Source organism: Eleginops maclovinus, chromosome 7, assembly GCF_036324505.1.
Source record: "Eleginops maclovinus isolate JMC-PN-2008 ecotype Puerto Natales chromosome 7, JC_Emac_rtc_rv5, whole genome shotgun sequence".
Lineage (NCBI taxonomy): Eukaryota > Metazoa > Chordata > Actinopteri > Perciformes > Eleginopidae > Eleginops > Eleginops maclovinus.
Window position 1 is genome coordinate 21,117,407 of NC_086355.1, and position 144,179 is coordinate 21,261,585.

General features: G+C 39.2%; 3 protein-coding genes and 5 long non-coding RNA genes across 11 annotated transcripts; 3 read left to right on the forward strand and 5 right to left on the reverse strand.

Moving 5' to 3' along the window:
- Window positions 1-2,892: 2,892 nt before the first annotated feature.
- On the reverse strand, window positions 2,893-33,461 carry calcrla (calcitonin receptor-like a). Its single transcript, XM_063888522.1, has 13 exons — window positions 32,396-33,461; window positions 15,881-15,989; window positions 14,562-14,718; window positions 14,322-14,432; window positions 13,195-13,307; window positions 12,306-12,397; window positions 12,074-12,200; window positions 11,146-11,299; window positions 10,853-10,913; window positions 10,136-10,202; window positions 8,313-8,531; window positions 7,624-7,665; window positions 2,893-6,872 (listed from the first exon to the last, which is right to left on the reverse strand). The coding sequence occupies exons 2-13, from the start codon at window positions 15,953-15,955 to the stop codon at window positions 6,651-6,653; spliced, it is 1,440 nt and encodes a 479-aa protein (XP_063744592.1). The 5' UTR covers window positions 15,956-15,989; window positions 32,396-33,461; the 3' UTR covers window positions 2,893-6,650.
- Window positions 33,462-33,695: 234 nt separating this feature from the next.
- On the reverse strand, window positions 33,696-75,571 carry tfpia (tissue factor pathway inhibitor a). 4 transcript variants are annotated; one of them, XM_063888524.1, is made up of 7 exons: window positions 75,223-75,557; window positions 51,601-51,801; window positions 40,178-40,354; window positions 39,334-39,408; window positions 38,568-38,627; window positions 35,403-35,591; window positions 33,696-35,049 (listed from the first exon to the last, which is right to left on the reverse strand). In XM_063888524.1, exons 1-7 carry the CDS (start codon window positions 75,308-75,310, stop codon window positions 34,982-34,984), a joined length of 858 nt encoding a protein of 285 aa, XP_063744594.1. In that variant the 5' UTR covers window positions 75,311-75,557; the 3' UTR covers window positions 33,696-34,981. The 4 variants fall into 4 exon arrangements, with proteins under 4 accessions (XP_063744594.1, XP_063744593.1, XP_063744596.1 ...); XM_063888523.1 differs by having other exon boundaries at window positions 39,334-39,411; window positions 75,223-75,540; XM_063888526.1 differs by lacking the exon at window positions 38,568-38,627 and having other exon boundaries at window positions 75,223-75,571.
- A 33,261-nt stretch (window positions 75,572-108,832) lies between these two features.
- Window positions 108,833-110,815, forward strand: LOC134867631 (uncharacterized). The gene is made up of 3 exons (XR_010166156.1): window positions 108,833-109,113; window positions 109,983-110,233; window positions 110,406-110,815. It is a non-coding gene; the product is annotated as an uncharacterized LOC134867631 (long non-coding RNA).
- On the reverse strand, window positions 109,617-110,955 carry LOC134867630 (uncharacterized). The gene is made up of 3 exons (XM_063888345.1): window positions 110,753-110,955; window positions 110,411-110,545; window positions 109,617-110,225 (listed from the first exon to the last, which is right to left on the reverse strand). Exons 1-3 carry the CDS (start codon window positions 110,903-110,905, stop codon window positions 109,716-109,718), a joined length of 798 nt encoding a protein of 265 aa, XP_063744415.1. The 5' UTR covers window positions 110,906-110,955; the 3' UTR covers window positions 109,617-109,715.
- Window positions 110,956-111,084: 129 nt separating this feature from the next.
- On the forward strand, window positions 111,085-111,813 carry LOC134866805 (uncharacterized). Its single transcript, XR_010166073.1, has 3 exons — window positions 111,085-111,208; window positions 111,349-111,526; window positions 111,753-111,813. It is a non-coding gene; the product is annotated as an uncharacterized LOC134866805 (long non-coding RNA).
- Window positions 111,814-111,987: 174 nt separating this feature from the next.
- LOC134867632 (uncharacterized) lies at window positions 111,988-114,652 on the forward strand. The gene is made up of 5 exons (XR_010166157.1): window positions 111,988-112,341; window positions 112,424-112,545; window positions 113,263-113,307; window positions 113,438-113,530; window positions 114,483-114,652. It is a non-coding gene; the product is annotated as an uncharacterized LOC134867632 (long non-coding RNA).
- On the reverse strand, window positions 112,229-112,734 carry LOC134867633 (uncharacterized). The gene is made up of 3 exons (XR_010166158.1): window positions 112,615-112,734; window positions 112,418-112,516; window positions 112,229-112,313 (listed from the first exon to the last, which is right to left on the reverse strand). It is a non-coding gene; the product is annotated as an uncharacterized LOC134867633 (long non-coding RNA).
- Window positions 113,379-114,862, reverse strand: LOC134867634 (uncharacterized). Its single transcript, XR_010166159.1, has 3 exons — window positions 114,658-114,862; window positions 114,458-114,566; window positions 113,379-113,495 (listed from the first exon to the last, which is right to left on the reverse strand). It is a non-coding gene; the product is annotated as an uncharacterized LOC134867634 (long non-coding RNA).
- Window positions 114,863-144,179: the final 29,317 nt, after the last annotated feature.

Sequence of the window (144,179 nt, forward strand, 5' to 3'; positions counted from 1 at the left end):
TTCAGCTCGCGACTGTATATTGCGGACGATAGGTTGGGACGTGTCACGTGGGCGGGACGTTGCCAGGAGTTCAATGAAAACCAGCCCACTTTTCGGTTATGAGGTCATAACCAAAGCAAATCTGGATCAGCTTGTTTGTACCCCCTTTTTTATAGATGTGGGTAAGGAGGAAAAGAGAGAGGGTTGTATTTTCTGACACTTTGTGAGTCTCCTCAGACACCAGGGAATATATCAAAAGTGCATTTTGCATAATAGGGGACCTTTAATGTATTAAACAAAGTTAGGACAAAGTAAAAAAATAAAATAAAATGGCACTCCTATACTGTAGGTCAAATGTCACTCACCCCTTTTTGGTTCTCACCCTTTAAACTGCCTCAGTCTGAAATAGCAAATGTTGGAATGTTTCATAACAAAAAAAAAGTCTTCTTTCATTGAATCAATTAGAACAAGTTCATATACTTAGACCGTGAAAGAAAAATAATCTCTTACTTCAGTCAAAAAGTGTGAATAAGAGAACAATGCAATATCCCCCGTGTTGTGTAGTGTACACATGTATCACCACCTTTGAGGCTAAGTGCAGGCGACAGCGCCCTAAAGCAGCCTCCCCTCACCAGTTAGCAGCCACTGGTGTTCAGCCATACTTATTCAGGTCACGGGAAAAAAACTGAGACAAGCTACCAGAGAAAAGACACCAAATATTTGTTCACGTAGAACTATAAGGGATGTGTGCCTCATGTGCAAGTCTTGCAATTTGTACAACTTTTGCTGTTGTGGTCAAAGCTGCTACATGCAGAAAACAGGTCATAAGAAATTCCATGTCAGCTAAGGGTGTTTGGAGGCAGTGGAGTGGTATAAATGAGTGGTACTGGGAGTTATAATTGGACAAAGTGGGATTCAGAAGGGGGGGACATGTCTTTAGCCCCATGTTGTTCTACAGACTGCAGTTAGAGTTGTGAATGAACCTTTGAACTTGTGGAATTACAGTCCGAGTACATTCCTGCGGAGGGAACACTCCACATTAAATAGGAGTTCCGTTGCCAACTGTGCTAGTGGACTTCTTTGTTTAAAAGCATATACTGGAAACAAAAAACAGTCACAACAAATCATTAGGATCTATTTATGGATGTACAGTTTCTGGAGCATGGGGGTTGGGGGTGTGTGGGTAATAACACAATTAAATACAGCTGCATAATCTTGCATTGCTGGATCAATGCATCTCTTCATTTCATAAATAATATCAGACCGCTAAATGTACCTTAAGGACTGCTCTCATTATTAATGTATACTTTCAGAGCAGGATTTTTGATTAACTGAATAGTCTCTGTGATGCATTTTTAATGGGAAGACCCACAGTGCTTCCTTTTTCAATATGGTGTTATCTTCAAATTCTGATAATTGATAATGAAAACAAATTATATGCCGAAAGTATACTCAAGGGGCTTTGACGTAGTAAAATACTCTTGTAAACTTGTACATTTAAGTAAGTTTGGAAAACTTGATGTAAGGTTGTTCATCACATATTTCATCATACGTATGTTGCAGTAATTGGCATAACGATTCAGAAGTCGCAAACATGTGTTACTCCTAAAAGTCATACCATTTTGTATTTGTTTTTGTAACTTAATCTCATTTTGTCAGAGGATATGACTGCTTTTCTTTTTCTTTCTCATTTAAACCATGATATTGCAATATGAAAACAAACCCTTAGTATGATTGATACGTAGTTATTTATGGCCAAGATGTGTTTGTCAAATAGGACAATAAAAGAGCATCAAAGACACATTTCCACTAAACAAATATTATATCAGACCGTATTTAACCTATTTCCAATATAATATCCGTCCATATTCAACCTACTGTATATCCATCAACTTCTTGAGTAATTATGGCAAAAATAAATCTTTATTTATATGAGTTATAAGTTAAGGTCATTATGTTGTCCAAGAAAATGCACACTTTTAAAAGTGAGGTGTCTTCCAGATAAAGGCGTCTTTTTCATGTAATTTGATTTTTTTTTAAAAAGTGAATTTATGCTTTAGGGTATCTTCTCTACCTAAAACATCAACTATCACATTTTATCAGATGTCATACATTAGAGTCGTATCTTTACTTGACACTGTGCTGTTAGATGTTTTAATATACTTTTCTCCACTTCTCAGCACAATAGGGATTTAGGCCTGGGTGATCTACAAAATAAAGCTTGTTTGTTTGACAGTTACTGTGGGGACTCTATCCAGTGGATGATATTTATTATAACACCCCATTTACGAGTTACGAGTTCTAAAGGATTTGGAAGACCTTACTTCCACACTTTATTGTTATTGTTTGCAGACAATGAGACAAACATGAAGGATGTTAAGGTGACACACTACAGGCAAAAACAGCTTTTATGGACTGGCCAATTTTGTGATTTTTGGTTGCGTCCATAACATTTCTTTTTTCAGACTACTGAAAAAGAAATGGCCAAAATACACGTGAGTATTTGATATCTGTTAGTTTTTCCTATTCATCAGTTGTTTCTTGCAAAATGTATGTGATTTTACTACGGTGAACAATGCTATTTAAATATCTATTTAGGAAGTTTTCTAAAAAGGAGATTTCCTGATATTGTGACCCACAAATCTGCACTTCGGTAGAACCTATGAACCAAACCTTCGAGTTTAATCCTTATTCTGAATAGTTGTTTTTACAGAAAGATTTTACCATAAATTATTCATAGCTTGATTTATCACTATTTTCTGAAATTTGGAGTAACACAAAGACATATTAAAAATCTGGTTTTTAAAAAGGCGTTATCTTATATTCACACATCTTTTCTGAAATGTTATGATAGCACATATTTGATCAAATAATCCCCATACTGACCATAAAACTACATTTAACTGGAACTAGTGAAAGTAAAATATGTACGTTTATTTAAACATGTGTGTCAACGTGTGTGAAGCAATATACCGCACAATTAAGCAAAAAAAATGTGGCTGTTCTAAACTGTATTATATGCAGATACACACAAGAAAGCAACATTGACTAATCAGTGAAATAATAAAAAAGACACATTGTATGCAAATATATATGTATATATATATGTTTTTCACAGAGAATAAATCAAAACCAGTTACATTCAAACAGCAGTGTGGAGTCAATGTGTCAAGACTACCAAAGTTAAATACAGTACAGTATAAACAAAAACTACAGACATTGCCATTAATGCTTTTGCCATACTTTACAACATGTCACCAAAGTGTCCCAGCGGACTTCACAAACCCTTTGAAGAGTCATATGAACATATTTCACACATAAATACACAACTTAAATGGAACAGAAGTCTTTGTGATGAAATTACTGTATAATTTATTATAAACCATCACTACACGGTAAATTACTTGGTTTATAAAGATCATATGTAAGATTTATAGTTTAGGATTAGAATGAGAAACTGTCCTGCAGATCTGACATTACAAAGTACAAAATGTATGTGTGATACTGAACCCTTGCTTAGAATACTGTGCACATATCCTGTAATTAACCCATTCCCTTCATCATTAGCATCCAAGAACACTTTTTCACATCAAAAATACTATCTTTCATATGTTACTGGACTGGCCCAAAACAACATTAGGAGACAAACACTGCTCTTTCAAAAACGATGCAAATATAGAAACACAAATGTGCCAAAACACATGCTAACAAAGAAATATCAACTTGACGAAAGATGTTCAGCGTTTACTAAGAGCGCTGCATAAACAGAAACCAAGGAACACTAGAAAGTGATTCGCACCGATTGGACCGGAGCGCGTGTTGATGTTAAGGAAATATAAAGATGGCCAACTGTCACTGTCAGCAGAGTTAGTAATATTTCAAATGACTAGGTTAGCGACGGTAGCTAGCTAGCTAACAGTAGATCTGCAATAATATCGGAAGGAATCATGTGATCACATTGTTAAAATATGTTAAAAAAAACTAACATTTTCGGTGAGTTTCCAGTGACAGTTGGCTGACTTTATAATCCCCAAACGTCAACAATAGCGTCGCTCACAGCTGTGTGCATTACTTTTTGGTCAGTAAAGTTTCGGTTGTATATTCCACTTCTCGCAGCTCTTTTTGTAATTGCTGCCCATGTGTTGTAAAGTTGGTGAAGTTGTTTCTTTATTTGCATGTGTGGCACATTTATGTCTTTGTATGTGCACAATTTTATAAAACTGCACCGCGTTTGCATCTGTCGACCGCCGAATAAAAGTCCTCACAGTTCATAATATTGAGATATTCATGATCCTACAAAAATACTCATCCACCAAAGATAAAAATGACTGTTTATATGATTCGTCTTCAATACTCTACACTGATATAGTAAATAAAACATGCCGTTTGGAAGGTTGAATGTGAGTATTTGTTTGTATGTCTGTTCTTGGAAATGGCATTAATAAGTTACACAGAAGGCAGTGCTACCTTTCTTTCTTCACTTTCGAATACAGGCAGAATGGAAAGGTGACGACTCTACTAAAAATGATGGCAAATAATACGAGCAGACAGATCCCACTGCTTCCCCACCCTCCCTTGTTTTAAAACAAAGGTAGAACAAAAAACGTCTTTATCAACGTCCCACAGACTGTCACATAAGACGGTTGCTTCATGGTTGAATGGGTCAGAGTATAATGTACTCATAAATACTGTAAATGTATAAATCATGCACACAAGCCAGTCACACTCTCACATGTTCAACTTTTCAGAAACTAGATTTACAAACATATTTACATCAGCTGATAGTGAATCCTGTTCCCAGCAGTATGGCCATAGCAGTAAAAAGGTTCTAAAATGAAGAAAGAGTACATGAAGGTTTTAGGGTGAAATGACAGCAGAACGGTGTGGACACAGCTTGCTTTAGCTAAATGCTTTATAAAGAATGTTTTTTGCAGTTTTTTGAGAGACATGGTGATATCCCTTCCGACTAAGGCGTGTGTTCAGACTGACACTAACACTAGTTAGCATATCCCTAATTTATATAAACGAGATTAGAAAAATAATCTGATTTATAACTTTGCTGCAATTCAATCCAGCATTACCTTGAGACGACTGCATTAACCAATTAACTTTGTGCAGATGCATGTTCCTTTTTGTGAACGTCTACTTTACACCTCCAGATCATTGAGATGTAGGATACATTCCTCTACACCATGACCATATACTCAGATACTGATACTTGGTGTTTAGCCATGAAGTATGGGTTCAGAAGTCTATCTAATCATACAATGCTGTTATTCTAACTTTTTCTAACTGGCTGTGAGGCACAGTCTTTGCAGAGCAACTACAACGTACAAAATATGTACAAAAATTCAGCTACTTTGTGCTAACCCTTTAGCATAATGTTGAATAATGTTAGCATAAACAACTTAGCTTCTAGCTTCCTAACAACACTATACATTTTTTTTTTTTTTTTTTTTTACTTAAATCCTACACGTAAATTAAGTAAGTTACGAATGGGATCTAATATATGTACAGAGCAGAAGGTAAGTAGGCCTATGTACAATTTGAAAAATGGACAATCCTAACTTTCCTGAATTGCATTGTATTTCATTATCTCACCGTTAGCATGGTACATTTCTCAAACAGTGCTGTTCAGTCTGAACACCCCGTAATGCTTATTTAGTGGTTATACTTAGGTATTTTGAGAGCAGTAAGGCTAAAGACAGCAGTGAATGGGAATGTGGTACATACAGCATATGTTCAGAGCCACGTCTTCAAACTTCACACTGTTACATTCGAGTGTAATGAAAATTGGTGTATGTGTGATATCAAGACGGCTTCTTTGTGATAATATTGTGTTAACAAGTTACATAACAACCTTACATGTGGTTTACAGGTCACTAAGGATCACTTAAACACGTTCAAACATTAGCATTATATCTCTTAAAATCAGCTTGCAAGCTAAAGATACAATTCGGTAAATCATCTGCATTAACTGCACACAGAAACAAACAAGAAACACATTGAACATCTGTGTGAAGCTGGCAATGAGTCACATTAATTTCGAAAATAACATAGCATATCAACTTTAATAAATACTTTATGGTATTTATTCAATAAACAATAATACTGTATGCTCAGATAAATTAAACTTAACATGTGATAGATATAATATAGCTTTAATATATTATTATGCACCTGTTAGACGTCCTATCTTCGTTCTGGTTCTGTATTGAAAATAGAAAAAATGAATGAGGCAGGCAAAGATATCTTGGTTTGGCACTAACCATGTCATAACAATTTACAGTGTTACCAAAGGCTTTTTGTGCACAACATGGTCCCTGAAGGACGGTCGAGCAGTTAATGTTCATCCACTTAAAAACAATTGTCAGGCAGAAAGATCGCAACGTTATTGTGATTATCAGAATGCATCTTAGGTTGAGTGAAGCAGGTCCGTCTCAAAATGTAGACAAAGCACAGGAGTAGTTGTATCGAGCTCACCGTACAGTGCTGTTAAAGGGCGGTGTGGCCAAGAGGGGACAATTTCCTTCGGATGTGGGAGAGCCTGTGTCCTTTTCCTCACCCATTGCTTCTGATATCGTATCAAAGGGTGAGTTCTCTGGCTGTCTCTCCGAACATGCTGCAGTTTTTAGGCTTATGGGTGGGGCAGGCAGGGATACGTGATGTTGTCAGGCGAAGGGGCTGTCTGACTTTAAGATGGAGGCATCGGCGTCGTGGAAGCCTTTACCATTCATGTGTTCTGTTTGGCCGTCGATGCTGTAGCAGCCCTGTACCTCTGTGATGGAGGAGGCCGTGTAGGAGGCCGAACGCATGGCATCCGAGTGGTTCCCTATGCTGCTGCCAAACTGGATGTTGTACTGGTTCCAATGCCTCCTTAGAACTGCTTGGACCTAACCAGAGAAACCACATTCCACATATCAATGGAAATAATTCATTATTTGAGACACAATTTTGCTTAATACACCTAAAGTAAAGATTAAATGTTTTGGGAAAAACACGTATTTGCTTTCTTTCCAAGGGTACCAACTGCTCCAAATCTTTGTGCTAAGCTAGGCTAATAGCTATTTCTCACAATGTTAAGCTTTCCTTCAGAAATTGAAACAAGTTTGGACTTTTTACTTCTTTATTAGATGCTTTTGCAGTAAGTCTTTGAAAGCAGTACATTTTTGATAAGACAGACTTATATGTATAGACATTGTGCGCCTACATTCCTATGTAAAGAACTGTCAATGCCACAGTTTCTTTAAGCGTACAATAAGCCCAGGATTATCATAAATGTTTAATACAAATTCAAAGTGTTAAATAAAGCGGTGCTTTTCTCCATGTTATGTTAACACCTAATAGCAGGGTAAAGGACTTAATTTAAGGCTCTTTAGACATTTAATTTGTAAGCAGATCAATCACATGAATAATTGAAAGCAATCAGAGTAAAATCCATGGCTGCTTTCCAACCGTAAACGATGCTTAGTCCCGGCAAAGCGCTGAATAACTGATTTTGTCAAGACATTCTGCTAATTTACCATCCTGCTGAGGGTCATGCAGAAGAAATTGCCTCGTCTATTCCTGGTTACGAAGGGGAAGTGAGCATGCAGGTTTTAAAAATACATCAAAACACAGTGAAAGGGCAAAACTCCATCTTACTTCTCCGTTGAAAAAGCAGAAGATGGTGGCCACCAGCAAACCCTGAAATTCAGAAAAAGCATACAGGAAAATGAGAGAAGTAACTGGTCTGAAGACTCGACTGTCAGCTATTTTCTGGTGATATTTAGATGTCTAATATGCTGCAAAGCAAACAAAACTTGTGTTAACTGATTCAGTTTGTTGCTCAAGACATTTTCCCAGCACTACCCATGCTGGGACACCTCAGGATGATCAGATAACACCTCGCCAACATTCAAAAGATTTCAGCCTCCTCGGAGCTCAGATAATTCATGCCTTCCTTCCTGCTGTTCTTCCCTGCACTACAACATAAACAAAGTCTTGTGGGAGGCTGAAAGGAATGCTCAGCATTTTACTGAAAGCTAAGATGTGAATATCTGGGCAAAAGTTTATTTAGTAACCTAAAAAATAAATATATGTCCCAGGGAATGCAGGAGTAAGCCACTTACATGTAACCAAGTTTAATAATAAATGACATACATGTTGCAAGGACACCATGACTTGAATAGAGCTCAGGGACACTGCAGACAATAAACCTTGAATAGCATTCTAAAAATAAACTCTGGGCATGCAGTTATGAAGCATGAAATAATGTACGGTTATTTATGTATTTTTTAAATGGAAATACAGTATATCATGCAACTCCACCTCCCCATGTACCATTGTCTCACCTGGTAATGCATTAGTATGTGCATGATGTAGTCGTATATTTCAGAGGAGACCCGTCCCTCGGGCTTGTAGGGGAGCAGGACGTACTGAATTCCCAGCAGAGGCACCAGAATGAGGGTGGCTCTCACAGCTTTCATGTACAGACTAGACTCTGCTTGATGGGTCACCTTCAGTTTGGTGATGAGCACTCGCACAATGTTGAGCAGAAAGAACAAATTGACCTAGAGACAGAAAGCAGCAGATAGGACGTCAATACATCAGCAGAATATTCTGGATAATAGCTGCTGTTCAAGACGAATCTGCAGAATCTACATTTGGCAATGTGACAAGATGTTGGTATTAGAAGCATTTTGCAAGTAGTATTGACCACATTTCACACGGACCTGATAGAAATTCATTAGACTTGGTTTGTATGCAGGTAAAGAGTCAATGTAGAAAGCAAAAAAGCGGAACACATTGGCCAAATTGCAATCTTGAAACCACTCAGCTTTTTTCTCAACACATTACATGTTATTTAGCTGATGCTTCTAACTAAAAGGACTTACATTCATTTACATAATGTAGGCTACATGCCTACGGAAGCAATTGTGGGGTTACGTATCTTGACCATGGACCATTTCCCATGTGGTTGTTAGATTTAACCTTCTGCGTCACAGTCTCCACATGATTACACCAATGACAATTACATTTGTTTTGCTTTTTATTCCATTTATCTACATTCCTTAGCAAATTTCTGTTTATTAAGGTTACCCAGAGACATCCTCTCTAATCTCCAACTCCATTCTTTTGTTGCAAGCTTCAAATTGGACAGTAAATGATTACCATCATGTTAGAAAAAAGTCTTGGTTTGGATATCTCTATTTATTACACAAATATTTGCTGGCTACATTGGAACCCCAGAATATACAGTACTGTTCATAGCTCCAGAGGTTGTCTTCACCAGGATGATAGCCGATCAGTAAAAGGGGAAAAACATGGGATAACTGTAAGTTCACCCTATTAATACCTTAATAATTGTGGCCATGTAGGCATGTGTATTCAAACTTTAAATTATTCACGCACACAACCTCAATAGTAAATGTAACCCTTCAAAGGGTGGAAACTTTGGTCACCATAGGGTGGGGACATTTTTGTGGACAGATTTATCAAGATAGTAAGCTATAGAGCTGAAGGTTGAAGCTAAAAATATTTGCCCATTAATAGTGTGGATAAGCCTTGAGCAGATCTTACTATCACTAAACATGATGGTATTTCACGAAGGTTAAGGCTTCAAGGACTCTCGCTATAAATAATAATATACATAATATATTTTGGTACACATGACAGACCCTGACTCTAACCATTGTGAAATTACTCAAAAAGTTAATCAGCAAGTCATTTATCATGTCTAAACTTACCAGTATGAGTAAGGTGTAAGCAAATGTTCCATCATGAGCAAAACAACACCAAGACATATTTGTCGGCCAAGTTTCAGTAAAAGAACTGGACATTTAGTCCTACGAGAGTCTTCCGGGAACACATTTCTCTGAAGCGTGCTCGGCTCTTCTGATGAGACGAATTCCTAGAATGCAACAATGGCCAGAAGACCATTGGGTGGATCCTCACAGGGGTAGATGCATTGATTTCGCAAGATTAGCGTAATTACGCATGATATAAATCTGTGTTCTGGTTTCAGGCTACCCACAGAGTTCACTCAGAAGGAGGCAAAACAGATTTCTTTATTTTATTGCGCAATTATACAAAGAGAAATATGGAACATAGTGTTATTATTGTGTTTGACTCTACTGTAATTGATTGGTGTGAGAGAAAAAGAGAGAAGTCCTACCAAGAGAGCAGCACAGATGGGGCCATGGATGATGTAGAGTAGCGACGTTTTAGAGCTGATCCAACAGCTACAGCAGAGAAGAGAAGATAGGATGCCAGAGAAATGTTTACACAACAGTGTTATTGCATCACATGACTGCCGACCAATGGTGCAGATCAATGGGTTTTACGAGAAATGAATTAGCATCAACAGCTTAGCGGGGGGGTTGATTAAAGAAGCCATCAGCAAGGTTGAATGCTTCGTTGAACTCTGCCAGGTGTTGATAAACATTAAATAATCGTAATACAGATTTTTTAAAATTGTAACTGTGATATTTTGTTAGCCATATTAGCTGCATGTAACATATTACACACAGTTCTAGGGTTAGGGTATTCATCTTTTTTCCTTGATTCATCAGAACCAGAGCTAGACTTATTTATTTATCCCGAGGGGAATCTGGGTTTTGTGACAGTTTGTGAATTGGAGAATTAAATAAATGAAAAGACACATAACAAAATTAAAGAAAATAGAAGAAATATTCATATCAACAAAACAAATTTAAATGTGGACACATACAAAATTACATTTATATTTCTACAATATTGTATTAGTATTAATAGGATATTTATGCAAAATCTCCAGAGTTTAAAATTCACCTTATTGTTGTTTGCATTCATTCAGTTACTATATTATTGTAAGTATTAATATTAATCGTGATCAATCTGGCACTTGGCTTACTTGTCGTTGTAGTAGTAACCTCGAGCAACGGCATGAATGATAGCCGGAATGAGAGGAAAGCCTGTAGAAAAACAGAAAGACATTAATTACAGTAGGCTATTAAGCCTTGCAGTCACACATACTTTAACATATTCATTTGGTTTGATTCTACTTTTTATACTCATCATGGGCTAAAAATACTCCTTGACATAATTAAGTATATCAAACCTTAACTTCTTTGTAAATAAAATACAAGTTACGTTAAGAAAAAAGACTTTTCCATTGTCACGGCACAACACGTTGTCCTGACTTACCCCAGCCGAGGAGATAATACCACATGAGGTGCTGCTTCTCTGCGAACACCGCCACCACGATGAGAGTGTGCAGGTATATTCCCTCACAAAGCATCCAGAAGTAATTGCAGCCAAACAGGTACAGATGAATGAACTGGGACACTTTACAGCTCGTCTGAGGAGGAAAATCACAAACATAATTTGGGTGAGAGCGGCCGTCTACCTCGGCTTCTGTTATTTTCCTAAGCAGTACAGCCTTTGAACACAAAACAAGCCTGAGGGTATGAAAAGCATATTTCTTTACTTTTTTTCATTGGCATAATGACACGATTTATAGCTACAAAACAGTATAATGATTTTAAGTTTTTTTTTTCAACTTTTCAACGTCCATTGAACAGAAATGTGACCAAATGTATGCTTAAAACAGGGATATTTTATCAGAATCACTTTCTTCTACATGTCTTGTTTAATATTCTGGAATAAATCACCAGTTCACACTAACAAGGTACTGTTAAATACATTAGATTCTGCATTTTTCAAGGCATTTCGAAGCTATGAACGACTTGACTGAGACCAACAGACACGTGTCAAAAAAATCTAATAATTCTTTAACATAAGGAGAGAACATTTGAGGTTTTAGAAATAAAAGTGTTAAAAGTTCAATAGGTATAGCATGTGGGTAATATATAATTCATAATAATGGGAAGTTGGAAAGTGTTGCAATGAAAAATTAGGCAACAGTACTAAAAATCTGACAGGAACAAAAAAACTAATCCTTAAACTGCTGGGGGCTCAGACAAGAAATTAATAACTGAATCTTCTGACGCTATAATAAATGTATGTTTGAATACTGAACCCAGGGTCACAAAAGGTACAGCTCAAACCAAATGTTTACAAATCTTGGATGTTAAAATGATTTATAATAATAAACATAAATATATAAACTCACTGGATTCCTCTGCACCAGCTCCTGGTTGTTTGCCACTGCCGTCAACAAAATGATAGTGATGACAGAGTTCAGAACAAAAGAGAAGAAGAGGTTTTTGTGAAGCGTGATCCTTTGGCAACTCAAACTCCTGCAAGAAAAGAGAGGAGACGTTACATCATGGAGCTATAAAGTCATGTATTCAGTAGGACATATATGAGTATAACGCATGGTAGGAATAGATTCGGTGACTCACTTAAAATGGAAGAATATCCCCAGGGAGATAAAGAGCGAGGTCAGGGACAGGCCATGTCCAATGAGAGCCAAGTAGAAGAGATTCATGGCCGTCTGGAAGGAAAAAATAGACATGGATTAGATTATCTTGATCTGCTAATGACTAATCATGTTTTGAGGCAATATTAATATGCTGTTGAGAAAAACTCATATCCTTTAGTCCTATAGTAAACCACTAATGTAAGAAAATAAGTTTATTAAATGTCAAAGTGGAACTGCTAGATGTTGACACCAAAAAATGAAGTAACATAATGATTCATTGTATTCATTTCATACTAAATAATCCCATTGAGCAACACTTCCCATTAATCATCACCTTGGTCCATACTGAGGCACAAAAAATACGTCAATGGCCAGATTTCATTTCATTCTCCCGATGATTAATGGAAAGTTTTAACCCTCTGACTTTCTTTCTATCACTGCCTAAAGCCGAAACCTCCCATTGAGGCCTTACTCGTGTTATAATAAGTAGATTTTCCATTACAATATCCTTGGGACCCAGTTGTATCTCTAGGGGAACACCGTTTACATTTTCTGTAATTGCTTTAAAGACCACACATTTTCTTTGTCTCCCTCAGGACAAACTGCACATTTTAGGCTTCACTACATCATTTAAAAAAAAACATTTCCCTCTTCCCAACAAACATTGGAGGCGGCAGCAGCAGTCTATAGCGACTTGGCTCAGGAACTTAAGGGTCGCTTCAAGTCCCTAAGTAAGGCATCAAACCCCAAACTGCTCCATGATGCCCACCATCGGACACCTCTCCATTAAAACGCATCTGTTTAAATGTCAGTGCCAACCATAATATTTTGTATACTCTGTATTTTACAAAGGTCATGAAAAGACCTACCACTCTGCCTTCATTGGTGTGTTCGTTGCAGCGGGTGTAGTTGGTCCATGTCCGGTTGCTCTCCGGGTGCAGGAACCACAGACCGCTGTCGGTGCAGATCTTAGTAACCATCTCTGCAGGTAAATATGAAACAAAGATATGAAGGCAGTGTAGAAGTTTCCAATGGAAACATTGTCAGGCGTTTATCAGATTGAACTACAGAGAGCAGTGATCATAGGACCTGAATCTAATCATGCATCTGCATATCCTGTTGAAAGAAAGACTGTACTGAATCTTTGGCTCAGAATCTCCAAGCAATAAAAAGTACTTTTATGAACATAGCAATGCATGTACACAATCTACTAATGTCTTCATATCATAAACAGATATAATTTTGCTCACACAATTTTTTGACATTTTAAGTAAAATTCACACATGCAGTAGAAATGCTACTGACTGTACTTATATAAAACCTTATATTTGATGTTTTTGCAAATGGTTTAAATGTTTAGTTTTTTATTACAGTGAAACGTACACAGACAATGACTTATTTCAGGAATCCCAATTTCAGTGTCCTGTTCTCTCCAGTCAATTTCAGAAAAGTTAAAAGAGGTTTTACCCCATTTTTTCCCCTCATAAAGACCCTTATCTCTCCCACTGTTTTTTGGGGGGGGGATTTAAGAAAATATGCCCTCAAGCTGCGTCTTGGTTAATGTCGGATGTAGACCAACGTGAGTGTAAGGATATCTCCGCCTTGGCCGTTTCAATTTCTGATCATTGATCTATATTTGTTATTTGCCACAACTGTATGGAAGAACAATACTAAATCACAGGACAACCACTGTAAGCACAAAGTGAATAGGATGTCTTAGAAGCAATTTGTAGGTACAACTTTCACAGGAACCACCTATTCCTCGGCTCAACGACACCAGAAGCCCTGACCTCAATAAGGGTTGGGTCCCTTGCCAGCAGGTGAAAGCTTACCCTGGATGCACTGTTGTTTCAGAACAAGCTTTCGCCACTTGGAATTTTTCTTGAAATATGAGCATTTTTCCATAAACATAAAAAAAAAGAAGGTAAATCCTGTTCTTTCTGGCTTTAAATGGTGTAAATGCCCCTTTAGAGCGACTTTAGGCCACTGATCTTACCTGAAGGATCAAAATCCTGGAAGTAGTCGGGGCAGTGCTGCTCTGAGTTAACCCCTGCCTCGGTGTCGTCCCAACAGAGCCAGCCATCCCAAGTGCGGTTACACATGGGCTCTACAACCAATGAAAAGAGTTAAATGTGTTTTTCCATCTTTAGCTGAGATGCTACAGGGCATTAGCTTAGATTTACTGCGTTCAGTGTATTCCAACTCCACAGCTAGAGTTCAGAAACATGAAACATACCTCGTCTTCCCTGGGGATCTTCCTTCATTATCTTCTGGTAGCACTCAAACTGTGCTGTCACTATCTTGTTTCTGGTCACACCAATTTCGTGGTAGACGTTGGTCGGATGCTGCTGCTGCTGGGTTTCATTCACCTCCAGGCTTGCTGTTACAAAAATCTGCAAAGAAGAAGAGATGGGCTGTTTTAATCAGGTTTTTTTCCAAACAGATCCGGGCTGGTGTCTAGTAATAATATTATTTTGAAATATACAGCATGGCCACTGAGCTTCGTGCCAGAAAATGTATTTGCGTGCAAGCATATGTCTGGACTTAATTTCAGCTGTGTGTTCTGACTCTTTTGGGATGCTTTAAAGAAAGACAGTCCATGATTTCCGCCTTATAACGCCAGAAAAGGGAGGCTAACATACATAAGCTTCCATTAAATCCATTTCTGGAAAATATGACAAAATATACAAAGCAGACACAAACCTGAAACAGCTTTTATTCCAACACAACATAAACTGAAACTGACACAAGTAAGTCTAAATATGTCAAAGTATAGCTAATAGTAATCTGCAAGTACATGTGCAAACCTTTTCTTTCACTACATCATAAATCCAATTGTCCTGATGAAAAAAACACTACAGGCCACAGTGATATAGCATTATACTATATTTTATACTGCACATAAGGTATTCTAAGGTAAGGTAAGTATAATCTAAATGCACTAACTTAGGTATAAAAGTAAAATAACTTATTGTGTCTAAAAATGTTCAGTGTCAGTGTTTTACTATTACTGTATATGTTGCATGTATGTGTATGTTAAATTTTACTGCTGTGTTTTTTGTAAATATTTTAACTCCGTTATATACTGTTGGGTAGGTGAATCAAAAGCCATACATCATATCGTATAAGAACATCGTAGATTTGCAGTGTTTCTGTCCTGTGATCCACATCATTTTAAAAAGTAAACCTCATTTTCTTTCATTTTTAAGTATAAATGTATACTGTAGAACAGACTGAAGTACATTTTTAATTCCACTGCTACAAAAAAAACATACATGTGATTTATTGACACATGCTATTGTCTTAATTTGGTATGTATTGGACATTTTAATGCATTTTTATTAAATATATGAGAAAAAAAATGTGTTGTCTAATTTTTTAGCACATTTTCATTCTATTTTTTATTTTTTTGTATCTGTTATTTTATTACATCTAAAATACAGCAACTGTCACCAAACCCGATGTCCCTTGTGATAAAGTATGTTGATTCCGATTCTGATTTTGAATTAAATTATATTTGGTGTGTTTTTCAGTATTTTGCCTTCATACACTCACCTTTGTAAGATGACACAGCAGTATGAGTGCCACCGCCCCGCTCCGCTCGATACTATCCATTTTCCTTTTGGCCATGTCAAAGTGAGACGATGATTTATCAACTGCAGATCTGGAACAGAGAACAAAAAATTAAGCACCGCCATTAAATGAATTAAAGAAAATCCCCTCATAAAGACCCTTATCTCTCCCACTGTCGATAAATGTTTCACCCCGCGGCTTTCTAAAATGTTGCTTATGTATTCGCTATCACAGTCAATTTAGCTGGGGAAAGAGTAAAAGATTATTCAAACCAAGATTCAACAGCCCATATGTGACTTCATATCTAAAGCATAGACTGATTCATCAGTCATCAATTTTGGGCAGTTTTGTTTTCTTAATTAAAAAACTGGAGCATCAGTCCAAGTTCTTGAAATCAAACATGTTAAAAAAAACTGGATCCACAAATCTTCAAACACAACACACCTTTCTTCGCTTTTGGATTCTTGGCATTGAGGCGTGCTAGAAATTGTTTTAAATGTAAAAATATTTCAATAAATTGGAAAAAGAAATGGTAGGGTACTTTTGGGTGAAGGGTTCCTTCAAGGCAGTTTAAAAGTTAAATGTGCCCATAGTTTTTGTTTCTTTGAAGTGATCAAAGAACACAGCTGAAACAATAAGCAGCTGGAATCTGCCCAACTAAACTAAAAGTTCCAGTATCCTTACAAGTCATGCAGGCACAGCTGAGACTTAAACCTCTGTTCTGAGCTGCATCTCTTGAAATCCATTATACTCATATAGACGGCGGGTGATAACCGGGAGAGAAACACATTTCATTTTTAAAAAGGTGATGCAGGTGTCTCATCAGAGAGCAGATGGCCCCCCAGGCCATTGAGCGCTAATGTTACAGCTGCTGTACAGAAGATGAAACAGAATTCAAATGGAAACAAATTCCCATCATGTTGTACAAATCTGCTTTGCAAAATGGTGGGTCTGCTAATGCACCGGGTTTAATCCTGTTTGCTAAAAGTAATGCTCAACCATCAGAGAGTTCTTGCTTCCTCTTGTAATTTGTTATTTTGAGCCATACATTTATCACACCATGAGATAAGGATGCCATACTGGCAGCTGAGGTTAGCAAAAACACGTTGTTAGCTTTGTTAGCATACCTGTTAGCATAACTGTCGCTGGTTCTCCTGGCAGCATTGTTTCAGTGTGAAACTATGTTTCAAGCTTTTTTAGTTTTTCTAGCAGCTAAGAAAGAGAATGAGACGCTGGGAGAGGACCAAGGATGACTTACTTTTAGGTACATGGCCTTTAGGAAGGAATTACGTCTCATTCAGAAGCGAAATTAAATAACGTCTCTCATACCCCAGAGGAACTAGCTCATGACTTTTCATGCAGGTGTAATTACATTTGGAGGGATGGAACAGATAGAAAAACTCTGCAACAGGAAATCAGTCAAATGCATTCAAGAGGGGAACGTTACCAAGCAAATGGGCCTTTGACTTGAAGAGCACATATATATATATATTTCATCGCAGATGATAGAAGACTGGTGTTGTGCAATGAACTGCATGAATCAAAATATGAAGGTGGGAAATGTTCAACATCCCAGAAAACCTCCCCTTCAGCTCAGAGTGCAGAATTTGCTTTCCACATGAACAGTTTGTGGGAGTTTTACAGATTTATTGTTATATAACTTATTTGCTTACTTACTCACTTTGATGCTACAACATATGTGAATATTTAGAGATGTGAATCATTTACAATTGTACAAATATAATTGTATATTTTAATTTGGATTATTGCTCTCAATATCTATTTTCAATATCTAGCAAGAATCAGCGGTACTATTTAAAAAATATGTTTAAATTTTTTTTTAAAGTTTCTAATAAACTATTTTAACTGGAAAGTTTTTAGTTTTTTCAAATCCCAGTGACTTGAAGAACTCAAAGTTATGCACGATAAAAATGCTGCCTGTTACAAAAATAAAATTGGCAGGTTTGCTAGCTAGTTTATTTCTCAGTTACTTCATAAGTAACAACAAGTAAGCAACATTTTCATAAGCAAAAAAATCTTACCCAAATGAACTGCGAATGTGCTGTGATATTTCAGCATACAACACAACAATGCTTGACAAAACTTTGGCTTGGTATCTAGAATTACTCCTTCATGAGCAATACCACTGTTATTTTGTAGGAAAAAAAGGATTGATCGGCCTCTTCGAAGAGAAGAAGTCTTAAATAAATGGATGTCCCCTTCGTGCAGCTTCCTTTGCTAAAAGCTTGAATATTCATTAGTTGTTGCCAAAACGTTGTACTAAATCTAATTCAGTCTTACAACACACTGATGAGGCAAAAGTCACAGCAAGGGGCTGTCCCGTCAGACAGCGCATCCCTGAGAGATTTGGCCAAGATGATTGTAACAAGTGCCCCCTCCGCACTGTCTCCACGGGGGCCGGCCCCACGCCTCCTCCAAGTCTGCTTTCAGTTAAAACTGCATTACCCCGGGGAGAGGAGGGGCTTACTGAAAGTGGGATTGTAAAACATTATGGAGATGTGCAAATTGGAAACAGCCAGGAAAAGATCAGCTGCTCTGTCACACATGCAGGCAAACACACACATTCACACACAGACAGATACACACACAGCGCTCTGCTTTGCCAAGTTCCCCAGCTGTTTCTTGGCAAAGGCTGCATTTCATACATAAGCAGACCGATATAGTGGTTATATCTTGTCAGGACACAGAATGTTTTCCCAATAGCTGCTGAAATGTTGCAATTAGCTAGTTAACATTTATTTCTCATCCCATTCTCTATGGATATTCCTTGTTTATAATAATCCTTACGAAGATATTAGAAAAGAAAAAACACCCGTCCCATCTGATAGAATCTAGTTGCCATAGTGGAAATTTCCAAAATGATATTTTTCCCTTTCTCCATAAATAGCTTGTTTTCGATGAGACGGCTATGTTTTTTACAGGTGTTGAAGAGTCAATAGAAAGAATGATCAACACCAGGCATGTGAATGATTCATAAAATCTTAAATAAAATGCAAAGTTATAAATACCCTCTGCCCAAACAAAGTGCAAGTAGCTTTCCTTTAATGTAATCAAATGACACTGGCTATTACAGAGAAAGGTTTCAGTTTTATGTATTTAAAACCAACCCTTTCTCCTTCTGTCATACAGTAAGACACTCATTTATAATAACCAATCATGAGGAGGATCTGCGTAGATCAATACAATTGTTTTGAACAAGAAACACTTGAAGCGACCGCCCAAAAAGGCAGGGGCGCTCAGAAAAAAAGTGCAGAGGTTTTCTCAATGCGTGAGCATGTGATACCATGCGCAAATGTCTGTTGAGAGACATATAATCTAACTATAAAATTGTTGTTGTTTATGTGCTAACAAACAGTTGGCTACAGTAACATTGTTATCCCATTGCAGCTCCTCCTGGATACCACACGTTAATGTAGTTCAACAGTCCAAGACTGTAATCTCTGATTTGATCTCCATGAGCTAAGGGTTCTGGATGTGTTTGCTATGTTCAGAATAGGTGTGGGTCTATTTTTAACAAGAATTATTGGTCCGTGTCTGTATGCCTCTGTCAATCCACTCCTGTTGGAGATTTTACCCATGCCTGTCCAACATCCCTCTATTATTTTATGCTATAAAATATGTGTGAAATGTTCATAAGAATAATTTTTGGCCAAAAAGATGTTGAGTGAAGTCAGAGTGACATTTTACTATCATTTCCAATCATTCATCCTTAGTTCCATTTGTGGTTTGTACCAATGGGAAGAAATAACATCCAGGCATTGTTGAGACTTTGACTCACAAGAAATAGAAAGACTTAAGGTCACAACAACCTGTGACTTTTTGATTACCAAAAATCCCCCCCAAAAAATCATATAAGTCATGCATACCTGCTAATTTCAGCTCTAAGCTAAGAGATCCAGCTCTAAGGAGGCACAACACTTGATTATTGATCTGTTTGGGTCAACTTCCTCCAACCACAAACCAGAGCGAGCTGTGGGTGGCCCACTATTATCTGTAGCACCTCAGAGTGTTCCGCAGAAGTGGTTAGTCATGTATACTTTGCACAAGAGCTGACATCACCTATTACATGCGCCAGAACGCACAAAGTTACCTGGAAAAAAACATTTGATTCATAACAGCTGTTATCTTTTCGCACGGTGCCAGAGCTCAGCCTGTACTTATCAACTCCCACTGTCCCCGCAGTGCTGTAAACATCCTTCTGCCCTCACAGGATGTTCGCTGCCCCATACTCAGAGTTCCGCTCAGTGGCATTCGGATGTCCATTAGGCTGGTGAGGGCCCATAACATCATTACTGCCCTATTCTAAAGCAGGATACAGGCTTAACTAAAGAAAGGGAATAACCATGAGAACACATGAAGCACTAACAATCAATCAGGGAATTGTGTGCTTTTAATATTATTGGTTATGTCCAACTATACCCATAATGAATAAGGCAATCTCTGAATCCTTTCCGGATCCCACCCCAAATCTCTCTCCCACTTTCCTGTCACTCTCCACTGTCCTATCCGATTAAAGGCAAAAGGTCCCCAAAAAATATCTTTAAAAAAAACAAAACATGTTAATTGGTCCATAATCCTGTAAAAGTGGTACTTTTGAATTGAACTGAAAAAAATAACTGATACTGCATGCTCTTTGATGCATCAAGCAGCATCTGGCGTTAAAGGCAAACATAGACTCTTTACTGTAGCACAGCAATGCTTGCTTGATTCTGTTATCAGTCTTTGAAAACCAAACACAATACTGGTCACTGGGGTAAGTATCGTCTGCTGTGTGAACAGGAAGTACCCGGCATGGGAAATAGTGCAGTTGTTATTTCAAATGACCTGCAGTCTTACTTCATTCTGGTAAACAGTGGGAGTCAGGGAACCTTTGGTTAAGGGTAAAACTCAACACTCAGTTGTTTATATAAACATTTAAATAAAGTTTTAATTTTAAAAAGCGGACTGAATCACTGAATTCTGGTTATTTATTTTTGCTGCATAAAAGTTATCTTGCACATTCTACCCCTCGACCAACTACATTTCTAACTTGAAATATCATTATTTCCGCTCTCTTCACTCCCCAAGTGTTGATTATATTTCACATCATTAATCCAAATCTGTAAAGTAACCGAAGGTATTAAATAAATGAAGTACACCATTTAACTCTGAATTGTAGTGGAGTAGAAGCAGTATCGGTAAGAGTAGAAGTACAGCTAAAATCTTAACGATACCATCCATACAGACAAGTCATTGATAGTTAGGTGATGTATCGAACAGAAAATTATTTCACTGGCACAGGATCATTTGAAAATACAAGCATGTTCTGTCCATAATAAAATATAAAATTATGGATGAATCTTTGTGTCTTGTTAATATTACCAGAGAAAATGTAATGTTTGTACAACTATATACAATTAATCCTACCAATCTAGGTCAGGACCATTGAAAAATATTTCAAATTACCCAAGGGGGCCTGACTGAAGAGGTTTGGGAACCACTGGGCTTAGTTGGGAAACTGTCCAATACCCACGGTCTACAGCTGGTAAATGAGTGTCAGGGGAATAAATGTTGGAAAGTCCTGCCAAAGTATGAGCTGATGATGAATGTCACTTTTTAACCAAGGCACCGGATAGTTACAGCATTCTGTTTATCTTTACATAAGGGTGGCAAGGCAGGCGCAGTCTGTAGGGACATGGTCTTTTAACTGAAGAGTCGGCGGTTCACGTCCCCAGCGTACAATAGCAATAGTAACTAGGATGGGTTAAATGCAGAGGTTACATTTCGTGTGGGTGCCATACTGTACTGTACATATATGACAATAATAAATATATTAAAGTACAGTAAATAATGCTGCCCAAAAATATGACATAATGACATTGGATGAAATAAAAGCTATGAGATACTTGATGAAATGTGCTGATGTAAGAATGTACACCACCCCTTTGGCAGCATATATGATATGCTTCCACTGAGATATTTCCACATTCTCTGTATGTTTGCTGCCTCCCATCACACTGGTTTCTTAGTGTTTGTTCATTGTCAACGTAATGTTGTAAACACTCTATCATGAGGTTTTTGCCAAGACACTGTCAAGCCCAGTTTCGCTGCACGTGCAACACGTGTTTCGGGGCTGTGTCTTCAACAGCTCTGCTTACTTTACTTTTCATCAAACACGTCTGTAGGGAAACAGCTTGAGGAGAGCAGGCGTTAGTGCAGTACATTACCCCAAACTAATGAGCCAGTGGCCACCTCGCATCCAGCTGAATTGTCTGGCCATACACATGTTTGCTGTTAAAATCCGATGCTGATAATGGAAAACTATTTTTAACCACTCTGATTTTGATAGGGTCACTTGTAATTTGTGTTGTTCTCCTTGCTTGTTGTATTTTTATTTATTTATGAGTTGATTACTCTATCATCAATTATTCTACCGAAAGACAAATAATGGCTGACTATGATAATTGATTAATTGTTAAATTCATTTTGAAAGCAAAAATAGAAATGTCCTGTTTTTTCTTATGTATTTTCATTTTGGACCAACAAAACATGACATTTAGAGACATTGGTTTGAACTTTGAGATGCACAGGGGGAAATACAGTATATAACCTCTTCTAGTTAACAAAATAGTACTTACAAGGGAGTCTTTACCCTGATGGGGGGGAAGGAATGGGTTCAGTTTCCAACCAGCTTGGGCTCCCACTGTTTTCTGTCGTTTTAAGAGCCGACAACTGAATAAATTGTACAGAAAAAGACTGTAGGAAACAGGAAATGATATACAAAGCTGTCTGCAATGTAGCTACTACTAACAAGAGGTTCTCACAACCTTGTGGTTACAAGACCGAATCTTAGACCTTCCTCCTGCAATCAACAAGCGCAAATATAGCATGTGGGCATTTCCCAAAAGATCATCTGTACATGAAGATAATACCTCCCTTGTGACTGAAAAAGGGCCTGCATTAGAGTGAACATCTGAGCAACTGATTTGACCAAGCCTAGGACATGGGAGCGAACCTCATGCAAACCTCTGTGTTGCCAAGGGCACCACCAGATGTCAGGGAAAACAATAACAGTCCCACACAGATGTGAGGGAGTGGACGTCTTTTGTTTAATTGAAAGACCTCCTCAACTCTGGATGCACTCACCCTGACTGATGCACGCAATATTATTTGCATTAATACAGGGAAGGAGGGAGGTTCCACAGTTGCAGAGTAGTAAAATACCAAAATATTCACGTCAGTGCTCACTGCTTTCACGCCTTCATTGCCAGGCATGCCATTTCCCAGGGCAAGCACATGGACCTACTTACAACTACGGTGCAGAAAACAGGAAAAGAAAGCATATTTATATGTGGCTCATGGGGGAAAGAAGAAAGAAGAGGCTCAGGCTAGTGCTAAATATTGTTAGATGATGTCATATGCTGGATATGCAACCATTCATGGTGGTCGTTCAGGCCTTCGAGGCTGTACGGTAAAGGAAGGATGATGCAGCACGGTATCCCGAGAAATTATGAATATTGAAAGGTTCTGTCTCATGCAATCTTCATCCAAAGCCAATGTGCAGTGCTAGAGCAGAACACAGTGTGCTTTTTTTTATAGGAGTAGTATACGTGTGGAGGATGTGTTGGTGGTGATAGAGTTCTTGTACCTTGCATAAACCAATCATTAATGCAATCTTTATTTAGTACTCAGAGTACAGTGAACACCACAAGCACAGTGTGTCATGTTTCAGTTTATTTGGGATGGAAGCCATGGTAGAGAAAAGATACACTCAAATGTGTGGCACTAAATTAACTTGTGTCTTCTTTTTCAACCCTACAATATATAAAGAATTGATGAACTTTGAAATTAAAATTAGAATCCCTAATATGCATCTACCTTATTAGCTCTAATAGGGTTGTTAGGCTCCTAAGTTTGTTCTAAACCCATTACATTTCAACAGATAAATAAATCGGAATGTTTTAGGGAAAGGCTGTTGTGACTTTTCTAGCACTTGAATGATTTATATTTGCAAATGAAAAAGTAAAGTATTTTACAGTGAACGCTTAGTCCAGGGTTAAGGGTTAGAGTTGAGTTCCCAACAACTTTGTTGGAAATTACAGCTCCATAGTATGAGAGAAATAGTGTTTTGAAAATCAGATGAACACTGATCACAGAGAAAATGGCTGCTCTGAATAGCAGTTTCATGTAGGCCTACACCCTAAAAGATAAAGTTTCACATCTTTATTCCAATACGCAGTATGTAAAAGATGAGCAAAAATATCACAAAGCTGCAATTATCAAGCCTCCATTAAAAAGGCAGGTGAGTAATACTGTGCTTGGTGTCAAGTATATTTGCATTAGAAAAAAAAAAAGCCTGCCGGTTTAATGGGAGTTTTCATGAAGGCAGGCGGCTAACAAAGTCCCAATGATGCCAACTACTGAGTGCCTGAACTCTACAGAAGGTACATGAGTCACAAGAACGGTGTGAAAAACAACAATAAAACAGCTTAGTGATAAATAAAACACACTCATGTATCAGGATGCTGGCTTAACTTTAAAAGAAAGGTCCTCAAAACTAAAACACAGAATTAACACCTGCTGTTGCTGCATGATGGTTCCATAATTGAAAATGAGTCCATGTAAAGCCAAATGATCAACTTTTTTCAATATCTTTCAAACATTTAATAAAGAATATTCTCTGAAAAATGTAGCTAAAGCAAACTTCCGTTAGTTTAGCCTAGCATAAAGACAGGACATGGTGGGAAACAGTCTTGTGGGAGAATGTTACTAAACAGTGTACACAAGGAAACACAGTTCTTAAATTCAGTCTAAAAAAAATAGATGTATGTACTTTTTTTGTGGTAGCTGGAAGGAACTACGACAGTATGTCAGTAAGTATAAACTGAAATCATTTTGATGCTAACATATTTGTATTTTGAAAGATTATTAATGCAGGAGTTTTTCTTGTAATTAAGTATATTTACATAACTTTTTTGCAAGTAAAGGGTCACGGCACTATTTTACTGCTGCCTGGCTTGGACCAATCTATAAAGGCACAAATAATGTTTTTCCTTTATGGTTTTGCAACAGATTATTAAACAATTAGACATGGTATTATAATTAGAGGGCTTTAGAAATGCTGGTAGGGAGATTTAGTTACTGTACCATGGAACAGAGCCAGGGTTATGTTTTCCACCGCATCCAGCTTCAATGCTATGTTACGCTAACTCTCTCCTTGCTGTAGGCACATATTTACCATGTACACATTGAAAGAGTGGTATTGATCTGGCTATCTAACTCTCAAGAAAGTGTATTTCCTTATTCCTCAACAAGGTTATGAAACACTAATGAACACAAACTTCTTCTGTTTGGCATTCCATAAGTTACAGTAAAGATATCCTAAAATGTCCATTCTCAACCTGAAATAGCATTTATTTCAACACAATGGCGTCCTTATTTGAACATGACAAAAACCATGGTTGTCTCCTGTTGTTTTTCAAAGGAGACGGAGTACTAGAGGTTATGCCATACAGGAATCCCATTCCACAGGCCTCTGGTCTACGCAAAGGAAAAAATAGCACAAATGCCTGGATAAAAATAAACTGGATAAAAATAAACCAGCGTCCATCATGCATTGCATCTGCATAGCTAGTAATCTCCTTGGTGTTAATGTAAATGTTGTGATGTAGCTATAGAGCTTCTAGGTTGCGATTAAAATAGCCTTCCCTGCTGAACATGTGCTTCACCTGAGGCATACTGTACAGTGCAGTCTGCTGGGTAAGTGTGGCTAATTCCTCCGATTCTTTCCACTACATGGAGCCCCATTTTCACAGGTCACTACACTTCATTTGTCAAGTGCTTTAAGTGCACTGACATGCTGACAGCTTTACACAATAGCACAAGCTTTCTTGGATTTTGTTCCCTTCTGTGTGATGTTTCTGTATCCCAAATGGCTATCGCTTTTGACAGATTTTAGTTTCATGGCTGTGTTTGCTGCAGCAATTAGCAGTCATTAAACTGGCATAGAGCCGGAAGGGGAGTTTCATGCCAAAAACTTCCATTAACGTTTGAGTTGGTCTTTATGTGGGGGATAGGGAAATGGTTGTTTAGATCAATTGGTTCCATCAACGATGCTTCAGTTTAATTATCCGCCGTTTTTCTTCTGGCCTTGAAAACATTATAAAGCCAGAAAGATACCCTTAGGGATCTCTCTGCAAGCTAGCCAAGCACCAATTACTAATCCTCCCTATGTTCAGTGTCATTCTATCCATCCAAACACTGTCAGACCGCATTCACACTCTGAAAGGATATTTTAAATTCCCAATGTAAGACTTATGAAACTCTTTGTTAACACAGGACACAAACAAAGCTTGGACATGGAATTGCAGGAGAGCTTTGGTTAAAGTAAATTGTAAAAGTATATAAGTCTGACTACATAAACATTGAGGGGCTGTGTAAGTGGTTCCCCTCTGGTATTGCCACGACCAAAATAACCCTGGAGCACGGTCAAATTCATGTCTGTTTTAAGACCGCCCCAAGGAATATCCTCCATGTGCTTGCTTTGGGCCCTAGACTTGACCTCCAGGGGAGCTACTCGCGTCATTACTAACAGGCTCAAGTTGCTCTGTATGCCTTAGGTTTGTGTTACAAAAACATTTAACTGCTTACATGAGTGAGATACTGTGATATGCCTGAAATTCTGTGTATGTGTTATTGTGTTGCTAACAACCACCACTGTCAACATAGAGTGGCAGCCATAATACAAGGGCTACCACTCACAGCAGATCTCTATGAAGCCAATAAAATAGGTGAGATTGTGGATAGTTTAGAATATGAAACGGCATTAAACCTAATGATTAGCAACAAATAAAGGCTGAAACACATCTATGTGGTTATGACAAATGTAATCTTAGACGTAAGAGTAAGATAAATCAAGTCAAGTCCAACTGAAATAAGAATAAAGTCATTATCTGTTGCACTCAAAATGATGCATTCTGCTCATACAGACAGGGGTTGTAAGGGCGCATCAGTGCCTTAACTTTGTTGACGACAACTGGCAGGGTGATGGTGTTACAAATTAGCTTTAGTTTATAAGCCATGAAAACACAGTGTTTTGTTGATGGAACTGAATATAAAGGACCATATTGATCTCTGCTTTAAAAAATGACATGATGTAAACTGTTTAACACACTGCAGCACATAGTAGCAGTAGCTAACAAGCATAAGCTGACATTAGCAGCAAGCAGCTTAGGGTCAGTAAAGCATTGTTCAACATGAGCAGTTACACAGCAAGAGAAGATGATTTTATTCATAGATCTATGCTATAGCAGAAATAAAACATGCTATTTGAGTTGGACTGCAATGGAAATGTAAAACAGTTACAAGACATTATGTGTTGCAAACTTGTGAATCAGCTAAAATAGATGTTTCGTTTCATTAATACAGAACCTCATGGCAGCCAACATTTTGTATTCGTCCATGTTATGCTACAAGCTGTCATAATGACTAGTATCAACAGTATTAACAATAATACACTGTGGTATTAAAATGGGAACAAAGTCATTTGGGACAGTCATTAACCTTGGAAACCATTAGCTGCAATGTTTTTGGCACAGCATGCAGCAGCCTATGTCTGATAATAATAGAAGTCACATTTTCACAGTAGAGTAGGTTAGCTAATTGGAGATGCAATAGAAATGTCTGCTGCAGACATTTGAAAACAGTAGCAGAAAATACAGAGCTGAGGAGAGTTCCAAAAGACTGTCTATCAGCTGGAAACAGAGCAAATGTGTTACAACAAATACAAAGGAGGTGCTTTGTTGGTTTGTGTTAGGGCTTTTCAATGTTGTTTTAGCATTGACATTGAAACGTGCACTGAACACGTCACACTACAACTTTTGCTGCCAAAATGAAAGCTTGAATGGTTTTCCTTTTTCATTGACGATTGAGAAAGAGAAGTCTGTCTGACAAAATTTTAAATATGCATATTTAAGTTATTTTTGATATATGATGTTTCTATTGGCATTCACAATGAACCACCAATCCTAATCATTCTTAATGGATGTATCAAACAACCAAAGAAGACCCTGCCAGTCATTGACCACAAATAGGAAATAAGCAAGTAACACGAAAACAGGATAAAACAAGCCAAGAGGGTTTGGTTGCAAAAAAAACGCTGACAATTTCTGAATTTATTCATACCAAGCAGTTTCACAGCAACAAATATCAATATGTTTTATCATAAAGAGGGAAAAATAATGACCTTCCATAATATATGAGAGGAAACATAAGCTCAGAAGGTTTCACATCCCTGAAACTAAATCCAGAACCTAAGGGGAAGGTTTTCAGACCGGTGCATGTGTGCATCATTGTGCTTTTGTGTAATATGATAACTTCGGCCTTGGGTAAGCTGACAGAAAAAACACCTAATGTATACTATGGTTGCCGATATGAAACACAATGAAGGTTCAATATGAATGAACTTGGGGAAAAATCAAATATGCTGGAAGAACATAAAACACATAATTTCCATTGTTCAAAAAATATGTTTGAGAATTCTTACAGTGTTCATAAAAGCATTGGGCGACTGGTGTGCAATATATCAGCGATTGGCTGAGTACATTGCTGTAACTTTAGGTCTTGCTGCCTTTTATTGACTATTTAAGTGTCTGCCCCCGAAGAGTAAAACACAGTGGGAAGATTCTGGATATTTTCACATCTACCTTAGTACATTAAGGATTTTTTATTTAGAGAAAACCAGAGTTGGTAATTGTTGTAAAAGTAGAAGTCTTACAGGGGGGTACGTTTAATTTTGAATCAGTCAAATTTGAATGAAATGTGCTAAAAAATTAGTAAACAGGGCGAAGTAGGCCAGTTTTAGTTTTCTGGAAGAGGGAAAGTTGAATTCCGAAGGTGTACAGTTGCATTTTGAAAAGTTTAAAATACAATGTGAGAATACTTCATGACGTTTTTTAGTTGAATAATGGCAATCGCCGGTTGTTGTTCTGTCGATGGACAAGAAAAATGCAACATGTGGCCCAACCACAGTCCAAAGCAGGAAAAGAGAAATATTAGAAGGTAAATCAATAAGACACAGGCTGCAGTAGTCTAGTGGGCTTTGATGATTTATGAGGGGTTACGTTTCCAGAGAATCGTCATTACTCTTGAATGTGAATCAGGTGGCCTTCGCACTCCTCAGAGTTGGTTTGCCAGCAGTGTTTGAAGGAAGTTGCATCTCCCTTAATAGTGTCAGTTGAGCACACATATCACACACAATCAGTGCATTTCAGTGTCAACAAAGTATTTTTAATTCTACAAGAAGTGCTCCTAAAGGAAAAGTAGAAAAGGAAATCTCCCCTTTCCTGCTTGACTGCGAAGAAACATAATCCTAAATACAAACACACTGCACCACACAGCCACTGTATGCCAGTATCAGTCACAGTGTGAATGAGATTCCACTGGCACAACCTCCTAAATGCCATTGCTATAGGGAGACATCCACCATACCATGGAGATCGTAAAGACTCTGAAAGCTATGCAGCCAATACCTTTGTGTTGTCCAGATTTAATAGCTGTTCACTTGACTTAGGCAGTAAATGCACAACAGGACTGTCTGGGGGTTGAGTCCCTTGAGTTGTTTGACATTCCCACTGCACAATTGGCTCGTGTATTTAGTGTAGGGCATTGGAAGATGTCAGAGCAGAATGCCCTCACAAACTCATCTGCAGCAATGCCAACTGGCACCTTTGAAGTGTTCACTATCCAAGAGTCGTGATGGCTTACATACAGGGGCAGTGGAGTAAAGACCCAATATACCAGACCTATTTTAACCATAACAATTGAATTATGATTAGGGTAATGACTTATAATTGATGGTTTTGAATGTATCCATACATAAATAATGCACTGTGATAAGTAAAACTATGGAGTTCCTAACTTTTGGTTGGATTAAGTGTTCGTACTGTAAGATATATTGCATGACCCCCATGCGCTGATCAACAGATTAGTAACGCACAAAAAATAATAATAATAATAAAAATGCTGTTTTGTTCAGATTTTTGCTGATGGCTAAAGTAGCCTGCTGCCCACGACCTGACCCTAAAGTACGGGAAATATCATATTTCACAGTATGGGGAAAATTCTGGTAAATTTTTCAGACTACTCCTAAAAATCTATAGTTTTGTCTTGTAAATGAGAAATGTATTTATTCGAGCCTCTTAAGAGTATTTAAATAAGTTCTGGTTAAACTACTCAAGACTCATTCACATGTGCAAGCAGTGATGGAGGTCACAGGCAGACACTGCAGATGAGCACAAACATCTGCCAAAGTCAAATGAGATATTCTCACTGGTTTTAAGTACGGGCTGATGTCATGTATTTTTGGTCACCAATCAAAATGTTCTCAAATGATGACAGCAGTGGCGAACCGTCAGGGCCTTCACGGTATTCAGAGAATACCCTGGAACCCTCAGATAAAAATTTAAAAAATAATTAACTACACAAATGAAATTTTATAAAATGTGAATAAAATAAATAAATGAGAATCGCTGTGTTGTTGATCTGGGATATTTCAGTGTTACGTTGATTTGTTTATCTTTCTCGGTCCATGCACTATGCATTTGAGTGGTTTTGGGTTCGAAAAAAATGCAACCAATCAGATATTTTTCTGGGTCTCTGGGAGGAATATCCTTCAACCAGGGTATTCTATATCCTTGATACAATGACCTCGCCATTGAACCGAATGACAGCGTACGTATGGTTTGACAATTTGATCAACCAATCATATATTGATTTATAGCCAATGGGCGTATCTTTCTGATTTTGCCACGGTTCCAGACCGGTTAGTTCACTGGCTCGAGACAGAGGATCTAGCTAAGTGCTACGTAGCAATTCACGTGGTGAGTTTACGTAGTTTTTCTTTCCGTCGAAATGGCAACAGGTGAACTTGATGTTGTTAGCACCCTTTTTAATACGAACATTCAGTGAAAAGGTCGACATTATGGGAAAAGGCCGCCCAACGCCGAACATTTTGAGCTGAATGAAGTTGCTTAGTGGAGTAGGCCCTAATGGTTTGTAACGATATAGCGAGAACAGTACCCGTAATTCAAATAAGTGACTGCCTCCGTGACGTCCGTCTGACTAGAACTACCTAATTTTCAAATTGGGGTGGGGGGTGTGTGTGTCTCTACAGAAGGTCCAGTTGTTGTTGACAAGATTCGCCACTGGATGACAGTAATGGTCTGTTTGGGTTAAGGTTAGGGGGTTAGAGGGGTTAGGGTTCTGTCGATCAAGCGTGATCATACTACACCCAAACGTTAGTATTAATGTGTTTTTCAAGGAGTACGCTTAAAAATATATATAAAAAGATTTTGCCCAAAACTTTAAATGTCAAGTTATTTGTATTGAGCCATGACTATCTTGAATTATGCGGTTCAGCTCACAACACTCTCAAATGTAACTTGTTGGCTGAAAAGTTAACCAACCAATTTGCTTTGGTTTGAGCGTTGTTTCAGCTCCACCACCTCCCTAATACTGACTCCAGCCTATATTTCCTCATCACTAATAGTAACCACTGTCATCATATCCTCCTCCTACACATAAACATCATCATCACCATCCCTACCATTTTTCTTTTTTTACTGCCCAGCCCACAAACTTCCAACGTGTCCAAATCTACTGCTTATGTAACCATGCAGATGATTTAGCAACCAGTGAGCCACTTACATCAAAGCCTGTGTGTTGAATGGAGATGAATCACTGTTTCTTTCTAGTTCAATTAACCTGAAAAGCCTGGCTGTATTTCATCCCTTCATCTACTGATTTTCTTTAATCTATTGAATGGATGTAAAGGATGGTGGATTGTACAACACTCTTATGATTCATCCATGCATGCAAGTGGATATGTAAACTGATGGAGTTTATGTACCAACAGTGTTAATCTAATCTGAGCGTTTAGATAATGGTGTGTACTTTAATCCATTTAAAAGGCTTTTACGCGTGTCCATAAAGCTTGAATATACCGTTGGCCCTAGAGCAGAGTAAACGTTTACTACACTCCTTGACGTACAATCTTACACATCGTGCATAAAATCTCCATAAAGAAAATAAAGGTAAATCAGAGTATTGTATGCATACTGTATACATGCCCATGCACAATGCGCTTGGATGGACTAATGGTGACCAAACCCCACACTAATCTGCTGTATTTTCCTTTATATTCCTCTATCACATCCATATGTTTCACATACAGCTCCTGACAGAAGCACAATGCAGTTTAATGCAGCCGTTGATGCTCATGCTGCTGTTCCAATGGATTAAGGACATTGCATCGTATTGCACATGCCTGATTCTGCAATCCATACAGTTGACATGACCTCGATAAACACATAACGATGAACAAAACCCATTGTCAACCCCACTGTTTATTCTGCTCGACGTTTATCGTCGCTCGAATGTTCAGAAAACATGGACAATGAAACAGCGTATCGCAAACATTTCACACCCAGTGCGTCCTACCGGAGAGTAAAATCCAGCCGCAGCGCAGAGGGGATCGGACCGGGGTAAAGTCTCAAGGCAGTCCAGTAAAGTGGCTCCTGTCCTCGGCTGCGGTGGAGAGCAGCGAACACGGCTGATCTCCGGCTCTCAGTGAGCAGCTGAGGCGGCTGTCAGGTTGACGTTGGGAGGCAACCCACTACTTCCTGTTACATCACCGCGAGTACAGCTGAGTAGCTCCCACACTCTACACACGCTGAGGAGGGTTAACCTCACCAATACTGTATCGGCGATACAATGTGTCGATTGTAATGGTTATGTCACAATAGAGCAGCAACGATGAGTCGAATTATCGATAGAAAGCTAAATATTTTAACAGAAAATTATTTCTTCAACCTATCAATTCTGAAGTTTACCTTCTTTCTGTTTTCTAATATTAAAATGAATATAGGGACGGACAAACCAGTACATAATTTGAGACTGTGAACAACTAGAATAGGCCTTTTCTGACATTTAACTGACCAAATCATCAATCTATTTATCTAGAAAAAAAATTGGAGATTATCTCTATCGTCAAAATCATATTTCAGCAAAGCTGTAGTTTTGTCGACTTCTGCCTTTTCCATTTATACGAATAAATCAGTCGAATAATCAATACGATATTGCTATTTTTTTGAGAATCGCATTCTATTGCAAAGTAATGACAGACAAATGTGTGTTCATTCTGGAATGTCCCTCTTATCTGTGTTTACATCATGGGTTACTGACTGACAATCAAAACATACTTTTAGACAGGGAGAATCATTTCCACTATTCTGACATTTTACAGAACAAATAATTGATTTATCTTGAGAATAATCAGGAGATTAATTGGTAGTCAAAATATTTGTTTTGTCAAATGTTAATTCTAATGCAAAGCTTGAGTTTTGTTAAATACGACTCAAATAAAAATTAAAAAGAAGTAGTGACAAACCAAATAAAGTTTATGTGAGTGCAAAAGTGTAGGTTGCAGCAATAACCTGTTGCATATTTACGTTTTTACATTCATTATTTGGTAAGGTTCCGCTTATATTGAAACGCTTACCTTGAACAAACCCTTTTTCCCTACTCTTACATTTTTTCTCAATTCTCCGTCAAATGGTGTCTTAAACATAGCAGCAGTACCATCTAGCTTGCATTCAAAAATGAACTACACATGAAACAACAAAAATAGGGTTTTTGATATTGTTTTTTGGAAGTTCTCTATTAATTCTGAATCTTAGTAGCTAAGAATCTTAATTTTGTAAGACAATACTGATGGGAAATAAAGCAGGTAGATCCGGAGGAAAGATAGATTGACTTTAATATATATATATATATATATATATATATACTCTTACATTTCAACATTGCCATTATAATAAAAAGAGACAGTAAAGTGACAGTGCTCAAAACCTCTTTGAAAACTTAGTTTGTACAACACCGCCCCCTTCTGTTTTGTCTTAATATCAACACCAGCAGGAAAGCAACATTGATTTACAAAACTGCACACTATTCATTAAAAAGAAAAAAAGAGTTCATGTTAAATTTGACAAAATAAAACAGTCATTACCTTGTTCACAATGATTTTTTAGCTGTGAGGACATCTTGAATGTGTGTACCTGACATCATTCCATATCCTGTTGATCCTAGAGTACGGATAGCCAGCAGTTTAATCTGCTAATGCTGCTGTTCAAATTGCAATAAACTTGAACAAAAGCATCATCCACTATGTAAACACAATACATACTGTCTGCAGGATAAGCCTTCATGTTATTGAATAAGAATAATGCTTAAACTTTGGTGTCTCCCATAAAAAATACATCAGTATGATTATAACAGTATGGAAGAACGGAGGCAAAAAACAAATTGGTAATCCACTTTCTAAATCTGATTTAAACTGATTTGTCTTCGTTTGTGACATAAAAACAGAAGAATAAAAATGTTGCTTTTTGGAGGTGAATATTAGTAGCAATATTTTCAACTTTACTGTATATTTGTTGCGTTTTATATCATCCATGGAGAAGTTCAAACTCAGAAAACATTAATGCACTTCAGCCTCCTGTGGTCAAAATGAGCATTACAACAACTAGCACAAACATTCGGGACAACCTTTTTATCCACATGTCAAACAAATTTTAAAAAGATGTAAATGAAGGTAGAATACTGGTATAACTTTTCTTTTCCACTTGGTCTTATGTCATAGACACATTAGAGAGAATAATCTAGATCAGACATAAAAAATGGGTGACCAGACTTTTTTTTTCTTACTGCCTATCAAGATTTCCGTTTTGTAGAGCCTATAGATCAAAATGACAAAATATAACATTTGGAAAAAAGCATTGGTACACAGAGCATCAGTGTTGAGATCAGCAAGACAAATGTGTCCTTGTCAATGAGATTAAAACAATGTAAAGAAAGATTACTGTAATTGCATTTAAACTCTACAAAGCAATTTCAGTACAATACATGACTTTTAAACAAGTACTGCACCGATAGAAAATAATAGATATGAGTTAAGCTAGACTTAACATATGGACATAAATACAGGTGGCTCCACAGTTGTGCAGGATCTAATTCAGAGCCAAGTGTTCAGACTGAGCGATTCACAATGTTGTTCAGGTTTTTCTTCCTTATCCGAATCATCCTGCTCCCATGAGCTGCAACAGAACAAAAATATATCATATTAATTCCATGATTCTTTACCAACGGTTTTCTTGAAGAAGCTAATGTGGTTTATATCCTATTTAAGTGAATATCTTTGGGTCTTGGACTGACAGAAAAACACATTTAAAGACATGCACTCTGAGAAACTGTGATTGAAATTAATGTTTAGTTAGATATGTATGTTATCGCAAAACTTTAGTTTATTTTAGTTACTTTGAAATCAAACATTTACAAAAAGAATATTCTACAATTGAACAAGGTAACGTTTTCTAGACTAAGTAATTAACTCTGATTCAGCTTTTTATAAAATGCATTTTCAAAATGCGTATAGCTGAAATAATCATACCCTTTCTGCGTTTAATGCACTTAATGATGCAGTCTTTCCGGGACTCAAAGTTGTTCTCGTTTCCCCCACAGCCACTGTAGTGAAACGCGTGGCATCTCTTGGTCTTAGGGTTGAACGCAAACCTCTTCTCGACACCCTCACATGTTCCCCTTTCCACCGGAGTAAAGCACAGGTCTGTAGGCTTCACGGCTGTAAATCAGAAGGAAGAGACAGAAAATATCATAAATTGAAAGTGGGTCTGCATAAACTAATCATAACCCTAACGCTTTTCTGACCTCAGAAGCAGCTCCAAGTTTTTATGCTCTGCAAATGGAATAAAGTTCCAGACGGCTGAAGTCCACCCCACATCTAAGTTATTTTAAATCAAGGCTAAAAACATTTATCCTTAGCATTGCCTTTCCAAAGATCATATAACAACATTTTCTTGTTATAGGAAGAAAAAATTGAAAAATAAATAGTGGTGATAATATGGGGAGACTATCCTGCTTCACAAAGTGTGTAGGTATCATAGAGTTTATTTCTGCAATATTCCAGAACCTAATGAAAAAAATGCCCTGAGTCAAGTGAGAAGCTGTTTAGATGAGTGGTTCTCTACAAATTGCCCGCAGAATTACCCGAGGCAAAGCAAATGGCCAAACAGACACTGCATTAGTCTATGAAATGTTATATCATGATTTACTTGGATCCCTTTGGTCCGTCATGAAAGAGGCGGAGCGTCTTAAGAAGACTTGTGCTGGTTTTCTTTTCATCAACATTTTCTTAGCTTTTAACTCTATTTGGGCTCATCTCCTCTCCATAAGCTTCAGTCTGGCTTTGGAATAGATTTTGTCTGCAGGCTCTCAGACTGAAATCGACAGATTTAAAAAGTGAGAGTTGTTATCATGGCTTCCCACAGGGTGGTGTTAGCTATCCTCTTTGATTTATTCTCTAGCTCACTTCATGGTGAGGCACACCGGGAAGCTTGTTGGCAGCCATAAGGGCTCTTTTCCACAACTGCAGGACACATTTACATACAGGCAAACACTAACAATGTAAAGGCCCTATACTAAAAATGTATTCATCCTTTGTTGGGCTCAACTTGCATCTCTTTCACCTATTGATAATTTAAGGATTGGTTTATTAGAACTAAGCTGTCCATCAATATTGATCATATTTGTATTATTGACTATAATTATTGAAGGATGTTAAACAAGAAGAAATCCCTTGAGAATGAGACAAAAATCACCACCATGATATCTGAGGGAGAAACTGGGAAGGTTATAAAAATATAATTTACCAACATTTTTGTATCATGAACATAAATGGGTCTGGTAACTTGTTTTGCTCCAACTCTAACCCAAACCCTAACCCTTAATCACAGAGAAAAACACATATATTGATAAACCACATGTCAGCTTTGTTTGGTAGACATGAAACATCACAGTGGAATTTGAAAAACCAATGGAGGGTTATTTGAGGCTTTCAGTTGGCATTTTATTTAATATGTACTTAAAAATGTCAAAAACTATTCAATTAAATTAATTCAGCCTGCAATCATTTTACAAGCTTGCATACATGTTTTGAATACCATTTCACTGCAAAGTCATTTAGATTTTAACACATTCAAAACTGCACAATTTTGACAAACCCTTAAACCACAAAAGTTGATTTATTCTATTAAAGTGCCGGATGAATATTGATGGATGTATCTGTGGTATCTGAAAGCAAAGCCTTAAGTCTTGCTGCTTTAGCTTGCTATGCAATTACGTTCCTCTATTTTCCCACTAACACTTAGAGTGTACATCATCGTATAACCACAAGATGTCAGTATTATATTTCAACACAGAATATGTGCTTGGCGGACCACCATCATACTCAAGATACTATATATGACAATTCTTTAATGCCTTCGAATTTCAAATGCCCCCATTTAATTTCAGCAGTAAAATAACATCTGATATTCATGACTGACACAAATTGTTAAAAATATATCCTCTAAATTGGTCAAATGTAAGTTCTTGAGGTGTTTTAATTTGAAGCCAGCATTGTTTCTGAAATGTATTACATTCTGGAGATCTCATGGCGGAAATAAAGAAAAAAGACGGAGTACGGAGCAGCACTGAGGCTAACTTATCCTGAATCTTTCCCCTCATTATATTTCCTGACAAGAAGGAAATTGGATTCTTAAAAATTACAACTCTCTTGAATGAGTTCAGGGAAGCAGCCCAGGGTCTCCCTGTGCTCTCCTGTTGGGTACAAAAGAGCCCTGGAACGACACAACGATGATATATGTTCCCTTACTTCTAATTCACAAAAAAAAATCTAAGTGGGAATACGTGACAAATTGCAGGAAGGAGACTCTTATGCCCTTAGATTCTGCCCTTTGCCTCGCACAACGGAAGTCATTTTGCAAGCTGTCTACCATTTGTGCATCACTGCACCTGGACTTATTATTACAGTGCAGTTTATTGGCTGACACAATGGTTAATAAAAAGAACTGGAGATTAATTTGAGGTATAAACATGACTGAGAAATTGGACGATGCTTAACAACAGTCAATGTATCCTAAATGTCTGCTGCTCTGGGACTCCTGTCATGAATTATCACTGCATGTACTGCTTCTGGCTTTCTGCCTTGATGTCAACATTAATGTGATGAGAAAAAAAAATATATATATTCTTGTTCAAGGTGAATGGACAAAAGAACTCACTATGGTTATATATGACTGAATTATTATATACAATCTTGCACACCCATTGATAGCCTAATAAAGCGTCTGCAAATGAACTCCCTTCATGATGTTATGAGCCACAAAATTAAGGCCCGTTACACAATATTTGAATCTGTTTTTTACATTTTTTTTATCTTTGCAGCCATCTTGACTGGACAATTGTGAGATTCAACTCTTCCTTGTCTGGGAGTTGAGACAGACAGACCTGATTCAAATCACAGAGTGACCTTTATAGTTCAGAATGAAACAGTTTCTTTTTAAGGTTTTTGGTCTGTTTAGGAAGCAGCGCAAATGTTTTCCTTAAATCTGATGCAGGATTGTTTTGCAGTCTTAATTGCTAAAAACAGCCAACTGTACTGATGTTAGCTGCAAGCTAGCAAGTAGCACATGCACCAGGTGTGTGTGTATTTTGTTCCATTGTCAATATATTTACATAAACACTCAATCTTTCTTACCGTTTGGCTCTCCATTAGTGTCATTTGCTTGCACCCGAGGTTCAACTACAGTCAATTCCCCTGAGAAACAAAGTCATACGTCAAGGGATCAGTCTTTTGTCATAATAGTTAGCTTAGCATGAAGACTGCATGCAGACAAAAACAAAAACAAAAACGGTTTATCCATCTGCCCAGCACTTCCATGTACCAACTCTACCAGGTTTCAGGGCAATCTCAATCTCGCTACAACGACATGAAAACTTTTATCCGTCAAGCTGTTGTTTGATTTTCTAAGAAGACATCTGTTTCCCCTTGCCAGTCTTTATGTTAAGCTATGCTAATTGACTGCTGACATGAGATCCAAACTTAACACAGAGACATACTTGGTATCACTCTTTAACATTGCGTTATATTTCATTGAGCTGATGCTTTTATCCAAAGCAACTTATTTGGAATAAACCCTAAAGATACAAACTCAGATCAACAACAACACTGCAGATACATTTGCTCCAAATCTTCTCATCTAAAGCTTGGAGTAAGAGTAATTGGGCCAAAAGCAGAGAATTCAAACCACTATTACACTTGATTGCAAAACATAACATGTGTTTGATTGATTTACTGGAACACACAGACATAATTGAACTGTTTGATTGAAAGAATTTGATCTGATGAAAAATTCTTAGAATGATATTGATAATGATATTTAATTTGTTTTATTCTGTGTTTTAGACAACAACAAGCATCAACACTTTTACTCGAAGGATAGTGTGGTTTACTATAGTCCTACCAGTTATCCTGGGTGGCTGCACAATGGCAGATCTTCTCGAGGCCATTATGTGGACTGCTGGTGCCTCAGTGGGTTCTGCTATATTGACGAAAAGAAATAGAAAAAAGTAACATCAAAGAATATCTGTATCCACAGCTATAAACATGAATAAAAGGAATCAATGCCTATATTTAGAACAGATTTCATTAAATTCTAAAGATCAATCACAATTAAAGCAAGATTAATCATTAGTGTCGGAGTCTGGAAAGGGTGTTCTGCAAACACATATAAATTACTAATGAAACCAGACAGGGGCAACAATCTGAAATTGTTATCTTTAAAAAGAAAAGCTCTTCCAATTGATTTTGAGTACATGGGCTGTTTGCAGAATTGGTCACACTCGAGCAAATTACTCGTTATTTTCTTCGACTATTTCAACATCTAAATAACTTTGAAGTTGGGCCTAAGTGTGGCATAATTGAGTGTGCCACTTTAAAACAATTTAAATGCTAAATCAAGGTGGGATGTGATTTCATGGTCAGATTCATCCAAAAGTTAATTTTCAGAGAACCATTTCTATCATGTTGCCAATCTGAAATGAGTTTTCACTTGTTGTGCAGCAGCTGTGAACCAAGAGGTATAAACTACACCTTGGATGCCTTTGAGGTAATGCCAGCAAAATACAATAAAGTCAGTCATTTCCCTCTACATGACAATATCTCTGGAGCATTCACAGCCGCTGAACACAATACCTGTCCAGACTTAATTAGTGTTTTGGAATAGAAACTAATAATGCGGCGGTTTAGGTGGACTGGCTGTTTGCAAGCCTTTACTGTAAAAGGACTAAAAGTTCATACTGGCCTACCTGGGTTCTGACATTTGGCCTGGCAATCCGCCATGCTCCTGAAGTTGTTGGCATTGCCAAAGCAGCCGCCGTAAAAGAAATGCTTGCACTGCTGACTATTGCTGTCGAAGAAGTAGCGCGTCACGAGCCCTCGACAGGGACCAGGAGCCTCGGGTAAGTGACAGGGGTTCTTGTCATCTAGGAAAAAGAGAGACAGACATTTTTTTAGCAACCAAGAAATAATAGGTTCATTACTGTATCTGTCACTTATTGAATAAATGGTAAACATCACTTTTAAGTGCACAGCAGCTCACGGTTTTACCTTTTCTTCAACCTTGGGCTGAAATATAACTTTCTGCTAGTTATTGAACTTATAGATGTGAGTTTTCTTTCCCTTATGTTATTTTGACAAATTCAGGCAAGGTTCTTCACTAATTTGCATAGAGCAGGGTTACATTTCAGTTTGGCTATTTTGTTTATGAACTACAAGTTAAAATTAATGTGAAATCAAATTTCAAAAGAAAGCATAAAAAGGAAAAAGATTAATTTTTTAACCTCGATCAAGTTCAAAGTGTCAGCCAGTGACAGATTTTTCTTATATATGAATGATGCAAGGCCTGGAGTTGTGAATGATGCATTCAAAGAGAAAAAGAGTTGAGCACAGTCCAAAAAAGCAAAAAAGCATGTCTTGGGATGAAAACCCAAGCAAGGGCACAATCATAGGTGCCTGTGGACGAAATACATTCCAACAAAACAGTTTGAAAAAAAATGGAAGACCACTCTTTGAGTTGGTTCAGTCAAAGGCATCTTTGATCGTTTTTACAGCATGGTTTTGTCTGTTTACAAAGCCAATAAGGTTAACTGCGAAAACCAGCACACATGAGAAAAAAGAAAGGCTTGAATATGTTAACATTACTTACGTGGCCCACTAGATCCAGCTAATCTTATTAGCTAAATGAAGAACTGTATTGTTGCTGATACACCAAACCAATTTACGGGCCAATGTTAGCTAACTTTGCTAGCAGAATTAGCGTCAGCACACTGATCGCACATAATTTGGCTGTGGAGATTGGACGCTCGTGAAGGAGTAAGTAAAGTTACATGGATTTTAATATTTTGCATTAGCTCTGTTGTTTTGTTACTTTGGATGTAGTTAAGGGTAAACACACGTATATGCATTACATACTGCCATTTTAGGCTAGGTGATATTTTTATTAGTAGAATTTCTAATAGTAAATATTCATTCTTTAAATAATCCTTTACTTTCCTGATCCACCAATTATTTTCTTTATGCGTCCTTGGTATATATACACCTTATATCTAATTTATCTTGACAAGATGACTGTCTTGACTCTGAAGGCCACAAGATTCCAATTATGTGTTGTTTGCTCCCCCACTTTAAATCATAACCTTGCGCCCTTGGCAGCACAAAGATAAACTCAAAGGTCTGTAAACTGTAAATGGTCCAGTAAATGAACCGCAGGCCATGACACACTTTGCAATCACTGGCCACTTGGTCACAGCTAGCCCACTTCCTGTCTCCCAGGCAGTACAGTGACATTTCCACTCCAGTCAGGTTTCAGATACACTCCTAATATTCCTCTACTAGCTCAAAGTGAACACTTCCTGCAAGAACATGTTTTGGTTCCCAGTGATTCCCATCACGTTCTCTGTCATGTCTTCCTTCTCTGCCTTCCTTTCTGTCTTCTACCCCTTACTGTACTTCAGCTCTCACTCCCCATGTTTCACTTCTGAGCACTTTTTGCATATAATATCACCCTCAGGTCTTGGAGTTTCCTAATCATGGCAATGTACCTGCTACAGTTTGATGGTCTTCTAAATTCTGCGTATTTTTCACGTTTGCATTCAGAATGTCTTTAATTGAAAATATGTAACTTCAAATGGCATTTGCCTCAGCAATGTAGAGCACTGAAGAGCACTGAAAGCAGAGTGGTTCTGGAGTGATGTTAGAAACCAAAAAGAAGTACAAGCTGATGACAGGCTCATGCTTGGTTTTTACTTGGCAACACAATTTGCAACCATGGTGGCAAATGAATCAATTGCAGTGGACTGTTTGGGTTTCTAACAGACTTTATTGGCGTTGCCAACCAAGACATGATCAACCACACAAGCCATGACAAGATGATTAATGTTTTTCCAAGAGCATATTTGAGTACTTGTATCACAATATGCTAAGTATAGAGTGGGCTACTGGGTTTTATGGGCCAACACACAGACATTATAAATCAAAACGTATTGCGGTTTTAAGTCTAGACATTCCAGTTTATGCAATGTGGAAGTGTTCATAATGACATCACATTTGAAACGACAATGATGAGTTATTTCTCTCTGGAAAAGAGTAGTCCAGAGGTTGGGGGGTAAATCAACAAACCCAAAGTCAAGTCGAACCATCAGAAGCTTGTTCGGTCAAGGATACAAATACATAAAAAAACATAATCACATTATGCAACAATCTTGACAGATCACAGGGACAAACCTTTGCCGCAATGCGATCACAAATGAAGACATAAAACCACCAAATACCAAATACATAGGGTGTTTAGGTGCTTTATCGCATGCAAAAGTACATGCTATACATTGCTGTGCAAACAAAATAGACTTTGATTGTTTTAGCCTCTGAGGATGTACTCTGTATTTACTGTCTGAAAGTAAACAACTCAAAGGGCGTGATCTGGACAGTTCAATTAAGTCTGGGCATTCCTTGGGACTTGCCTATAGCAGAGGTCAGAGAGCTCTCACCCCAATAAGTTTGATGACCACGGACAAGCAAACTGTGGTTCCCAAGCCCAGCCACAATACAGAAGGAAAAAACTGTGAAGAATGACTTCTAGTCTCATCAGAAGAAAGTCATATGAACCCAAACTCTAGATAGATAGATACTGCAGAAAGATGTTTGCGTTATCATGCAATCAGTACATTTGAGACTGCCAGATTGCGAGGTTGTTCATCTCCTGCTATGTATTTTTCGCAGCACAGGTCATCCTATGCTATATTATCCATGAACAACACCATTATGTTTTAAACTTGTCTGCATTTTTAGATGTAAGTCCATAGAGTAAAACCTTTTTCACGGGTAAAATGTGGCAATGGTTACTTCTTTCTACATTCTCTCAAACTCGTAATCCAAAGTTTGTGATTCTTGGAACATTGGAAAGACTAACAAAGACGCCTTCGATGAATTTTATTTAGTTACAGCCAGATTTAAGTGGGTGTGAGTAGGTTCTTTATCTGTTGGGAAAGGGGCTTAAGACATGGAGCTATAATGGATTTACTACAAGGCTACAATTAGCTGAGCAGACATTGGGATTCACTTGCTAACAAGTTGCCAAAATACAAAATCAATCACCCTTGTTAGGAACTAAATTAGTATTCAATTGCAACTTCTGATTAAACACAATGTGTCCTAACAGCTGCCAGGGGATGTCTTACACCAGTTACATACTCACCATCATTTTTTTTCTGTTAAGTCTTTGAGTAATCAAACTCTACTGAAGGGTGAGCATGATTAAAAGGCTATCATTGTAGCATCTGAACACAGGTGACTTTGACTTAATAGCACTGGGCAAAGATACATGTCGAAGGACTCTCTAGAGCGACGGAGTAATGAATAATTCAGAAACAATTCTCTATCTGAGCTGTGAAGGTGGAAAAGGTGACACAGCTCTTTTTTCAAGTGCTGGTCATACTGTCCATTGTTCCAAAAGAGTTTTGACTGCTTTCCAGAAACAACCTCAATATTTAATCAAAACAAAATCCTACATTTAAGAAGGGCTCATATGATTGTGAGAGACAGAGAGAGCCTTGTTTGTTTAAGGAAAAAAAAGCAGATTTTCATTTCCATTGCAGTATCCTTCCCACAAAGATGAGATTTTAGAACAATATATTGCAAACTAACAATGTTTCCACTACTTTGTGTGAACCCATCCATCTCTTATCTCTTCACTGGCTCAGTTGTTTTTTAATGTATTTTCTTTCAGCATTTTTCTTCAGTATACAGTTGTTTATCAAATGATGAAAGGTCTTCATTGTTTCTGCCTGCAACACAATCTTGGACGGGAATACTCTTGAAACAAAGGCGACTGATCTCTAGTGGAATAGAAATTCAAACAAATAAATGAACTCATGCATAAAAGTAACAGTCGCAACTGAATGGAGACAGAATCAATCAAATCACATAGAAAGACACGGACATCACAAACTATTATTATTATTATTATTATTTATATATATTATTATTATTATTATTATTATTATACTATATCAGCCAATGTATATATTTTATATTATTATTATTATTTTATATATTATATTTATAGAACCAGCCCTTACTGCCAACAATTTTTAGAATAACAATTGTATACCAGTTGTTTGACCTAATTTAAATTGGTTAGAAAGATGAAGATTGGTTCCCTTCTCGAAGTTGACCTATAATGTGTTTACCATGATGATATGAGTGGGCTGTCATATTCTGCAGGTTGAATAGAGAGAATGGAGTCTTGCACATTAATAGTTTTGCTTTTTTCGATTAAAACAAACAAATTTAAAAGAACATAGGCTGGTAGGAAAGCAACGCAATCCACCAATTTTGTACTACTGTTTTTCTTCTGTTTTGCACTGTGGAGCGCACTTCGTCGATGGCGCATCTTTCAATACAAAGGTTCCTCTCAAAACTGGTGGACGTGCAGGCCTGTTGGCATTATAACTCCAAGGTTCCACGAACCCTGTAAGGAACCAGTTCAAGTACTAAAGCTAATTTTGTTGAAAAAGGGTCACTAGTGTCTCTTTTGTCTCCAGTCTCCTGTTTATTCAGTGCTTCTTTGTTTGTATCTTGCGTTGGTGTGGTTTCTTTACTTCCTTTCCTGGCTCATGGAAGCCATTTCAACTACACAACTGCCCGCAATCAGCTCTTCAGCTTTCACACCTCTCCTCCATCAGCTCATTATCTCTTCTGTAAATCAACCTTGGCTCTTCACCTACTCATCACCAGATAGTCACTTCAGCATCTGTAATAGATAGCATTCTGTAGAATTTTCTATTATGTTCTTGTGAAGTTTTTGCTGGAGTGTTTTTGTACAAGGTCAATATTTTTTACTTTTTTTTTTTCATTTGCCCTAGGATCACTGCACTCATCCCTGTCTGTGTTTGTGTTCTGAATGAGGTTCTTGATCACTGATCATAACTGAGCTACAAAGAGAGTGAGAGTGCTATATTTTGAACAAGCTTTCTTTCCTGATAAACAGACTAAATCCCCCAATTGTCAGTTGACCATACATTAGATAAGGGGAAAAAGCAGGAAGCTGAAACTATAGGGTTTCTTTGGTCACGTTTTCCAAGTTGATATTTCCCTAAATATCAGCCAAATTCTACCATTAACATCACGTTGTTTTTTGCTGCTCTGATTGTCTAACTTTCCTTGTTATACATTATGTTGCCTGTGCCCAAAGACTGGACTTTAACCCCGAGCTAAGGACACAGAGGTGTAAATGTCACAGAGAAACCCTTTGTGTATGTGACCTGTTCAAGAGTCCTAAAAGGGACAGCCGACCAAAGAGAGTTTGGAACACAATGCCTATGACTCATTGGGGTTTCAGTAAAACAGCAGGGTGGGAGAGGAAAAAGTACCCCAGTCAGAAAGACAGACTGTTCCACACATTGGTTTGTGACCTTTACAAGAGTATTCCTGTCCGTGGCCATGTAATGATGTGTAAGAAACAGGAGAAGGTATGACTAACCGGTGGTAGAGTCATTCAGAAGACTGTGTGCTGTTTGTGGAGTTAAAGAGTAACTGATGATAAAAGCCCAGCTACATAGGCTGGGTACAATTGTGAAAATATGTTGGTAGTTGAGATCTGCAATCTGTAGGCTACAGTTGTGATGACATGTTCAAATGTCTGCGGCTGTTAATCTTCTTTCATGGAAAAGTCTAGCTTCACTCCCCTGTTGAGAAATACTCAAGGTGTGAATTTTATGTATTTATTAAAGTGCAATTCAACATTATCCATCTACATGGACATAATGTCAATTACGAGCATAAATCAAGTCTTTTTTGTATGCATACTACATGTTTCGTGTGTAGGAGGGAAAAAATATCCCAATCACTGAAAATGAGAAAGACTTTTGTAGTGTTTTTAGTTCAATGTAAAATTAATGTACACATACATTAGACTTAAAAAGGCAGACAAGAACAGTGTGACATGAATTTGACTGAAATGGAGATCAAGGCTAAATAATATTCTCAATAATCGCTTCATTTGTTTGCAGCAATCTCATGTTAGTTCTTTTTAAATACAGCAGTGTTCCAATTTCATGCCAAATACAGATGTTTGTGATACATTCTATCTTTTCAATATACTGTTTTGGCATGTAGCATCAAAGACATTAAGATATGTACTTTACACTGACAGGAGATGATAGTACTGGACCAAATTGATACGATTGGTATCATTTCAAAATAGTGTTGTATTTGATGCTGAGAAAAATGTAATTTTACAGTTCCTCCTTTTCCAACATTTGTGTAAGGATTACACATAAAGTCAATTTAGAGCATAAATCAACTTGTTTTTAGTGCACTGAAAAAACTGAAACATTGACTTCATTAAATTTATTATGTCAACAGATTCCACATAATTGTATTAGGTTACTTGAAAGCAATAATATTAAGTTGAACCTACTATTTTTTTATTTATTTAAACTTAATATTATTGCTTTCAACTAAGCAATAACAGTTGGGTGAACAATGTGGACATAAAAGATTGAATTTAAGTCAATGTGTCCGTTGTTTCAGTGTATCAATACTACATGTTTCTGGTGGCATCTCATCTTGTTGAAAATAAACAAAATTTCAGTTTGCATTCATTGTTTTTGCTAAACAATATTGTGTGTATCCTTCAAAAGCCCATCTTCATAATACATATTCATATTTTAAATCCTGCATAGCATGTATGTTCATTTTCTCTCTGCCTCCTTTTTGTTGTTTGTGGGCTCTTTTCTGCGCTTCTTCGCTAAAGAACGTAAAATCGCATGAATCTGAAATAAGAATGTGTAGTCGCAAACTCTCCTGAGACAAACAAAACAGGAACCATCATAAAACAACTTTTTCATTGCTGACTCACTAAAGTACATTGTCAAAACCTGCTTAGAATAATTATGTTTGGAATTCGGACCCTCTCTCTATTTTAGTTTTGACTTTGGCCAATCATCTAAAGTCACCACCTAGTATGGAAAAAAGTTACAGTTACTCATGGAGGTCTATTCAATTTAGTTAAAAGCAAGCACTAATAGGTGTTATGCCTGTTGTTTTTGTCCAACCGAAAACCAATAAAAAGTGTTTTGTGAAAGTGCCCTTTAAATGCCATGGAACGAATGAACGGTTTTATAGCTCCGTTTAATGCAGTGTCATTTCCTTTATGATCAAAAAGCATCACGTTTCCCACTCATGAGTAGGGCTGTACACTCAGACCAGCTTTAATAACTGACAGTAACCTTCATATTCCTGCCCAAACTGTTTTATGTAACATTTGTGCAGATTCATCTTTACAGTGCAGATTTGTTGGTGTGGAGACAACGGGACGTTAAATCGATGCACCTGCTGCATATGACAATGCCCCGCAGGTCGCAAACTCATTCATGATCCTCTTGTCTTGCATTAACTCTCCCCAGTGTGGCATGTAATAAGAAGGTGAAGGTTATTCTATGCAGGTGGGAGAAAGTACTTTATCACAGCGCAGAATAACATGCCGTCTAAATACTATGATGGATGTGTCAGCGCTTTCAGCAAGGACATATTTCATGTTAATCGGACAACCTTGAGCTTTAAAGGTGTGTCGTTTGCTGCCCTTTAATGACAGATATTATTACATGGAGCTGTTATGTCAAAGCGAAAGGTGTTTTTCTGCCATTCATTTAATTTGTTTTTGTGGATGTAGTGTTACACAAGTGTTTTTGAACCAACCCAGCGCAAGAAAACTGGTCCCCCAGGGGTGAAAGGTAGGAGTGTTGTAGTTTGATTGCTTTTCAAGAGAAGAAGTGTTATTATATGTTACTGACATCTTAGAAAAGCTGAAGTGCAGTACCATGAGGATCACAATGAACCCCTGCACTGTGAAGACAGCACTTATCAACAATTGATTGAGGTAAGATTTTCTCTCATTGCAACTTTTAGAAATTGAGTCTAATCACTCCCAGTGACCTTTAATCCTCTATTTCAGTCAACCCCATTTGCTCTAACACAGTTATAAAGCAGAATATCTCAATATAGTGTGTATGTGTTTACCACACGCAACATCAGAAACTTTAAAAAGCTGCCTTGTAACTACATTTAATTTAAGTTAAAAACTCAGTACAACAAGAAAAATGAACATATATTCACCTTAAATAAATAAATACAAAAACGTGTTTATTAGTTGTCAAAGTGCTTTAATGTACAATAACTTATATTATTGTTTATCATTTTTACAATCTTGTTTTAACATTCATACCATTCGTTTTTATATATATTATTTTTAATCTATATTTATAATTATAATTATTTTGTTGGTAAATGGAGCACTAGTCAGAAAATCTAATTTCCCACAGGATAAATAATTCTAAATTCTATTTTTGTAATGCATATTTTGTTTTCTAAAGCTGTCTTTGGCTCTGTTGCTGCTGTAGCAAATGTTAATTTCCACTCTGTGGGACGAATAAAGGGATTCTGATTTTGATTCTAAAACTGATTCTGATTGATGGTGATGCTACAGTCAACTTTTCAATTTTACCAAAAAACGTGATAGTTTGTATGTATGTCTTTTTTCTCTTGCTCTTTGACATGAGCCCTTTAGGACAATATCTGAAGTAAGAAATAAAAAAAGAAAACTGTACCCATATCCACACCTTATTGTGAATGTAGTTATCTTCCATTTGTGAAAGTACATATGTGTGGCAGGCATATCAGTCTTTTCAGAGAAAATAAACTAAAACTGTCATAAATATCCTCATGTTTTCATCCGCTTCACTTTGAACTCAACACCTGGCTCTTCCTGCCTATTCATCCAGAATCCAGTGGGGGAAATAATTTTTAGCTACCTTTTTTAATTTCACTCCAATTGAACTATAAAAAACAACTCCAGAAAAGTCAGTATTTTTATCCCCTCTACATACAGACAAAAACACTAGATAAAATAGAATAGACAGGTTTATAATATATTCAACCATCCATACGCTTCCTGGATCTTATGTTTTGCTTTGTTTATGTACTTGGTTGACAAATCAAATTACAACTTTATCTAATCTAAGTGCATAATGAAATATTTTATTGGCCGTTATAAAGGGATTACCATCTGTCTGTGTGGGGTGACCACCTGTTGATGTGGAGAATCCTTAGTTTACTTTACCAGGTTTGTCAAGCTTTGGAGTCTTCTCTACATGGTTGTACATGGAATCCAAATTATACGTGTTAAAAAGTATTGGAATATTGTTTATTTAAACTTCTGTAACAAAGTAATTTAAAGGGATTGCATACTGTATAAAATAAGATTAATGGATCACAAATTGGGATTTTCTTCCATTACAGCAGTATAACTAAAAAGGCATAGCACATAATGAGAACGTTAATGGAGTAGAAAATAAACAATTATCAAACATGCGGGGCTGAAGAAGTCTGCTGGAGAATCAAGAGCTTACTCAAATATTTTGTGGGTTAACAGGCGACATAGCCTCTTAACCTCACAGTTCTTACAAAAATGTGTATGTTTAGTTCAACTGAGCTTTACCTTAGCACCCAACCTTTCAATCAACTACCCACCAACTAGCCAAACCCCACACTAAACAATGCTACTTGTGTTTTGGCGTAAAGGTTTATTTCATGGACTATTCAGCCTTTTTACAAGGTGTCCACGTATACAATATACACGTAGTTAGCTACCAAATACAAACGTAATGTCCTTTTGCCAATGAAAGTGAAAGTTTCCATTCAACTCCTGGAGTAAGCTGGCGGCCACATTTTAGCCCTTCAAATCAGCATTTGCCGAGTAAAAAGGAAAACCTGCTTTGGTCTGTTCACACTGAAGTTACTGAGGCATTGTTGAAAAAAAGACCACATATTTCAGCAGTCAAATCTGCCAACAATATAATTATTTGTGTCACACTAAAATTCAAAGCTTGCATAGTAACACTAGGTTATAGGCCTTTGGATCTCAATAATTGACCCTGTGATAACTTAAGCCGTTTTTTACATACATGTTATCAAGCAAGGGCTATCCAAAGCCCAGGGTTATACGATGGGCATGCACTACTTGTAGCCCAAATCAAGTACTCAGAAAGGGAGCTGGAAATTAAAGCAACCTTTGATAGTGGCCAAATAGTGTAGCTACAACTTCCGATTGTGACACCATAAGACCCAAAAATACTTTTGCCCATTGACTTACATTAGGGAAGAGATGTCTGTAAATGAGCGTATTCAGTCAAACACATGTATGCATGCTCTGTGGGCCTATATACAGTACATGGATGATCCAGGTATTTCTGTACTCGAGTCAGGCCATATTGGCCCAATGAACAGGGTCCAATATTCCAGCGCTGTATCCAGTTCTAATAAAGGACGCCAATTCCATTGTTACTGCAACTTTTAGCCACATGTTTTGATGATTTTTTGGGGATAAACCTTTACTCGAGCAGTACAGGTAGCCAGTGGAAAAGTTGGGGTTAGCCCATTATGGAATATTGCATGATTGTGTCATTCTTAAAAATGTTCCTGGCCTTGTGCCTCAGCCCCGGGCTAAGAGCACTGTTAAGGCCCTTGAGGCATGGCAAGGCTTAGCAAGAGTTAATCTATTGTTAGTGAACATATTACTTTCATATTCAAGCGGGCAAAAGGTTGTTGATGACATCAGAAGAGGAAGTTTTCCATGTTTTATTATGAGATCATATTATTGTTATGAAGACCAATTGACCCTTGCCTCTTTCACATTTTCTTATGGTTACCGTATAACATGTGTTGAGGTGTCATTTTGGTTTTACTGTATATTATTATGGTCAGTTTAAGAGTCATTAAAATCTATTTTCAGATTTGGACATGAGAATTGGGAAATTAGATGGGTTAAAGACCATTTAATTAGATATACTAATTTAACTAAACTTCAATTTATTATAACTTCAGTATGCACAACCTATAAATAATACACAACTGGCTGCCTCTCTTAAATGTGACCATATTTTTCATTAACTACATGCCTTAAGGTAAACCGTTCAAAATGAATGTGCTGGCAATTTTCCATTTAAGCAGCATTCCAACAGAATGAGTCTGTAATAGCTTTTTACGCCCAAGGTGGTGATTAAATCTAATGAGTACGGTCCTTGAAAACATAACTCATCATTTGCAAGCAACAGTATAACAATGCTATGCTGTAATACATTGAAAAATATGTATGTTTTAATGTCAGACTCACCTGAGACGACGCATGTTTCCTCACATGCTTCCGAGGTCTCGAAATTGTTGTCGTTGCCCCCACAGCCTCCATATTCAAACAGCTCACAGCCTCCTGTGTCAACGTTGAAGAAAAATCGATCTTTAATGGCCTTGCAAGGCCCCGGCTCATCCTTCAGGGCGCACAACTCATTGAAGATGAAGAGCTCGGGTGGAGCTCCATCTGTTGGAGTAAAACAGAAAAATGACTTTGAGTACTATGCTTCTTGTTGCACTCTGTGAAAAGGCTTTTCTTGTGAGTGGGAAGAAATGAGGTCACATCATCAAACTATAACACCAGGCTTTGAGATAGGGTGAAGTTGTTATTTCCGAAAGACTTCAGTTTAACAGCTTATATTGTTTTAGATTCTCTGTAGCAGAGGCAGACTGTGTGAGGGATTTGCCAAAGGCAAAGCATGGTGAACTGTGTGACTGAACGTTTGGACTTCATATTAAAACATGTAAATGTGCTTGATAGTAAATAATGTAAATAATAACATTACTTAAAGAAAACAGGAGGCCTTTAATTGTATCTGCCAGCTTTCTATGCATTTCATAAAAAAATAGGATACTTCGGAAAGCAATCAAAAACGAGCAAAGGAAGTAGCCTCAATTGTTTAGGGAATATGTTTTATTGTTTATATGTTAATGTTGTGCATTCTTTTATTTTACATATATAGATATTATTTATTAAGTATATTTACTTCAAATTATTGTATTGAATTGTTTATTTTAGTATGTTATCATGTACCATTTTAGCTTTTGTTGTTGTTTGTGTGTCAAACAATAATGATCAAATGTTTTATAAAGCCAGGAAAACCATTATACAATTTCTCTCTTTTTATAAATACACTTTAAATACAGTTTACAGTGGAGACAAATGCCTGAAGGTGTTTTATTTTTGGAGATGCACTGGGAATAAGGAGCCATCAGGGAGCACATAAATCCCCACAGTACATAAAAGCAGATGGAGGAAGGTGGCAGAAGAAAAGTGAGTAAAAGCAGCAGACATTTCCCAGAATGCAGCACACAGCAGATCAAGCAGTATATTTCACAGCCTAGACTGGATGATCATAGAGCCTTTAAATAATCTGCCCTGTGTGCAGAGCATGTTTGATCAGTGGATGTATAGTTAATATTCAGCTGGAGACAGAGGCCCCATTATGCATAATTGTCAAGATCAGATAAAATTGCAGACACATTTCATCCGTCATTATTGTCATTATCATTCCTAAACGCCTGCTTATAGATCCAGAGGAGAGGTGACATGAGACCCTGTGAGTTCTTCTAACCACTGCTGCGAATGTTAAATCAGTATATCAGTGAGCAGCTGGGAAATGGCTCTTTATATCCTCTTTCCTGCTGCTATTAGGAAAGGTCTCTGTTATGTTTGCCTCAAGCAGTACTTCAAAAATGACTGAGAACAAATGGATCTCTGTCCAAAAGGATTTTCAGTCTTTCTTCATGTATTACCAGGATGTTGATGTGATCTCGCTTTGAACATCATTGTCTTTCACTGAACTACATATAGATAATGACATTGTGGGGTGATAACGGAAAGGTTGAAAGGACACAAAGGCTGGAATATGACTTTGGTGAGGTTTTAAGCCATGCTAGCAATGTTGTAATCAATCGATCAAACACTAAAGCTGATTACATTCCCTCAACAAACATTGCCTTGATTTCCATGGATTTTTTTAGTATACATTTGTGTTTCCCAGAAGATGAAGTTTATTGACTTTGGTGACCTCATGTTTCTGGTACTGCTAATTTAGGGTTATATAGTAAATGGACTGCTTATATTCGGTGCTTTCAACCCCTCAAAGTGTTTTTATATACAAATCAGCATTCACAGAGGCAAATTGAGGTATACTTCCAATGACTATATTGGCGATGGGACCTGGGAATTAAACTACCAACCCTTTCGATCGGTAGATGACTGGTAGACTGTACTTCGATGCCATAGCTGGGTTAACACTGGTGCTTTTTAAAAAGTGAAGGTATCTCGACAACTATTGGATTAAATACCATGACATTTGGTACACACTTCACATCTTTGTTTTGTTTGTTTTTGTCATGTTCAATAAATCGCCAAATACAACAATATTCCATGTACATAAACTAGGATCAGAACATGGCTAAATGTGCCATTGTTTGCATGTTAGATATTGGCATTAGCATTTAGCTCAAGACACCATGATGTGCTTCACAGAGCTGCTAGCATGGCTGTAGACTCTCAGTGTTTATGTTTCATCATCATCCAACGTAATGTTTGTTTGCCAACTTTCCAGTTCTATCAAAAAACATCATCTAATAGGCACCACCCTACCCTGTCCTATCAGCACAGCAGCCAACAAACAGTCCATCTGCCACCGAGGTGATGAGGGCAGTCGCTCTCCTCTACATCCTGCTCCTCTACCCATCCGATTCTAATTTATAACCAGGGATTGGGGACACCAACTCATCCAATCTCCTTCCTTCCACCTGAACTGTTGTAATGCTTTTGCATATGTGGGGTCAGATGAGCGCAACAGGGCTTCCTTGCATTGATTGCTTTATACTTACGTATTTCTTGTTGTGTCTGATAAGCAGTACAAGATTGAGCAGTCTAGCAGTAGAGAAATTACACAGCAAAACAGGCTCTTCCTCTAGTACACAAACCCAATTGGGGGGTTGAACTGTACAGAGAATCTTTTTTAAAGAAATTATGACATTTAGATTGTTGTTCTTCTCCTTCCAATTGCCAAAATTCCATCTGTTTTGGTGTTTAAAGTACAGAATTAGGAATGATCAATAAGTCAGACTTTGGCCACCCAAGGAGATGAGTGAAAACAAGTTCCTCCTATTGAATGCTGCTTCTCTCGTTTGAAACTGACCAAAGTACAGTCTGTACCTTAATCAGTTACGCAAAATATCCAGACAGAGGAATTCAAAGGCCCTCCAAAAGAAACACTTCTTAAGACAGTGTTAAGAGCTAAACTAAAACATTTTCTGTGCAAGGAAACCAGAAATGGTAATTGAAAGACAAACAAAAAGCAACACCCATATAGACAGTCGCTTGGACTCATAAAGTACATTTTTAAAGTCATTTCAAATACAGTCTGCAATGTACGGTAGATGAACATACAATGGACCTAAAACACTTTACTCCCGGGAAGTACACATTTAAATAAAAACATCAAATGAACCAAAGTAAAAGATATTAATGCTGATTTATTTGGCAATCGGGCACCAATGGGCAGTTATCAGTTTCCAGCACTGCCAATGAGTCAGCATCAGCTGTAAAGAAGCCTATTATGGTAGCTTGTATGTCTGGATCCAATGTTTTTGCTTGTAGATATTGTGTAAGTATTTTAATTGTGGCACAATATTAGATTTGGTTGTTTTTGGTGCTATGATTAACAATTGTTGTCATATGATGATAAATTGGGTGTTGGCGTATTAACCCAAATCAACCTTATATAGGGTATGTTTTTAAAGAGTAGTACTAATTGCAAGTTATTGCAAACTCAAAACTTTCTATATGGATACATTTTGACTTGATACATTCAAATTAAAAGGTCCCCTATTATGCAAAATGCACTTTTTGCTGTCTGTTATACATAAATATGTGAGAGTCACAAAGTGTCAGAAAATACAACCCTCTCTCTTTTCCTCCTAACACACATCTCTAAAAACGGGGGTACAAACGAGCTGATGCAGATTTCCCGCCGATGTGACGTCATATCGGAAATGTGGGCTGGCTTTACATTGAACTCCTGGCAACGTCCCGCCCACGTGACATGTCCCATCGTCCGCAATATACAGTTGCGAGCTGAATCCCCTCGAGTAGGCACCTCTGTGTGTCTGTGTGTTCAGCAGGATGTCTGCAGGAGGGACTTAGAGATGTATGTATTTATAATACATATCATTTCTCTGTTCTAGTGGTAAACACTGAGAAGTGCTTCAGAAATAATGCTTGATGTGGTTTGGAACATAATATGGGGTTTAATCACGGCAGCATTTAGCTGAGTTTCTCCGTTAGAAACTTCTCTCTTCAGACAGAGAGCTGCATGATGCTCCAAAGGGGCGTGGCCAGCTTCAGCTCATTTGCTATGAAAGGGAAAGTCACAGAATCAGCACTTTCGAAAATGGGGCTGAAACAGAGGGATAGTGGACATGCTAAAATGCATGATCTGTTTGGTATTTTGAGCAAAACACGTCAGAGACACGTTTTTTTTATATATATTTGAGACCTATAACATAGGCCAAGAAAGAGCATAATAGGAGACCTTTAATGTTCATTTGTAGGGTTAGGGTTATACTTGTTTATAGATAGGCTTTTAGTGTGAACATCAGTCATTGCTTATTTTTTTCAGCAGAATACGATCAATTAGGAGTTTGGCAAAGAAAACATTTCTGAAATAATTAGGGTAGGAGAACACTATTTCTGTTAAAAGAGAAAAACTCTGCAGACTGGTAAGTGTAACATCATTTTATGACCCAGCCTTGATTATTAAGAACCTTTATTTTACGCTTTGCTATTATTTGAATAGTAGAAATTTCAAAATCAGAAATACTTTATTCATCCCAAACTGGGAAATGTTTTCGTTGCAGCAGCAAAATACAATATGAAGCATAACAAATACTTTGAAATACAAATACAAAATACACAGATGTACAAATAGTGCAATGAAATGGAATATTAAATAAAATATAGTATAAATGTGCAATGTTAAATGTAAAGTGTAAAGTGTGCATGTTATGTCCAATTCACCCATACCAGTATTTGAGTATGTGATGGCCTTTGTTTATCTTATTGGCTCTATACCACACACAGCTCTACTTCAAGATAGTAGTTGAATTTAGGTATAGTGATTGAACAGCATGAAGTATTATTTCCCTTTGCTCTGGCTATGAATGCGAACAACCTTTCCAAAGCAACCCACAAATCCTCCTAAAGCTCCAAATCTAGTAAGGAATCCTCCATGTTGTCGAACAAAGGGTAAATAAATAAAGCCCTATCACACAATGCATCAGCAAAACCCCTGGAAGCCAGCCAACAAATCAGCCATCTACTTGAAATAAAGGTTGTGCAATCAGATTTCAGATGCATCATATTTATATTGGCAGCAAGCCTCATGTGTATCGTTGAGCTTGGCGAAAGATTTGCACACACACACGCTCACTTGGATAAAGATCTGAGTTGCTAAACATATGCACTGTGCCAAGCACCTCCGTTATTCCCAAGATGGGCAGGGTGAGTCAGTTTGAGGCCCAGTCCCAGCTTGTTTGATATAGCAGATTATCCTGTATCTCCAATCCAAAGTATTTTAACAATGGGAATGTGAGTACAAATATTACAGCAACCATGGAGCAGCAGTAAACAAACAACAGTCCATTGTTGGTAAGTGAAAGGATGGCAATAAGATACTGCTGGGAAAGTTAGACAGATGTAGACAGAAACAGAAGAGGGATGCCACAGTGTTGACAGCTTCCAATGGTTTTACCATCTGCAGCCCTGACTCTACACTCCTTTAGAAATAAATACTTTATGCTTTATGTTTCCATGAAGCACCGTTTTTATTACACCTTCTCTTAACCAAAAGCCTTATTTTTCGACTTTTGTCTCACCCATATTTTGTTTTTATTTATACATCGCCGACTTTTTTTTCAAACTCGGTAAGTATGTTTTACTATTACACATAGTTGAGGCTGAGTTACTGTTATTGCATTAAACAAATGTTATGCTGTGGAGAGGCAAATCCCTTTAGAGCCTTTTTCCAGAGTTGGTCTTTTAAAAGTGACCGATTAAAGTCCGCCAGGGAAAGTCAGACAGATGTAGAGAGCCAACACAGTGAGAGAGTAGAGCAATACCACAGTGTTGACAGCTTCAAGTGGTTTTACCACCCGCAGCCCTGACTCTGCAGTCCTTGGGAAAAGATATGTTATGCTTTCTTAAGGGTGTTCTTTCCAGCATTTTCCCCATACTGTTTAATTGAGAAAGAAACAGTGCGAAAATCTATTTTTTTTCTAAGTTGAATAACTGTAAACGATAGCCATGTGTGGATAGTGTACATTACTATCAATTGAAACAGTAAAAAGAAAATGACGACAGAAGTGGATTAGGAAGAAAACAGTGCAAGTGATTGGCAATAATGTGTTGTATTAAAGCGGCCCTACTATGCTTTTAGGGGAATTCCCTTTGCTATAGAGTTATGTAGGTTTTTATGCGTTAAAATGGTCTGCAAAGGCTGAAATCCCTGTGTTCATGCCGGAGGGAGTTTATCTCACACACACCCGGCCTGAAACGCCTCCATCGAACTCCTGTGTTTACTTTCTTAAAATAGTGAAATCAGCATGTAAAACTTGTGCCTCTATTGGCTCATCATAGCAGACTGGCTCTGGTTTGAAACAGAGGGTGCAAACAGTGACCAAAACATAAGTATTGGACTACAATAAAGAAATCTTAGGTCCATGTAAAAACGTAACCTTATTATTTTTTGAGAAATGTATAGTTTTTGAAATGCCATGCTAACTAACAAACAGGACTGTAAACGTAACCCTTCATAATGAAGCAGGGCCTGGATTGGTTTCACATTTAGCTATTTTGGCAATGACTGTTCGAAAAGAGATGAGCTCCAGTGAGTTTTATTTAAAGCAGATGTTTCACACTCACTTTTTAATAGAAAGCTTAATTTAAGTGTTAGATACAGCCTTTTATATTTGTGTACACCATCTGGCAGCAATCTACAATCACTGACATCAACAAGTCCAAAAGTACTGCTTGGTATAAAGCAATTAGTTCAAAATAATAAAACAAGCTGAATGCTTATGTCGACATTTATCAGAACTGGCATTATCATATGGTGACATCATTTAAATATATTTTATAAGCTCCTGTTTTCCTACTTTAAAGTCACTTATTCCTGTGTGAAATGCATATATGATCAAGTTAGTATTTTACTGACTTGGTAAATGGTTCATGAACTGAAGGGTACAAATTCCATGGAATAAAACTGATGATGAACACTTGTTCAGAGCAGGTCTTCTTGTTAATGAAACCAAAAGGGTGCATCCACTTTGCCAGTGTAGACATATTTACAACGTCAGAAACTCTGTCAGTGTTTATCAGAGCCGTGCCCTGAGGCCAGTGGACAAAGGGCTGAGGGTGAGTCACAGCCCGACCCAAGACTTTACAGCTGAACTTAAAACAAATTAGGCTCGCTGTCTGTATACGTGTGTTTCTCTCAGTTGCTGTGTGGTTGTGTGAATAGCATGCTGTTTTTATTTGTGTTAATATTAAAGGGTTTCATTGTATTTTTAAGAAAAACTTAGAAAGAGCTTCAAATAAAAAAATGGGTGCTAAGAACACAACAAGGTTTTTTTTAATTTATTTTTATGTATAGGAAGTGGGAGAAAAGTGAGGCTTTCATAATACCAAAATAGTCTGTGGTTAGGTTCTCCAAGCCGTGGCATCGTGGTTAACAGAGCTAACAGCTAATTAACAGTTAGCCTAACTTTAGCAACAAGTATAGCTCACTGGAAACTCCAATTCAACAGAGTCGAGGTAAAGCTGCAAGTAAACATAACCAGGAAAAACCTAACCATATTTTCCCCACATAAATTGTATTCATTTTTACCAAATGTAACTTTAGCCTTATATCTCTTGGGAGATTGTTGGACTCTTTCACCAAAGTTGAATAGTGGAATAACAGACGTTCAGGAAGCAGAGTGTGACTGACTCCATCTTTAGTGTAGCATCTGAATGAACTTGGAAGCTGGTACTTTAAAACAAAATAAATAAATAATGTTGTTTGAAATTCAAGGCAGAAAACAGCAGATGTTCACTTTTAATTAATTGCAAAAGTTCAAAGCCCTTGTGCTATAGAGTAAGTCTATACATTTGAATGGCTACTGCATTATGGGTTATTCATTGACTTAATGTTGCTAGCTAGTTTCTATCAGTGTATATTACTTCATGCCAGTTACAATTAGTCAGTAATAAAGTAAACAGTAAGCAGTGGTGGAGGCAGTTAACAGATCCATTATTAAAGTAAAATGACTAATGTTAAACTGTAAAAAGGCTGTCGGAAATAAAAGTCCAACACTCACACAGGGTTATGTTACAGCAGATGACGTATGCAACCTTCAAACAAACAGGAAGTGTCTTCGGCTGACATTTACTACGCATATTTATTGGACACAGTCACTTGTCAAAGGTCCAAGTTCTACGATGTCATGACGAGTCATGGCAGCAAGCCCACAAAGTAACTCTGAGAAATGTTAACTGTTGTTGAAAATCAGTCTTTTCTCCCATGACTGTTTCCAAGAGTGTGCCAGGAGAGTGTGTATGTGACTGAAAAGTCAATAAAGCCTAATACTTTTATTATGATTGAATGTTAAATTGTGTACAAAAGTAAGCACTTCAAGGAGCAGAACTTAGCAATGGGTTTGCCAAATCTGTCTATTATAATTCTCCAGATTTTCAATATAGACAGCTTGTTTGTTGAGGCTTAAGATAATAACTGAACACTTGAAAACGTTTTGATATCAGACTGGCAACACCTACAGTGATAATACGGCAGACAGCTCTTCACTTCAGGTGCTTGAGACAATGTTAACATGAACTGTCTGAATCCTCAAGTGGATATTGAGATATCTGAACGTGATACGTTTTAAACCCTATGCTCAGAACCTGGTACCTTGGACCAGCTGTGTTCACCTACACACCGCAGCTGCCAAGCCACCTGCTAGCTTTCGGTTTGTGATTACTTTGAGGCAATCAACGGATTGTTTATGTACAAAAGACTAAAAACTCTCTTGAAGGCCATCTTTGAGAAAGCGTAAACAGCACATGGCATTCATAGAGCAGATCAACTAGGCAAGAGCAATAATTTACAACTCACATATGTAATGCTAATTAGCAACAGCTCAGTGAATTTGCTAGCGACGTCGTCCTTAAGGCCAATCACACAGTTGTTTGTTATATATTTTTTTACAGCTTTTAAAACTTTTAATCATATAAATTATAATAACATTGTGGGTCTTTCCAAGTATCAACATTTGGCCTTTTAAAGTGTACAAGTAAAAACATCCTATTTTTTTTTTTAAAGGAGATAAAATACAAGTACGCAGCGTTACCTTCAGAATATCTGTTGAGAAAAAAATTTCGCTTGCCTGTTTTTATGCTAACCTTAATTTAAGTACTTTTTTTTCTTTTAAGTCATGTTCATTTTCTGTGTGTAAATATGTCTCTCTCTTTCTGTAAAACATGTTTGTTTCACTTCAATTTAGATGAAATACAAGATGAGCAAAACGGGTTTTCTGAACACTTAAATCAAACCTGAAGATAGAAGTGTAATGTACATGCCTTACAGTGCTACTAAAAGCCAACACGAGGGCTCAGAACTTGAAAAAGGTTTTACAGAAATACTAGAAATGAACAATTGCAGATCATTTCAAATGCAACTCATTAAGGCAGTACTCTTTTGCCCTCAAGCTGCTAAATAGAGATGATCTCATTCCTGCCGCGATCTTGCAAACACGAGAGTTCTTCCTATGGTGCTTCATGTAGGGAGATCAAAGTGGCTTCAAGCACCTTCAGAACCACTTTCTCTAGCACATCAAAGGAGTCCCACTGAACCAAGGAGGGTTCATGCCTTCAGGAGAAATCTGTTGCCACTTCTATGAACAATAAAAGTGTTGAGATATTGTGTGCTCGGGAATCAGACTGGGGGCTACCCTGAAGGCTGAGTGAGTAGTGAACCTTGTGTTTGGGCAGGCCTGGTCTTGTAGCGCTAAGTGCATAGAACATACTGTAACACAGACTCTGTCATGATTGCTGGTTTGATTGTTACCGGATATGCCCAAGTGGAAAAAGTTTTCACTTTCACAAAAGATCATGCAATATCTTTCATGTCTCTTTGCAAGCCATTACTGTATGTATTTCATGTGGTGCTGCTGAAGAAATTGCCTTCTCCTTTGTTCCTGCAAGGAGCACTGCAGGGAAGCCTTCCTAATTATCTAAAAGGCTTGCGAGACACATGCATTTTTAATCAGGGACTGCGTGTTGGTATGGCAGGTACGGAGGGAGGAGGGATGCAATGAGCGAGCTAATGGTTGCTCCACAACTCGATAGCTTTCGTAGACCCATTTGTCCCTGCCAAGTCAGATTTAACATTCATCTCAGCTTGCCTTTTCCACCCACTGCCTCTGATATATCTTTTTGTCTTGCTCTTTGAAACCAGGGACTCTGAACATATTAACGAAAAGAAATCAAACTTTCCTTTTCATGGCTTTAACTCTCTTCCGTCTGTTTTCATCGAGTGACTTTCCAATATCAGCTCAGTGGTAGAAATCTCCATGCTGTGTTTCGTTCTGCAAAGGCATTATCTTTTCCTGCCAATATCTAAGTTGAGCCCCTACCCGTTTCCCACTTAGTCTCGATAACAAAACAATAGTGGGAACCAGAAATCCCTCTTGCTTCAGTGATTCTGCCAAATCCGTGCTCTGACATTTGCAAAGTCTGAGCACTGCTGAACCGAACAATCCCACTCAATGCCAATTAGAGTCTGTCTCGACTGGTTCTCCGCCAATCAATTGGACAAAGTGCGCTTTCCGGGCAGCCCCCTCGTGTGGGTGTATATGATTAGCTCGACTGAAGGTTGGTGACATATTTTCTTCAAACCGGTCATGCCTTTGCAAGAAATCAAGCATGCATCTGCAGGGGCGAAATAATGTCCCAGTCCAGAAGGAGCATATGGCAAACAATGATGAGTGCATAAGTTTGCCATAAGTTGCACAAGCCTGTAGGGGAGATAGTATCAAGGCGCCATCTGCCAACTTGAGGAAGTCCCAATTACAAAACAGTCAGTGAATTATTCATCACATCACTTGCAATAAAAGCTACAAGATTCACACGAAAGGAGGTATTAAACCAAGTAATAGAAAATGTTCAAGGGTGGGAAAATCAAAGGCTTTCCATACAAAGAAGCAAAAGCATGTTAGAGTTTGATTAGAACTCCGAGAATGCCTGAAGTGCGTCTGCGGTCCTGTACAACTGGGATTTTAATTAAGTGAATGCTAACGTAAAATGAAATCTAACTACATTATGTTAATCTCACACAAAGGAAAAGTAACAATCAGTTAGGGATTACTTATTATTATTTAGTTAAAGGCTATAAAGGAAAAGCTAATCTTCTTTCAAGATTTGAGTTGAATTTGAACACCAGAATTGTGTTCAGTCCTTTTCTCTTTTTTTTTTTAATAAAACTGTATATTTTGGTGGATTGCTGACCGATTTTGCAATGTAGACCATCGGAATTTATTATCATAATGCTGGTCCAACAAAAGTAAGATTTTTTTTTAAATGACACAAATGGAGCTACAGGAAAGCGTTGAGAGGAAACCCACAATAGGATTCAGTCCCTGGCCAGCAATGCTGTGTAGTAATGGGGACAACATTTGTAACAACTTCTTTCAACACATAGGCAGTAAAATCTATGAAATGTTTCACATGTTTTTGTCAAGAAGTCTATGAAGAGTCGATTAGAGTAACATCTGCTTTTGAATATATTGGGATATTTAATTATATAAAGTAATAGAAAATGTTTCTTTTGCCTGTTCCATACCAAATGATTTACTCGTTTTAGACCATATGATAACTGAGAATTGAGAATGGATTGATCCACTGTGTTGAAGGCAGCCCTGGGGTCCAGAAGAGAATGTATCAGTTTCAGTCAGAAGAATATCATTGTGGACTTACAGGAAGGATCATTCTCAACTGTCAACCGTGACTGAAAAATGTCTTTATCCAATCGAAGAGAGGAAGTAACTGGAGAGAACAACTTTTTCTAGGACTTGGACAAGAAGGGTTACTTTGAGACTGTTATAGAGTGGTGCACTAATGAGTGAGTAAACCCATAAAAAGACTCATCTGACCCCTTCTGGTTCCCTCGTCTTGAAGTTAATGCTTTTTTTAATGTGTTTGTGGCAGAAGAGATTTTCATGCTTTTGTTCTACAACATAAGATAAGTCAGTTAATACACCACTCATCAAGGTCCCAAGCTTCTGTGTTTCAAAACAGCGTTTGCTAAAAAGTAACTCTATGAGACCACTCAACGCTGTCATGCCGACACGAGTCCGCCTTTAGCTTAGTGGTGCTAATGAGCAGTCATGCAACAATGTCGTCGTTCGTTTATAGCCTTGCTTTAGCTTTTTAGGTCTGCCTGCATTTAGCTTCAAAGATCACAAAATGGTGTTAATATGTGGAGATGATCCTGCTGAGCAAAATGTCAAGTTCCATAAACGTGTGTTGGCCACAGAGCTCATTTTTTCTGCATATACCAAAATCGAGGGAGCCCTTGCAATGCTTACTTCCGGGATGGCCAACAAGAATATGTCCTCACTACAGAGCTATTTAAAATGGCAAGGATGCTGGAACCAACCAGAATGACTTTGCCGACAAAGAACCTTGACGAGTCTTTATTTACTTTGAAGGTCACCTAGTATACTGGGATTGGAAGGGGGCACGATGAGTGAGTTAATAGTAGAGACAATAACTTTGGGATTATGTCAGTTCTTAATAATTAGGTCAGAGAAATGTATCTCAAGGCTTTTTACTGTATGCAAACCAGGCAGTCACATGACCATTGGCAACCAGTTAGATCTCCTGTGTATTTATTGTTAGACCTGTTAAATATTGGAGCCTGTGTGGAAAATTGTCTTTATAGGCAAAGTTGTTACCGCAATACAAAAAACAATAAAAGTAGGCTCTGTCATTCCGATAATGACATGTTTATTTATTGTACCCTTGGGGAAAGCTTGCATGTAATTGAATATAAGCTCTAATTAGAAGCCATGTAAATGTTTTATACATCAATAACAAATTACAGACAACAAATACGTATAGGAGCCTATAAAGAGACACACACATTAGCACACTATACAATCCACACAAGACAAATAGGACTTAATACATATTGCACATCCCCTGAGGCCAACGGCACATTATGTTGTGATCTAGCTTTTCGATCAACTATGTAGTGGCTTAGCTGGAATACAGGAACCCTGTTTACCAGTCTTCACACTCTATATTCAATAGAAACGAGTGGCAGAAAGTGGAATGTTTAGTAGTGTTTTTTACCCACAAGAATACATTGTGAGGATAAGTGTTGGCATTGTTGGCTTTTGAAAAATGTGCATTTTTGGGAAAATCGCATTGTTTTCAACTGTCTGTTTATTTTATTATCATATTGCATTGAAAACATGAATCTTAAAACCTCAATATTGCAGTCTTTGCCAAACTGTGATATTGGGTTATCTCAATATCAAGAATTCAATACAAATATAAAACCTATCTATATTACATCCTGTGGGAGCAGTGAGCTGTTAACCACATTATTTTCTGTCAGAAAATCGGAAAAGACAACACTTACGCAAGTCAATGATTCCAACAGCACAAGGTTTCTGAATAACTACAGAGAGTTTTTTCCACATGAAAATAATAACCCCAGTTGGCAATTTCCTAGGCCAATCTATAACTCATCTTTCTAAATTAATCTTTAACAGCCAACATATAATCAAGATGTTATTTGTCAAACACTGATCGGCCCTCCAAGGACTCTATAGGCTGTATCCATGGGTCATTGTGTCTTAGCCTCGTCTCCCCTGATGTGGATGCGATTACCGAGCTGAATCAATTGGGACAGACAGACAGCGAGAGTAAGTGGCTCATTCCCCGTCTGTGCAAATGTCATCCTCGACTGATTGTACTGTAGATGCACTCTTGATTAGATGAGAGGATCGATACGGCGGTCATTATCTGCAATGCGGGTTATTGTCAGACAATACAAATGGGAATAAAGGGAACATTTCCTCTTCCTCACAATTAGTGAGCTTTAGTGAAAATGAAAGTTTCATGAGAGGGGAGCTGCTGGGATCGAGGAGAACTAATTCACACATAAAATAAAGTTGAGACTCAGATTGACAAAAGATGCATCAGTGCAAGTTCACAATGTTGCAGCAAAGATTATGTATGTACTTTATAAATGTACAGAGAAAAGGGAGAGAATAACAGGAAGAACCAGAGTTTCTGCTGAGTTTCTGGGTTTGGTTTGAACTGAAGACAAACAGAGACAGCAGAGAGAATAAAACAGTAGGAGATCTAAGAAACGCTGAGTTCCGATACAAATGTACATTCTATTTTTTGGGATATTTAAATATCCCCCTTGCTTGCAAAAAAAACAAGATTTGCCCATATCCTGCTGTTTTTATCTGGGTACATATTCTCACATCTCTGTACTCATTTACAACTGCCACGTTTCTTATAATAAAATGTCTATTTTATCTCTATGCTTCCATTCTCACAGCAAGAGTTTATACCACCTGTATAATCATTGAGTTGGACAATATTTAACATGCTTTAATGTTCATCCAGCTGCATTATTTTTATCTGCTCATGCTGGAAAACTGAAAAAGAGAGAACTTGTTGGCTATGGTTGGCATTTCTCATGCTATCTTCTGCCTTTGTTCAATCTTGTTCATGTTTGAAGGTCTTGATGTGGGGCAGATAGTACCACCCTGATGAGGGCGAGATTGCGGCACACTAGAAGAGTTGTACAATCTGTTGTACTTTTGATGGACTTGAATTGAACTTGACAAAGCTCTGCACCTGCACATTTTCATAGTAAGACATTTTAGGGCTAAGAAGTAAACAAAGGCAGATCCAAACACATTATCCAGCTACACGCAATCCTGACAGCAGATTTCTTTATCTTCAACATCAACTACACCTTTTCTAAATGGAGCAATTTCAACGGCAATAACATTTAAAGCCAAGCAGTTAAAAACACCCATGGTCCACTCCCATCTTGCCTGAACTGGCACGGAGACTAATTGATCACTCTTTCAGCATGTGTTTTATTCAAGTGCTACTGTACCTCAACAAGTTCAGACTCAGTCCACTTCTTTCTTTTGTTCCCTTAACATTTTGTACACTCCTCTCCCATTAGCTGCTATGGTTGAGCGCATAGTTTACAATTAGTCTCCACACCTCCTTGTGAGCGGTAGAGTTTTTTTTGCTCTATGATATTACAGAAGACATAATATGCTCATGGTCAGGTTCACATTTGTATTTCCTGCCTCTACTGTGACATGTCAACATGCTTAAATATTCAAAAAGCTCTTTATTTTTCTCATACTGCCTGTGCTACAGCACCTCTTTTCACTCTATCTTAAACCAGAGCCCAGCTGACCGGCTCTGTGATGATTGGTCATCCGCTTAGAGATACCTCGCCCCTTAGCCTATCACGTACAATGGGGGGGATGTTTACATGCAAAACAAACTATGAGAACACACTACAGAAAACCCTAATCATAACATTATAGGGCCCTTTTAAGATATATTAGGCAACATTTCTGGCAGCACTAATACAAGTTCTTTCTTGCTGACGACGGCATTGCTTTCTTTCTCGATAAAGATGCTTTTTTATAAAATGTGACACAAGCAACTGAACACCACTAAACATCTCAAGACATATTGCCATTTACATATAAAGTATGTGTACATTTCTCATTTCCAAGTGACTTACGATAATGGTTATCTCTCAAGTTCAGTATCCTGTTAAATGCATCATTTCCTGAAACTCTATCCTTTAAGTAAAGCTCACAATTATGGTCAGTGCGACTCATACAGGAAACTCCAGCAAAGCCTTATCCATATACACATGGCCAGTTGCAAAAAACTTTCCAGGCTTCACAGAAGATACGAGTATCTTTTAAAACAAACCAAGCAGAATGAGTCATGGAGGCATGAATAGGAACGCACTACAGCACATCCCTAATTACCATCCTTGTTGGTGTCATTCACCCCCTGTGCTACAAGCAAAATATTTATCCTATTAGGTGTCAACATCCAAGAGATTAACGCTTCCTGTAAACTACAGAGAGACAGTAATAATGTCTCCCCAGCAGCAGACTCCTTTGTCCACACAGAAAGGGACATTTGATGAAAGAGCCTTCGTTTGTCTGCTGGATATAAATCACCAAAATCATAAAGTATACATGTTACAAAGGCAGGCACCACATGAGAAATGTTTACGCAACACCACAAAGACAGTGGGCACAGTTTCACGAAGAAAGCCCGATGAAAAAAACAACAGGCCTTTCTTTAAAGGGTGACAAGGGTGTTTAAAAGTTGTCTTTTTATACTTTAAATACAGTGTTATCTTCATTCTAATAACAGTAGCATTTTATTTTGTAACACAACATGTTAAACCACAGACATTATTTCAGACTTCTAACTGCAAACACATTCCGAAAACCATTGGCTACGAGACAAGGGAACCAGGAAGTGGTAAAATGATTAGTGTTTTCCCAGTTTTAAGAATCAATACTACACCACTCGATAGTGGCCTTGTTTCACAATAAAAGCCAGAGTTTGCAGCTCCTCTAACTGTTGCTTGAACTTTGCTCTGACAAAGACATGAAATGTTTGGCTAGCATGAATGATTTTCCTCAAAAACAGTCAATATAAAGCTTCCGATCATTTAATTATTCAATAAACAGATAAGACAATATAATGTTAGAGGATAGTGACAAATAGCATCCAAAATCCAAGGTGGTCTTCAAATCTCTCAAAAACCTAAAATATATTCAAATAAAAATGATAAAAAACACAGAGAATTTGCAAATCCTCATATTGGAAAAGCTAGAAGCGTATCACAATTGTTTCTGTATAGCTCCATGCTGACAGACCTGATGATTAGTCCACTACTTTTTTTAGCCCTAATGACATGAGCTGTATATCACAACATGTTTACACCCTGTTACATTGCTTGGGGATAAGGTGATGAAAATTCACAGGTGGTTAAAACCTTTGGATTTGCTGCACTTACCCTACAAGTGTGTTTATGTGGGAATATTTAATTATTTAAAGACCTTTCTTGAGAAGAATGTGTTTACCATACTTCTTACAGGATTAGGTAAAAGTAAAAAAATATAAACTCAACTAAATACCAGGTATTCATTATTTTGTTCCGCCTTTCTTTATAGATGTGATGTGTTTCGTTGTTACTACTTCGCTGTGATTGGGAATACACACGGTGCGGACATGTTCATTGCTCATCCAGTGCTAAATCACATGTTGATGTTAAACTGGTAACACCCCTTTTAAATCGTACTCAGAGGTTCCAGACTAATTTGCATTTCCAATTTTTCTAGTGATGTTAGGCTAGTTAGTAATACTTCAGCTTTCCAAAACACACAGATCTTGATACAGAGTGTAGGATGTGTAACTATGACTACTTATGGAAGGTTGTTTTGGAAATGTTCACAGACCTCCCATGCAGTTAAGTTACCATTGGTTGTAGAGCAACAATATGATACCAACACTATATCATAACATTTTTCCATCTGGCCTAATACATCACGACCGTCCAATTTCCAATGAGCTGTCCTATCTTCTCCTGCCAGTAAGCAAATAAGATGGTAGAGGGATGTTTCGCTTGTGAGATTTGGGAATGAGTCTGCTCTTGCTATGCCCTCAGTTCTGAGGCTACCCTGCTGTGGCTGCGAATGAAAAAGCAAACTTAACCATCTTGTCAAGTTAGTGGAGAAATGACCAAGGACACAGTATCATCTTTCTAAATATAGAGCCGAGGAAATATCCTCCACCATTTTTTTTACAGGGGACGCTGCACGGGACACAGAGATTAACCTGTGGCTTATGCTACTCCGAGTACATTTGTCATCTCCACCGCTGTGTCACCTCCGAGAGTAAGGGTACTTTCTCAGGAATACACATCTTCAACATATTGCCATGTATTTATCTTAAAATGTAGACTCATGGTGATTCAGAGGTTCAAAAATTAATCCAATTTCCTGAAGAGGTCTTTTGATTGACAGTATGTGTTCTAATGTTGATTAATCCCATGTTGGAATGACGTGTTTTATGGTTTTTACCATTGTTTTTTTTCTGGGGTTTGTTTCATTAGATGCACTCACGCCCAGAAAACAGTCAACTAGCGCACTAAAATAGCATTCCTGCTGTTGTGTTACATAACAAGGTGTTGTTGATTTCATATTCCTTAGCAGATGATTCAGAAGGACTTTGAACCCTACTGTATGTGGCATGCAATGAGTTGTTTCTACCAACAAGAAGCACAAGTTTACCTAGTCAATAAGATGATATACTGTGAGTTATAATGACTTCATGACTCCCAGATAGCTGTGGGGCATAATTATTTCTGTGTATTAATTTATAGTATCAGGTCATGTATTACATATCAACTACATTGGAATATATCACTGTTATTTATTGGGATGGTAAGAGGGAAAGACAAAGACAACAAACATATGATAACAGCAAGCATCACCTTGAGCAGAAATTAACCCTTTGCCCCTGAGAGGTACATTAACCTACCATGGTGCTGTGTTTTCACATGTCAATGCTTTCAATGGCATACAATCAAGTCTGTTATTCCATTTCAAAATGTCACATATGGAAAATTATTGGTGATGTACAAGCCAGTAATGAGGAGGGTGGTAAAGAAATGCCAAAAAAGGAACAAAGTGCTTTGGGCAGCCAAGACTACTTATTCATTACCGTTATTAAAAGGCACTCATCTTATTTCCACTACTGACCGTCTTTTTAAATCCATGCAAACTACTGCAACACAAACTGACTTATTTTGATTCCTGCCAGAAACAGATGTGCTGGCACTATTCTGTGGAAAAAAAAAAAAAAAAGTCAACACGCTTCAGCCCAGCCTTCAAGACACCAAATGCAGACCCGTTAAGAGTTTTGGGGATCTAGTCCAATTCTTAAGTCTTCAGGGAGCACTCAAGTCTCAATTCTTCAAGACAAAAGTCGAAGTCATGGTTCAAGTCCTATGAAAAACAAGTAATGTCTCAAGTATTAAGAAAAATACTCATAGTCAAGTATCAAGTCTCAAGTAAACAAGTCTGAATCATTTCTCAAGTCTTTAGAGAGTAAATCAGACTCAATTCTCAAGTTTTAAGTAAAAAACCCAGAGTTATGTCTTAAGTATGTAGAGAGCAAGTCAGCCAGGTCTCATGTCTGAAGTAACCAGGTCAGAGTCAACTCTCAAGTCTTAGGGATTGAGACTGTGTTATGTCTCAAGTATTTAGAAAACAAGTAAGGGTCAATCCCAAGTCTTTGGTGAACAAGTCAGTCATGTCTCAAGTCTTTAGAGAGCAATTCCAAGTCATGTGTCATGCTGCTTTCTGGCATTTTTTCTGATATTCAATTGTTTATAGCTGCTGCCTTCCTTTACCTCTTTATAGCGTTGATACTCTGATACCATTAGAAATAATTAACAAAGAGAGATGCATTGTTTTAAACATGTGGAATTGAGGAAGTATCAAAGTATTGATGGACAACCTTAGAGTAAAGTCTCAAGTCTTAAGAGAGTCACGTTAAATTTTAAGCAAGCCAGGTCACTGACATTTTTATGTTGACACAACATTGTATTGGCAGTCATTAGAGTGCTCTCCATTCTCTTATCTGAATTACAAGTTTGTGTGTGTGGGGGGGGGGGGGGGTTATGGGTAACCTGCTACAACTGCAAGAGTGTAGATAACAAAGACACGTCCCTGTTAGGCTATTAATTATTTATGACAGTTTGGCGGCGCACCGGAAAACACAATTAAGTAGAGTTTTTATTTAATATTAATGGGTCAGCACGTCAAGTTTCCTCATCGTGTTGCCTACAAGTCTCAAATCAAGGCGAGTCTTAAAGTGAAAGTTCTCAATTTTGTGATTTTAGTCCGACTCATGTCCAATTCTATGTATACAGCTGGGATTAAATGAACTTGGGTGGAAGACTTGGGGACAACTAATACTGCAGAAGATAAGAAGAAGAACTCAGAAATAATTAAATGTGTTGTCATGACAAACGATAAGTTTGAATTAAAACTTGGAAAAACGACTCAAATAACATGAACCGCAGAGACTGAACTCAAATAGAAAGTGTGTGTGGGTTCAGACAACAGACAGAAAGTAGTAAACTGTATCATTTAGAGAAGATTTTATACAGTATGATGATTAATAGTCTGTATTATTTTGTTGGGGTCGCCCCCAGGAAAAGCTGCTGCTTCTGCAACAGTGAAATAGCTTCATGGTGAGTTTGATGTTGTTAAAAAAACTGACAAAAAACTGCAGAAAACTTTAGGCAACACCTAAGTGGCAAGTTAAAGAAGCGTCAACACTTTCCAGTAACAGGTGTATTCATCTAATGGACTGTTTTTAAGTGACAATTTAGTCAGGTGCTTTTTTGAGAGCAACTCCTTATAGCAAATGCTAATTAAGATGCTAATGCTACGCAGCTTCCTCTCAGTCTATTGCCTAAGGCTCCCTCATAAAAGGACCACTTCAAACAGCAAGTGAGGGTCTAATTAAATTCCTGCAGAAATGAATGAGACACAGTGTTTACCCCTCTGTGAGACGATTAGTGAAGCTGCTATCACCGTGCGCCAATGATCCTGGGTTTCATAGGGTGTTTCCAATTGTTTCACCTCTCAAGAGCACCTAAATGATAAGCAACTAGTAAAAGCTAATGTTCCACTGTAAACAAAGCCACTGTAATGTAAAAAGCTGACATCGCCTCTCTGTATTTGCCGTGTATTCTCATATCTCTGATGGATGCCAAGTATAATCACCGAATGGTAATGTGTTTTTGTTATACTGCCTGCAGGCTCAATTTTTGTTTTGGAATATTGAACACTCTGCATATTTGTGCTCATGTGCTTTAAGGTTAAAACGCTTAACGCGTGTCGTTTGCTAATGTACACCATCAATAAATGTCTGCTGATGGCTTGTGGGAAACTGGAGCCTTTAATTGCAAAATATGTTAAATGCTTGTTGAAGGAAAGCTAGGGGAATATTAAATCATGTAATGATTAAAGCTCAAACATATTTAAATTCATATATATTAAGATGAGATACAATTTATTTTGAAAAACATGTTCCTATTATTGTAATACAACATTATTACGTGGTTGCACCATTTAACAGTCATCATTATTTCAAGGTGCACTAAGGTTCATCTTTCTGTAATACCACCGAATTTGAAATGAACAGAAATATTGATGAAATTATTTTGTAATCAAAAACATAACTTATTGATAAGTTCATTCACTAAGGAAAATTGCCATAAAACTGCTTATAAAAAGGCAGTAAAATGAGTGGTTTAGTAAATATTATAACATTTGAAGGATAACATGATGAAAGATGTTAGATAATGTAACTCAAGTTAATTTAGTTAATGAGAATTTCATAGAACATGTATTGTTCCTCAATTTGATCTGGTAAATACTATTGTGTGTTTATTAACTGGCCTTGTGTCATTTTGCTTCCCTTAAAGAGAAACTTCCAAGGCCAAAAACTTATCACGTTGCCTACAGAATCTAAATTCATGCAGATATCTGTTTATTGAGATCACATTTATAAAACAAATATTTAAATCAGCCTACAAAACTGCTGGTTGGGCAGTAATTTGTTAATTTTCACTGTTATGCAAGATTAAGAATTTACTGATTTGGTTAGGGAGTAAAATTACCATGCGTAGTTTTTCATCAAATGCAACAATTATCACAACAATGGCCACAGTATGAACAAAGGGCTACGTGAGAAATGCATGACCAACAGGTTACGTATCATTACGAAGGCTATTAACAGTAATCACTCATGACAATGGCAACCCAAGTTCAGTCTATAACTGTGTAAATGAAGATTACTCTGCGTTTTAACATGTCATTTCAAATCAGAGGTCCTGATCATCTGCCCTGAACCCATTTACAACCCAAAACAGCCCCTTAGTCTGAACATAAATTCAGCCTCAGAAATATTTGGATGTTGTTTTTGACAGAGCCTAAAGCACAATCTAAATTGCCCAGTTGTGCTGTTATCAGCTGAGGATTATCTTCTAAATGAAATCTAATCTTTTAATTATTAAAAAAGATAATTATACATGCTGCATATCCTCCAGCCGCAATTATTGCAATGTTTACTTGGCTTAACAGAAGCGTAATGGAACTCTGAATTTGTTCAGAATTCAGCAGCTGACCAGAACAGTATGTTTCCAAAACATCCCACTAAAATTGTCCTCACTGCTCATAATCTCTTTTTAGACGTCCCTTTAAAGTAATGTTGAACACATAAACTCTAAGGCTTGGCATGGTCTAATGTCAGAGAATGTCATTTATTTTGTGGTTTTTGGATTAATAGTGTATTACATATGAGTTGTGGTTGGCTTTTGGGACTTTGAACAAAATATCACAAAGCTGTTGTGTGTTGTCTGCAGAGTGCCATATGGGTACTTAAACACAACAGGATACACAATGCAAAGATAGTGGGAAAACCAGGAAGGTGAAAGGGGGCGCAGCTTAATTTGGTTTAAAGCCCCCCAGAGACTCAATCTGGCTCTAGCCAAGACAACCACAATGCAACCAAAGGCAATCCCAACTTAAACACATCATTAAAAACTAAATATTAATGGTAGACAAACATTTGTAAGAAGTAAGGTAGTTTTAAATAAATATAGGAATAAACGTGTGTAAGTATTTTAAAAAGTACATGTCACATTTTCTCTCCATAAGTATGCTCTCAGCCTTCATGCTCTGCTGCAAACCCTTCTCATGGACTGCTAATGTTTTTCCATACAGGGAATTGATGCATAAAACCGACTGTATGTCACGGAAAGATAAGAAAAGGCAGATATTGGCATTAAACCCTACATTGGAGTTCAGCACCAACCGTCCTCGGTGGCCCTCAGCCAGAATCTAGACTTCATTAATGATGCTGTGTAGTTATTAGTTCCAGCTCAGTATTTTTCTCTCAGGAATGGAGCAGTATTAAGAGTTGGACCTTATCTCCAGTCTGATTCTTCTCAGTATCTGAAATCCAGTCCCAGCTGCCTCATTACTGCCCGCAAGGCTGCTGTTGCAACATGACGGAGGGGAGGAGGTGCCAGGCCGTTCAGGTGTGTGTCGTGGCCGGTCTAAGAAGTGCTGTAATAGTGGACTTTGGCCCTGCCTGACGCCACCAATCTCTTCCCTCACTAATAGGAACTTTAAAGACCTCCAACACAACACAACAAACTCATTGGTGCGTTCAAAGGGAGCAGGATTTCAGTCACAACATTGGTCAGAATATAAACAGTGTGTTATAAGTGTCTGTGGTATTACACATAATAATTGATCACTCCTTGAGTTTAACTGATAATGTGGCGCATTTACTATTTTTTTTTAAGTGCAATGAGTCATTTTGAGGGGTACATATTCCGTTTGTAAGTGCGTTTGCTCTTTTATTTTGAAAGGCAAATATTTGAGCAAAGCGATGCATATAAAAGGAATATAATATCTATAATAAAACGAACTATAAGGAAAAACTCAACTAAACGCAAAGTCCTAACAAGAACAAACTGAAACCAGGATATATACTGTGAATGTTTAAAAACGTTCCACTCAGCTCCACTTTACGCACCACTTTGGTGTCAACAACTTTCCCATGCGCTGCCTTGAAAAGCTCAGACCAACTATAACTTCGCAAAAACGGTACAAATAAAAGTCTAAACGTATGAATATACTTTAGTTATCCTCTTACCTGCTTTATGTCTTCTGCAGGACCCAAAAGGGGCGACACAGGAAAGCAAAACTGCGCACAAAATCCACCACTTGTTACATGTAGCCATGCTGCTGATCTGGGGGCTGCTCCGCGCTGAATGTTAAGTTGGAGGAAAACTTCATCAAGTTGTAGGGCTGAAGTTGAGAGTGCAGGCGTGCGGGTGGGTGCGTACTTCCGTTTGATGAAACTGACAGTCTGTGGGAGCTCATATGAGGAAATAAGATGTATCCCTTGAATCATAACGTTTAGCAAGTAATTACATTAGTATTTTTTCAGTCAACACGTCCTCGTTTCTGTTTTCTTTCCAAGCCATCGTAAATGTGAAAAGGAAACTGGGGCAAGGAGTAAGGAGATTTTTTTATAAAGTTCAATTATAAGGTATTTTTCATGTCCTGCCATTGGACGAGCAGCAGGCTAACACTTAAACTGAGAGAGAAGAAGCTGTAGAATAACAGGAAGTTGTTTAAGGTCAGGAAGTCAACTGGGGGACAGGGTGCACCCTGTCACTCACACCTGCACAGCTAAAGATGTCAACATATTGATTATTACATTGCGCAACAACTCCTACGTCGAGATGCCGATTGGATGGATCGTGTTGCCAAGGGGCGTAATCTCTGCCCGTGCACCAACAAGGAGCCAATGAGAAAATAGACTCAGATGGTTCCCTCCGAATTAGACCTTTATAATGGATTGTACAATGTTCGGGGCTCTCTGAAGTGAAACTGGTTACTGTTAACTGCTTGCGGCCTGTGATTTGTGGAAACTTAAGACCCCTCAGTTTAGTAACGTGTTATTTCACTGCCTTTTTGAATAAACATTTTAAATGAGAGAATTTGTTTTTGACTTTATTGATTAGACCTCCATTTTGGAATAAAAGAACTCAACATTAGCATCTCTCTCTCTCGCTCTCCCTCTCTCACCCACAGGTTACATTTTTTCTACCACTCAACAGTACTTTAATAGGCCGGAATTCATCTCACAGTGATGAGAACATTTCATCCGAAGCCCACCACCCAGACTAAGCAGTCTGCTTGTACCTGAGTTATGGGGTTTGGAGAGCTTTCCAACCCCTGTTCAGCTCCCACAGGCCTCTGCTGGTGACACATACTGTAATTGAGCTTCAAACTGGCACATACCCTATGAAGTTAAAGTCTGCCAGCCCCTTTGTGCCCCATACTTTCATTGCCTGAATGATTTCATTACACTGTGTTAAATACCACACAATGTGCAATAACACACTGTATGAGGCTAGCTCCACAAATGTCAAGGCTGGAGATTTGATATGCAGCGGGGGAGAGGGGATGCAAGGCACTTCAGTTGAGTTTATCCTTATCTGGCTCAGATTGGTGTCGTCTTTGTGAAGCCCTGCGAGAGAAATGTGTGATTTGGGGACAAGGGCGTACAAATTAACTTGGCAGATAAAACATTACTATTTTGCTTGTCCGAGATTCCACATTGCCACAAGCTGTCACGATTGTGACAAGATGTAATACTCAAAAATATAATTATTGTTGTGTCCGTCTGTCGACATGAACTGCACACAGCTCATATCGTAAGCAGGACCAGTCGCAATGCAACCAACAGAGACCCCAACAATTTACCAGTACCAAATAAAAAATAATCCGGAACATAACCCCAATATGTCAAATGTGACCCTGTGTTTTTACACTTTGAGTTTTGTATGGATTTATTCGAAAGATGTGTAACATTTAGGCAGAGCTAGGCTTGCTGGTTCCAGTTTGTGTGCTAAGCTAAATTTAAGAGCTAAACTTTTCCTTTAATATTTACAGAGATCTATAGCCGTTTGTGACTGTTTTTTGGATCTAAGTTCAGTCTGTGGCTGATTAGAACTTTATTCTTAACAACTGTTGTTAAAGGTTTTCGAAGCAAAAGAAACCCACCAACACAAAAACTACCTCATTATCTTTATGTGGCTTTTTTGGCCTTTCATAAAGCATCTAGCCAGGCAGTTCATACCGTGTAATGAAGGTGAGCACTAAAACAAAGCCACTGATTCAGTCAGAAAATAATGAAAGTTTTTGGCTTAAGAATTCAATGTTGTTTTTATTTGTTATACAAGAACTGAACAATTCTACTTTTAATATTTGTGAATATTGTATTCATACTGTAAAGGTGAAAGTGAAAACCATTGAAAGTGAAAGATGTCGTTAACTGACAATGTTTCAAACCGATGGTGAAACCTTTGGTTCTCTCTTCAGATGGTGCCAAGACCAGCAAAGAAAGTGAAAGATATTTGAAGAAAGTGAAAGATATTGCAAACTGACATTGCTCCAAAACTGATAGCTAATCTTTTTGTTCCATCCTTCTACGTTGCCAAAACCAACAGTCTTTCTGTACAAGACTGACTCAAGGGGTCCTGGCCCAACTCCCCAGAACAGCTGGGATGGGAAAGCTAATATTTGTTTCCTCTTCCTGAAGGGACGCTGAGGTGCCATCAAGCCAGCCTTTCTAAACGCCATCCGCTGTCATGGAGCTCGTAAACCAGTCATCAGCAGAGGACAGTCACACTTATCTGCTCCCAGGGGTGACTGTGAGGAACTTTAGCAGTGTTTTGCAGAGTAGAAAAATATGATTGGTCCACCTTCCCTTGGTAAATAAAGGTTTGGAAATACAATAATAAAAAGATTTAAAAAACAAGATAACTGTCCCACGGAGATATTGTTAACTGCGTGAGTCAGTTATGTCACATCATCCCACCCTGAGTAAACTATGACTTTTGTTTTTTGTATTTGGCAATATCGTTTGGAGAAAAGCTTTGCTTGATAAATAATGTGTCATCGTTAATAGAGGTGTCATATTCCGAGGTGCAGCTTGTTGTGTTGTAGAAGCAGAGCTGGAGCTTTCAAGATGCATAGAGAGAGGAAATTGGGAATCTCAAGAGGACCAAATTCTAGCAGCACTTCAACTATAAACCGCTTTAATTGTCAGATCAGTGGGCTGTATTCTAGTACTTTTGGAGCTCAAGTGGGTCCAAACAACAGCTCTCCTTTAGGAATGACATTCATTTGAACCCTCTTCTCAAATAAAATTGTTACATCAAAATTAAAGGAAGAAGTAAAATTGTGAATCGACTCAATCAATCAAATCAATTGCAGACTTAACCATTGGGAAATTCTTCTTTATAAGGCTGGTTTGAGTCTGCTTACTTATAACCACATTATGTAGCTAACCTATCTAAGGCAGGATACTTGTAAAAAAGAGTTTTCGTCATTCTTAATGATCTGTTTAGCTCCTTAAGAATAACATACATTGATTGTCTATGAGCAATAGAATATCATCATTTTCTGTGTTATCATCTTTCTGATCATAGTTTTGTGTATATAGCCAACAACTTTATGGTCAAGTTCTTTCGCTGGTGTTACCAACCTTGATGTCAGTTAATCTGTTTTTGACCAAAAAGCTCAAATAAATTGACAAAAACTATCAGGAAATACACAGTCGGCATCTAAATGGCAGATATTTGGAGTTGGTTGGGACCAAAACTAAAAATACTGACCAATGTTAAGTACATAACATCACATTGCATTAACTGACGCTTTTGTCCAAAGTTACTTACAATGGGTAAAAGGCATTGCTGATTTTGAGCTATGTCTGCTGGATAACATAATTGGCAAGTTTGTGCTAACACATTTCTAAACTGATAATATGTAACTGTTTTGTTGACAGCTATCTTCTCTGCTCCCAAAGTGGCCAAAATGTGAATGAATATAGGTTGAATTCCATTAACTATAAAGTCATCAACACATTCTTCCCAATGCTTAATTATATCTGTTAATGTTGTAGGAATCACCAGATAATGTTGACAAAGAACAGTTTACTAATTTATAAAAGATACACCAAACAATCTCTGTTTCCTCAAAAAATACATTCTAATTTAACTTATTGCATTAGTATATCTCTGAATCTAATCAGTAAAGACTTGACTGCATTATTTTGGATTTATGCTACATCAAAAAAAGTACAGCAATTTGTTTCTGTGTTGTGTTTTTACCTTCTGTTCTTAACAATGTGGAATAGTAGATGATCAATGGCAAACTGAAGATGTCTGAATGTGATGCACTCAATTACAAACAGAATTAACATATTGACATTTTAAATAATTATTAATTCAGATGATACTCTGTATTGTTTTAAGATAAAATTCTTGAAACAAAATAAATAACACTGGGAACAAGCTGAATCATCTCAACCCATTGATAGATTTGTGCTCTGACAAAAATGAGCTTTTATGACCTAAAATGAAACTGAATATCTTGTAAGCACATCCCTGGCACTTTGTCGGTGTGTGCATGCTTGGTTTAACATTAGGTGCACATGTGTGGGATGTCAGTGGACAAGAATGTGCCTGTCTGTGAGACTAATCATGCAGCCCTATTACTCACTGTGTTCAGGGAAACTGTGCTTCAGTGGTCCCCCACCTTCTGAATGGAAAGTCTTAGGGGGGATAGAAAGTAAAAGTCACAGGGTCGTATCTGCAACAAAGTCTGATGGAATTTCCTGTGAGTGGATTTTCCCACGATATTGTGACCTCAATATTTCTAATTTGAAACAACGTGTTGAAGGACGATACTCCAGACACTTTGGCTTGTAGTACATGCCATGATGTCATTTGCCCTAAGGCCTCCTTGAAACTTCAGATGAATGAGGGTGCTTTGTTTTATATGTCTACAGGGGGGAAATGTGTATTGGAAAGGAGAGGCCGTGAGAACATGTTTTTTTTTGAGCATACAGGTATACAACTTCTAAAAAAGTAAGCACAGCATCTGTAACCTTCATTGCCCACAGATGGTTTAGCTATCAGCATTGCAGCAGATATAACATTTATGTCTCCCAGGACAGTGGTTCCCAACCTGGGAATTTGGGCCCAAAGGGGGCCACAAGAAAAAACTGAGTGGTCATGAAAACTTGTCTGACAATGACCAAACTGCTCCATCTTGGGGTCACAGTTTTCAATACTGGGGGATGGATTGAGTATGATAGCAAAACATCAGCCTTTATATACATAATAATCAGTTATGAATGTCAACAACTCCCTAATGGAAACAATGTAGACCATCTCTTATTGCTATGAAGATTTGTACAAAGTCACTATTTCAGTAAAGGTTATATCAAGTAATTAAAATGTGTGGCTTGGACAATGTATCAATTGTATTTCCCCAAACATCACTGATTGGAGCTTGAGAGATTTCCAGAAAAGGTGATATTTAAATATTGAGAGAATCCTTGGGGAAATCAGAAGTTTAGGGGGATGCTTCAACCTCAATACGTTTTGGTTTCTGTCAAACATGTTCCAACTGGAATTTCTTAACATCAACTGATTAATTTAGAAGTAAACTAATCTACCCCTTGAGGAGATTCATGAGCCTGCTGAACATTAGTATGGGCTTATGAAAGTTAGAAGCGTCTGGAAAAGTTTTTTCACAAAAAGTACAGCTTACTGCCTCATCCCATAAACACGTAACTCGACGAACACAAGTACTGAGAGTCTGTGGGTTTTGGCGGGGAAACATCTTCAAAGCCATCATTCTCTGTCCTCTTACAGCTCTCCCCGAAAGACTCAGATTAAGCCCTGCTCAAGACCTCTTCGTTCTGTCAAACCCTGCTTGGCTCAGATAACACTGGCGGTGCTCTATCTCCATTAAAAACCCACTGCTGGAGCCAAACATGTCTTAAGTTAAAATAAGTTTAAAAGTAGTCAAATGACGTTGGGAGAAAAAATCGATATGAATGATTTAGCAATGCAGGTAATGAACTTTTCTTGTTTTGAGCCAAGGGCCTTTTATTGTGTTACTACTTTTCAAATAACACATCCCATTTATTAACTTCCAACTGGTGCTCCTTTATAAAGTTAAACAAAGCAGCCAACAATTTACATAACACTCGACAGTGAGCTGCCCTTCAGATCAATAATTAATTTAATGAGTCAGTAGAAGTTGACAAAGGATGAGGGCAGAGTTTTGAGTAAAGGCTCGCTGTGTGGGTTGAAATGTGTGGACACACTTTAACATTAACAAGGTACAGAGCATGTTTCACAGCCACAACACCTGCTGGCTAATGTGAAACACCCCTGCAAGAATCTTTAACCACCTGGTGGACCTCATTGTCTGTCCAGATAATCAATGTAACTCCTCAGGGGTCGATGAACAAGCAGCCCCGTTTGATTTTAAATGGTGCCACGGCTACTGTGCAAACAATTTATATCTCTACCAGAAAAAATACAAAAAGTCCAAACATCCATTCTTTTACTGCAGGCAGCCACACCTACTGATATGTTTGAAACCTAGAATTGGTTGTCAACACTGACAGAAGGGGGTGTGCAAAGGCTCTCTCACCTAAGGCTAAAATACAAGTGACTGTTGCCTAGCTATCAAGAGGCAGTAACACAACACTACACCATATATTACTTTATACAGCCATTCCCTTGGCACTGTCTGAACCCAGGCTGCATTAACCTCAAGTCCTAGTTGCGATTTCATTGCATCTCTCTGATGAGCGTCTTTGAGTACCATAAAAAGCGCTATATAAATGTGATTTATTATTATTATTATTATTATTATTATTATTATTATTATTATTATTATTATTATTATTATTATTATTATTAGTCATTTAGTATTAGGAGAAAGACAGTCTAATACTATACTTCACAGTCTTGAGTGTATACAGGAAATGGAAATGTCACAAGTTAAGGCCGAAACAGATTAAACTGCATTGATGGATTAGTTCATTTAAATTGGATATTCTTCCCTCTGTGCAATTAGCATTTAGGATATGCATGTGAAAAACTGGGAGACTCAAACACCTTTAATATAACTTCCCTACTGTCTTCAAGTATCACAGTAATGCCACTACTATGATGCGAAAGACAATTAATGAAAAGTAGTTTGCTAAGGGTTATTGGAAAATTAATTAAAAACCTAGAAACAAAAGAGAATCTGTCAAACCCCGGTAATACATTTGTGCAAATTGATGCAAATTGATGCAAATTTCCCTTCTGACAAATGCAGATTCCTTATTATAAAATCATAATTTCTATTTAGTTGCAGTCAATCTACTCCACAATGTTTTCTAATACAACCAATGGCAAGAAGTATGACCATGTGATAGACTACCTCCAACACACACTGTGTGTACCTCTGGTGTTCCCCAAGGGTCAGTCCTGGGGCCACTTCTCTTTTTAATTTACATGCTGCCCTCAATAAACATCTAGCACTTTCAAAGATCTCAAGATGCCTGGACCACATACATCACTGGATGAGCAATAACTCCCTCCAACTAAATAGCAGTAAATCAGAGGCCAGTCTCATTGGAACACCCCATCAATTACTCAAAGCAAACATCCCTCAAATCGTCATCAATGGCCACTCCATTCCTCTCTCCCCTCTTGTAACAAACCTAGGCATGAAACAGGACTCATCCCTTTCTTTCTAAGCACACATCAAGACTGTCTGCAAAGCTTCCTACTGCCATCTGAGGAACATCTCGCAAAATGCGACAGTCACTCTGCAAACTGGATGCAGAAAAACTGGTCCATGCCTTTGTCACCTCCCTCATTGACTACTGCAATTCTCTGCTTGCCGGCCTACCAACAAAAACAATTCAGAGACTGCAATATGTACAAAACAGTGCCGCCCGGATACTCCGTTAAACACGCAAATCAGAACACATCACCCCCAGCCTTCACTCACTCCACTGGCTCCCCGTAACCCCCCGGATCAAGTCCTCACCATGGCCATTAACCCCACAGGCCCCACCTACCTACAGGACTTGCTTAGTACACAACACTCAAAAACATCACGCACCCTCAGGTCATCCAGCATCAATCTCCTGGCTGTTCCCCGGACAAAACTGGCCAGCATGGGAGACCGTGCTTTCTCCTCCCTCGGCCCTCGTCTGTGGAATCAGCTACCAGAAGATTTAAGGACCTCTGCATCCCTCTCAGTCTTCAAGAAAAGCCTGAAGACCCACCTGTTCCCCATTGCATTTCCCTGACTGTGCTTCATTTTATATTTAAACCTGTTATGCTCTTAACCTTTTTCTTTTTGACACTCAGCTCACTATTTTATTAAATATGATCCTTCGGTAGCTTTTGTTTCATTTTAGTTTGTTTCTTTTCTCCCCATAGCATTGTGAAGCACCTTGAGAACATTTAGTTTTTAAAGTGTGCTATACAAATACAATTTATTATTATTATTATTATTATTATTATTATTATTATTATTATTATTATTATTACCCCTGGTTGAGAATCAGCCCACTGCTTTAAATCATATTACCATGTTAACATTGCGCGTAGTTCATGTAAGGACAATTTTTTTCTTGTCGCAACAAACATATCTCTCTGCATGAATAGGTCAGATGGAATGCACACATTAAAATCAAAGTCTACTGGAACTTGATTAAAATGGATTTATTATGTGCTAGGCTAATATCAAACAAGAAGCCTAAGGGGATTTCCAGCTCACACAATTACTTCATACAGAAACAAGAGTAGACAGGTTTTGCTCTGCAAATAATGTGATTGTTCTTATCCGAGTCATTTCTGAGTATCTGATTGTGGTTACATGGCAAAACTAAAAGTAGGAGATTTAAAAATCAGAAATAATAAAATGTCTTCATGAAAATCAAGAAATTAAAAGCCTATTCTTGGTTTGAATATGACACTGCAGACCCTCTTTGAAGAAATAGTTCATTCAAAAGCAATGTCAGTACTAAGCTTTCAAGTAGGATCACAGGCAAATATAAGTGCACAGACACACACACACACACACACACACACACACACACACACAGACACACAGACACACACACACACACACACACACACACACACACACACACACACACACACACACACACACAGACACACACACACACACACACACACACACACACACACACACACACACACACACACACACACACACACACACACACACACACACACACAAACAAACAAACCACACCAACACACAAATGCCATCCCTGTTTCTTTTCTGTTTGCAGGCATCTGCTAAGGAAAGAAAATGATACATGTTTGCCTTTGTTTTTATCCTGAGAGACTGTGAATCCTCGTCCTGAGATCAAAAATCAAGGTTAATTTCAGCGACATGAAATATATTTGAATTTATGAAGAATTTCCGCACACATAGAACTGATAATTAACCACAAGTGCGTTATACACAATGACAAAAGAATCTGAATTTTGCTTTTGATTCCAGGTCTGACACCGCTACAGAGACAAAAAATCCCTCAGCTAATGTCGATGAAAAGATCCTCTAGGGTTTACATCTTTTTAGGTTACTCATTAGGAACAAAACACAGTTCTGTGTACACCCGTTTCAGCTTCAGATGTTTAGTAAAAGACACATTTTGTGTTAGATAAAACAAAAAAGCCTGGTTGTTGCCTGTCCAAAACATGTGCTATCACTTACCGTGGTTTAACTTGAGAGGGTCAGACAGTCAGAGCTTTCCCACACTGAGCTGCCCAGAAATGAACATACACCCGCCTGACTTACAGAGGATAAAGTTCTAATGTCATCTGAGGATCTGTCAACAGGAGGTTTAAACTAAAAGTTGGAATAATTAGTCAATAATACAAATGAAAGACACATTAAAGTGCAATGATGGCTTAGTTCAAATGGTCTAATAACCCTTAAATGTTGCTATTGTAGCTCAATAGGTCATGTTAAAATGTACATGATGTCGCCTGGTGAAAAAAAAAAAAGTGAAAATGATGCCGACCTACAGATCTACATTCATGGGAAAGATGTTAACCGGAATCATCCTTTAAATGCAGAAGCTGAATAAATGAGTATAGAAATATGATGAATGGAGGAGCTTGCATGCTCACTGAATAGCTTAATGCTGTGTGTGATGTCTGATTAGAAACATGTTGGCAGGACGACAATGTTGTTGATGACCCATGGTTTAATTAGTATGAAAATGAGATAAATGTAACAATTATTTCTTATTTATCAAGTCTGCACAGAACATACATGATGCTGGCAATACATTTATTTGCATTTTCAATGCATCCTTGTTTTCTACGTTTATCACACAATTTGTTCATGATCCTGTTTGGTTTCCATTAGTTTCCTATTCAGGAAATGTTCTTTAATTTAATCCCGATAAATATAGAAAATATTAAGTGGTTGGTGATTGCATATGCTGATTTCCATTATAGAAAAACAAAAATAAAATGAACAAAAAATGCCTAGGCTGTGTCTGCATGCCTTTGCGCACACCCTCCGCACTGCCCACTCCCACCTGGACCAGAGGAACACATATGTGAGAATGCTGTTCATTGAGTACAGGTCTACAGCTTTTAACACCATTGTTCCCTCCACGCTTGTCATCAAGCTCAGGGAGCTTGGGCTCAGCAACGCCATCTGTGATTGGGTCCTGAACTTCATGAAGGGCAGAGCCCAGACAGTGGAGATGAGAAACATCACATCCTCCACCCTGATCCTCAAAACCGGTGCCCCTCAAGGCTGCTTGCTCAGACCTCTCCTCTAATCCCTGTTCACACACAGCTCCAACACCATTATGACCACGACCATCATTGGCCTCATCACCAAAGGCGACGAGACCACGTACAGAGAGAAGGTCCGAACTCTGATATCTTGGTGCAAGGATAACAACCTCCATCTCACCTTCAGCAAAACCGAGGAGCAGATTGTGGATTACAGGAAGCAGCAGAGAGAGTGACACAGTCCAGGTTCCCCAGTGTCCACATCGCCGAGGACCTGACATGGAGTCATCACACAGAAATCATCACCAAAACAGCCCGCCAGTGGCTTTTCTTTCTCCGCAGGCTGCAGAGGATCAACATGGACTCCAGGACACTCTGCAACTTCTATAGGAGCACCATAGAGAGTATCTTGATTGGCTGCGTCACGGCCTGGTACGGCAGTTGCACCGCCCTCAGCCGTAAGGCTCTACAGAGGGTGGTAAAAACTGCAGAGCACATCACCAGGATGGAGCTGCCATCCATGGAGGACCTCTTTTCCCAGTGGCTCGGTAAGAAAGCCCACAGAATGATCAAAGACCCCCATCACCCCAGCAACCAACTGTTCTGTCTGCTGCCGTCTGACAGGCGGTACCGCAGCATCAGCTTTCAAACCTCCAGACCCAGAGACAGTTTCATCCCACAAGCAAGACTATTCAACACCTAAGCTTAAACTATTTTTATACTATTTTTTATGTCTTGTAAATGCACTGTTGAGGAACCTACAATTTAAGTTGTTCATACATTACATAAATACGCTGTCAATGACTAAATTTGAACTATGGCTCTCTTTTTTAAGAAACTCTCATTGTCTATCTGTTTCACTGAATATAAACATTTCTGTCAAAAAATACAGTTTAGGCTGGAAAGAACAATGGCATGTAGCAGGGTGGTTTATAATCTCCGGATAACCAAATAAACTTATTTTTATGGATGAGTTGTCGTTGGAGTTAACTGACTATAAAACAGATTGTGTTTTTAGTAATCTCATAATGTTTTTATTTCACTTTGCGGATGATTTGGTTATACCGTCTTTCTGTAGGGCTGTCTGCAGCAGCTGTTGGCTGTACGCTGCCAGTTTCCTAGAGTTTAGTGGCAATTCAATAATCACAGCCCATAAAACTATGTATTGGGAAACTTATTAATGTGTATATCTATCTGAATAGGGGTTTGCAGTGAAATAAAAACCCTACAAAAGTCCATTGGCTGGACTTTGTTTCCCTGTCAGCAGCTCAGTAAATCTTTCAGGTAATATCCCCATATTAGAGATTAAGAAATTACAAACTTGAATTGATGAAGGCAGCTGACTCACATGAGTATGCCTGAGAGGGAATATGAACCCATCTGGCCCTCAGTCGCGGAGGACATGCGGAGAAGGCTATGCTGAAATAATAACATTACAGGCTGAAATTAGAGGCCATCCTCTCAACAAATTTAGCCAAAATGGCTATTTACAAGCTAGTCTGCTCCGCTGCACAAATAATAGGCTCCCTCTGAGGTGATGCAATCACATCATGCAACGCAAAGCCAATTCTCTAAACCCATTTTAATCATCTCCTCTTTGACCGTCTAAGCTGTGCCTGCATGGATCCGAAGCTAGAAGATGAAATGGGCCGTGACCTATCTGCTGGATAGATTCACACCATAAATAATTCTATAGTTAAATAACATCATCCTTTTATGGCAGCCTTTAGGTGAAGCATTGAAACAGAATCCACCTGTCAGTGAGAGCTGCACTGAGGAAAACTGCGCATCACTTTTTAGCAATTAGGACCAGGAAGCCACAAACAGAATTGTTATAACATCCATCCAATCTCAGAGGTCTGTAACGGGGACATTCTGTGCAGACAAACCTTGCCACTTCCTGTTTAGGTTGCAATGTAATTGAGGAAGAGAGGGATCTCTGATACCATCGTTCTAGTGAGAGACTATTGTGCAAACAAATGACACTGGAAGTTGGAAGAAAAATTTGACAGAAATGGCCTTTTAATAACACAGAAATGTCTTAAGGAATATTTTCCCTTAAAGAATAGAGGACCAGAAACTAAACAGAAAAGTATTTACAATATGCTGTATATTATAAACACATCCATAGAGTTGGAGAGAGGTAATGCATCATACACCGTCATGCTCAAAAACACAACTACAAAAACTAAACAAATACCAACTAAACTAAAGTACTAAATGGCCCTCAAACATTATTTTTGATCAATCTTAACATTGGGTTAACCTGGGGAAGAAATCATCAACAGAAGTAGATTAGAAAGGCGAAATATGTAGATGTACACATACAAATCATTTTTGAATAAAACAATAGGATATAAGGACAAAGGGGATCGGAATAGGAACCAACAAAATGTATTGAATAAAAATGTAAGAAGAAAATAAACAAAGACACAAAACCTAAAGAGCCAACATGATGTATGGTGTGTTATAGTTAAAATGGGATGCTGAAGCTGGAGTCTTGCCACAGGTTCATTTCTCCAACAGGGGTTGTCACCTTTTCAGGAAGATGGTGTCTTCATGTGAAGCACACTCCCCAGGTCTCAGCATCTGCTGGGATAAAGAGCTAACCTCTGACTTCCTCTGCTGAAGGATGAAGCATTTGGCACACAGCATGCAGAGGGAAATGGCTTGCTCCTCATATTTATTAATGGAAGGATTAGCTGCCACTGAGATAGGAAGAGGACAATCTGGATGCAAAAGTCTTACTAAAAGCCTTGAAAGTAGTCAAATATAAGGAATTTCACTTAAGGGCAGGACAATTTATTGAAATAGAAATATTTATTTTAAAATTAATATGCAGTGGCCGCTAGCTCCTAAGAACTTCCCTAGTTTAAAAAATCCCATATAAGGACTGTGAACTGCTTTATATTTTGTGACATTATAAGTAGTTTAACTTTCGAATAGCAACGCTTTTGAAGTGACAACACCCAATCACAGCTGGAATATATTTTTCCCGTCTTCCTTAAACATCAGGCTTCGGTTTACATTTTGTGAGCTCCGCTGCTAAAATATCAAAATATCTTCTTGAAACAAGTACCGGTATCTGGCAGAGAAACATAGGTCAACAAACACACTGAACTCAGCAGAGAGAACACATTTCTCCACACACAAAAGTTGACCTATGGTGTCAAGAGACACAGAAGCACAGACGGATGTATCCGGTCATTTTTCAAAATAAAACATATTTCAGATTGATAGAAAATAAAATACTTTATTCAATCTTTCTGTGTGGCCTGGTACCAAATGACCCATGGACCGGTACCGGACCAGGTGCAAAAAGCATTGTTAGCTATGAACAGCCAGTTGAAACTGGCAATGTTAGCTACAGACACCAGTAATTAAAGTTCAGCTTAAAACCTATTAAAAAACCTTCATCACAACAAATAGCAATTTATATATAGTGAGAGGGTTTATATATTATGTTACTAAATGATAACATTCATTAACTGAGCGTATTTCAACACATGAATGATGAACTTTGTGTAGTAGTCACATGATGTTTGGGAGAGACAGCTGATGTTTCAATGTCTCTGGGACCTGTCAGGTTGCCTTGTTGGATCTATAATTCAGTCTCCAGTATGACAAAGGAACTGCAGACAGACTGCATCAATCAAACACACTTCTGCCTCCAGCATGTAGTTGACCTTACTGAAAAGTCCGATATTGCATGGTGAGCGTCATGTGCACAGCCTGTTGTACATCAATAATGCTTTTCTCAAGAGGGGGTCAGTGGTCAGTAGTGTGGACTTTGCCTGTGATGGCTATCTTTTATTAAATCAAACAACATGTCCCAGAGTTGATGTGATGCAGCTACAGTGAGCAATCCCTTGGTAAGCCAGAAATAATAACTGATGATCCCTGCTGCCTCACTCAGGCTACAGGTCTCAGCAGTGGGAGGTAGAAAACTAATAAAAACAAAAAGTTTAAAGGGGAAATATTTTTTGAGAGATTAGATGGCTTTGGGAATCCACAATGACAGTCAAGACGTAAACAAGGTGAGACAAGATGATAGAAAACTTTGGTAAATAATGTATTAGTGCATACTTTTATATGTATTACCTTATTACTCATGGTTGCAAAATGCGGAAATACAGCATTCTGTGGGGAAGTATACGGCGTCACATGCAAAAGTAACCTCCACTTTTCTGCTCCTTGTCTTCGCTTCTAATCTACTCTTCTATGCACTTGGTGAGTGCTGTCAATATTTGCTGGATCCTTCTTTTTCTTCCTGTGACAGGGGTTCAACAACATGTAATTAAGAAAATAAATACACCTCTCATCCTCTTTTAGAGACTCCTTCTCCCTCCATTGTCCTTTCAACTAGATGAAAAGCTGCTCTGCTGCTGAGATCTATTTTGAGGTCACGCATCCTTAATGCATCCGCCAAGCCTCATCAAGATGCATTAGCAAGGCAAAGCAGCGTTAGAGAGGAGATGAGAAAAATGATTTCATAATCAATGAACTGCATGCAATGTATCTCACTTGTCGGAAAAACCTTGCTGAGCATGAATATGGCTGGCATAATCCAGACAGAACTGGCCATGGAGTCATGAATTCATATGAAACTGATTATTAGACGTATAGATTCATTCAAAACCTAACCCAGTGGTGTCCAAACATTTTTCACTGAGGGCCACATACAGAAAAATATACGAGGGGCTGGGCCACTCGCGTCATATGTTAAGTGAGGTTATACGTTGGCAAAATCAATCTAATGTGGGTAAATTATTCTTAATACTTGAATGTGCTTTAAGAAAACACAAACAGCTTACATCTCAGCTTTCCTTTATTTAGTTACAAAAAATGTTGGAAGGTCAATCCTTGAACAGAAGCCTCAGATTGCTTATAATAAGTGGAAATATGAAGGGTCTGTTTCAAGCTTGTTATGCAAATAGTTGTCTTTTTTAAACTTAGATTTGTTTGAAAAACTTTTCAACTTTAATTGACTGACTTTATTTGTGAATACTGTGTAATACATATCAATGTAAGTGTGATGTTAGACAAGCACAAGTTTCAGGTGGGGGCTTTATTCCATTATACTTTTAGAATTAGCTGAGGGCCAATTCAAAAAGGACCACAGGCCACTTTTTTCTCCCGGGGCCGTAGTTTGGACACCTCTGCCCTAACCCTAACCGAATACTTTTAATGGTAAAACTGCTGGAACTCTATTTACACTACCATCCCCACACTGTGATCCATAATCTATAGTTAACTGTGTTGTATGGCAATGAAAGCATAAAAAACCTCAGGGTATCGATGACTAAGAATATACATTGTCGTATCAGTTTGTTGACTTCCCGCCAATTCGGACTTAGTTTTTTGTTTGCTCTTTGTTTAGCGTAGATGTGTGTCTAGGTGCAGAGCTGTGTGTCAATGAAATAAATTTGAGCACTGTTACGGTTGTCAGAGGGGTATAAGGCAGTAGGAGTCAAACACAGAACAAAATACGGGCTGGTATAATTAAGGAAAGGCAAGCTTTAAAAAAAATAGCTCGTACAAAAACATGAAACAAGGGAGCAAGCTAAGGTAATAAAAAAAAAAACGCAAACACAAAACGAGGAACAAACCGGGATGGCATGAGGTCAGCAAATCCATATGGGACATAAACAATCAAAAAAGGCCAGAAAACACAGACAGGAAGTTAAATCCTACAAGACGGTTTTCTAACAATACGAAAATGCAAACAGAAAATAAGAACACCAGGATCATGCCAACGTTCGGATGTGATTGTTGCTCATTATGCACGCACTGTTGGGAAGATTGATTTATAGGTTGATACTTATTTTAGAAATGGGCTACACATCCTGATTTATTGGAAACAAGCAATTTTATGTCAAACCAGACATTTAGTTCCCCTATTTAGCCCTATATTTTAACCCTTTGATTTGCACGCCTAACTGCCACTTTGACAATTCGACTGAGATTGGTCGAACCAGACTCCTTAGTTAGAAAAGTAGACAGTCGCGGTCGATCCCTATAGGGCTGTGTCTTCTCTACCATGAGCTATGGATCATACACTTTATTTTCACACTCATAGCTTTCCATATACCCATACGTCTGTGCAAATGACTATAGCCTTTAGTCCTGTGCAGTCACATTCACCTGCCTACATACAGTTCACAGCTGCCAGTTCACCTAACTTGCATGAATTGCAATTGTGGGAGGCAGAGAGCTCAATCCCTGGAAAGGCCCCCAACACTTGCTTCGCCTCATCTGCTATGAGCATAGTGTTACCATCCACATGTCGCCCACTAATACCTTTCGCATGCTGGATTTGCATATTTATTTACTAAAATAGTTGCCAGTGTGTTTTTAAATCACAAAAATTCCCTTAAGTTTGAATTTGCTATGCTGTGTCTGTTCGGAAAAGAGTCCGTAGGCTATGTTATTGCGATGGAAATAATATTGCTTCAGTTTTTCACGCTTCAATATTGCAATTACTTCTTAAGTAGTTACATACACATGCCAAAAATATGATAATGGGTATGGTATAATGTGGATTCTGTCAGTTGGCAATATCTTCCTGGAGTATAAATAAACTCAATGTATTAGTGTATATAGGTTTTCTTGCAGATCAACAACTTCTACTTTGATACATAAAAGAACGCTTTCCTTAAGGCCTCTTGCACTCCCTTAAAAGAGATTTCGATTCAAGCTTCTATTTATTTACTTATTTAAACATTTTATACATTTCTTTTGCTACACTTTAAGACAAATTATATTATACGGATGTTGGTTGTCAAAAATTCGAACAGAACTAGGAAGAAAGCTTTTAAATATGTTGCCTTCTGCCTGAAATAATGTACAGAAGGAGCTGAAACTGTCAGATCACTATGGGGGAGAGAGATTCCATTTTAAAGGACAGAGAACAAACACTTTGTCAATGTGATTGCTTTTATATCCCCTAATTGAAGTTGTTTTAAAATTGTGCCAATTTTTAATGCTTTATAATAGTTTAACATTAACATTAACAAATTCTAACATTATACTTTTATGTGATTATAAATAATTGTACTTTTTTATTTTGTTTACACTTCTACACACTGTCACTTCTTTTATTTATATATACAGTATATATATATATATATATATATATATTTAATATATATTGAAGAAGTGTATATATAAAATAATTCCGACTCCAATGATTCTGATTGTTATTTAATATCTTTTAGTCTCTTCATTAACCACACACACCAGCACGGTGGGATCAGAGCCTGAGGTCTGGATCTGAGAGTTGAAATGCTGCTCATGGAGCCAGTGGTTGGCATCCAGTGTGATGCAGGCTGCAGTTTGTTGGCTCCAGCCCACATCACACTCCCACAGTGGCTCTGAGGATTAACCCGAGCCCCTCTGCTCTGAAATCACTTCTCCCCGGCCAAGCTGCTCTGGCAGGCAGGCAAAGGAAAGCAGGTTGACACCAGGTTGAGGACAAAAAAAAGAGATTATGAACGCCACTCAAATATTTATTCATACTCCAGGCTTAGTGTGTGGATAATTTTCTGTTAAAAACTTAGCTCTTAACCTAAGAATACTCATTGAAGTGGCAAAGCATTTCATTTTCCTAACTGTGAAAAAATTGGACTCCATTTTCTGCAGTTGTGTTAAAAGAAATAGCTCTCTGTTTTGGAAGCACTTTGTATTCTTAGACATATACTTTTCATTTCAAGTAGATTTTCTTTTATGGGGAAATTAAACTAATCGTTGGCCATTTTCTTGAGTTTCTCTCAAATGGGCTGTTTTTTGTAAATGTAAAGCGGTGTGGCAGTTATAGATGTGACTGTACGCTCAGTCATCAAATAAAAACTGAAAATCTTTTTTTTATAGATGACTACTGAAGCTCGGAGAGACATTCTCAGAGAGAAAACCAATTCTGGTGATCGGTCTTATCAAAATAGTTTTCTCTGCTGTGTTTATGACTGAAGAACAGGTGAATGAAAAGGTTTTGTATAAACTTTCTAAGTTTAAATTCCTTTTTTCTCCATCTGTGAAAACTGTAGATAAATGTTTTTCATCCACAAGAGACTTAAGTGAACCACTACCCCATGTTCTGAATCACACTGAAAGTTGATATTTGTTTACACTTTTTAATTTATCTTCTGAATTATCTGCAAATGTCGGAGGGTACTTACAGGTAGACCAGCCAGAAGCGAGAGACAAATGATCTCTCTTGCATTACCCAGGGATTGGACCCTTGGTTCTGTGGGTAAATTTGAGGTAATTGCTAACTGCTAATTGTTGTGTTTTAGCGAGTTCTAAAATTGTAATTTCTCTCGTCTTGCTTTAAGCTCCAAGTCCATGCTAATTGGCAGACCCAAAAATTAGCATCACGAGAGGTCCCTCAACAAAATCCAATGCAATTTTTCCAATGGATTATTGAAGAAAAAATGTTGTTTTGTTCAGCAGGACAATGATATACTAACACCATTTTTATATTAGTTGAAGCATAAATGCACAAGCTAATTTCATGCTATAGTGGAGCTATATACATAGGGGGTGGCATGACTTTATGTCCATGATGACTTTTAGTAGTCTTATTTAGCCACTTGTTATCAACCACCTTTAAAACATACTTTAAGTGGGGTGGGGTAGTTACTGACAAAAATCTGAAATGTCTTTAAAACTATTTTAACAAATGAAAAACAAATCAAAACTTAACCCCAAATCATTCCTGAAAAAAGATTTTCCTGGCTAAAACTCTTTGTTTCATTGGTGTTATGTCATAAACAGAGGAGACAAAACTATTTAGATAAGAAATTGAGAGGGAATTGTATTCTCTCTGTTTATTTCACATACTGGTCATGTGTCTAAATGTTTCACCTGATGCATTCCACCTCTGTGATGACTTGACCAACAAGAGACTATTTTTGCTTTAGAGTACATTTGCTGCTGGTGTTGGTGTAATACGTGATAGTTTGAACTAGAAAAAAACGTTCTTCAAAGCACACCCAATGTGAAATTTTAACCCCCACTATGTGGGAGCGGCTCAATACTCCACACTATGTTTCATCATAGAAAGTACTATAGTAAGGATCCAACAGGGTTATGTTAAGAAAAAAAAGCTGATTTTGCCTTTAGATTAGTTGTATACGATATCTTAAATACTTGCAAGGATGCTGACATTTTATATGTAGTTAGGACTGCATATTTAAAATCTGTTTTACCGGAGTTTTGTTTTAAAGTGAGATTGGAAATACTGTATACTGTGATAACCCATTCCATAGAGCTAAAGCTGAAAAAACCTGCTAGTGTTTAGTCATTAATCATTTTAGATGGGCAAATCAGCGGTTGTATATCAAAAATGACAAGCTTCTTTTGTGTTCCACTCAAAGACCATTGTTTTATAAAACATTTAGTTCTTGAATCCAGCAGCTCGATTGTCATTGTACTAAAGATATAAGCTAATTAATTTTTCATAACCATGAGAATATAAAAATCTTTTCAAGTGTTCCAAGGGAACTTGTCAAGTTATATTTTCTGTACGCAAAGAGTTGTTCCCGTTCCACACTAATTAAAAAGGCAACTATTACCTCTTCGTCTAATTAAGCTGTCTTCATAAAGCTGCCACAACAGTGTATGTTCACATTATTAACTCCTCAGCCTGGTCTCTCCCTGGCTGACAGACCCAGTTCTGCTCCTCATTGCTAAAAGGGAGTAAAGTTTCAAATTCAGCGAGCCGGTGAGTCCATGTATCAGTGACGCCAGGTGGCAGAATACTGATGCGTCGCCCACCAACTCAATTAAAGCAAGATCGCCCTCAAACCTGAGCCGAGGAATCAATTTGTAACTCAGCCTGGGTTTCAAATGGGCAGCGATAGATTCTGCTGTGTCAGTGGGTGAAGAGTCATTACTCACAACACCTGAGGGAAGTGACAGTGGCTGTAATGAGATTCTCAATACCCCGTCTCTCATACACATCAGCACCGCTAAATAGCATGAAGAGATCCTAGGACTATGTTTATAAATGTTCTTCGCATTGGAGCCCAAGGAAATGGATCCTATTAATAGGGCTTGTTCTGTCTCCCAGCTTTTTTTTCCCCCACCAATTTATGATTGTGTCATTAACATGCCTGTGCTAACAGATCAAATAGACATATTAATTCAGAGGGTGCTGCTATGCGTGGTGGCTAAAAAGAGCAGGAACATATTTCTGTGCTCTGGGGACAGGCTGCGAACATGTTTTGCTGGCTGTTAGCATTGTGGAAAGGTCAGTGCTAGACCTCAAATGGGATTAACCTTTAACAGAGGGTTTCAATAATTTGCTATAAACATGTTTTTTGCAAATGAATCAATGAATTGTCTTTTAAAATCAAATTTGGATTAATTTTTTTAGAATAAGGGAATAATCTAAGCTAAATAAAGTATTCATCATGTACGTTTTTATTTAGTATTCTACCGTAGAATTCAAAATCCTGCAGTATAGCAGGGACCTACATTTTCCAATAATAATTTAAGCTAATATTTTGTCAGACACATACAGTAGATATCAAGGAGCAGTGCAAGAGGCCAGTTAATGGGGTGGCAGGCTACTTCACGTGACACTAGGGTGCAACCAAATACTGCAGCCACAGCAAACGGGTCACTCACTCGAACTCCCCGGTGATCTTCACCACAACAAACAGTGAGGATGACTAGCCCCCCCAATGACCACCACTCAGCTCTACTAAAAGCAAAACAAACAACTGAAAACAAGGATAAAAAAAAGGATCCCAGTTGGAAAAATACATCTTCATATTGTCGTCAGGATATTCTGCATGAAATTCTATACATAATGTATAGGATAGTATTTTCTTAATTAATGTTTGTGTGGATAACAGCGCATGTGGGTATTAGAGGGAATTAAGTAGTGGAACAATTGGCCACAAATGGATTGAAAGCAAATCAGTTACAAATTAGCAGTATCTATCAGTAGGGCAAAAGTTAAATCATTTACTCACTGCTCCATAGCCTCTCTGTAAACTGGACATAAAATGCAGACTTTACACTTACACTTTACGTTGTACATTTATATTATATTTTCATGTAATAATCCATTACATTGCACTATTTACTATCTGTATTTCTAATTTTTTGCTATGCTTCATATTGTGTTGTATTTTGCTGCGGTAACGAAAACATTTCCCAATTTGGGATAAATAAAGTATTTCTGATTCTGATTCTAAATTACGAAAGTTAATATCAAGCAGCAATAGCAAAAGTTATGGGATAATAACACAAAAGGAAAACATTTATACCAGATACAAAGTGAAGTAGGAATGGAAAGCACTTGGGGGAAAAACAGAAGGGAACAGAACATAATTAGCAGGATAAAATGGGACACTCCAGATTAAACTCATCACTATATCTTATTGGAAAACCAACTGTGATGGTTGCCAACAATCAGAGACAATAGAATACATATGATTTAGTTGCTCAGAATATTCCAGAGAAAGACGCATTCTGAAAACTGCCATGAAACTAAATAACATTAAGGACATGGATCTCAAGTCAATATTCGTAAGAAACACTGGAAATGAAGTTTGCAAACATATCTTCTAAGAAGAAGAAGGACAATAACGATGATGGCCTTCAGGTTGGATTAAATTCAAAGCACAGAAAAACAAGAAAATGCCCAAAATTCACCGCTGCCGTCAGGCTAGGAGAGCGGTTGGCTCGGACAGACCAAGGTTATTTTCAGCCACAGAACTGAGAGTCCAATTCCCGGGTAGTTTAAACTTTTTGTTGCTTTCTCTGGCAGGCTTATCTCTAAATTGCAAAGAGGACAAGACATACTTTTTCCATCCTGGCTGGCCCAAGTGCCATCCCGACCTCTGCAGCCAATCCAGAATGTAGCAGCTCGACTGGTTTTCAACCTACCATAGTTCTCCCACACTACACAGTTTGCCTGCTCCCTCAACTGGTTACCAGTGGCTGCCCAAATCCGCTTAAAGAAACTGGCCCAGACCTACTGTGCAGTGAAGGGAACAGGTCTTTTCTACTTCCAGGCCAAACCTTGCAACCCAGCATGTGCACTTTGCTCTGCATCTGCCAATCGACTCACTACTAGTACTTACTACAATGGTTTGGATTATTTTAAGCAAACATATCTGCAATATTCTTTTTGTTCTGAGTTTTTATTTTCATGGATTAGTCCACATATTGTAGGTGGCTTTGTATATAGCCTCATCTGAAGGAAATGTGACATAAAGTCAAATAATGCTTTAAAAAGGGGTGGCTTGGTTCTTCACGTTGAGTCTTTTAAGGTAGATATGAAGGGCAAGTTGTGAGTTGCATCACAGAATCGCAGAATTCTCCAACCAACAGTTTGTTACCTTTATTGAATTGGAACCAGCCTAACATTGGATAGGAAAAGTGCACTGCAAAATTGTAAACCAAATGTGAGGCAAAACTCTTCAAAAATAATGAAGTTATTTTTAGACGCCCTGCTAAACAAACAGACAAAACAAATAACCTCAGGCCACAGAAAAGTACAGGTTCCCTAAAGGGCTCTTGGATGCTCTAGTGCCAACAGTTTAAGATAAGAACTTAACTAAAAATAGCAGTCATCCCGGGGTGAATTCACAGAGTTATTTTCTGATGCGATCCAACACCTTGTGAGCTCAAACTTTGTTCCCATCTGTCCTTGAGCCGATCATAGATTCCGTAATGTGAAGTGACAGGAAAAACTTTAACGCAGTGGAAATCCATTTATCTCCCTGAATGGGATGTCTTATCTGACACCTGAGCCTGCTGTTTAATGTCTTCCTCAATGTTAGGGGACATTTTAAATGAAGGGTTTTCAAAAAAAATAAGCCTAAGGGAGACAGAGCGGGAGGCAAACACAGCAGTACAGATACAAACACAGATACAACAGTGACAAGGATAGCATCTGTCCAAATTAACTTGCAAAGCTTCTACTATCGGTTCAGTCTGAAAGCAGCATGGAGGTGAGACTATTTCAGTGAAATGCATGTTAAAGTCAACCTGTGAAAATGCACATACTTTGAAGATTTTGATTTTGTTTTCAGGTAGGGAATTCTTCTTTAAATGTCACAATTAATTATGAAAAACAACTTCTACATGAGCTTAAGGTTAAAAGACCATCCATAGCAAACAACAGAGACATTTGGAAACATTTATTGTAACAAAAGAAAGCTTTTAAAGGTTTGACAGTTCAAAAAACAATATATTTCTGCTATGTACTTTTCTTCCTCTTTTATTTTAATTAAATGCTGTGTCTTTTATAAGGGGTACAAGTAATAACTTGACCTTGTCAGACGTTGAGTAGTCTTAAAACAAATCTGAACCATTTGGATGGATGGACATTTCAGAAACTTATGGGTGACTTCAAAGACACTACTTCCATCTTTTATGTTGATTATGCTCTGTAGATACAGGCACAAGTAAAGTAAAGGTGTTTGCATGAATTAATTTGATGAATCTCTTGCTTTTTTGGCAAGAACACATTAAGCCTTTCTAGGAAAGGATTTTAATGGCTGCCAGGATTAAGTTAACCGCCACATTTTTTCCAGTCCACGGAGTGGTATTTTGATTTTATTGACTACCCGTTCACCTGGGTGCTTGGTGTCCCTGTTTATCTTTGGTTGTGTTCAGCAGGTTCTGTATGGAGGCTCTCTAGGTGAATGAGCCACACCTGGGCCCATTGTGCTCAGTCCTATAAATACCTCCCTCATTCTGCAGCACCGCTCTCTCAGAGGGAGAGTCTTTCTCCCGGCATGCATAACGACAGCAGGTGGATTATTTTGGTGTTTTTGTGCAGTACATGGAATGGTATATTGGAAACCTTTTTTGTCTGGTTGGGTGTAGCCAACATAAACGCTTGTTTGTTGTTGCAAATTAGTTGTAATTAAACTTAATGCACAGGAGTGCCTTTAGAGAGTGAATGCATGTAATTTCCATTGTATATGTGGCGAGGCAATGAGACTTAAAATAAGACTACATAGGCTTCAATGACCCTGAAGGGGACATTTGCAGTAAAGTATAGTTAACAAAAATTATATAATATAGACACAATAGAACGCATTTTCACATACTTATGTATTGCTCAACCCACATTTTCCATTATAGTGCTTTTTTTAAAACAATTTGTTCAAGTGTTTTGATCATGGATGTATCAAGACAGCTAGAACAATCAATCAATCTATTAATATAGCCAAATATCACACATTTTACATATGTCTCAGTGGACATTACAGTTATATACAGAATATGAATATGACACCATATGTCATTGGACAAGGCAAAAACTTAATGCAATAGATGCTGTGTGTAAATTAAAGAGATAATACACTTACAAAATAGGTTTGGCTTGAAAATGCATGTGTCTATAAATAATAATAAGATGTCAACAATCCTGTAGGAGCCATCAAAGAAGTATTAAGGTGGGCATCAGGCCAGGGATGGAGGCGGGACTTGTTCATGTTCATGGCCAGTCTCTTCTCAGACAAATGAATAGGGAAAATAACTCTTGATTTGGCTTTTAGTGCAGTTTACAATTTTTAGACCATAAATATTTAACTAAAGTCTATAAGTGTTCATAGTGGGTAACTAAAAATGTGATTAACAATGTTAGTTAATGGGAACAAATATTTTCCAGCCTGTCGATGTAACTGACACGGCAGCTGTAGTACCACCACTTGGCCACTACGAACATTTGATTTGACGTGAGCCCACTTACTGGGGGCTTGGTTTAATACATTACGTGGTACAAGAGTAGTTGCCCTGAAAAACAATTTAGTAGCAGTAACATTATGAATAAGAAGGCAATCAGAACTAATTGTGTACAAATCTTACATCTGAAAAATGTATTTTTATCTTGTTTTAGTTTTTTTATTTCTGAATGTCTGCCCCTGGCGTCAACTTTTTTGTAAACACAATGTATCATGCTCATATATGCTCTTGAATAAATAAATAAAAAGTTGTTGTCGTGATATGAGAGTACACTGAAGTTTCAGGGAACACGGGAGGTTGCTTTAACAGAAAGCAAACTAAAGTCATCTTCACCATTTCAAAGCAATGGAGGGTGTGGTTTAATGAGACTCTCCTTAACACATAACAAACCCTATGACATAGGTAAACACCTTATTAAATAACTGCTGGAACATTTAATGAATGCAAAGCCTCACTTTGTTCATCCACCTGATTGCACTTTGCTATTAACGTGGTTCCTGAGTTCATCAGTATTCAGATCAGCTGAAGTCCAGCCAGGAGTCTTTTGCCCTGTTTGGCCTTTCTGTTTCTGACCTTTCAGTGATTAATGCCAGGCCGGCGCTCTCTGTTAACCTCCCAACTCCTCCAACACAAGCTCCCCTCTGCTGTGAGCCGCACACGTCTCGACAGCACAGCCAGATGTTGAGGCTAGAGGACTGGAACAGTTTGTTTGCAGAGTTTAATTCATGTGTTTGAGAGCAAATTAAAGCAAGACCACTTAAAAAGTCTAACAGCTCTCTGAGGAATACACGCACATGGTGTTGTGTGTGGCACGATGCTATGTCAACTGCCAAGGATTGTCAAGCCAGTGCTGTGTCATCACCAGCTGCAAATTATTTCCTGTGTGGGATCATGAGGCTTTTTCTTTTGATGTTTATGTGAACGTGTCACCAGCGATGTTCCAGCTAAGACAGAATACTAAGAAGATATAACAATGAGGCAATCTGTAATTAATCAGGGCTGTGTCTATTGTCATCTGTAAATTGAAAAAAGCAAAAACAAATGTGTTTCAAACTTTAGATAACTGATTCAATGACTTGTTTCAGGTTAGCTCAGGATTTAATCTTTACAGTCTTCTTGTGTCATGACTTAAAAGTTGGGCTTTTTGGACTAACAGTGTTTATTTCTGGATGAAAAGTCGTTACAAATGACTTTTAGAGGTATTGCCATTCCTATTGGCAATGATTATATTGTGCTCTAGAAAAGTAGCTGCTGGTATCTAGGAATGCAAAAATAGTCATTAGACCAACAGGGCGAGAAACAAGCACTCAGATAAAACAGGAAACAAGTCGTTAATGAAGCCATTTTACAATAAATTAGGCACATTACTCTCTCCCACAAAGTCCAGTAGATCAAAATTGAACAAGCAAGTTTTCTGTAAACTGTGTCGACATCAAAAAAACGATACATAATTCATACTCCCAATGTTGGGGTTTCTATAGCATGGTTGAGGCCAGGATGTTTGGAAAATATTGTAGTTGCCTTTCACTATTTAAAGGTAATAATACTAACCTCCGCCAAGGCTGTTTCCATTAGTGAATAAATGTGGAGGTTTCTACCCGTTGATTCGGATCAACTCAAATGTAATGGTTTCTTCATTGCTTTATCCTTCCATTAAGTTTCAAGGAAATTGGGAGTGTCTTTTTTTCCTTGTTTCCACTTACAGACAAACAAAGCATGAAACAAACCAAAAACATAACCTCTTTTCTGAAAGAAATAAAATCCAGGCTTTTATGAGTTAGGTAAGAAAGGATGAAGAATACATAGATAGTGAAAATGATTGTGGTTGTTCTTTGGTATAAAATGTACAAATGAGTCGGCCATTGTTCTCGTAGAAACAGACAACACAATAGCACTATTATGTTATCCATTTGACACTAACCACATTCTTTCTCTACATAAGATAGTTTCCTACATGATAGCCAGTACGTAACAATATTACTGCAATCTTGACGATATAGATTTGGCATTTAGTTTACGTTTCATTTCTTAACCAGTGGAGTGTGAGATGAGTCATACTTCTTGTTCCCATTGAAATCCAATCAGAGGTGTCTGAATGAATGCAGATGGCCCACGAGTAGACTAATGACCAAAGTAGTGCCTCTAATATGTGTAATGGGTTCCATTAGAGGCTGATCAGCAACATCTGAGATCATGCATGTGATTAACGCATGAAGATGGAATCTATATTCTTTTCCCTGATAACGAATAACTGAAAACATGGTTAGGCAAAAGCTCCAGATAGATGAGACTAATGACTTATAAGATGGAATGCACAAAAAAGTCTTACACTTAGCCATGTAAAAGTTTATAAATTAAAACGAGACGATCCATGGAAACAAACTGAATAAACTTTATCACATGAATGAAGCATGCGATTTGGCGCCACAAAAAACAACTCCAGATCCGTGCAGGCTGTAACCTTTGGCATAAAACCACATGAAATACAGAATCAAGCCATATTTCCACATTGGAGCATTTATGATGTATTTTTGGAGGCCGAACTGGATGTTAGCATAGCAATGGTTCCCTCGGCTAAAAACAATGAGGTTTTCCATTGGATGTTGGAATAATTACAGAAAATAAGTTCTGTGGAAAACATTTATTATGAAAACGTTCCCATTGGGTTGTTTTGGCAGCATAATCTCCATATATTATAATGCTTTTATGATATTTGAATTACAAATTAAATCATTAGCTAACGTTAGACTATAAACAAGTGCATCACAGACTCAGAGCTCCTTAGCAGTGGGTATTTTGCTGACATATTTTATGTTTTAGAACAATAAAATCTCATACTTTCGTATTAACCAAAGACTTTATTTCATCATTATAACCACACAATCCATTGACTTCGAGCTAAGGGAACCAGTGAGTGCTAAAATGCTAATTCATTACCGATCTAAGGTCTCATTCCTGCACAGTTCTATTTGTTTGGACCTTCGACTGTTGTTTTAAATACATTACCCTCTCCTTGTGCAACGGTTGGATAGAACTTGCTGGAGAATTGGCACCAACAGCTGTTCATCTTGACACACTCCTAATATTCACAAAGTAGTAAATCAAAATTAGCATTTGTTCAATCTTTACATTTTTCTCCATTACCACCACCTCCTGTTTCAAATCTTCATGCAGCAGATGCAGATGCTGCATATCATTGGACTCCAATTGCTAAAGTGTTCTCCCTTACCATCACAAATATGTTGCAACGCCACATGACAGTGTGTAAATAAAATAAAGCCCCTTTGTTGCTTTTAGTGTCACACTGAGTGTTGGATTTGGCAGGCGGATGCAGGACTGTTTCACATCCGTGTCCAATAGTGTACTTCCTTTGAACAATAATAATACCCGCTCGCTTCCTGCCACACATGTGATTGTTGATGGCAACTGTTGAAAGGGCTTTCTCTTCATTATGTAAATCTCCTGGGTGACGACACATTTGCGCCATCCTTTGGAACGGAGGCCAAGCACTAAAAGCTGATGTTTCTTAAATCATCTCTGAGGAAAAGGCATCAGAGCACAGGGCAAAAAGAGAGTAATACAAATATGCAATCTCTTGACCTTCTTCAAACAGGGGAAATGCAAGTTAGTCTGGCATTTGCTCAAACAACACATTTTTTAAAGTACAGACACAATTGGTGATATTTATTCATTGACAGAAATACTTAATGATATTGTTTAGTAATTAAGATTACAGTGAAAGTCATTAAAGGGAAGGTGCACATCAGAAGCCCTATACAGCTTTATTCAGTATGTAAATGAAGACCTTTCTAAAGCATGGGGCAAAATCTTACTCTTATCGATTTCCTATAATTTTACAGCTCCACCCTGAACTCATGTCCCCTGAGGTAAGAACACAATCTGTATGCCTGGGAATACTGTTCCATATGTATGACTCCAGTGGGAAAAAATGTGCAGTCAACACTTTTCTATAGCTACTGTATGGGAGTCTTACATAATAATAAAACTATCTTATTCTTTCATTTTATAGTTGGTACTCCGCTGTGTGGTATTATGTCACTTAAGCTGCGTGCATGAAAATAGTGTTTTAGTGGATGGATATTAAGAAGCCTTACCACTGTTATTTCTGAAAGACTTAGCATGTTTCCACTCAATTGTCTCCTGGCTCCTTAATAATCAAAATAACTGCAAATGATACACATAATGGAAAGGTATTCATATTTTATCGTGCTTAACTTTATTGGATCATAACAAATTAGGAATAGAAAAATATGCATTGCTCTGGTTTAAGGCAAAACTTTACTATGGATCTCAGTTAACAAAGGCGAAAATAGGGCTTGCAACAGACAAAATAAGGCTTATGCTGTGTCTCAATATGTATACTGAAATGTGCTATTTTAGTGCATAAGTTCATCTCAATACGAAGTTCATAAAAATGCACTGTCACTGACTACCTGGAGTGCATGTTGAAAAGGTTGAGTATGAAATGCTGGACACCTCTCACACTCAACAACCACCATCTTTGATATGTAATAGAAGTCCTTATAGCCTTGATTGGGGTAACTCAAAATAACACAAGACTATACAAAGAAAAGTTTCACATCTGGTTTTTATTATATTAAATACAGTACATCTACTATGTAGTGTCAAAAAGAGACCACCTTTTAATTTGATTGTGTTAATTCAGCAGTTTGTAATATTCTGCGTGTGTTGCTTCTTAGCTAGTTATCTAGCTAGCTTGCTAACATGCGGTGTACTAAGTAGAGTATCAGAATTAAGACAGCACTGTTTTTAGCCTAGCCAACTGCTTGAATTGTTTTCTGCTCATGAAGCAGTTGTTGTTCTCTTAACTGGCGAGGTAAGGGTTGTGAAGTCAGCTGTCATTGACTATGAAAAAGTAAATGTGTTTTTTTCTGTTCAGAAATATAACAGTATCAGGTTGATGGGGCCGGCTGTGTGCAAGATAAGCTGTGGACAGACAAAGGACCTACACACAGGCAAACACCCGGCAGAGAACTAATAACTTTAATGTGTGCACTATAGATGAAGAGTTCCAGTGTCAGTGCCCTGCTGTGCTGACTCAGTCACTGCTTATTGGCACACCAATTTCCAGCAGAGCCATAGTTAATGTGATTAGTTACACCCGTGTTTCTCTTGTGAGAGAAAAAAATGGGAGAATTATTAACAAACTATTTATATTCAGCACTTTACAAAACATGTGTTAAAAGATAGTAAGGCAAAACAAACAAGATCAATACAGAACAAAATAGTGAGTCATAAAAATATTTAAAAATACCGTTTTCTTTTGGTAGGGTGAGAATTTGTTTCAAAGTAGCAAATATGTGCTTTGTAAAAATAATGAAATAACAAACAAATACCTTAACAAAATATTTTTACAAACAACAAACCTTTAATAAAATAGGCCGGTTATATAAAGTAAAACTCTAACTAAAGGGATACAAAATATATGATAACCCACATAACTGAAATGATTGAAAAATTAGTCAGATCCTTTGATCAGAATTTCTATTTTAAATCTACAAAACAAAATTGTTTCTTTCAAAAAGATGTTAGAAAAGGAATGCTGATGGTACACAAGAACCTCTACCTTCTGGATTGAACAAAATTAAACTATCTGAAATGTGAAAAAAATACTAATGCGTATTGTTATTGGCCAGTATGTTCTGGGGAACACTGTGCAGCTCTTTCAGTTGTTTCAGCCATAGTGTCTCACGGAGAGATACCGCAGGACCAATTATTGGGGGAAACAAACACAGGTTTAGGTTAAAAGTCCAAAACAACTTAACCAAAACAAACAGAAATTAACCCAGGCTATTAATACTAAATGAAATAAACAAAAAAGGATGAATTAACAGCCCACTATAATAGAAATGGTAACAATATTTCAGAAAGCTAACGCTATCGGTCAGGGAACACTCGGTGCGGCAGAACAGTCAGGCAGGCAAGCCACTCGCGGGGGCAAAACAGCCGCAGAGGCAAAACAGCAGAATTACTTTATAAGGCTTCCAGCACAGAGCCTGGCAGAGATTTAAGGTAAGGTTATGATTGAAATAGTTAATATTATTGAGGGAAGATGAGACGCGTAAGCCAGCAGCGAAAGCATGTATCCGGAAACGGAACTGGCCTTGGTGCCAAGGAGGTGGAGGGTGTGTCAGTGCCGATCCGTTCCCCCCGGCTGCACATGCGCGAAAATAACAAACTTTTTTCGATCGCCAATACACCGATTCGGTGAGCGATTTGTGTATGTCGCCATCTAGCGACGGGGCCATTGCTGCGGTGTGCGTGCTCAATCGTTACACTCATTATCCATTCAACAGTCATTGATGCTATCAATAATAGCAAGATAACCATAACCCCAAATGAATAAAGTTACTTGGTTGGACGATGTCAGACAGTGGCCTCCAGTTACTGATGAAGGTATCTGAAATTACTGATATTAATTCATGAATTAATATAATTAAATATTAGTAAACGGAAAGTAGAAGGAGATGTAAACACAGCTAGCTTCCGTTGAATTGACTTACTGACCTTAGCATGCTAACTAGCATTTAATCTTTAAGGACAGCCCACGTGATTAAAAAATAATGTAATTATTAATGTTGGAATTAAATACTTGTTTCAGCAATAAGTATGACATATTAAAATAGGATACAGCAAGAAAATAGACTGTCAACACACATCGCTATGTGTTGACGTTTGTTGTAGCTAACATGCTAACGCAAGCTTACATGACATTTCATTAACATGATATGGCTGCAACTTCAACTTTCAGATAATCACCATCATCACGGACATGTAACGTTAGCCAAACATTACCTTAGCACGGACCTTCGCATACGTTAGCATAGCCTAAAATGTGTTCACACTGTAAACAAAGGCTCACAATGGTTAACTAGGCTAATTACCTTCACCAAGAAAATACTGAGAATAGGCCTACTTACCGTGCTGTTTTTATTTGGGATGAAGTTCTTTCTGTTGATGTTTACTATCCACACCTTCCGAACACCTTCATCCTCCACACGACCAGGGAAGCGGTGTAGACCAAATGGTCTACCACATGGACAGTCCTCTTTTACGCTTAAATTGTGTGTCTCGCACACAGACTTCTTCCATAATTGAAGCTTTTGGCTGTTATTGAAGCAGCCGATGACGGCACACGCCCTTCCAGACTGTCTGGGCATAATTATTGCTTTTCACAAATCTCGTTCACAAATCCAGCGAAATATCCCTTTTACCAAAGCCCGTCTACGGAAAGCCCCTTCACTCTCTATTCACCCCCATTGTACCGAATTTGGCTGCAGTTCACCTAGGGGGCGATCGCGGGCGAGTGCAGAATACATGGACCCCTATGGAGCTAGGCGGCTAGCTACATCATTCTCCTAGCATATCGTCTACAAAATCCAAAATACTACTGTGGTTTCCGAGAGGTCGACAGGGATTTTTCGTCAAAAGTGGAATAATCTGGGGGTCATAGCCTTTTGTTTTCTTACAGGTTGGGCAGTTGCGACCCAGGTTCTGCTAGCATCTGGCTAATGAAAGCCGATTGGTCAATGAAGAACTCACGACTGGTTACGACCGAAGAATACGCTTTGTGGTACCTGTCCACAGAACATCAACAACGATTTGTAAATTATGAGTATCAAATAATGTCACACCTTTTCAAAACATGTAGAGCCGAGTTCAAATCAGTCCCACGGAGCCAAATCAGCTGCGATCGTATGCAGCTGTTGCTGCGAGGGAAAGGAAAGGGAAGGAGAGACACAAGGTGCCGTAAAGCAATTTATCACGCATGACGTCATCCGATTTACAAAAACCTAATTTTAGTCAAAATCAAGCGAATATAAAATACTAGCTATGTGTCGTTTGTGAGGATTATCCATTCCATGTTTAAAAAACTATAGCAGTGATTTAAAAAAAAATTATATCCAAAGAAATGTAGGAATCTATGGGTGGGGCTCCATAGGACCACATTCATTCTGCACTGGCCCACCAGCGCCCCCCAGGTGCAGTACCATACCGGAACGGTTTTGAGAGTGAACGTTCTCGTCAATATTAAAAGTTCTCTGCTTTTACTGTCTATGGAAATACCGCGAAATACACACCGCATCAATGGCGGCCGCTCTACTTCCGGTCACTTCGCCGAATCGGTGTATATCAAGCAATATACTCTAAACAGACAGTTTCTGTGAAATACCAGCTGTTTCCGGTTAGGTAAACTAACTGGCTGCCGTCAGAGAACTTTTAATATTGACGAGAACGTTCACTCTCAAAACCGTTCCGGTATGGTACTGCACCTGGGGGGCGCTGGTGGGCCAGTGCAGAATGAATGTGGTCCTATGGAGCCCCACCCATAGATTCCTACATTTCTTTGGATATAATTTTTTTTTAAATCACTGCTATAGTTTTTTAAACATGGAATGGATAATCCTCACAAACGACACATAGCTAGTATTTTATATTCACTTGATTTTGACTAAAATTAGGTTTTTGTAAATCGGATGACGTCATGCGTGATAAATTGCTTTACGGCACCTTGTGTCTCTCCTTCCCTTTCCTTTCCCTCGCAGCAACAGCTGCATACGATCGCAGCTGATTTGGCTCCGTGGGACTGATTTGAACTCGGCTCTACATGTTTTGAAAAGGTGTGACATTATTTGATACTCATAATTTACAAATCTTAACAAACAATTAAGTGTTAATGAAGACTTTCTGATGTGAATATGTCGTTTTTGAAAAAATACGTTATTTGGTTGCTTCAGTTGGCTATATTAGCACTGTGAGTACTATTACCAGAGGGAACTTTGCTAACGTTAGATATGGTCAGCAGAAAAAGTGTGTGGTTAACTGGTGAAAGTATGATGCTGACGAGTTAATACAAGCGTGTATGAAAACAGTTTGTCGATTATATAATGTTAACATATTGTTTTAGTCATCCATCCAAAGTTGTAAGTGAGATCAGAAATGGGAGCTAGGCTAAAGCTAAACGATATTTGACGAGATGCATAGATCTTCGTGCTCCCGGCGCCATGTGACCTTATCATTTTATCTCTGTCACATTCACATATCATTCATGTACATGGTCATAGTTCTGTGTAACTTACACCAGTCATAGACATGACGAGCTACTGTTATCAAAGCAGTTAAAACAAAAAAACCTTCAAGAGAAAAGACACAGAAAGGTTGATATGGTTTGTTGCAGACTAGTCAAAAACAAGCCTGCATTCATTTATTTATACTGTATTAATTAACTTGTAAATGTAGATACTTTTTTTTCTGCCACCTTTTTCTCGTTGATGGCAGAGAGGCCCCTGTTTCTTATCCGGATCTCTGCCCCCAGCCTACACATTGTAAATTTTTTAATCGAGATTTCCTCGATTAAAAGGGCATGTTCCGGGTGGTCTCTGTGGAACTCTTTGAAGGCCTCTGTTCCCTCCAGTGTCTTCTCAAGGTTCTGTCGTACCCCACTCTTTGGCCAGAAGGTATTGATGTTTCTTCCAAATGCCTCCTCCAGATCCCTCACCGCATTAAAGAACCTGGTTGAAGGCCTCATCAAATTCGCGTTGGGAGTGAAGCGTTTGGCTTCCAGAAATGGGTGCTCCTGTGGAGACGCGTAACTGTGATCATGCAGTGTGGAGCCCAGCAGCAGCACTTCACAGTGATGACAGACCTGGATGGCTTGATCCTTCTGCAGCATCCTGACCAACCAGCCGGCAACATAAAATAGCCCCTCTTCGAGGATACAGTCACCAATGGTCTATGGAGGTAAGCGGGAAAAATCTTAGTTTACATGTAAGAGCATATATAGGATGTATTGCATATTGTAGCTTGTCAATTTGCATTTATATTTTAATAATATATCAGTGTATTGATAATGTAGTTAGTTAGGATTTTATGCAAGTGAAATGCAGTGACTGTGTGTTGGTTGTATAATCAGATGACCTGGTCCTCCACAATATCCTGCGCCACCATTTCCTCAGTGGTCCCCTCTGTAGGCAGTGTTTTGGGCTGGAGAGTGAGGGTGGCTGGATTGTGGTCCCCGGGGGATGGAGTGGTGGGCTGAGGTAACATTTCACTCTATGGAGGTAAGTGGAAGTAATGTTAATTCACACGCAAGACATGCAAGGGCATATTTAGGTTGTATTGCACATTGTAGCCTGTGCATTTATATTTTAGTTATATATCAGTGTAGTTTGTATCATTATATTTGTATTTTACTTTGTATTATTCCTGACCCATAGTTATTGTTATCATAATAACAATGTTGTCTACAATGACCTGCACCTCCATATCCTCATTGGTCCTGGAAGGTGGAGCGGCGAGTTGAAGGTTGGCCAGAAGAGGAAATCCGGCATCTTCCTCACAGTTGGAGGTGTTCGACAGTGATGTCATGATATGCGACATACTCAGCCCCCTTAATGCTGCCGTGAATTCCATGGCGCTTGGATTGTATTTGTGCCCTCCTTTGCCACGGATCAGAGAGAAAAGGTTCTACTCACAACAGAAGGAGAAGGTTGTTAGTGATTTTAATTGCTTAATGCTGCTCTCTGGTCTTAATTATGTTGTATGTTTAAGTTCAGGTATCCACTGGATTACCTCAATGCAGTCCTGTTTGAGCTTGGAGGTGCACAAATATTTCAGGCCAGCAGCTGTGGTACATTGCTTTGCAATGTACAGAATGCTCCTGATGGTGGTGATCAAGCCATTCTGGCAAGGAGGTTTGCGCTTGGACCTTTAGTGGTGAGTGAAAGGGGGATCAGTTTAATTGTTGGGGATCAGTTTAATATTTGGGGAGAATTAATAGTTCATATACTTCAATAGTTCATATAGTTAAAAGGATGTCTGTGCCATGTTTGTTTATTTGTTTACTTTTTCACTAGATTTTTTGAAGATCTACCTGAACTGCCATCCTGCTATCCAACCCATGGAGCTGGCCAGGAAGGTCTCCTTCTCCTGATTTCCAGCACCAAGGGGCCTCCTCCACGGGTTAGAGTCCCTAACAGATCTTGTTTATAAAGACATGGCATCAGTGAGACAGGCGAATAAATGGTTACAAAGGTATGAACGTGATTTATGGTTATTTTGTGCTAACAGAGATGTGTCTGGAGCTATTTGAAGCTTTTTCACAAAAACAGAGTGGACAAGCTCATCAGGAAGGCCAGCTGGTGGCAGGGGCCAGAACACTGAACAGTCTAGGCTCTATACTGGCCAGCCCTGCTCACCCACTCCACCCCCTGAAGGTGGTAAACAGCAGTTATCTTTTCACGCTCTACCTTGAATTTAGGACGTCAAAAAGTCTGTTGACTTTGTCAATGAAGTCCGCGGTGCCCTTGGCCTCAGGTGGGAGTCTGTTGAATGTGACCATTGCAGAGATTCCTGGGAGAGAAGATGCTACTATGGTAAGTTTTGTGAGTGAAATGGAAAAGTGAGTTGAATGTGTCTGAAAGTGAAGATGTGTCTGAACCATACCAGCTTGGGAGCCATTCGGATCGTGTGCTGCCGATCGATCTCATAGAAATTGGCGATGTGGCGCCAAAGAACATTTATTCCCTCCGTCTGAAAAAGGTAAGTACATTTTATTTATGTATCCACTCACTCACATTTTAAGCCACATTTCAAATGTTGCTTGCTTTAAGTAAAGTTCTTACCTTCAGGCCATGCTTGTGGAAATTATTCCTGATGGACTTAATGAGATGAGGGACATCAAAGATGATGGGAATTTTCAGCCCTTCTGCCTCCACACAGTGGGAGTCATCCCCCCCCCCCCCTGAGGGTCTAGAGTGGCCCCAAGCAGGTGTAAGGCCCGGACATTGGTGGTGGCTTGGTCACACACAATTGCCTGAACCTAACATGTAGAAAAGTATCAATGCATGGTAAGGATAAAGGTGAAAGCTGTATGTTATGCAAAAGAGATGGTTCTGAGTTGTGTGTTCATTGTACTGTATGTACTGTCAGGCCTATAGCCTGCAGGTGGTGAATGGCTCCCCTGATGGTGTCTGCAATCTCCTCCGACAGCATGGAGCTGGAGGAAAAGAAGTATCCAATTGGCTGGAAGACATTGGGAAAGTGCTTGTTAGGTATGTTTCTCACATAATGAATGATTCCATTCTCAGTAATGGAATAGAATATAAATTGTTGTAGCTTACCTGCTTCCACTTCCCCAGGATTCCCCTGGTCATCAGGACCATTGCCTGCTTGGCGGCATTTCCGTTAGCGGACACCCCATAAATAGTGTCCGTTTTTCTGTTGTAATCGAACTGCCTTTTTATGGCCATTTCGTCAAAAATTAGTGTGCATAGCCTCTCGGCAGATGTCATAGAAGAGACCTTAAGTTTCATCTGGGCGAGAATCCCATGGAGGTAACCTGGCTGTTGGGGATGTAATCAGAGTTGGAGATCAATGTGTAAGTTCTTAATTTACTTTGAAAAAAGCCAAAATCTAAATTGGATACCGATCAGAGGAGAGGAAGATGAATTGAACTGAAAATCTATCCATCCATCTCCCACAGAACATCACTAGTTTCTCACACTGTTCTGATTTGATATAGGTCTATAATAAGGTGTATTATTGTTGTAGCCTAGAAATCTAGATGCATCCTTGCAATATTTATATAATATATAGATTATCTACAGTACAGGGTTTAGATCTAGTCAGTGTGCAAGTGCGCCATTGTATTCTTGAAATCTTCATTGGGATTGTCTGTTTTATACATTTTTCTAAATTTGGTCTCTACAATGATAATGTCTCACATGACTTATTGCAAAATGTTTATTGAAATAACATCTTTCTTACAGAGAAGTATCCGACTCGTGCCGTAACGAATCTGTGAAGAGTTGTAGGTGAGGGCAGTGCAAAAATACTGAGCAAATATCTGTAATTCTTAGGGCTGCTGTGTAGAATTTGCAGCCCCATTTCCTTCAGAGTCCTTCCAAATCTCCTCCCTCTACCCTTTTTCCCTGCCTCTGACAGCTGGGCCCGGATGAAATCACGGCACTTTTCTGAGCAGTTGGGCAGGATCTCTTTAAGGCTACATGGGGAGAAAATGTTAAGTCCAAAAAACAAGTGTGTACAGCTACATTATACTATTTCCAAAAGTCAAAACCTTTATGCTGTTGTAGACCTTTGGTAATACATTTTGTGTATATGACATATACAGGAAAAAGTAATAGAAATTCAGATCAGGAAAAGGAATGGAAAAGTTAGGGCATTTTTAAGTTTGACTTCAAGTGGGTACTCTGTAATTGTACACCTTATTCTGTGACTGTGTTTTACTTACACTAATGAAACCTCATCTTATTAACTTAGGGCAGAATTTTCCGATGTGCTTACCTGCACACCTTTTAGGTCAAGTTAGTCTGTGACTAAAATGTCATAAGGCCAGTTGTGTATTCTTGCAACAGACTTAGGACTTTTGCAAAATGCGTGCAGGCTGAAAAGCACACAGCTATGCACTTTTGAACTTTTGCAAATGGAAGAATTCTGCCCTTATTGTTTTGTTGGCCTTACTTTGACTGTTTAGCCTTTCGTCCCTTCGACTTTTTACGCTTTGCCTTTGCCTTTTGACCTGCACCCTTTCTTTTAAGCAGCGCCACCTCAGCCTCCAGTTCTTTAATTCTCTATAAAAGACACAAAGGCATAACTTCATAACTGAATAGTGAAATGCTACGTCATTGAACAATTCAACCTCATTTTTCTTGTTTTTCTTCCAGAATCTGCTCACTGAGATGGTTACCTGTCTTAACTGCTCCTCCTCTGGTCATTTCTCTCTCTTTTCATCTGTCCCTTTTTGTGTATTTGCCCTTTCCTCTGTTCTTTCTCCTTCAGTGCCTTCTTCTGTCCCTTGTACTTCAAGAGCTCCTTCAAGAGCTACAATTTCCCTTTCCTGCACCTTATTCTTTTCATCTTTTGAAAGTTTATAAATGTTAATATTAGTCAGTCTGTCATGATAATTTATGAACTCTGTTAACTCATCGTTTATTGTCATCTTACCTCTGTTGATTCTCTGCCTTTTCAGAGGAGGAGAGGCAAGCAGTGGTGGGTTTCCACAGTTCACCAATGTGGGGATGGCTTCTTGTGTGAGTGCTTTTCTTCCATTAGACTAGTACAGAACATGAAGGACATCGTCAAGGACAGTAATGTCACTGTTGACTAAAAATGTTTCACTAATGTTACACACCAGCACATCTCACTTTTCGAAGAAAGCGCTCCTCAAAATGTAGCTCACACACCACATATCCTCCCTGCATCATTTCTGCATGGGACAGACTAAGTCTGAGGTCAGCCCTTCTGATATTAATGAGCCATCTTTTCCTCCTGAAAGTGAAATCTGATTAAATGTAGTCTTTTTGGACCTGTGTTCTGTTGTAGGTGTCTTGGTTTTCATTCCGTTTCTGTTCAGCCACAACTTTGTTTGCTGTATTGTTTTGTTTACTTGTGTGTGTGTGTGTGTGTGTTTGTGTGTGTGTGTGTGTGCTCTCTTCTCTGTGTTCTCTTGTTAAATTGCTCTCTCCTATTTTAGACCGCTCACATCATCCCCTTCATTTAAGTTTTTAGCTGTATAGGTGTTTTTGCACGTTTCAATTGGGTACAATGAATTGGGTATTACTTTCTTCTGTTCTGTTCTTGTAATCTCTCATTCACGAAGGCTTTGAAGTCTGCAGTTGTATGTATTTATCTATGTATGTATCTATCTATATATATATATATATATATATATATATATATATATATATATATATATATATATATATTTATGTTATCTATGTATGGAGTAATGACATCCATGAAGACCATGTGTTGAGCTCCTAAATGCTGACATTTTTTTTTCTCTGCCACCTTTTTCATGGAGAGGCCCCCGTCCCTGTTCCATATTCTGATCTCGGCCCTTAGCCTGCACATTGTAAATTATGTAATTGAGATCGCCTCATTTAGCTGGCATGTTTCTGGGTGGTGTGTGTATGTGTTTGTGTTTTAAATAAAAGTCATTAAAATCAGTCCAGTTACAAGGCTGATGCATGCTTTTTTTTGTCTGTGTTAGGATGATGATGGGCAATCAATCCTAAGATTACCCTGAAGGCACACCTCCTTTAGCATTTGACAAATTATTCGCAGACCTGTGTTTATGAAGTAATTGAGCAAAGTACAATCAGTGATGTCTCTAGTCACATTTGTCAACTTCCTTCAGGCATTGACAATTGCGCAGATTTTCCCTCCAAATTTTTTAAATACCGGCTTTCTTGCGAAGCCGAGCGCAGATAGGCTGCATATAGTACAGATATAACTGAATATAGAAGGAAAACATGTTACCTTTCATCATCCTTGGGGAAGCTGAAATAGGACAGTCCTTTTTGAGAATTTTTGCAATTAATTGCAGCACACTGACGCGGCATCTTTATCTTAATCAACTTTTTTTTACGGAATGTTTAATGTTCTAGAAAGCGGGATTTATCCTTAAGGTAGCAATATAGCAATATCGAACATACGCTCAAGGTAAGAAAACAAACACATGCTCGTAATCAGTTAACTTTCAAATTTATTTTTACAATACAATGTATGTGTGTGGTAGGATCAGTACATCCAAAGTTGACCATAATCAAATAAAAAAGTTCGATTGTAATGTCCTTTCAGAGTCCTCCTTAAGAGCTTTCTTCTTCTCTTTTAACGGCGGTTGGCACCTTAAGAGCGTTGTTGATGTTCTGTGGACAGGTACCACAAAGCGTATTCTTTGGTCGTAACCAGTCGTGAGTTCTTCATTGACCAATCGGCTTTCATTAGCCAGATGCTAGCAGAACCTGGGTCGCAACTGCCCAACCTGTAAGAAAACAAAAGGCTATGACCCCCAGATTATTCCACTTTTGACGAAAAATCCCTGTCGACCTCTCGGAAACCACAGTAGTATTTTGGATTTTGTAGACGATATGCTAGGAGAATGATGTAGCTAGCCGCCTAGCTCCATAGGGGTCCATGTATTCTGCACTCGCCCGCGATCGCCCCCTAGGTGAACTGCAGCCAAATTCGGTACAATGGGGGTGAATAGAGAGTGAAGGGGCTTTCCGTAGACGGGCTTTGCTGCCGTCAAGTACCGTAAATGTAGACATGCGTGGTACAAATCGGGCAGGAACACGTTGAGTTTCCGTATACGTCATTACGCGCATGTGCAGCCGGGGGGGGACGGATCGGGCACTGACACTCTGACAGGGTGCAAGAGCGACACTGACCCCTCTTTATAAAGGTTGCCCCGTGCGGTGAAAGGCTGAACAGTTTAACCTGCTACTCGCGCTAAATTTTGTGACGTACTTCCGACTCCAAATAATACGGCTCGGCCTATTCCGGTCTATTTGTTTACCTCGAGCTACAGCTAGCTACAGCTCCTGAGGTAATATTTCGCCATGAATACCCATAAGAAAATGCGTTTTCAAAAAGTAGCTTAACGTCACAGATAATATGCAGCACAAATAGCTTCTTGATCAGTTTATCTGAATGTTAAGTAGCATTGAGATGAGACAGTGGCTTAGTTGTTACAGCTAACATTATTTTGGTGTATGATTGTATTTACTATGTTAATTAATGACTGACATGATGTATGCGTCTTTTGTGAATAGATTTCCAAGCTATGACCACCTGATTGCGTTTTGGTGTTTGATTGAGCCTTCCATTTACAAAATGGTCCGGGTCTCAAGAGCCAAATCGGCTGCCAAGCGAAATGAAGAAGTGGCCACACCTGCACGTCCATCAAGATTCAAGATTCAAGAAGCTTTATTTATCCAGAGGGAAATTGAGGAGAGAGAGAGCGACTTGCTGGCTGCCGCTCGTAGCAGCGCCGGAACCGGATGATCAACGGTAGGTTATGGTCTGAATGTGCTTTGTAGTAACAAACAGGGGTGGGATGCCATTGCATGTACAGACGGCTACGCTAAAGGACTCAGCCCCCTTTGAATACACCAGTGCACTACAGCAAACCACTGTTTTCCCCATGGTATGGTACACATAACCATTATAAAACATTTAGCCAAGCAAGAGCACAGCCTTACTAGTTTAATAACTTAAAGGAGTAACCTTTTTTTTTAACCTTCCAGAGACAGCTGCTCCAGCCAATCGGCGAGTTCTTTCTTATCCTCGTCTTCCTGTCGGGTTGGTTTGAAGGAGAGGGACCTGGCACATCGATTCCACATACATCAGTCCACAGTGAGCCGCATTATTGCAACATGGACAAGTTTTCTAGACACTGCACTGGGGTCTTAATGCACCTGGCTCACACCTGCAGAAGTGCATGCTTACCTCCCTCAGGAATTCAGAGATTTCCCAGACACCCAGGTCATCTTGGTCAAGTGTCAGACACCATCCTCACCACTCCTGCAAAGTGAGATGTACTCCAGCTACAAATCTCACTGCACCATGAAAGGCCTGATTGGCATAGCCCCACATGGTGTAGTCACATTTGTCTCCTCTCTTTACGCTGGGTCAATAAGTGACAAAGAGCTGTTCAAACAGTCTGGGTTGGCCAAATTGCTCACGGAAGAAATCGCAGTGATGGTTGACAAGGGCTTCCTCATTAGTGGTGGTGTTAAGTGCAAAATATACTGCCCACCATTTCTGTCAACGCAAAATCAGATGCCTGCATACCAGGTTACTGAAAAACAATCAATAACACGACTCAGAGTACATGCAGAACGAGTCATTAGGAGAATTAAACTAAACAAATTGTTGGATGCCAAATGTTTACAGTGGCATGCCTGTTGTCAAACTACCAAAACAAGGCATTAGTTAAGGCATGGGTTAAGTAAAGCATTGGTTCAACACCAGATTTTTGTAATTTCATTTAGTGAATTTTGTTTATTCCAGTGGCAGAACATTTTGTTAAATATTCTGTAATTGTTATGTACACAAACATCAATGTAAGCAAACTGTTGAATGTAAAGTTCTGACAAAGTACTAAAGTTTAAACAATATCTCATGAACTCAAAAAAAAATTCCAAAATGTTGACAAGACCAAGTTTAATGTAACATCTGTTTAATTTATAACATGAAAGTAAGGTTAATAATATAACTTAGATTACACATTTTTCAGTTTTACTCAATAAAGGGTCAAGGAAAAATGAGTACACCCCACTGAAAGTCTCTGGAGCAAAGACAGGCAAAACATTAAAGTTGGTGAGCCTTTAGGAATAAAACTTAGCTGAAGTGGTATGCAAAAGTTTGGGCACCCCTCTGAGATTTCATGACAATTTGCTTTTCCTTTATAATAGAAGATCACAGCAACAACATTTGTTTTCCTACAAAGATGTAGACGTTTTAGTGTTTTCCAGACCAAAATTCTTAGGGTAGCATTACATAGTTTTATTATAATAAAATAAAATGCAAAAAATGGGATGTGCAAAAGTTTGGGCACCCTTATAAATAGCATTCATTTCAACACCTGTACGGATTTATAGCTGACAGGTTGCTGCACAAAATTGCTTTGATTAGCTCATTAGACCTTCAATTACAAAGACAGGTGGAACCAATCATGAAAAAGGCTATTTAACATAGGTAATAGCTGGCTGTGCCTGGCCTAGGTTCTTTCTTAGGGAGTGGCAAGATGGGGACCTCAAAACAACTCTCCGCTGACCTGAAAGCTAAGATAATCCAACATTATAAATTAGGAGAAGGGTACAAAAAATTATCTGACAGGTTTAAACTGTCTGTCTCCACAGTCAGAAACGTAGTTGTGAAATGGAAGGCCACAGGAACAGTCCGTGTGAAGGAAAGATGTGGTAGGCCGACAAAAATAGGGGAAAGGCACAGGCGAAGGATGGTGAAAATGGTCACAGAGAAGCCACAGACCACCTCCAGAGAACTACAACAACATCTGGCTGCTGATGGTGTAGTTGTTCACCGTTCCACAATCCAGCGTACTTTGCACCAGGAAGAGCTCATTGGAAGGGTGATGTGCAAAAAGCCTTTCCTGAGTGTTAATCACAAGAAGAGTCGCATGAGGTATGCAAAAGCACATCTGGACAAGCCAGAAGCATTTTGGAACAAAATACTGTGGTCAGATGAGACCAAGATTGAGTTATTTGGTCATAACATGAACAGGTATGCATGGCGAAAAAAACACACTGCATTCAATGAAAAGAACTTGTTGCCCACTGTAAAATTTGGTGGAGGATCTATCATGTTATGGGGCTGTGTGGCTAGCACAGGTACTGGAAAACTTGTTAAAGTTGAGGGCCACATGAATTCCTTACAGTACCAGGAGATTCTTGACAAGAATGTTCTAGAGTCAGTCACAAAGTTGAAGCTACGCCGGGGTTGGATTTTTCAGCAGGACAATGATCTAAGCACCGATCAAAATCCACCAAGGAATTCATGCAGAAGCACAGGTACAATGTTCTGGAATGGCCATCCCAGTCCCCAGACCTTAACATCATTGAAAATGTATGGATTTATTTGAAGAAGGCTGTCCATGCACGGAGGCCAAGAAACCTGACTGAACTGGAGACGTTTTGTGTGGAAGAATGGGCCAAAATACCACCTGCCAGGCTTAAGGGACTTGTCTGTGGCTACAGGAGGCGTCTACAGGCCGTTATTGCAGCAAAAGGAGGCAATACTAAATATTAATGGAATTATTTCTTAGGGGTGCCCAAATTTATGCACATGCCTATTTTTGTTTGAATGCACATAAACATGTTTCTGTTTGACCAATAAAAGTTATTTCACTACTGAGATGTTTCTGTTACCATAAGGTATAACATATGTTAAAATGAAGTTGCTGCTTCAAAAGCTCAGCAAGTGACAAACTGATGCAGTGGTTTTCCTAAGGGGTGCCCAAACTTTTGCATACCACTGTATAATGCTCCACTGAACTGAGCACCACTGAATGGGGATGAACAAAGTTACGCAGCTTCCTGCCTACACTTAAACTGTGTGGTGTCTCAATCTTCCTCATTGTTCTGTACCACAAGGCTCGCACGCCGACCTGCCCTGACAGCCTTTCTTTATTGGACACTGAATATAACAACAGATAAGTGTCATTAGCGTTATATCTATATTACTCACGTCAACACATCTTGCACATGACATTACTGTTAGGCATGACAGTGGCTAACAACAAGACTAACATTAGTTAATCCAAAACACCAACGATATAGGCTGATATAAAACGCTGGATAAGAAAACATGTTCTAATTTTGTAGATAATTAAAACCAGATAAAGCACATAGCGTTACGTAACATCAGATAGGTTAGTTAACGTTAGAGAACTTGTAAAGCTAACATTTGACGTTACCTGGCGTTAGTTAGTTAGTCAGTTAATAGTTGTTTTCTTACCTTCACAGTTGTGTATGTATGACGTTGCATACAATTTAAAACCTTTATCCAACTTGCTTGTTGGGGCTTTGGTCATCCTACAAATCCGGTGAACATCGGCGATGTTCAACTTTGGGAGCTCTTGTAAACATCAGGTGTAGAATGTCACCATTGTTTAACCGGGGTCCCTTTCTGGAGCCAGGCCCAGAAGGAGGACTCGTCAGCGAGCGTCTGGTGGCCGGGCTTGCCACGGAGCCCGGCCGGGCACAGCCCGAAAAAGCAACGTGGGCAACTCTCCGCTTCCCCGTCGCACGGGCCCACCACCTACGGGAAACAGCGATGGGGTCGGGTGCGCTGCCAGAAGGGTCGCAGTGAAAGCAGAGGGTCTCGACGGCCCAGACTCAGGCGACAGAAGCTGGCTTTGGGGACGTGGAATGTCACCTCTCTGGGGGGGGAGGAGCCGGAGCTTGTGCGGGAGGTGGAGCATTACCAGTTGGATCTGGTGGGGCTCACCTCTACGCACAGCGTCGGCTCTGGAACCTTACCTCTTGATAGGGGTTGGACTCTATTCTTCTCTGGAGTTGCCCAAGGTGTGAGGCGCCGAGCGGGTGTGGGGATACTCACAAGCCCCCGGTTGAGTGCCGCTTTGTTGGAGTTTACCCCAGTGGACGAGAGGGTCGCCTCCCTACGCCTGCGGGTTATGGGGGGGAAAACTCTGACTGTTGTGTGTGCTTATGCACCAAACAGCAGTTCAGACTATTCAGCCTTCTTGGAGACCCTGAAAGAAGTCCTGTATGGGGCTCCTGAAGGGGACTCCTTAGTCTTGCTTGGAGACTTCAACGCACACGTGGGCAATGATGGAGACACTTGGAGGGGCGTGATTGGGAGGAACGGCCCCCCTGATCTGAACCGGAGTGGTGGTTTGTTACTGGACTTCATGGCTAGTCATGGATTGGCCATAACAAACACCATGTTCGAACATAAGGATGCTCATAAGTGTACGTGGTACCAGAGTACCCTAGGCAGAACGTCCATGATCGATTTTGTTATCGTATCATCGGACCTGAGGCCGCATGTTTTGGACACTCGGGTGAAGAGAGGGGAGGAGTTGTCAACTGATCACCATCTGGTGGTGAGTTGGGTTGAGTAGCAGGGGAACCCTCTGGACAGACCTGGTAAGCCCAAACGTGTAGTTCCGGTGAACTGGGAACGTCTGGGAAGTCCAGGAGGCCTTCAACTCACACCTCCGGCGGAGCTTTTCAGGCATCCCTGTGGAGGCTAGGGACATTGAACCAGAGCGGGCGGTGTTCAAAGCCTCCATTGCCGAAGCTGCAGCGGGGAGCTGTGGTCTCAAGGTCTTAGGTGCCTCAAGGGGCGGTAACCCTCGAACCTCGTGGTGGACACCGGTGGTCAGGGAAGCCGTCCGACTGAAGAAGGAGGCCTTCCGGGATATGTTATCTCTGGGTACTCCTGACGCAGGTGCAAGGTATTGACGGGCCCAAAGGGCAGCAGCCTCAGTCGTGGCCGAGGCAAAGCAGCGGGTGTGGGAGAAGTTCAAAGAAGCCATGGAGAAGGACTTTCGGTCGGCACCAAAGTTGTTCTGGAAAACCGTCCGACACCTCAGGAGGGGGAAGCAGGGAACCATCCAAGCTGTGTACCGTAAGGATGGAACGCTGTTGACCTCAACTGATAGTGTGTTAGGGCGGTGGAAGGAACACTTTTAGGAACTCCTGAATCTGACAACTCCGCCCTCTGTTAGAGGCGGAGCTGGAGTATGAAGGGGGATCAATTCCAATCTCATGGGGGGAAGTCACTGAGGTAGTCAAACAGCTCCACAGTGGCAAAGCCCCGGGGGAGGTGTTCCAGGCACGTCCAGCTGGGAAGAGACGAGGGGTAGACCTTTGACCAGGTGGAGGGATTATATCTCTTCGCTGGCCTGGGAGCGCCTTGGAATCCCCCAGTCAGAGCTGATTGATGTGGCCAGGGAAAGGAAAGTTTGGGGCTCTCTGCTGGAGCTGTTACCACCGCGACCCTGACGGAAAAGCGGGAGAAGATGGATGGATGGATACTTTCTTTTTACATTGACTGTGTATGTTTGTACAAGCAAAAAAAAACTTTAATTTGGGGGCAACTGCAATGATAAAATCAGTGTTAAAACCCCTAGGCCACCTGAATGTCCATATAACACATATTTGGGTAATAGTCTTAGTATCAACTTCATAAGAAGCCATTTTATTTAGCTTTGTCCTCAGTGTGTTTCTTATGCTTTTGACATTGCTCACCCTGAAACAATATTCTGAGATAAAAAATAAAAAAAACACTGTAGCTTTGAGCTTGCACTTTGATTTAATTGGTGTTTCTTCTTGGCAAGAAAGTTCAGGATCCACAACACAATTTATTCTCAGCCTCTTCTCCTCTTTTTGCCCTTAAAGAGTTGTCGTATCAGGTAGATAAAGTCCATTTGTGAGTACTTGGTATTGTTTGGTGGTGGTTATTTCCCCTTTGGGGCTGTCACTATGTTCATGTTGGCCAGGAAATAGCAAAGGTTTTGTTACATGAAATCCAAATCTCAGTAGGCTGTATTTTAAAGCAGCCTTTTTATGCTCTTTTGGGTTTTCCCTTCCCTGTAGTGTTATATTGTTTGTTTTATTATGTTAAATGGTCTGCAAAGGCTAAAATCACAGAGATTCTCTTCCCACACACGCCCCTCTGCCTGAGACGCCTTCAATAGACTCCTTTGTTTAGTACCGTAACATAAGGACATCACTATGTACCACTCACGCTTCTATTGGCTAGTGCTCAAGCACATTCTATGTGAGAGGCTAAGGGCGGTACATCTTTAGGCAGTTGACCAATCAAAAATGGAGATGTTGTTTAACATAAAGCATGGAAAGATTTTCCAATAGAGGCAGAAATAACAAGTATGAACTGGAAAATTAGCTAAATACACTGCCCGGCCCAAAAAAAGGTCACAAGCCTGTGGGGGCAGTGCTATGATCTGTGGTTGCTGCAGTTGGTCCGGTATAGGTTCAGCAACGTTATGTGCCCAAAGAATGAGGTCAGCTGACTACCTGAATACTGAATGACCAGCTTATTCCATCAATGGATTTTTTTTCCCCCTGATGGCACGGGCATGTTCCACAACTACGATGCCAAGATCCATCGGGCTCAAATTGTGAAAGAGTGGTTCAGGGAACATGAGGCATCATTTTCACAGATGGATTGGCCACCACAGAGTCCAGACCTGAACCCGATTGCAAATCTTTGGGATGTGCTGGAGAACACTTTGCGCAGTGGTCCAAATCTCCCCTCATCAATACAAGATCTTGGCAAAAAATGAATGCAAGACAGAAATAAATGTTGTGACATTGCAGAAGCTTGTAGAAACGATGCCACAGCGAATGCGTGCCGTGATCAAAGCTAAAGGCGGTCCAACGAATATTAGAGTGAGTGACCTTTTTTGCCAGGCAGTGTATGTTCTCTTTAATCTACATCATGTTTTACCCGAAATATGTGTTCCAGGGTTGCCTCTGTTGTCTTCTAGGATTAATGCACCAGCAACAGCGAGCATTCATAAACTGCTTTTTCTATATTGATGTCTTAAAATCAATCAAGACAAAGCAGATATCCGGTGTGAATTGATGGGCATTTAGGAGCCGACAAAGCCAGATTCCCTTCAGAACTCTTATAGTGACATCAATATTATTGTAGCTGACAGTGCCAAGCATCAAGTCTTTGATTTTATTTCTAAACGACCACAATGTGCTCCCACAGTATTTGAGTTTGTATGCTACTGAAATATTACAACAAAACGTGCTTGATCTGCGAGGATGCATCCACACACTGCATTTCATTAGAGAGCCATCTATAGCAGTGGTTTTCAATAGGTGAGGTAGCACTCCCCCTGGGGGGCGCCAAAGAGCCACAGGGAAGGTGCGATGCGTGAAGAAAAAATAACGTACACATCCGTATGCAGCTCTATTGAGATCAGTAATTGTTTGTGTATTAGCTGTAAAATGCATCGTTGCGCTGTCCCAAGTCAACAGAAGTCAGCAGTAAGGGAGGAGAGAGGACCCAGCAAAAAACGTAGGAAATATGATCCTGAGTACTTAAAGTTAGGTTTCACCTGGTCGGGGTCCGAGGCTGCACCTCTGCCGCAGTGTGTGGTCTGCAAGGAGGTGCTAGCAAATGACAGCATGAAACCATGCAAACTTCGGCATCACATTGAAACTAAGCACACAACTTTAGTGAACAAGCCAGTTGAGTTTTGAGGAAGCGTGATGATTTTCAGTCACAAAAAAGCATAATACAGTCGTTTGGCACTATTTACATGAAGGCGACAGAAGCATCTTATCGTGTCGCGCTATGTATAGCAAAGGCAGGCAAACCCCATAACATCGGCAAAACATTGCTACTCCCTGCAGCTAGAGATATGTGTTCAGTGATGCTGGGAGAAGCAGCTGCTGCTAAACTTGATCCCTATCTCTGACAATACCATCCAGCGACGAATATCAGACATGGTTTGTGATGTCAAAGAGCAGGTCCTGGACGGTGTTCGTGAAAGCCCCTTTTACGCTATTCAACTAGATGAGTCCACTGATGTTGCACACTGTGCTCAATTGATGGTGTATGTTTGGTTTATCAAAGAGCTCAGTGTGCAGGAAGAGTTTTTGTATTGCGTTCCTCTACCCGCCCGCACAACAGCTGATACACTTTTCCAGGCCTTGAATCATTTTTACCATGCTAATTGCCTTGACTGGGGCCGATGTTGTGGCATATGTTCTGATGGGGCAAGATCAATGACTGGCCGTCACAGCGGTCTCGTTAAACAGGTACAGGCAGTTGCCCCTGCGGCTGTCTGGAAGCACTGCATCATCCATCGCCAGGCATTAGCAACAAAACGGATGCCCCAAGAATTGCGTGCAGCTCTTCATGAGGCCGTCAGGATTGTGAACTTGTTTTAATCGCGTGCCTTAAACGCCCGTCGGTTCTCGATCCTCTGCAATGAGATGGGCACTCACTTCCAGCAGCTGCTCCTGCACTCCGACCAGGCTGTGCAATTTGCGCAAGGAAGTCCTCCTCTTCCTCACAGAGATGAACTCCCCATTCGCAAAACATCTGGCAGACATGAACTGGCTTGCTATGTTGGCCTATCTCTCCGACATCGATAGGATCAACTCCCTCAACACCTCTCTCCGGGGCAAAGAGTGCCACGTCTTTTCGGCACACGACCAAGTATCTGGGTTCAGCAAAAAGCTGGACTTGTGGTGTGCTCGTGTTGAACGAGGTTCGGTGGAAATGTTCCCAACCCTGGAGGATGTTGCGGAGAAGACAGGGCTGCGTTTGAATGGGTTGCGTGACTAGTTTGGCGAGTATTTTGGAGAGGGTGCAATGGGAAATCAGTGGGTGAGAAATCCGTTCTCTTTCCCCGCCACACCCTGTGATGGACTGAGCCTGCAGGAGGAGGAGGTTCTGATCGAGCTCAGCTCGAATATGGACTTGAAGCAGAGACTGGGAGAAATGCCGATCACGCGTTTCTGGTTGTTTGTGGACAGCGAGTTTCCCCAGATCTCCACAAAGGCTATGAAAGTCCTAATCCCCTTCACCTCCACCTACTTGTGTGAGTGTGGGTTTTCCGCACTGACCCTGATTAAAAACAAATACAGATCAAGGCTGCAGGTGGAGGACGACTTGCATTTATTTCTCTCGGCAGTGCAGCCCCGCATCGAACACCTCTGCGCATCAAAAGCGCGGCCTCATTGTTCCCACTGATATGGACGATTAAATTGAAACTCAAAGTTGTGTTGTCTTGAATGCATAAATTGGTTGGGCCATAGGGTTGATTTCGCTGTTGTAGTGCAATGGCGTCATTTTGTTTGTTGGTTAAATCTGAGGCTTTATGTGGCTGAAAACGTTAAAAAATGTGAGGAAAATATGTGAATCTGCTCGATCTGATAACATGCCCCCAATGCAGTTGACTGTTAAATGTTATGTGTTCCTTGAACAACCAGCGTTGCCGTTCATTAATCAGAAAGCTGTCATTTGTGCTGATTTTGTTCGAGATGATGTGCATCTCCTTCAAATGTGTGCTTAAGGCCCAGACACACCGTGCTGATTTTTTGACTTGTGGATAGGCCTACCAATGTTCAGTGATTTCAAAAGTAGCCTCAATTAGCCCTGCATGAAGTTTGAAAGTATTTACTGTTGCAAAGATCGTTTATGAATGCACTTTTTAAAAAGTTGTGAAAATAAAATGTCTTTAAATACAATATTAAAAAATATTTACATTTGATCAGTTTTTAATGAAACTCGTCTTTCCCTGGAACACACAAAAGATGGCATTTACTGCAGAGGTGTGTGTGGGTTAGGGCAGGCGGACGGGATTTTGGGGAATGGGGGCCTTGGCTGTCCTTTCCTACTCGCACCCAAATTGAAAACCCCTGATCTATAGTACACGCAGATATTTAGAAACCTTTGTCAGGCCCTTCTCAGTAAATGTTTTAACATGCAATTTCAAAATAGCTTTTCTTACAATATATTTGAAAAAAAATGCAAAAAAAAACTACTGTTGACCAGGCAGAACATGGTGATGAGACGTCTTGCTGCTTTAAGCACTTGATGCAATTCTTCTTTCATTAATATTCTCATACTTGAAACACAGTGGACTATTAGGAACCAGCCCTCCATTTGATGCAACTGTTTCTTCACTGTGTCAATAGGGAGGAAAGAAACGTGTTTTGGAAAGCTCTAAATGATGAACTCAAAGCATCGTGCAGAAAATTCATTTTTCACTGTTTCTTCAAAATCACTCAACAATGCAGTATTGTTAATATCCAGTTCATTGTCTATTTATGAAACCTTAAAGCTATATATGAGTCGATGGCACAGTGTGATATATAATGTAAGCTCTATAAATATTTCATGATATAGTAAATGCATTCAACATATTTAAAGAGCTCAAAGATACAGTCAGTGTGTTTTGGTGAGAAATACTAAATGTAAGGCATTTCATTTGGCTATAAAAAAAGCACCTCGAATTATCCATATCACTGAAATGCAGCTTTTTTTATTAGCTAGTTTTCTGAACTCTGTTGCCAGATACATCCAGACCTTATCTCTCAGCTCCATTATCACAGCTTATACAGGGTTGCGAGGGGTCTGAAGCTGAGGCTATCTACGTGGGCGAGAGGCGGGGTACACCATGGACAGGTCACAGATAATCACAGGGCTGAAAGAGAAAGACAACCATTCACACTCACATTGACACCTATGGGCAATTTCAGTGTCAATAATTAACCTGCAGTATCCTGTCTGTCCTTGTTATGTGAGAGGAAATTGGATAACCTGGCGGAAATCCCAGGCTAACACATACCAAATAATACAAAAGGTACAATGTCAGATACAGTGGAAAGTACATTTTTGCCTTGTATGTTCTGGGGCTTGCCTCAACATATGTTGGTCATTTACAACATTCGTCAAAGAAGAAATATTTTCACATTAGAAGGATCACTGTGAAGCTTTAAATAGTTATTAATGGTGACCAGAAGAGGAATTATAACAATGCCCCAACTTGTTCTTTACAGTACCAGCAAGTTACATTTATCACCTATCCAGTGAAATACTGTATGTCAACATCAAGATGGATGTGCGCGTAACCTTTGCATGTGCATTTCTGGGTCCCAGATCATGTATCCCAATGCCTTTGGATAGATGATGATATACTGTATGATATGGGGTGTTTTAATCAAAATAATATGATAAGATAAACAAAGATAAGATATACCTTGTTGATCCCAAATTAGGAAACAAGTTTGTTGCATTAGCATCTAAAACAAGTATTCACATAATTAGAAAGAAAAGAAAATAAACAATTATATAATATAAACATCTCAAAATATAAGATAAAACAGAACCCAGATAGCAAAATCATTATGGCCCAATTTGGCCCAAAACTGGCATGCCATTTTGGCAAAGCATCGGAATGATGTACAGCCCAAATTTGGGCCAAATTAGGCGTGCCAAAAGAAAAAAAAAGGAGGCCAATGTGTGTTCTATGAGCATTATGCACAAAAAATGAAACTATGTATTTTAAAGAGATATATTCTTTATTATTATTCATTCACTCATCATGCGGGAGATAGGTGTGTGGGTTCTGCGTTTGTGTGGGCTGTGTGTTGTCTCCCAGAAACATTTCAAAAGTGCTTTGAGTTCAGTTCTGTTAAATTTTTACTAGAATAGAATTGTCTGACAGTCGACTGATGGTTTCAGCCTGATAGAATCCGCATAGGTGCAGGAGCCTTTGGAAAAGAGTTATCAGAGCCTAGAACACGGTGCTTGTGATAAACAGTGACGAACAGTTAAAATGCTTACCCATCACTACTGCCTTCAGATGCAGTTTCTCAAACGGAATCTTTCCGTGCAACCCCCGCCATGAGATTGTCTTAGCTAGGTCATTTTTGATGGCCTGTTTTAGGATGCGTCAAACTGTCCTTGACATTGGCTCCTCTTGCCACTCCAAGACTGATGACCTATAGAAGAAAATTAACCGGTAGCATTATTTATTCAAAAGTGTAGGGGCTGCTGGGCCACTGTAGTCCAACCCTTATACGTTCCCGTACCTAAGCCCCACCACTTTTTATCACCCTCCACTGTATCAGTATTGGTTACAGCAGTACTGTAAACGCAGTCTTGCCCTTAAAACAGCGCGGAATTCAACATTCTTTCTCTCAGTTTGCGCCCTTGCCTTGCGGTGCTACTCTCTCCTCGGGTACTCCACCCACGCAAGACGGGCCGTCCCGAGAGGACGGAAATAGTTCAAAATAATGACCACTACACAAGCGAAGTTGTGACGCCCCCATGTTCGTTCCCAGGGCCCCCTGGGTTCTACGAACGCCCCCCACGGGGCGCTGCCGCCCCCGTTGAGAAACCCTGTAACATCAAACAAAGTGCAACCAAACAACTTTAGCCAATGCAACCTCCTATGTCAGTGTTGCGCAACAATCGGGAGATCGGGACCCCCCCCCCCGAATATTGAAGGGTATTTCGCACACTGGTTTTATAAAAAAAACATACTGAAACTAATGGGGGGACGGTGTCCCCCGGCCAATACATGCCTGGATACTACTATCGCTTTTCGCCAGTGTTTAATTATGATTTAATTGTTGTTCAAGTCTATAGTCATACTGCTATCAGACAGTTTGTAAAAGGGGGGACTTGTTAAACCCTTCTTATTCTCGCGATTCTACGAAAGCTGAAAGACCATACCGCGCTGCTTGCTCTGCTCTAAGTAAAGCCACACAGTATCTCCCTGAACGCGATCGCAAATTTATTTTATCCGAATCAAGTAAAGTTACTACAAAAGACTCGCTACGAACTACGAAAGACCCGCAACAAACTGCGAAAGACCCGTCATGGACTGCGAGTGACCCGCTACGAACCACGAAAGACCCAGTACGAATGGCGAAAGATCCTCTACGAACCGCGAAAGACCCGCCACGGACTCCGAAAGACCCGCCATGGACTCCGAAAGACCCGCTCACGGACCTCTGCTCAACACTCATCGGGATTGCCCGGCCGGACGCCTCATCAATCGCTACACAAGCAACCTCACATTAAGGCTGGCATCTGGGCAGAGTTAGTCTTAATGTTGCATTTATGTAATGAGAGAAAAATGTTGTTACTCTAATTCATTTCATCCATGTTTTAACGTGTACACTGTGATTCACTTAGAATTTGGACCATACGTTTTGTTTTCGTTGTGTTAACCACTTCAGTAGGAAGTGGAAGGAATCGGTGATTTGTTGTGTTTAAAGGACTAGTTGAGACTATCCCAAGTTAGAATTCCTTTGTCTTTCTCCCACATGTGCGCTCACTATTACCTACCCCCATTCTAGTCAACGTTGCGCACTGACACTGCGCATTACGTGCACACTGCGCACGATACACTCAGCCTCCTGTGTGCTCTAGCCAGTATCGTGATTGATAGATAAGCTCATCACAAGTATCCCTAATCCTCCTTTGATCCCAATTTATCTGGATTGTATTTTCTTTCTTTACTGTTTGTTCTTATACGTGAATTAAGTTTGCTTTGATTGTTTTAATACATTTCTGGAGAATAAACCGTGTCTGATATATGTGTTGCTACAATATTCAGAGCCCAGCCTCTTCCAACTAAAGAACTCTAAAGACCTTCAACCTTTATCAGGTGTTTATATCATAATTTTGGTTATAATTATAAGTTACATTATACATTAATTGTTAATCAGTAATTATTAATCAGTTTCACATTGATAGTTTAATATATTTTATGGGTTCACTACCATATCCCACAATCCCCAGTCGCAATGTAAAACTAAATACACCAAAATACATAGTTGCTAGCTTTAAAAAATATTCAATGATCACTAAAATATGTTGTCAATATGAATTCAAATATGTTTCTGTAATTACTTTATACAGCCTAATTGGTATTCTATTTGGATGGACATGCTTCCAGGTAACCATGGAGTAGAAGTGTGAGACTGATGAGTTCATATAAGGCCTGATACTCAGTCATAATCAGTGTTCTGCCTCAAATGGAGTACCAAGGAGCGTCTCGGTTCGATTGATATGTTAAAGCTGAATGAAGGGCCCGGGCGGGGGAGATGAAATTGTTGTCGTGGGTGGAGCCCTCCAAAGGTTGACGGGCCCCTGATTGGCTGGAGCCCATAAGTGCTTACCGATAGTAACTCCACTGGGAAACACGATGGTTAAAACACGTTTGGTAAATAAGCATTGGTCCCCCCCAAAGTCGAAGACCTTCCTACGCTGCTGCATATATCAAGTGAAGGCTGGAGGAGTGTAACACAATAATTCTTACTTCCACACATTTGGTCACAGCCTCTGATGCCATGATGGGTTGGGTTGTAAGACTGAGTCCCTGTCCCTGCACTGACAGACTGGCCTTGGTAAATCGTTGTCCCTGCCATCTCTGCCTCTGACCCTGCCATCTCACCTTTACCATAGCTATTGTTAATTGCCAGGCGAAGGGATGAACCCAGGGTTATTACATGCTGGAGGTGGGCGTAAAAAAAAAACATATATATATACATATATATATATGTATATATATATATATGTATACATATATATATATATATATATATATATATATATATACACCTATGAATTGCTATTATTTCACCTTTCAACTTTATTTTCAATTATGATTGCCTATTTTATTAGTGAACAACAATTCACATTGTTTATCATCTATAATCTTCACTAAAAAAGATACTTTTAAATAATATTTATTTCAAACTAAAGACTTCAATTACTTCTGCAATTCTACTACCTGAAAGTCCTGAGGCTCCTCATTGGTCACAGGGACCTCAATACACCCACTCTGTGGGCTGCTGGATAAGGTAGCGCCTGAAGTTGGATGGTCCAGGGATAGCAGAGGCCTTAGGGAAGTCCTGGAGGGCCTGTTTTTTTAGAGGACTGGGGTCCATGTCAATTTGGACATGTCTACTTGGCCTTTATTAGAGACAGATAAAACAAAAGACAGATATATTAGTTCATAAAGAGACTGGGTTTATACAAATATGTTTATTTAAATAACAAATGAATGTTGAAGTCTTCGTAAAATTATTTGCGAAGTATTGGACACATACAGACATAATTACTTTGACTTGTAATGATGGAAAGGATATGAACATGAAGTGGGAGGAACAAAAGGCACTTTGAGATGCATAAAAGTCATACTTGATTTTTCTTTTAGGCCTTTGTCTGTGATTGGGTCTTCAGCCTCCGATACCAGATCAGTCTGGTCTTGAGCCAGTGTCAGCTTCTGGCGACATTCCAGATAGTTATCTGTTGAACAGAACTCAATTTTAGGATTGTGTTTATTGATATCATGACTGATCAGTTCATTATATAAGGATACTGTGAACAGGATCGCTCAGGTAGAAGGCAAGAGACGGAAGGGTTCGGGGTTGGGCAAAAATAATAGCTTATTTCGTCAGAAACGTGCAGACAAAAGACAGCTCCGCGGCACTTCCAGGACAGGCAAGGCCAGGACGGGGTGTGTCGGCTTCCCAGGACCCAAACTAGAACTACTCAAACTACATTTCCCACAATGCATGCCGATTATGTTAGAAAACCTTCCGGTTGTGGAGAGAGCCCTGGCAGTTTGGCCATCACTTCTCCTGTACATGGAAGCTGTGAAAACAAAGAGACTCTGGAACAGGTAGGCCCTTCTAAAATGCTGTGAATAGGTCTGTGACTGTGTCCTAACCCTGGTGGTGGTGTGGCCTTGTCATAGTTTTTGTAATATATGGCTAAGTTGAAATGTCCTGCCTCTCTGTCTGTCTGCCAGTTGCAGCAGCCAAAAAGGATCCAGTCATCTTGGCCAAATTTCAGTTCTACGCAGCACTTGCCAGGACCTTCACTCCCTTCCTGAAAAAATATCAGACAGGTGAGCCTGTGCTCCCATTCCTCCTCAAGGACCTGACCGAGTTGATGATGGTAATAATTGACTTAACGTTATAATAACCACTGATTGGGCTCAATTGATACATTCTGACAATATGGGGTTTGTGGTTAGGATGTGTAAAAAATAGTGGATACATTGTGCATCATCATCAGACAATTTGATGTTGGTGATTAATGTGCCGCACCATACATGTTTGCGTTTTTCTGTTGACAGAGTCTACTCAGACGCTTCATAAAGAGAGAAGTCCTCCACAATATCACTGCCCTGCAGCTGACCAAACTGATGTCACAGACAAGACCATCTGGCTCAGCCCACAAGACATCAGCATTGGTCTAGGTGCAGAGTCAGTCCTTAAGGTAGTGTGATGTTTTCAAAAGATCATTTTACAAATGGTTAGGTTGAACCAGGTCATTGAAGACATCTTCTATATTCATGGATAATTTCTCTCTCTCTAGAGCAGACCTGGGCAACCCGCGGCTCCCGAGCCACATGCGGCTCTTTGCCTGGTTTCATGCGGCTCTTACGTTCATATCAAAGTTTGTGTTTGTGTTTTTTTAATGTGCTTGTTCGCTTCGCTTGAGTTCAATACGGTATTTTCATCAAACGCGCATATGCGTGAGATGAAAATACCGCAGTTTCCCACTAGGGGCAAGATCATTTGAGTAAACAATTAGTGTCAAGTTCGCTCTCAAAATGGCAGGGAAAAAATGCACAGCAAAGCGAAAATATGAAGATGAACACAGGACATTTTTAACAGAGTGGGAGAGTTTATATTTTTTTGTTGAACGTAATGGCAAGCCATTCTGCCGTATATGTCAGGCGTCATTAGCGCATTTCAAAGCTTCAAATCTTCAGCGCCACTTCAGCTCACTCCATGCTAACATCGACCAGGAATTTCCAAAAGAAACTGAACTTCACAAGCACAAGGTGGTCACTTTCAAATGTCAGGCAGAAAAGCAGATAGAGTTTTTCAAAACATTTACGAGGCACTCAGAAACCGTAACGCTTGCATCGTATCAACTGGCTTGGAACATTGCACGGGCTAAAAAGCCATACAATGAAGGGGAGCTTGTTAAAAAATGCCTCAGTGACGTTGTTGAAATCTTATCTCCTGAAAATGACAAACTAAAACGAATGGTATCAGATGTCCAACTGTCCCGCCACACTGTTGAACACAGAATATCGGACATTAACACGGCTATTGAATCACAGTTGCACTGTGACCTTCAAGCATATGAGTATTTTAGTGTTGCATTGGATGAGACTTGTGACATACAAGACAAGCTTCAGTTGGCAATATTTGCACGGTCTGTGTCAAACGATTGTGTGATCAAAGAAGAACTCCTTGATATTGTACTATGAAAAGACAGAACCCGTGGCATAGATGTGAAAGAAACAATGATGGCTGCATTTGCGAAAGCAAATCTGCCCATACCAAAACTAACTGCAATAGCCACTGATGGAGCGCCAGCCATGATCGGATCTGTGAACAGGCTTATGGGGCTGTGCAAAGTTGACCAAACATTTCCCGGGTTTTGGAATTTCCACTGCATCATCCACAGGGAGCAACTTGTGTCTAAATCATTGAATTTAAACAATGTCATGATGCCTGTAATGGAAATCGTCAACTACATCCGCACACATGCGCTTAACCACAGGCAATTCAAGATTCTCTTCGCTGAGCTAGACACAGGGCTTCCAGGTGACCTGCCGCTGCACTGCACTGTGAGGTGACTATCAAAAGGCCAAGTACTCTATCGCTTCTTTGAACTTTTAGATGCCGTGAAACTGTTCATGGAAGAGAAGAACAAGGACTATCCCGAGCTCTCGGACCTTGAGTAGATTATGGATCTGGCCTTTTTGGTCGACATGCTGTGTCACTGTGTGACAGACTGAATCTGACCCTGCAGGGTAAGTTAAAAATGCTGCCGAACCTGGTGCAAAGTGTGTTTGCGCTTCTCAACAAACTGAAGCTGTTCAAGGCGCATATTCAAAAGAGAGATTTAACACATTTCCCACTCTGCTAAAAGCCAGCGGGCAAGTCACCAGCGCCGCCCTGAATAAGCAAAAAGCCAGATATGCAACACTGGTTGAAAACCTTTACGAAAGCTTTGTTACCCGGTTCCGTGATCTACAACTGAAAAGGCCACAGATTACGTTCCTCGTCGACCCATTTAATGCGGAGATGGACTGTTTGAAAGCCCCGCTAGTCACAGATGAGGCTGCGTCTGAGTTGGAGATGATCGATCTTTGTGAGGAGGACCAACTGAAACCTGCTTTAAGGGAAGGGACCATTGAGTTCTGGAAAAGTGTGCCAATGGAAACATACCCCAATGCCAAACGGGCTGCGCTTAAGATACTGTCAACTTTTTTGTGGTCTGCTGAACTTTTCTTTGATTTTTCACACCTCTGTTTGGCTTGTTGTCTGTGTCTGTGCTGTGGTGTTGTAGCGTAAGTACTCACTACTATGCTGCAATGTTACATCATTCTTCCATAATGCTTTACACAGTCCACATTTTCACATTTGTTTGAGAAATAAATGAACAAATTAAAAGGTGTTGTTTTTCTTTGCTGGTAGGTCTGTGAAATAGGTATTACGTTTTTATATTTGGTCTTAAAAAGACTTGAATTTGACTTGAAGAAACCTGTAGGAGCCCTGAGTATGAGTACCCGATCCAACAACATACAATATGTTAGGGCTGCACAATTATTGCCAAAATGATAATCACGATTATTTGTTCAATTTTAACCAAAACTGTTTTTTATTGACACATAGGCTCATTATTACTGCTTTCACATCCAGGTGCTACATTCCTGCTAATGTAAAAATGTGTGCATCAAAATAAAATAGGTCTATCTCTCGGCCATACTACTGCGTTTTCATTTTAATCCGGAGTTTTAAAACAAAAACGATCTCCGTCCACACGAGCGTTTTAGGTGCTCGAAAACGCCGGAGTAGTGTGGACGAGGCTTGTTTTCTCCATCACTCGCTAGAAGCGCTAGATTGGCTGTGGAAAACTTTGATACTGAGCGTTCTATGAACAGAATGACACATTTAAAATATCGCTCGATCACGCGATTTTGATCGTGGGAAGCCAAAATCGTGATTGTGATTAAAATTCGATTAATTGTGCAGCCCTACAATATGTAACAATGGTATAGTCGTTTGAGGACATCATGATGCGGGAATGTGATTTTACCATGAGAGTCAAGTCATTATATGGGACTGAGTTGGAATCTCCCAGGCACAAATATGGATCTGCAGCAGCTACATCAGCACATCTACAAGCCAGATCTGTCTCTGGAGCTACCATCCGTGAGTTTGAATCATGTGGCAACCTGATGATTCAGCATCAACAAAAATAAGTGTTTGTCAGATGTAATTTGAAAAAGTGGTTATTTGCTTTCTACATTTTCCATATCCACATACTTCCTACAAGACAAATGATTTGTTATTGAGTAATCCGTTAACGGATGTGGGCATAAATCCACAGTGGCCAATCTCCACATAGCACACTCTTTAATTTCCAGCCCGAACACTCAGCCTTGAGCTGCTAGTTCCCTCTTCTCTAAGCTTTTTCCAATTACTCCATGCACTCCACATGCTACATGCCACACTGAGCTTTACAGGGTCTGCTGAGTGTTAAACCTCGGGTCAGGTCTTACTGCACGCTGTTGCTAACAATCTTTCACGTTGAGCGAAGCTGCTGCCACACACTACCACTCCTCGCTCATCTGTCAATTTCCCAGTTTATATCCAGCGCTCTCAAGTGCAAAGGTAATTTGGAGCAATTTGGAGTTGTTTTAGTCTATATCGTTTCCCTTGAACTCCTTAACAATGGGAATGTTTGGCATCAAGTACTTTGGCCTTAAGAAACTTTAACTTTGCGCCCTTGAAAAGATTTGATAGTGATTGAATGTAGGACTCTACAGCTGTAGTTTAACAGTACAGCCTTACAGTGATGATGCCTCAAGTGACACTCGAAAAGTAGTCGACACATTTTCTATTCCACTCTTACTGCAGTATCGCTGGATTGATTTCCCTCTTGCAACTGACTGAATGTCTCAATTTAGGTTTGATCCAAAAATCACCAAAAAAAGTCTCACACAAATGCATTGATTCATGCCGAAACCTTTATCCTAATCTTGACTGCTTTTTGTTTTGTGGATGTATAGTATAAGGCTAATGAAAAAATCCCATTTATACAGCAAACCGACAGGCCTTATTTTGTCTCGATACTTTCCGACATCCTTACCGGGTTTGTGACACCAAGCCCATTTGTTTGCTAAAGATATTTCTATTCAAAACTAGTCAAAGAATCTTCAGAAATGTCCTTAAACAGTTGGACCTTGTAGTAATTGCTCAAACTGTAATAAATGCTGCATTTTTTTGGTCGCTTTTTTCAGCAATGGATTTTTACACTGCTATTCTTGTAGTACTTACACTTGCAGGTTTTTTGTGGAATTGATTCAAAATAAACTGGGTCAGGCTTTGAATACAAAGGCAATGCATGTTAGTAGAATTAATCCATTGTTTCTTTAAGACTTTGCAAGGGATTTGCTGAAAACATATTTATCAATTACTAGCTTTTTTCTTTCGGGAATGGATTTGTATTTTATTTTATTTGAAAATGAAATTATAAAACTCTGAAAAAGTATATTAAAGAGGATATGGAATTAGTGCAAACATGCACATGCATTTTTAGGACACACACAATTTATACACACTGTACAGTTTTTTGTAGGTTGCATCTGGAGATGTGCCAGAGCGAAGACTGCCAGTCTCGCCGGCGCCAGGGAGCAGTCGGGGGTTTGGTGCCTTGCTCATGGTCACCTCCGCCGGGCCCAGGAAGTAAACTGACACCTCTCCAGTACCAGGTCCCTAAAGACTGAGTCACTGCCGCCCCGTACTCACCATCTTCTTGCCCTGTACTTGTCTGTGCCCATGGGAAACTTCCACCAGCTCAGCGCTCTGTCCCTCATCATCATGAAAAGCTGAAGCTGCACATCTTGAGCATCTGCACTCAGACCCGCGCCCTTAACATTCACTTCATTACTGTGCTGGACTTCTAACACACTTGTAGTTTACTTATGCTGCTGATCATGCTAGCGGTAGCAGCGCATCTGCCAACAAGGTTAGTCAATCTAATTTCGAAGCATCATTCACCACTGGCTTATATTTCTTTTTCTCCTTTCTTTCTCTGCACCATCCTTTCCTTTTGGATTTTTGACCATCTCGTCTTCACACTTGCTTTCGGCAACTGTGTCATCTCACCCAACGTTAATTCCTCTCCCAGGGTGTTTCCTGTCAATACGAACCAAATGTTTAGATCTGCGCTGTCACCCTCTTTCGCTTATCAGTGTGCAACTAAAATGAGGATCGTAAATTAATTATGTTCTTTGGTAAACACACAGATGGCCAGTCTGAGAGAAGAACTGGATACAGCAATGGACGCATGACCCAGTTCATTGCTATCGAAGTTGCTCATTTCTTCATGAAGCCAAAATAACTGACTCTAGAGAGCCGAAGTGTAAAAGTTGTTTCTTTAGTAGGTATGAGTCAAGGATCACAGCGAATGAACGTGACTGAATTTAATCAGCATAAAAAGCAACTGGCACGTTACAATAAGCAGAGAACATAAAACCCGGCCATCGAGCATTCTGATTGGCCCCCCACAACACAGTATGGTGGCTTGCATCAAACAAACATAATCATTTAACCAAATGATCTACATCCCTTTCTTTTAGTTAATAGTACCATAAAACACAATAGCATTAGTGGGTCTAAAATAATGTTACTTCACTCTCGTAGTTCAATACTGATTCTTAGAAGTTTGAGTCACACAGCTAATAAGATTAAACGAACACCTGAGCATTTCACTTTAACATATAAAGCCAACTAATCACTGTGCAGGGTTTCCCGCAGCACTTCACAGCTTATGCCTTGCACAGACTACACGACTTTCAAAGTCGTACGATCGCTTGCCAGTTCACACTACTCAACTCGCTCGGCAGTCTTGAAGTCGTTGTGGTGTGCACACTACGCGATTGAACGGCGACAGGGGGTCACACACTACACAATCTGTCACCAGGCGAAATCCCAGAGGAGTCTGTCTGGTCTCCAAACTACGTTTTCTCACGAATAAACGCGAGAAGTGAAACGGGAAATGGCGCGTTTTCGAACGTTATTATGTTTTACCTAGAAACTGTCAATAAGTTACTTTGCTTAAGCTTGTTAGCACATCAGCTAACGTTAACTTCAGTGAATTGTGTAGCCTAGCTACAACTTTACAGTTCAAAATCATGTTTCTAACAGCTGTGTCGACTTGTTGTGTTGGACAACGCTTCTTCTTTTTAGAAAGTTGTGCAGCTCCTCCCCGGGGCTTTTCCTCACCCTGTGTCTTGCGCTCTCATTGACTGTAGCTCGTTGGCGCACCCATTACCAGGCACAACCCTTTTCACACTACAGGATTTGGACTCGCCGACAGGTCAAGATATTTAGCTTGCTAGTTATCTGTCGGGCGTCGGGGAGGCGCCGACTGCCGAGCAGCGATTTAACGCAGATTTAGTGCCGACTGCAAAATCCGTCTGGGAGCGGCCAATTGGGTTAAAAATCATGTAGTATGAACTTGGCATTAGACGGCCGCCTAAGCAACGCACGCCTGCCTTAACTATCCATCCATCCATCTTCTCCCGCTTTTCCGTCAGGGTAGCGGAGGTAACAGCTCCAGCAGAGAGCCCCAAACTTTCCTTTCCCTGGCCACATCAACCAGCTCTGACTGGGGGATTCCAAGGCGCTCCCAGGCCAGCGAAGAGATATAATCCCTCCACCTGGTCCTAGGTCTACCCCTCGGTCTCTTCCCAGCTGGACATGCCTGGAACACCTCCCTAGGGAGGCGCCCAGGTGGCATCCTCACTAGGTGCCCGAACCACCTCAACTGGCTCCTTTCAACAAGAAGGAGCAGCGGTTCTACTCCGAGTCCCTCCCGGATGACTGAACTTCTCACCTTATCCCTAAGGGAGATGCCAGCCACCCTGCAGAGAAATCCCATTTCGGCTGCTTGTATCCGCGATCTCGTTCTTTCGGTCATGACCCATCCTTCATGACCATAGGTGAGGGTAGGAACGAAGATGGCCCGGTAGACAGAGAGCTTTGCCTCCTGGCTCAGCTCTCTTTTCGTCACAACGGTGCGGTAAAGCGACTGCAGTACCGCTCCCGCTGTTTCGATTCTCTGGCCCATCTCACGCTCCATTGTTCCCTCACTCGAGAACAAGACCCCGAGATACTTGAACTCCTTCACTTGGGGTAAGGCTTCATTCCCTACCTTGATGGACAGTCCATCGGTTTCCTGCTGAGAACCATGGCCTCAGATTTGGAGGTGCTGATCCTCATCCCAGCCGCTTCACACTCGGCCGCGAACCGATCCAGTGAGTGCTGAAGGTCACAGACCGATGAAGCCATTAGGACCACATCATCTGCAAAAAGCAGTGGTGCAATCCTTAGCCCACCGAACTGTAGACCCCCTCCCCCACAACTACGTCTAGAAATCCTGTCCATGAATATCACAAACAGGATTGGTGACAAAGCGCAGCCCTGGCGGAGGCCAACCCTCAGCGGAAATCGGTCCGACGTGCTACAGAGGACCCGGACACAGCTCTCGCTTTGAGAGTACAGAGATTGGATGGCCCTGAGTAGATACCCCCTCACCCCATACTCCCACATCACCTCCCTCAGTATCTCCCTGGGAACCCGGTCATACGCCTTCTCCAAATCAACAAAGAACATGTAGACCGGATGAGCGTACTCCCAGGCCCCCTCCAGGATCCTTGCAAGAGTGAAAAGCTGGTCCGTCGTTCCACGACCAGGACGAAAACCGCATTGTTCCTTTTCAATCTGAGGTTCGGCAATCGGCCGGACCCTCCTTTCCAGCACCTTAGAGTAAACTTTCCCAGGGAGGCTGAGTAATGTGATGCCTCTGTAATTGGCACACACCCTCTGATCCCCCTTTTTAAAAAGAGGAACCACCACCCCAGTCTGCCACTCCTTCGGTACTGTTTCCGACTTCCACGCAATGTTGATGAGACATGTCAACCATGACAGTCCCTCAACACCCGGAGCCTTCAGCATTTCTGGGGCGGATCTCATCCACCCCCGGGGCTTTGCCACTGTGGAGCTGTTTGACTATTTCAGTGACTTCCCCCCGTGAGATTGGAATTGACCCCCCTTCATACTCCAGCTCCGCCTCTAACATAGAGGGTGGAGTTGTCGGATTCAGGAGTTCCTCAAAGTGTTCCTTCCACCGCCCTAACACACTATCAGTTGAGGTCAACAGCGTCCCATCCTTACTGTACACAGCTTGGATGGTTCCCTGCTTCCCCCTCCTGAGGTGTCGGACGGTTTTCCAGAACAACTTTGGTGCCGACCGAAAGTCCTTCTCCATGGCTTTTTCAAACTTCTCCCACACCCGCTGCTTTGCCTCGGCCACGACTGAGGCTGCTGCTCTTCCGACCTGTCGATACCTTGCAACTGCGTCAGGAGTACCCAGGGATAACATATCCCGGAAGGCCTCCTTCTTCAGTCGGACGGCTTCTCTGACCACAGCTCCCTGCCGCAGCTTCGGCAATGGAGGCTTTGAACACCGCCTGCTCTGGTTCAAAGTCCCCAGCCTCCACAGGGATGCCTGAAAAGCTCCACCGGAGGTGTGAGTTGAAGGCCTCCTGGACTTGGGACTCCTCCAGACGTTCCCAGTTCACCCGCACTACAAGTTTGGGCTTAACGGGTCTGTCCAGAGGCTTCCCCCGCCACTCGACCCAACTCACCACCAGATGGTGATCAGTTGACAACTCCGCCCCTCTCTTCACCCGAGTGTCCAAAACACGCGGCCTCAGGTCCGATGATACGATAACAAAATCGATCATGGACCTTCTGCCTAGGGTGCTCTGGTACCACGTACACTTATGAGCATCCTTGTGTTCGAACATGGTGTTTGTTATGGCCAATCCATGACTGCGGTGTGACTGTAACATTGATGACCCATCACATGTAATATTAGTAAAATAAAGCAGATGTGTTTGGAGCAGCTAATAAATGTTGTGGCATTATTTTGTATGTATTTACTTAATTAACTTAAGTTTTCAAAATGCTAAAAAATACTAAAATAATATTTACAGTAAATTAGTTTTGAAACACAAATGCTGTCCTGCAGTGTGACATAGGATATTGGACTTTTGTACTGGCAGTTACATCGACAGCCATAGGGGTCCTTTAGTCAAGCCCCCGACCAGGAAGTCCCCCAGATGTTTGGATGTGCTAAGAAGTTTCAAAGGTGAGTGTAAATCTCTTTTTTTGATATTTCATTGTTTCTGTCAGACCATGAACGTGCCCATTTTGTGATAATCCTTTGGTGTGACTGATCTAGTCCAAGAAAAAACGAAAACATATATTTTTTAAATCATATTTAGGTCTAAAACAATTAACTTTTTCAGTTACTGTAATGCCCAAGGTCTGTTTTGTATAGCAATGACTCAAAATGGCTGCGAAGGTGAAAGAGTCCTGTGGTGTGACTGCCCGTCCTGTAGTGTGACATAATTAAGTCAGATGTCTAGCTAGATTCTCGTCTGTTATGTTTGCAATATAAATATATCTCTGTCTCTATATATATGTTTAACAAATATTATACATATTATACATATATTAAACATAAATATATATCTGTCTCTACCGGGAAAGGTTAGCACTGTTTAGTTTGAGTAGGTTTGTGGTCATCCATGATTTGAGTTCCTGCAGGCAGTTTACAAGTTGTGAGGGTGGGAGCTGGGAGGAGGGGTTTGATCTTTTGTTATAAGTGATGACTCCAGAATGTCAAATGTCTCTTGATCACTGCTTTCAAAGAAATGAACTGATGATTTTAACATGCTTTTCTAATTATTTTAGCATGATTTGAATGACATTCTACTGATAAACAAGATATGTGTTTAGTCTTTTCAGTTAAAAATAGAAATGAATGGTCTTTATGACAATGGGTCTAATTTGACGCCTCCCTATGCTTTTAGTTCAAATTCATACACTAAGTAATAAGATTTTAATGATATGATGCATTTTCATTAATGTTAAAATACAGATGCAAATGAATTTTGTTACAAAAGTATTCAATACATTTCACCATGAATGTTCATACAGTGTCTCATTTTGTCCTGTGGTGTGACAGGATGTCCTGTGGTGGGACATCACTTCAAACACAATTAAACAACTTTTACTATGTTAACTAGCTTACATAATTACGTATATTTGAAAACACTGCATAATATAACTATATAAAAGAAATAATAATCCTTTTTAAATATTTTTCCTCATTTTACACAATATTTCCACTGCAGTGAGTGGTAAAAGATGGCACAAGCAAAGAATATAATCAAAAAACAGCTGTGAAATAAAACATATGCAGAATTTTAATGATCATTCTTTAAGAATACTTGTTAAACTTAAAACATACCTGATTTATTTCAAATCAGGAAAAAAAAAAGCTTAATAAATGACATGAGAAAAAAATCTGCTAACCTCTAGCAGTTTCAAAAACAACAGTATTTAAACTTTACATAATCATACAATTCTAGAAACTTTGTTTTAAAAAAAAAAGGTGTTACACCCTTATTTGTCATCTACCCGATTGCAGATTTCACAGAACTTTTTTTTCAAACATTCCGGGTCCTCCCGAGTAGTGCTGCGTACCTGGACTCACATTCAGGTTCAGGTCTGGACTCAAGTCCAGAGGTTCAGGTTCAGGTCCGGACTTATAAGTCATGGCTTGTGTGAGTAACTAAAGTGAACTTATTGTAAGCTAATTATCAATTGAAAATAAACTCATAATCATCTGAAAATCAAACTGTCCGGTTTATTGTGTTCCCTGCTACTGTCCTTCCAACTTGTGTCTACATTTCTCTACAAAGTACAAA

What these genes read in the sequence shown, in the direction of transcription:
- calcrla (XM_063888522.1), bottom strand. Translation starts at nt 15,955, where the DNA reads ATGGCCAAAAGGAAAATGGATAGTATCGAGCGGAGCGGGGCGGTGGCA. An exon ending in AGATCCCCAGGGAAGACGAG is followed by an intron (nt 14,433 to 14,561) that starts GTATGTTTCATG and finishes CATTGGTTGTAG; the next exon opens with AGCCCATGTGTAACCGCACT. An exon ending in GTATTATCTCCTCGGCTGGG is followed by an intron (nt 10,914 to 11,145) that starts GTAAGTCAGGAC and finishes GTTTTTCTACAG; the next exon opens with GCTTTCCTCTCATTCCGGCT.
- tfpia (XM_063888523.1), bottom strand. Translation starts at nt 75,310, where the DNA reads ATGGCTACATGTAACAAGTGGTGGATTTTGTGCGCAGTTTTGCTTTCC. An exon ending in GGCCAAATGTCAGAACCCAG is followed by an intron (nt 39,412 to 40,177) that starts GTAGGCCAGTAT and finishes TCGTCAATATAG; the next exon opens with CAGAACCCACTGAGGCACCA. An exon ending in CACTAATGGAGAGCCAAACG is followed by an intron (nt 35,592 to 38,567) that starts GTAAGAAAGATT and finishes TCTGATTTACAG; the next exon opens with CCGTGAAGCCTACAGACCTG.
- LOC134867630 (XM_063888345.1), bottom strand. Translation starts at nt 110,905, where the DNA reads ATGGAATTCACGGCAGCATTAAGGGGGCTGAGTATGTCGCATATCATG. An exon ending in GGACCAATGAGGATATGGAG is followed by an intron (nt 110,546 to 110,752) that starts GTGCAGGTCATT and finishes TTACCTCCATAG; the next exon opens with AGTGAAATGTTACCTCAGCC. An exon ending in AGGATATTGTGGAGGACCAG is followed by an intron (nt 110,226 to 110,410) that starts GTCATCTGATTA and finishes TTACCTCCATAG; the next exon opens with ACCATTGGTGACTGTATCCT.